This window comes from Leucopleurus acutus (genome assembly GCF_964270905.1).
Source record: "Leucopleurus acutus genome assembly, chromosome: 10".
Classification (NCBI taxonomy): Eukaryota; Metazoa; Chordata; class Mammalia; order Artiodactyla; family Delphinidae; genus Leucopleurus; species Leucopleurus acutus.
Genome location: NC_139153.1, coordinates 43,873,341 through 44,015,173, shown reverse-complemented (window position 1 = coordinate 44,015,173; position 141,833 = coordinate 43,873,341). Strand labels below are relative to the sequence as shown.

The 141,833-nt window shown below is 48.3% G+C and overlaps 6 protein-coding genes across 8 annotated transcripts in view; 4 read left to right on the top strand and 2 right to left on the bottom strand.

Moving 5' to 3' along the window:
- Window positions 1-8,538: 8,538 nt before the first annotated feature.
- XIRP1 (xin actin binding repeat containing 1) lies at window positions 8,539-13,974 on the top strand (the record flags this gene model as incomplete). Its single annotated transcript, XM_082848754.1, has 1 exon — window positions 8,539-13,974. The coding sequence occupies one exon, from the start codon at window positions 8,539-8,541 to the stop codon at window positions 13,972-13,974; it is 5,436 nt and encodes a 1,811-aa protein (XP_082704880.1).
- Window positions 13,975-31,744: 17,770 nt separating this feature from the next.
- Window positions 31,745-43,893, top strand: CSRNP1 (cysteine and serine rich nuclear protein 1). The gene is made up of 5 exons (XM_082847386.1): window positions 31,745-31,828; window positions 38,233-38,484; window positions 40,562-40,821; window positions 41,326-41,640; window positions 41,736-43,893. The coding sequence occupies exons 2-5, from the start codon at window positions 38,271-38,273 to the stop codon at window positions 42,714-42,716; spliced, it is 1,770 nt and encodes a 589-aa protein (XP_082703512.1). The 5' UTR covers window positions 31,745-31,828; window positions 38,233-38,270; the 3' UTR covers window positions 42,717-43,893.
- Window positions 43,894-45,875: 1,982 nt separating this feature from the next.
- On the bottom strand, window positions 45,876-78,414 carry TTC21A (tetratricopeptide repeat domain 21A; the record flags this gene model as incomplete). 2 transcript variants are annotated; one of them, XM_082848628.1, is made up of 30 exons in its annotated part: window positions 45,876-45,981; window positions 46,768-46,850; window positions 46,936-47,003; window positions 47,162-47,282; window positions 47,736-47,960; window positions 48,045-48,225; window positions 48,383-48,544; window positions 48,772-48,922; window positions 49,688-49,769; window positions 50,428-50,538; window positions 51,712-51,900; window positions 53,105-53,208; window positions 53,393-53,531; window positions 53,866-53,976; window positions 54,078-54,150; window positions 54,941-55,179; window positions 55,994-56,209; window positions 56,418-56,575; window positions 58,477-58,606; window positions 59,280-59,480; window positions 59,638-59,735; window positions 63,308-63,500; window positions 64,452-64,550; window positions 66,443-66,527; window positions 69,449-69,606; window positions 71,479-71,601; window positions 75,248-75,414; window positions 76,082-76,192; window positions 76,936-77,065; window positions 78,388-78,414. In XM_082848628.1, 29 exons carry the CDS (start codon window positions 78,412-78,414, stop codon window positions 46,773-46,775), a joined length of 3,930 nt encoding a protein of 1,309 aa, XP_082704754.1. In that variant the 3' UTR covers window positions 45,876-45,981; window positions 46,768-46,772. The 2 variants fall into 2 exon arrangements, with proteins under 2 accessions (XP_082704754.1, XP_082704753.1); XM_082848627.1 differs by lacking the exon at window positions 45,876-45,981 and having other exon boundaries at window positions 46,752-46,850.
- Window positions 78,415-78,652: 238 nt separating this feature from the next.
- On the top strand, window positions 78,653-87,889 carry GORASP1 (golgi reassembly stacking protein 1; the record flags this gene model as incomplete). Of its 2 annotated transcripts, XM_082848768.1 has the most annotated exons (9): window positions 78,653-78,750; window positions 82,782-82,862; window positions 83,371-83,574; window positions 85,039-85,125; window positions 85,269-85,399; window positions 85,637-85,889; window positions 86,629-86,779; window positions 87,236-87,388; window positions 87,642-87,889. In XM_082848768.1, 9 exons carry the CDS (start codon window positions 78,688-78,690, stop codon window positions 87,887-87,889), a joined length of 1,371 nt encoding a protein of 456 aa, XP_082704894.1. The 2 variants fall into 2 exon arrangements, with proteins under 2 accessions (XP_082704894.1, XP_082704893.1); XM_082848767.1 differs by lacking the exon at window positions 78,653-78,750 and having other exon boundaries at window positions 82,629-82,862.
- A 3,732-nt stretch (window positions 87,890-91,621) lies between these two features.
- On the bottom strand, window positions 91,622-134,349 carry WDR48 (WD repeat domain 48). Its single transcript, XM_082848765.1, has 19 exons — window positions 133,412-134,349; window positions 121,013-121,153; window positions 118,984-119,062; window positions 118,186-118,268; window positions 117,937-118,066; window positions 115,907-115,995; window positions 115,424-115,525; window positions 111,740-111,964; window positions 109,987-110,061; window positions 108,951-109,053; window positions 108,036-108,133; window positions 102,846-102,953; window positions 102,438-102,534; window positions 100,265-100,360; window positions 97,631-97,736; window positions 96,647-96,734; window positions 94,216-94,292; window positions 92,579-92,771; window positions 91,622-91,759 (listed from the first exon to the last, which is right to left on the bottom strand). The coding sequence occupies exons 1-19, from the start codon at window positions 133,844-133,846 to the stop codon at window positions 91,664-91,666; spliced, it is 2,421 nt and encodes an 806-aa protein (XP_082704891.1). The 5' UTR covers window positions 133,847-134,349; the 3' UTR covers window positions 91,622-91,663.
- A 3,163-nt stretch (window positions 134,350-137,512) lies between these two features.
- SCN11A (sodium voltage-gated channel alpha subunit 11) overlaps window positions 137,513-141,833 on the top strand; it is a gene marked incomplete at its 3' end in the record, with an annotated part of 126,098 nt that continues 121,777 nt past the window's right edge. Inside the window, exon 1 of the mRNA XM_082848755.1 lies at window positions 137,513-137,589. The remainder of the gene's footprint in view (window positions 137,590-141,833) is intronic.

The following is a 141,833-nucleotide window of genomic DNA, read 5'->3' as shown; positions in this document are numbered from 1 at the left end:
GGGATGCTCTGAAGCTCTCTGGTGGTGACCTGGGGGTACTAAGCACCACTGCCTAGGATCCCCTAGCCAGCCACTCAGTAGAGAATGCTTGGGCCAAGCTCTGAGCTGGCTGGGCTATGTTACAAGTGGACAGACATGGTCTCCTGCCCTCCCTCCCTCAACTGCTCCAGTTTCCATTCTCTATTAGTTTTCTGTAGCTGTGTGGCAAAATACCACAAACTCAGTGGCTTAAACAATACCCATTTGTTAGTCTAGTTTTGTAGGTCAGAAGTCTGGCACAGCAGGGCTGGCTTCTCTGCTCAGGGAATCCTAAGGCTGAAACTAGTCCTCATCTGGAAATCAAACTTCTGTTCCAAGCTCATTCAGGCTGGTGACAGAATTCAAATTAAAAAGTTCTGCTGTATGAAAGACAATGTCAAAAGAATCAGAAGATGAGGCACAGACTGGGAGAATATATTTGCAAAAGGCATATCAGATAAAGGACTGTTATCCAAAATATACAAAGAACTCTTAAAACTCAACAATAAGAAAACAAACAACCCAATTTTAAAAATGAGTCAAAGACCTTGACAGACATCTCATCAAAGAAGATACACAGATGGCAAATAAGCATATGAAAAGATGCTCCACATCATATATCATCAGGAAAATGCAAATTAAAACAACGAGATATCCCTACATGCCTATAGAAATGGCCAAAGTCCAGAACATTGACAACACCAAATGTTGGCAAGGATGTGGAGCAACACGAACTCTCATTCATTGCTGGTGGGAAGGCAAAACTGGTACAGCCACTTTGGAAGACAGTTTGGCTGTATCTTACAAAACTAAACATACTCTTACCATTCCATCCACCAAGCATACTCCTTGGTATTTACCCAAAGGAGTCGAAAACGGATGTCTACACAAAAACCTACACACAGATGTTTACTGCAAATTTATTCATAATTGTCAAAACTTGGAAGCAACCAAGACATCCTTCAGTAGGTAAATCAATAAACTGTGGTACATCCAGCCAATGGAATATTATTAAGCCCTGAAAAGTCATGAAAGAACCTTAAATGCATACTACTAAGTGAAAGAAGGTAATCCAAAAAGGCTATGTACTATACGATTCTAACTATATGACATTTTTTGAAAGACAAAACTATGGAAACAGCAAAAAGATCAGTGGTTGCCAGGGGTTAGAGGGGAGGGAGGGATGAACAGGCAGAGCACAGAGGACTTTTAGGGCAGGGAAACCACGCTGAATGATTCCATAATGATGGATACATGTCATTATACATTTGTCCAAACCCACAGAATGTACAACACCAAAAATGAACTCTAATGTAAACTATGGACTTTGAGTGACAATGATGTGTCAATGTAGGTTCATCGATGGTAACAAATGTACCATCTGGTGGGGATGTTGATAGTGAAGGAGGCTGTGCACTGTGTGGGGGCAGGGGGATCTATGAGAACTCTGTACTTTGTGCTCAATTTTGCTGCAAACCTAAAAACTGCTCAAAAAAAAACAAAGTCTATTTCAAAGAAAAAAATATACACTGGATTTGGAAGGTTCAATTCAAAATAAAGAATGTAAAATATCTCATTAATAATTTTTATTGATACATGTACATATGATAATGTTTTGGAAATTTGAGTCAGATAAAATATAATATTAAAATTAATGTCACTTTTTTCTTTTTGCTTTTTACAATGTGGCTACTAGAAAATTTTAAATGCCTTATGTGGCTTGCATTGTTTTTCTACCGGGCAGCACTGGCCTAAATCTTCAAAGCAACTGCATGACATAGGCACATTATTATCTCACAGGTGGGAGAAGTTAATGTAGCAGACGCTGCTAGTGCCCCCGATCCCTCACATCTCCCAGGGGTCACTTGCAGCTTCAGTGCACAGTCCCTGTACAGGCTCACAGAGTCCTAACCTCAAACATGTGCATCTCTCTGCCTGAGGGGCAGACCAGAAGTCCAGGGTAGCTAGTGCTTCTGGGACCAGCCCTCAACCAGTGGGGTGAGGAAGGGTGGATAAATACCCCAGCTTCCTCACCCTGGGTGAGGCGTGTTCTACACCAGCTCCCAGAGGGTCCCCAGTGGTATCCAGTCTCAGCTGTCCACAGAAGTAATCTGCTTTCCTTCCCCTCCTTGCTTCTTTACTCCCTCACCACCTTCCTCCCCTCCCAGTGAAATCACTTGCACCCAAATGCTCCTATCAGGCTCTGCTATTGGAAGATCCCAAACGAAGACACTAGAATACAGACAGCTGGAAGACTCTCAGAGGTCGTATAAATAGGAAGAGACAGGCTGGTGATTTGATACCAGCAGTCTGACACCAGATCCCACACTCAGAAACCACACCTCGCTGCCCCTCATGCCACAGCCATGACATTCCTATGCGAGGAGGGTAGAGACTGTGCCCTCAAATCTGTCCAGCTTTGAGCTGACCCCCAAGCAGAGCAGGAAGTGCCTTCTCTAGGTTCAGATGATTTTGTCAAGAGGCTGAGCCGACCTGTCTCCTGCAGCCCTGGAAAGGACCCAGCCTGGCCTGTCCAGAGCTGTGCCTTGACACCGTGTCTGCTTCCCAGCTGGAGGGAAGCCAGGACTGCCAGCCAGTGCTTTGAAGGGCACTCATCTTTGGACCAAAAGGACACACTGGGATCTGGGACTTGGGAAAGCTGGGGGTGGCGAGGATCCAGGGGAAGATATATGGAGCTTACTCATTAATTTAGCTTATATATGCTGGGCACTGTTGCAAATGTGTTCTCTGTGTGTGTGTGTGTGTGTGTGTGTGTGTGTGTGAGAGAGAGATAAGTGTGTATTCCTCACAGCAACCTTCTGAGGTATACACTATTATTATGCCCATTTTATAGGTGAGGAAACTGAGGAACAGAGAGGGTAAGTAACTTGCCAAGGTCACACAGCTAGTAAGTATCACAGATAGGATTCAAATTTAGGCAGTCTGGCTCTTAACCATTCCTGCATTCTGACTCTCCTGAAACTTCTGGTGAGTCTACTGCCAGCTGCTCACTCTGAGCTCTGCCTGAGTACCAGTTCTCCTGGGAGACAGGCATGAACTTCTGACGAATCCCCAACTTTAGCAGAGCCCCACTCACTTAGAGGAATGGACTGACAGAGGAATGTGCCCTCAAGACTGGAAAGCAGTAAGCTCCAGAAGGGGGGCTGTAATCACCGGAAAATGACACGCTTCCCTCCTACCCCCTCCCCCAGGGCCCCTCTGCCTTTTGACAGAGATCAATTAATAAGCACAGCCATTCAACCTCAGTGTAATTATTTATTCCCAGCCTCGTTACCCAAATGATTTGAGGGGGCTTAAAAAGATAAATTCACAGCATCTCCACCAAAGATATTCTGATAAATAATGCCTGGTTCATTGCCTTAATGGCCTTGTCACTGACACCCTGATGATGTGATACTGTTAGATCATTACACATAGGGTGACCAGCTCATCCTGGTTTTCATTGAACTTTCCCAGTTTTAAAACTGAAAGTTCCTTGTTCTGGGAAACCCCTCAGACAGGCAACAAGGACAGTTGTTTACCCTCATTACACAGGATACAGCCCACAAAGTCTACTTGCTAGAAGACTAAAAATTTAGCTCTGAGCTTCCTCAGAGTCAAGGCAAAGACGGAAACACTGGGACTTCCCTGGTGGCGCAGTGCTTAAGAATTCGCCTGCCAATGCAGGGGACACGGGTTCGAGCCCTGGTCCAGGAAGATCCCACATGCTGTGGAGCAACCAAGCCCGTGCGCCACAGCTACTGAGCCTGCGCTCTAGAGCCCGCAAGCCACAACTAGTGAGCCCATGTGGCACAACTACTGAAGGCCATGCACCTAGAGCCCGTCCTCCGCAACAAGAGAAGCCACTGCAATGAGAAGCCCGTGCACCACAACAGAGAGTAGCCCCCGCTTGACACAACTAGAGAAAGCCTGCGAGCAGCAACAAAGACCCAATGCAGCCAAAACTAAAACTAAATTTTAAAAAAACAGAAAACAACAAAAAAAATCAGGTGGTTATAAAAAGCCTTTCTTAATATTGAGACCTAAGAAATTTCTACCAGGAGTTATCACACTTGTGGTGAGTACAAAAGCGGGTTCCCTCTAGGCGCTTTTCTTACATATGTAGTAACAGCAGGCCCTTCCATAGCACATGCCATGTGCTAAGCGCTCTCACAAAACCTTCTCATACGTGAACTCATTCAAGTCTCAAAACCACTCTAGAAGGCAGGCACTGAGGCTCCTCTTTCCTTGGCCTGAGAGGACGCACGTCTCCCTGCTCTTTCCAGGGAGAGCCAGGAGTCCACGGAGTAAGAGGAGGGGCAAGGAAAGCAGCAAGAGGGAAGAAGCCAGGGATGGGGGCTTCCAGATGCCCCTCTCCCCTCCCCCAGGCCAACACTGCCTGCCTGACATTGACTCAATGGAAAGAGTGAGCAGTGCCTGGTGTCACTCCCTGGCACCAGAGGGCATGCCGGATGTCAGAAGATCCTGTTCTGCCAGGTAACAGAACGCACCTGCAGGGCCTGCAACACGGAGCCCAGGCAAAATGCCTCCTTCGCGTGTGCTCTGCGTGGTCCCCTGACGCCCCTTACCACACCACCCTTCCATGCCAAAATGCCAAGATCTCTTGAGCCTACTAAGCCCCTTGGACTCTGGGCAGAAAAGGAGGGGGTAGGCGTGACCCCCCCCCCCCCCCAGTCCTTCTGTGACTGGGAAGCTGATGACTCCAGGGTCAGAAATAACCCCAGAGTCAGCTCCCCGTGTGCTGCCCCTCCCCTCCCCTCCTCTCCATTCCCAGAAAGCCTGGGCCCTGAGTCACAGGCAAGAGCCTGAAAATAAACAAGGACCCAGATAATCTGCTGTGAACACCACAGAACCACGCTGTGGAATTCCCTGATAAATCAGGGACCCAGTGAAGGACGGAGGCCTGGAAACACAGACGTCTTTCCCCCAGATCCAGCTGCGTGTGCTCAGGGCCAAATATACCTGTGCTGTGGAGGGATAGAAGAGAGAGGGGAAATCTTTAGTGCAGAGGGAGTCGGGGAGAAGGAGTGCTGGGCCTTACTCTCAGGGGTTTCCAGGCCAGGAACTGAGGAGGAGGGCGCCAGGCCTGCCCTCAGGGGGCCTCCAGTCTCGTGGCAAGGTGGACGCACAGCACATGTCAGGAATACTCAGAGGCTGGTCTGGAGTACGGAGGTGGGAGCTGGGCCACTCAGGTGTCAGATGCCCCTCCTTATTCATGCCCTCAAAACAGTGTGGGATACCCGCACCACACACCATGGCTGAGTCACTGACCCCAATCCTCAGATCAGACCGGGATGAATGAAGCTCTCCCCTCCCCACCAGAAAGGACATGTAACTGATTCCCAGGACAGACCAGTTAACTTCCACAAGCCCTAAAAATAACGGAACCACTTCATACTCTGAACTGAGCCTCCCCCCACCCGCCCCCACCTTGGCCCACCCCCTAACCAGCCAGATAAAGGCAGCTGCTGGGGCTGGCAGGGGACAGAGACCTGGAGCCAGGGCAGCAAGAAGGCATCTGACGGAGCCGGCAGAGCAAGACCAGCCCCAAACAACGAGAGGAACAACAGCCCCTTAGGCCACACCTGCCACAGACCCCAAACCCCCATCAGCCAAGCAGGACCCTCGGGTGAGTAACCCACCCCTTTGTCTCTCCACGGCAGGGCTGGATCTCCAGGCTGGGACCCCCCTGGACCCTCTCAGGGTAGCATGTATGAGGGGCAGCTCTGGGTGGGGGAAGGAGGGTGAGGGGCGTGCATCTGGAGGCAGGTGAGTGGAGGGGTCTGATAGAAAGATTCCAAGAAGAAGTTAAGAGAGAGTTATCGTGAGCTCCACGGGGGGTCCCAGAGTGGCTGCCACAGGCCTGAGGCCTGCAGAGGGGCAGGTTCCAGCCAGCCTGGCATAATCCAGAAAGGCTTGCGGGAGGAAATGGCCTGGGGTTGCAATTTTTAAAATACAGGTATGGAGTTCCTCAGGCTTCAGGGCTTCTTCCCAAGGGAAGCCCCAGCTAGGCCCAGTGTCTGGAAGAAAGGACAGAGGAGTTGGGGGAGGACATGGAGGCTGGAGGGGGGTAAGTGGGCCCAACTCTGCACTGGTAGGACAAGCCCGGTGCCCAGCTGCTGCGGGTGAAAGTCTTGGCATATCTGGACCGGGAATGTCTCCCCAGGGCTGGCCTGAGCCCAGATCCCCACAAATCATGGCCTAGGGCCTGGGGTGGGATGCAGGCCATCGACTTGCCCAGTTGGAAAGCCCTTGGGGAAGATCTGGGGCCGGGGGTGGGGGGGGGGGGGAAGGTGGCGGCGCAAGGTAGGGCAACCAGATCTGAGTCTGTCCAGATGTAGAGATGTGTGGAGGTGCTGGGCCAAGAAAGAGCAGACCTGGAAGCAAAAGTAGGGGTCTCCCTGAGAGGCCGGCCCAGCCCTGGGAGGCCGAGCTCAGGGACACCCACTAAGGCTCAGGCCCTGCCCTAAGTCTTGTCCCAGTTCTGAACTCTGCCCTCAACCCGCCCGTCCCTGCCCTCAAGAACCGAGGTGGGAAGGCCTTGCTACCACCTGGCGGAGCCTCCTGGGTCACCTCCTTCCCCTCTTGGGGCCTGTTTCCCTGTCTGAACAGTGAGGGGGTTGGGCTCAGTGACCTCTGCGGGTCCTCAGGTCTGCCATCTCTGGACTTTGTGATGCTGACAACTTGTGACCATAGTAGGAATTCTGGAGATTCCTGGGGGTGGGGATAGGGTGGAGCTGGTGGCCTGTACATACCATCTGCTCAGGCCACCCGGGTGACAAGACAGTGAGGAGGTGGGGACAGTTGAGGTCTGCCTGTGGCAGAGGGTCCTCATGAGAACTCAGAGACTAAAGGAAGCACCCGGAGCAGGTAATGAGACTCGGGCTGCCGGCTTTAGACGTCACACTCCTTGGGGCTCGGATGCCTTTGGTGGACAAGTCGGGGTGGGGTGGGGCACGCAAGGCTCAGTTTCCCCCCTTCTGAGGCAGCCGTGAGAAGAAAGTCTTTCCCCCAGCCCCAGGTCGCTTCGGCCAGGAGAGGGTTCTAGCACTGGTCATGCTGTAGGCCAGGGGCCTGGCACCAGCTCAGGAGGCAGGATCAGGGAGCCCAGGGCAGAGAAGGAGACGAGGTGGGTCCAGGCTCCCAGGGGTCCCACTGGCTGAGCCTGACCTCTCCCCAGCGCAGGGCTGCTGTGCTGAGGCCAGGACCTCGGCTATATTTAGCACCGAGTGCGGAGCAGAGCAGTGGGTCAGGGGCAGTAAGAGGGGGAACGTGCTTCTCATACTTTCCCTACTGGCCTCTGGGGACTGTTAGTACACCTGTCACAAGACAGATAAGACACCGAGGACAGAGACCAGAGAAGGGCTTGAGCGGTGGGAGGCCATGGGGGGCAGGGATGGGAGGGGCCTTGGTGGAAGCTGATGGGCATGAAGAGGGAGAAAGAAGAGGAGCACAGGAGATTCGGGTTGCACACAACTGGGGATGAGGATCCACGAGTGAGGGGCGGGGCTATCTCTGCAAGAAGGCCCTTGGTCGCAATGCCTCCCCTCCCTGTGGGTGTCACCCTCACACTCTCCTGGGGTGCCTTCCGGGGAACAGAGGGACACCACACCACTAAGAAAGCTTCACACTCCCTACCTATAGGGTCTAGGAACTCCAAGCCAGCACTGCCTGCCCCTCATTCGCCAAGATCTGACTCTAGGCCTCTTCTTTAAGTAACAGTGGTTGGGCCAGAAGATCCTTGAGGTCGCTCTAGCTCAGATCTTCTGAGTCTTGGCACAGAAAACCCCTAACTAGGATTCAGAATCAGGCTCTGCCTAACCATGAGATACCTGGTGAACCCTCACTCAACCTCCCTGCTTCCGCTGTAGCTCGGGCTGCTGGCCCCCGCTTTGCCTCCCTGGCCTGGGAAGGGTGAGTGGAGCTGGGCAGGCCACCCCCCTTGCCCCCCTCCCCCATGAAAGTGACAAGTGCGCCCTCTGGTGTTACGAAAGGAAACATAACTGATGACTATTTCTCTCCATGGAAAATAGTTACCAGTTTAGGTAACTGCCTCCCCCTGACTGGGACCCCTTAAATCAGAATTCCCCCAGGCCACTCACTTGAGAGTCTGCCAGGGAAAAACTGATTTTGGCAAAGGCAGGCAAGGACGGGCACGTCCAATTTTCCCAGTGGACGTTTGGGCATCCCTTGGCTGAAGGACAGAGCTTCAAAGCCCACAGTGCCCTGTTTGCTCCCTAGCAACCCAGGTGATTCTGGGGAAGCACCCTGATGGATGGCTCCATGTGCATTAAACTCAAGACTTGTCATATATCAACCACGCAGGAGGCAGCGTGAGACCCAGGCAAGGTCTGGAAAGGGAGGGGGTCTCTAAGCACATGCCACAGCAGGGCTACTCTGCCCCTGGGCCCTGCTCCCTGTCACTTCTCCCAGCAGCCAGCCCCATCCCACCTAAAGCCCCCCACCCCATCCTCATCTCTGTCCCCTCTCCTCAGAAGGATGGCCGACGCTCAGACGCAGGTGGCCCCCACCCAAAGCATCCCAGTGGCAGCTACAGAGGACCTGCCCCTCCCTCCACCACCTGCTCTGGACGATCTGCCACTGCCGCCACCCAAGGAGTCCTTCTCCAAGTTCCACCAGCAGCGGCAAGCCAGCGAGCTCCGCCGCCTCTACAAGCACATCCACCCGGAGCTCCGCAAGAATCTGGCTGAGGCTGTGGCTGAAGACTTGGCTGAGATCCTGGGTTCCGAAGAGCCCACTGAGGGTGATGTCCAGTGCATGCGCTGGATCTTTGAGAACTGGCGGCTGGACGCCATTGGGGACCATGAGAGGCCACCTGCCAAGGAGCCCGTGCCCGGCGGCAATGTCCAGGCCACCTCCCGCAAGTTTGAGGAAGGCTCCTTTGCCAACAGCACAGACCAGGAGCCAGCCGGACCTCGGCCATCTGGAGGGGACGTCCATGCAGCCCGCTGCCTGTTTGAGACAAAGCCACTGGATGAGCTGACGGGCCATGCTGAGGCACCGGCAGCTACAGTGAGGGAGCCTGCAGCCAGTGGAGATGTCCAGGGTACCAGGATGCTCTTCGAGACGCGGCCACTGGACCGCCTGGGCTCCCGCCCCTCCATCCAGGAGCAGAGCCCCTTGGAGCTGCGCTCAGAGATCCAGGAGCTGAAGGGCGATGTAAAGAAGACGGTGAAGCTGTTCCAAACAGAGCCACTGTGTGCCATCCAGGATGCAGAGGGAGCCATCCACGAGGTCAAGGCCGCCTGCCGGGAGGAGATCCAAAGCAACGCGGTGAGGTCTGCCCGTTGGCTCTTCGAAACACAGCCTCTGGACGCCATCAACCGGGACCCCAGCCAGGTGCGGGTGATCCGGGGGATCTCTCTGGAGGAGGCGGCCAGGCCCGACGTCAGTGCAACTCGCTGGATCTTTGAGACACAGCCCCTGGATGCCATCCGGGAGATCTTGGTGGACGAGAAGGACTTCCAGCCATCCCCAGATCTTATCCCTCCTGGTCCAGACGTTCAGCAGCAGCGGCATTTGTTTGAGACCCGAGCACTAGACACTCTAAAGGGGGAAGAGGAGGCTGGACCTGAGGCGCCACCCAAAGAGGAAGTGATCCCCGGTGATGTCCGCTCCACCCTGTGGCTATTTGAGATGCAGCCCCTGGATACACTTAGAGACAAGGTCCAAGTGGGTCACCTGCAGCGGGTGGGACCCCAGGAGGGTGAGAGGTTCATGTACGAGCGTCTATCCAGTGATGGTTCCTCAGCACTGTGCCTCTCTCAGAGTGCCCCCCAGAGGGATGGGGTGAAGGGAGACGTGAAGACCTTTAAGAACCTTTTTGAGACCCTACCCCTGGACAGCATCAGGCAGGGTGAAGCTTCGGCCCATGGGAGCATAAGCAGAGCAGAAGGAACTGATTCTGCTGGGCAGTCCCAGGACATAGGGTCCCCGGTGTATGCCATGCAGGATGGCAAAGGCCACCTCCATGCCCTGACCTCTGTCAGCAGAGAGCATATAGTCGGAGGTGATGTACAGGGTTACAGGTGGATGTTTGAGACACAGCCCCTAGACCAACTAGGCCAAAACCCCAGTACCGTCGACGTGGTGCGAGGCATCACCCGGCAGGAAGTGGTGGCTGGAGACGTGGGCACTGCTCGGTGGCTCTTTGAGACCCAGCCCCTGGAGGTAATCCACCAACGGGAGCAGCAGGAACGACGGGAAGAAGAAGGAAAGCCTCAGGGAGGCCCTCAGCTTGAAGCATCCCCCAAGGGCGATGTGCAGACCATCCGCTGGTTGTTCGAGACATGTCCAATGAGTGAGTTGGGTGAGAAGCAGGGGTCAGAGGTCACAGATCCCACACCCAAGGCCAAGGCACGGTCCTGCACCTGGATGTTCACGCCCCAACCCCCAGACAGACCAGAAAGCTCCAGGGAGCAGCACCTTGAGGTCAGCCAGGTCCAGGCTGGGGAAAGACAGACAGACAGACACGTCTTTGAGACTGAGCCTCTGCAGGCCTCAGGCCATCCCTGCAGAAGGGGGCCTGTGCGATACTGCAGCAGAGTGGACATCCCCTCAGGGCAGGTGTCTCGTCAGAAGGAGGTTTTCCAGGCCCTGGAGGCAGGCAAGAGGGAAAACCAGGGATCCAGGGTAATCCCTGAGCCCATCCCAGCAGGCTCTGTGCACAAGTTCACCTGGCTCTTTGAGAATTGCCCCATGGGCTCCCTGGCAGCTGACAGCATCCACGGGGGCAACCTCCAGGAAGAGCAGCCCATGGGCCCCTCAGGCAACAGGGTGTGGGAGAGGCAACAGACTGCAACTGAGGGGACCCTGCGGACTCTGCACGCCACGCCTGGCATCCTGCACCATGGAGGCATCATCATGGAGGCCCGAGGGCCAGGGGAGCTCTGCCTTGCCAAGTACGTGCTCCCAGGCCCAGGTCAGGGCAGCCCGCACGTTCGGAAGGAGGAGCTGGTGTCTGGCGAGCTTCCCAGGATCGTCCGCCAAGTGCTGCGCCGGCCAGACGTGGACCAGCAGGGGCTGCTGGTGCAGGAGGACCCAGTGGGCCAGCTTCGCCTCAAGCCATTGAAGCTGCCAGCACCAGGCAGCAGCTGGAAGGTCGAAGACATGGACCCTGAGTTCCAGCAGTTGCTGGCTTGTGGCCTCGGGACCTCGGTGGCGAGGACTGGGCTAGTGATGCAGGAGACAGAGCAGGGCCTAGTGGCACTGACTGCCTACTCTCTGCAGCCCCGGCTAACCAGCAGGGCCCCTGAGAGGAGCAGTGTGCAGCTGCTGGCCAGCTGCATAGACAAAGGGGACCTGAGTGGCCTGCACAGTCTGCGATGGGAGCCACCGGCTGACTCAAGTCCAGTGCCAGCCAGCGAGGGGGCCCAGAGGCTGCCCCTGACTGAGAGCATCATCCATGTTCCCCCACTGGACCCCAGCATGGGGATGGGGCATCTGAGAGGGCCGGGGGCCACCCCCTGCCCCCCACAGGCCATTGGAAAGGCAGTCCCTCTGGCTGGGGAAGAAAAGCAGGAAAGCAGGTGCACTGGGCAGAAAGGGGTGGAAGCTTTGGGAAAGTCAGATGGAGCCACGACTATGCCCCTGGGGCCCAGGTCCCCAAACCTCCAGGCTGCCATGCAGAGTCTGCGAATGGCAACAGCCAAAGCCCAAAGCCTGGACCAGCAAGTTCTGAGCAAGCACAAGCAGGGCCCCACCCCTGGAGCCGCCTCTATGCCCTCCCAGGATAGTCTTCTGCAAGTACCGGCCACAGCCACTGGGACTGCCCAGAGCGACACCAGGCCTCTGGCTGGAGGTGACCCCAGGATCCCAGCAGCCCCCAGAAAGGTCAGTGGGGAACAGAAAGCACTGCCTGGAGGGCTGCCTAGCGGGTGGGTGACTATTCAGGATGGCATTTACACTGCTCACCCCATCAGGACCTTTGACCTACCGGGGGGTGTCTGGCTTTCTGAGAGAGGAGACTTGCCAAGGGGCAGGGAGACTGCGCTCCTGTCTCAGGCTCCCAGCGCACTCCTGGAAGGCCCAGGTCAGAGTCTCGGGCCTGGGCAAGAGGAGCCTGGGAGCCACACACAGAAGGCCTGGGGACCTCCAGAGAAGGTGATGGCAGGACTCGGCCCAGGGGTCCTCCAAGCTGCAGAGACCACCCTGAAGGCTGCCCCTTTAGCCCCCCACACTCTGGCCTCTGGGCCTCAGGCTGCAGGTGCCAGCCTGCACTCCCATAATGCCTCTGTTCCGCCTCCTCCTCCTCTCCCAGCTGCTGTGACGGGACCTGACTTCCCAGCCCAAGCCGGCCATGATGAGAATTCCATCCAGCAGGCCTCTGAGCCCACGCAGGACCCCCTTCTCCAGTCCCACAGCAGCCCTGCTGGCCAGAGAAGCCTTGGGGATTCACAGACAAAAACCCCGAAACTGGAGCCCACCACGCACCCAAGGAAGAAGCCCCAGCTGCCCCCCAAACCTGCACACCTAAGCCAGATCCCCCCGCCTCACTGGCTGCCCAAGCCCTCAGCCCTCTCTCCCAGCTCCTCTAAGGAGGTGGGGCAAGGAAAATACAGACAAGGTGAGACTGGTACAGCTGACCATGACCTTCGGCCAACCAAGGTCCCCACCACTGCAGGCCAGGGCCGAGTATCGCCGGCTGGATGCTCCACTGGACAGAGCCAGCACAGCCCCCAGCATGACTCCAGCACCGTGGCCCCCAGGCCCACCAAAAGTCAGGCTGCGGGCAGCAACGACCAGAGCCCTGAGCCCCTCAAGCTCTCAGCTCTCAGCAGTGACCCCACCTCACCACAGCAGGGCCCCAGCCCCTCAGGAAAGAAGTGCATGGACGGTTCCCAGCAAGGGGTCCCTGAGAGCTCCAAGATTCTGCAGGGAAGCCAGCAAGAGCTCCAGGGCCTCCTGAGCCAGGTGCAAGCACTGGAGAAGGAGGCCAAGAGCACTGTGGACGTGCGGGCATTGAGGAGGCTCTTTGAGGCTGTGCCCCAGCTGAGAGGGGCCCCTCCAGCTCCTGCTGCCCCCAACAAGCCCGAGGCCTCAGTGGAGCAGGCCTTTGGGGAGCTGACAAGGGTCAGCACGGAGGTGGCCCGGCTGAAGGAACAGACCCTGGCCAGGCTGCTGGACATCGAGGAGGCCGTGCACAAGGCCCTCAGCTCCATGTCTAGCCTCCAGCCTGGGACTAACACCAGAGGCCATTCCCAGGGACCTCTAAAGGACCACAGGGCCCACAAGGTCAGTGTCACAGACAGCAGTAGAGTCAGGCCCAACTGCCCAGGCCAGGAGGTCAGGAGTCAAACTGAGGTTACATGCCACACTGAGGTCCAGGGTCAGGCCAAGGTCAGAAATCACACTGAGGCCAGAAATCAAGCAGCCCCAACCACCCCTTCTACTCGGAGGCTGGAGACCATGAGAGAAGAGTCAAGCCTCCCTCGAGTGTTACCTCCCAGCAGAGATTCACCCTCCTCCCCAACCTTTATCTCCATCGAGTCGGCCACGGGCCAGGCTCAGCCCCACCAGAAAGATGTCTGGGACAAGGCCGGGAAGAAAGAAGCCACCCAGTGCTCCGGACAGCCCCAGCATGCCCCTGCCTCAGCCAGCCCCCTGCCCACCAGGCAGCAGAAAAGTGTTCTGGAGCTGCAGACTGGGCCCGGTGGCTCCCAGCACTACGGAGCCACAAGAACAGTGACCGAGCAATATGAGAGGGTGGACCAGTGCAGGACCTCAGTGCTCACCTCCCCCACCACGGTCACTGAGCCCACAGAGCCGCCCAGGGGCCCAGGCCCCCACCTCGGGCTCCACGCCTCCCCCTTGATGAGGCAGTTCCTGCACAGTCCAGCCGGGCTCAGCACAGGCCTGGCAGAAGCTGGGAAGGTGTGTGTGCCCTGCAACCACTCCCAGCCAGCTGCCCAGTGAGCCCCTCCACTTCCCACCACAGCCTCCCACCCATCCCCAGGGCCGTGGGACGGAGGTGGGTGCCTACCTCCTGCACAGATGAGGCAAGGACCAAAAAGAAAGGGCATCTTCTGAGACTTGTGGAAAGTTTCCTTTTCATCAGTTCTTGCCAAAGGGGGGAAAGAAAAGTGGAAAGAAGCCCCTCTGAGTAGCCCAAGCCCAGGAGCTGGATGCGGGCTCACAGCTGCTCGCGGAGGATGTAATCTGTACAGGCACACACGCTCCTCTCACAGGCCTGGCCTGCGTGCCAACATGAGTGAGTATGCACGCCACTGCCTGAGACAGAACCCCGTGAGTGACCTTCAGCCTTCATTTCTTTTAATACAAGTCAAATGTTCTTAGTCTTCTGCTCTTTAATTCCTGGAGAGGACAGGGCCAGCTGCACCGGTCTCTGTTTCAGATTGACTAGGGCCCCAGAAGGGCCCCTTCATTACCATCTCTCTCATTCAGCGAATCATCCTGGCAGCACAAAGGTCATACAGAAAAGGTCGGCGATCACCAATGTCCCTAGAAGCTAAAGGTTCTCTCCACCCCCAATGCCCCTGACTCCGTACCCCAAATGGGAAGGATACAGTCTGAATAAACCCAAGTTTTATTCCCTCCTCTCTGTGTCTAACTGTGCATCTGTCCCAGAGTCTGGGTTCTCACTGTAGGGGAAAAACAGCCACACCTCCGGGTGCCCTGTGTTCCTGGCAACAGCAGTGTTAGAAAGCTCTGAAAAGCCACCCCTTCTTCTACCATCTTGGTTGGGAACCAGAAAGGCCTGCCCATCCCCCATTCTCCTTGCTCCCCATGCCCCAACCCATACATACACTGCTGCCCCCTACCTTGGACACCACCCTGGAGTGGAATCTGAACAGAATCCTGCCCCAGAGTGGAAGAATGGCCCAGTCAGGCCCGGGAAGGAGGGAGGGCCACAGCCAGGAGAACTCCAGTGGCCAAGACTGCTGGGCCACCTTCCTCCTGGTCAGGCCAGGTGCCATGTTTAGAGCAGAGGTTCCTGGGAAGGGGAGGGCACAGATCCTGGCCTGGAAAGTCAGAATGATCTGGTGAAGGGCCCTTTTCCACACTTTCAAAAAACACTGAGCACCTGCTGCATGCCAGGCCTGTTCTAGGCAGCTGGGACACAGAGGTGAGGTCTAATGGGGTCATACACTCAGGGAACTGACCTTCTAGAATGAGGAGGCAGAGAGACTATGAATAAACAGGAAAAATCAGTTCAGGAATAAGGGTTATGCGCCTGACTAAGCCATTCTCCCACTCTGGGGTAGGAATCTTAAAACATGATGATGTGACAGTGGTAGGTGATTGCCTTAGAGAGTGTGGCCAAGGCACACCCCTCCAAGGAGAAAAAATTTTTCAACTGAGATCTGAATAACAAAAAGCCAGTTATGGGACAATCAGGGGGAAGTGCCAGCTAGGCAGGGGGACGAGCACATGCAAACACCCAGAGGTGGGAGTGAGTGTAGTTCGTGGATTGCCTAAACACCCTTCCGTATAGGTGGACAACTACGATTGTCCACCCCTGCCTCCCCCGACCCACACACACATCCTGCCCCCGATAAGGTTAGGTGGAAACTTGTCCATACTTTGCTTTTGTTGAACAGGTAGGCTCCCATCATACCACCAGCCCAGGGATCAGCCCTCCACACCCCTCCCAGCCCCATCATTGCCTGCTCCACTGACAGGGGTTCCCCTGGGGCAGCACAGCTCTGAGCTGGAAGCAGCCTGTCCCCTGGAAGACTGGTGTGTATAAGCAATTAAGATAGCAAATCGGCCTACCTGGGCCGGCTACACATCTCATTATTACCCCCTCGCCACGGGTCACCCTCCCCCATCCTCTGTGGGATCTCACTTGATTACAGGGCCCAGTAACTTATGGCATGACTGTTCTCAGTGTTCCCATCTGTAAAGTGGGCACGATTATAAGTACCTACTATTGTGCAGATTAAGTGAATTAATATATGTAAAGTGCTTGGAACTATGCCCAGCGTCTGGAAACTCAAGGCTGTTCACTTCTCCTACTGTAATTATTAGTTTTAATCTATCTCTTGTTCTCACCTCCAGGTGGACTCCCTGTCTCGTTCATCTCAGTATCCTTACTGCTTATCACAAGTGCCTAGAAGGCACTGCACAAATGTCAAATAAATGAACCCCTGGGTGAATGAAATGATTGAGTGAATTCACTGATTCATCCAACTAACATTTATTGAGCACCTACTTCATGCCAGGTTCCATCCAGGGTGCTGAGAATAGAGATGAACATGGCAGAATTTACCCCTGACCTCATGGAACTTAGAGAAGGAAGACAATATATTATAAGCAGAGAAGGTAATTTTAGAAGGGAGCGATACTGTGAAGGAAAGAAAAACAAGGTCAGCCCACGAGAGGAGAATTGGCAGTTACTTTAGCTTGCGTGGTTGGGGAAGGCATCTCTGAATGACAGAGGAAGCCAGTCCTAATAGCTGGAGGTGGCGGCCTAGGGGGAAGAGTGGGGAGAGGTTGGTGGATGGGTAGTGAGCGCACCAGAGGCAGCACTCAAGGAGAACAGCGGCCGCTCAGTAAGGCCTCGCCCAGTGCCCTCACAAGCTATCACACCTGCCATCACACCTGCTGCCGAACTCCAGGCACCACCTCTCCTCCTGCCGGGGGAGTGGGCGGCATTTCCACGCGGGCCGACTGGGGGCGGAGCATACGGCGCCCAGACCCCGCCCCTAGCCTGGAGGGGGCGTGTTCCCACCCGCCGTCGCCAAGGTGACAATGACATCACCTCGGCCGCTGGGTTCGGAACTTTTCGGGCGGCGGAACTTTTCGGGCGGCGGTGGCCGTTGCTGGGAAACACCCGGCAGGCGCGCAGCCAGGGGCAGGCTCCGCGCGGCAGACGCCGGACGCCAGTACACGCCGTCCTGGCAGGCCCCTGCTCGGAGCCTCCCTCCCGGATTCCAGAAGGATGCCAGTTCCGGTCCTCACCCCTGCCGCGGCCCCATCCAGGACCGTCCTGCCGGCCGGGCGCCTCCTCCCTTCTCATTACTCTGTCACTGCCTCTGTTCCGAGCTTATCCAACAGTCCCCATCTTCACCGCCATCACCCTGTCCCAGGCCACCCATCCATCCCCCCTTTCCTGGACCACTGCCATAGCCTCCCAAGTGGTCTTCCCTTTGCCCTGTCTTTACAGTCTGTCATCCACCTGGCACCCAAAGCTCTTATCAAGAGTTTACCAGACCAAGTCACTCCTTTATAATACCCTCCACAGGCTTTCAGCTCACTCAGCCTGAAATCTAACTCTTCTCAGGGGCCTGTAAGACCAGAATGCCTTGCCTCTCAACCTTCCTCTCCAACTTCATTGTCCCATTGTCCTCCTCACCCACATCCCCCTAGTTACACTGGCCTTCCTGATCTTCACAGAACACACCAAGCTGATTCCTGCCTCAGGGCCTTTGCACCTGCTGTACCCTATGCTAGGAAGTCTCTTATGCAAGATCTTTAGTGGCTGGGCTCTTTCTCACTCACATTCCAGTTCAAATGTCTCTCCAGAAAGAACTTTCCTGATCCATACCTCCTCTGCCTCCCCCACCTATCCCGACACCCACCCACTCCCCATCTATAGCGGCCTTCCTCCAAGTTATCATGCTGTGCTATTTTTGTTTGTTTTCCTGAGAACCTATCACAGTAGAAAAGTATCTTGCTCACATATTTGCTTGTTTATTGTCAGTGTTCTGCATACTATTCCTGCATGGCAAACCACCCCAAATTTAGTGGTTTAAAAAACCATTTTATGGTGCTCATGAATTCTGTGGGTCAGGAATTTGGACAGAACACAGTGGGCATGATGTGTGGGGCCTCAGCTGGAAAGTCTCAAAGGGTGGGGGTAATATGACAGCTAGGGTCTGCAAACATCTGAAAACTCACTCACTCACTCAAATGTCTGGCAGTTGATGCTGGCTACTGGCTGGGACCTCAGCTGGAATGTCAGCCAGAACACATATGTGTGGCCTCCCCGTGTTGCCTGGGCCTCCTCACATTATGGGAGTCTCAGGGTAGTTGGACTTCCTGTGTTGCATCTCATTTCCAAAGGCATGTGTCCCAACGAACAAGGCAGAAGCTACATTGCCTTTTATGATCTAGCCTCAGAAGTCACACACAATCACTTCTGCATTAGGTTGGTTACAAGTAAGTCACAAGTCTGTGTATATTGAATGGAAGGGGTATTAGACACTACCTTTTGATGAGGAAGAGGCAACGTTCTAGAAGAATATGTGGCCAACTTTGGAAAGTGCCATCTCCACAGGCAAATCTCTCTCCACTGGAGTATCATCTCCATGCCAACCACTTCTCATTTGTTTATTGTTGCATCTCCAGTGCCTAGAATGGTACAAAAGCACATAGTAGGTGCTCAATCCATGTTTTAGAGTGAATAAATGAAGGTGTGTTTTTCAAGGAGTCATTTGAGCCCAGTTCTTCTCCCTTAAGTATAGTTCCTATCCCAGCCCTTGATTTTGGCCTGGTCTGCTCTGGAGGAAGCCGTGTTTGCGTTGGAAGGTGGGAATCACGTATAGTTTTTTGTTTGTTTTTTGTTTTCTGGCAGGGACTGCAGGGTTGGGGAGAAAGGGCAGTTATTGGGGATTGAGCAACATGTAGCCAAATGAGATTCTGGAACAGTGTTCTACTGTAAGAGGTGTTGAAAACCCAGTCTGTTTCTTCTCATTCTGAACTCTGGAAATGCCCAGGTGAGGACTGTGGTTTTGTCTTCTGGGCCATCTGGGCAAGAGGTGGCCCTGAAGCCGCCCACACACCTATTAAGGTATGCAAACTCTCCCTGCTTTGTGACTGGTGAAGAACCCTCCATTTGATCTTCCCAAAGTCCTGAAGCCGGTACAGTTTCTCCTCTTGTTTTCTCCTGTCCAGGAGGGATGAGCCAGAGAAGTCAACCCAGGCTTCTCCAGGCCCCACCTCCTCACATCAATCTGTGGCTTACCCTTCCCCCTCCCTTCCATCTCCACTGTGGCTTAGGAAGAGTTTGGATGTCATTACAGCGACAGCGATCCCAATGCCCTTCCCACCTCCAGTGCCACCCCCAAACTATCAATCCTCCAGTCCAGCCCTGCAATGGCTCCTCACCACCTCCACCATAAAATCCACACTCCTCCCGTCATTCAAGGCCCTTCTTGTTCAGCTGCCGCCTGTGTTTATAGCCTCTCTCGCTCCATTCCCCCAAGAGAATCAGACCTTCCAGGTCCTTTAATGTTCTATCCAGGCTTTGTCACACCACCCTGGCTTTGTCCAGGGTCAGCTTACCCACTGGGCACAGCAGGCATGGATGGAGCCTCAGGCCCACAATACTTGATGGGCCCATGAAAATATTCTTCTTTTAAAATCAACAGGAAAAAAAGAACTTTTGGGTAGAAGAAAATGGTTTAGTATATAACATCAGTAACCACCACAGTTGTTAAATATATTCTTAAATATTTTTTTACGGAGGAAGGAGCCCATGAAAGCCCAAGTGCCTAAGGCTTACGAAAGTCATAATGCAGCCCCCCTCATTTCCCCCTCCGGTTCATTTCTGTAAGCTTGGTGTTGAAGACACAGCTCTGAGGCAACCTTTTCAAGGAAGCAGAAGCCATGGAGGGTGTCCTTCTCTGACCTCTCAACTTTATGCAGTTTTGTAGCTTGGAAAACGCCGTTGTAAACTTTCGGTTTTGTACGTGTCCCCCCTCCCCCACTACTGTTGGTACCTGCGAGTCAGCCACACACACACACACTTTTTCTCCCTCATGAAGGTACCCGCTCCCCACCTGTGGCAGAGCCGCCAAGTCAGACAACTATCTAACTTCGGAAGAAAATTCTGGCAGAGGCTCAGCCTAGGGGCCCCCGGCAATTGGCCCCTGGTCCCAAACCTGTAGCGACGGGCGCCAAACCGCTTGTCCCGGGTTGGCGCGCGCACCCGGCCGCGGTGGGTGTGGGGGCGTGGGGGGCGTGGGGGACGTGGGGGAGCGTGGGGGCGTGGGGGGCGGGGCCTCGGGTCTAGCAGGCGGCCGCTTGGCCTCACGCCGCTGCCAGCTCCACCCACCCCCGACCGGAAGGAGGAAGCTGCCTCTGAGCGGGGAGCTCCGGCCCTCCCCTGACGCACCCCCTTCCTCCTCCCCTCCCGCCTCTCCCGTTAGTTTTCTTACGAAAAAGTGCTGCTGAGAATTCCCAGAAGGTCCCGGATGTGAAGTCACCGGCGTGAGGTCACCGAGCCTTGTTCCAGGAATCTGAAGCTTGTGGGGGAGGAAGGAAAGCGCCGAAAACAGGGGAGCAGGGGGGAGCAAGTGGAGCCGTGGCTATTGTTGGCGGGGGCCCCCTGGCTCCCCTGAGTCCCACGCTTGTCTCCAGCTGGGTCTTCTGACCCCAAGAGAGGTTCCAAGGGAAAAGATGCTTCACTTCTCCCATAGTATAGAAATGCCAGTTGAAACCAGTATACTGATCCAAAAGGAGTGTTTATCCACTTTTGGGAGGCGGAGGGGTGGGAGAGAAGTGGAGAACAACCTGGCATTAGGATCAGAATTTTAAATGAACATACCCTTTGACCTAACAGTTGCGCGTACAGTAGCTCTATCACCTACTAACTAACCTTGGAAATCATACAGTATCACTTCTTGCACATTTTGTTCATGATAGGTCACTAAGGCTGGCCCATATTCAAGGGGAGAGGAATTAGATTCCCTCTTTTGATAAGTGTGAAAGAATTTGCAGCCATGTTTTTTAAACCATCACAGCTGTTATTATTGTGGCCCTTAGTATACTCTAGCTTTTAGTAAGTGAATTATCTCACTTCTCACCTATCAGCTCCACGTGGGAGAGCAAGGATTCATTTGATTCGTTAAGATCTCAGCCCCTCATCGCTTCCCAGTGAACCTAGGGCCCTGTTCACTGCAGAGCTCGATAGATGGTATAGAAATGAATTTCCTCTTGCAGGAGCTGGCCTTGGATATCGTGCTCCACTTCCACTGGATGACATCCCTGTTGGCCCCATAGAAACCATCATCAACACATGTGAGAATTGTGAGTGTAAGGGGATATGAGTGGGGCATGGCAGGGTCTGCTACACAGACAAGCAATTTTGTTCACATTTCATAAATGTGAGATCAGTGATCATTTCCACAGAAATCCCATTACCTTTGTAATCATCATCATGGTCTTGTAGGCACACCTGTACCACGAGAAGTGAGTTGGCCAGTTCAGCTCAGTTCATACTAAAGAGAATGCCATGGAGTCTAGTTTAGCTTGCTAAGAGATTTTTCACACCATTTACATGTGATTGTTTACATGTGTTATATTTCCATTTTATTGTTACTATTATATGGTAGTATGGCCCCAAATCATAAAGATGGATCAGTAGTTCAAAAGAGGTTCATTGGGCTTTCCTGGTGGCACAGTGGTTGGGAGTCCACCTGCTGATGCAGCGGACGTGGGTTCGTGCCCCGGTCTGGGGGGATCCCACATGCTGCAGAGCGGCTGGGCCCGTGAGCCATGGCCACTGAGCCTGCGCTTCTGGAGCCCATGCTCCGCAATGGGAGAGGCCACGGCAGTGAGAGGCCCGTGTACCGCAAAAAAAAAAAGAGGTTCATTAAAGTATAAAAATAATATTGAAAATAGCAAAAAAAAATACTGCAATATAAAATATGATCATATATACCAGAGTAAATGAGTGTGTAGAATGAGATAATTTTACACAAGGAGAAAAAGAAGTGTGACTCAGAAAGACAGATATGGGAATGAATATCTGAAACTGGGATTCTGTTAGCTGGTAATCATTTTGCCCTGGAGGCATCTTCTCTTATGAAACTCTGTCAAACAGTGGCAGGAAGCCCACTGAGACTTTTGCATCCTCTTCACATCAGATCCCGTAAGCTAGTTAGAAAACCAATCAAGTCTTTCCATAATATGGGTAAAATAATACTGTCCAGTGTGTTCAAGATACATTTTGTCACTAAAGACAGAGAAAAGATCAAAACCAGAGAGGCATCATTAAAGGTGTCCAACTTACAGTGAAAAACCTACACACTTCAAACTATGACATATAAATTGAGTCAAACTATTGAGGAAAAGCAGAGCAAGCTCCTGGCAAGATTACTTGATCAAACAACACTCTTTTTTTTTTAATTAAATGAGTCTTTTTATTTACTTGACTTTTTAATATTTTCATTCTTTTTTTTTTAAAATGGTGACTCCTTTTCTTTTTTATAAATTTATTTATTTATTTTTGGCTGTGTTGGGTCTTCATTGCTGCGCACGAGCTTTCTCTAGTTGTGGCCAGTGGGGGCTACTCTTCGTTGCGGTGTGTGGGCTTCTCATTGTGGTGGCTTCTCTTGTTGTGGAGCACAGGCTATAGGCGTGCGGGCTTCAGTGGTTGTGGCACGTGGGATCAGTAGTTGTGGCCTGCGGGCTCTAGAGCTCAGGATCCGTAGTTGTGGCACATGGGCTTAGCTGCTCCGCAGCATGTGGGATCTTCCTGGACCAGGGATCGAACCCGTATCCCCTGCATTGGCAGGCGGATTCTTAACCACTGCACCACCAGGGAAGTCCCCAAACAATACTTTTGGATGTCACATGAAATAAATGGCACATAGTGTGAAAGAGCAATGGCTGTCCTAAGTGAGTACTAGCAGACAGTTGGCTTTGTTGTTGAATACAAACCACTTGTGGCAAACCTTGTTCATTGTTGATCCAGAAATTTATTCCGTCCCTTCTTTCCTGATTTTGATCCATACACCAAGGTCTCCAATCTCAGGCAATTAATTACAAGTGGTCTAAATCAATCATGACCAGCCCATTTCCCACTTTCCCAGTCTCCTTTGCTGCTACATGAGACCCAGTTCTGGCCTATTAAATACGATGAAAAGTCTGCTGAGGGTACTTCTATCTATGAAAATTTTTGGTTTTGTTTTGTTTTCAGAAAATGGGTATACGTGCTGGTACCCCCCCCCTTCCCCCTTATTCCTGACTTAACTGTGGTCATGATGCCTGGACCTGGGCAGCCATCTTGCACCTATGAAGCAACCAGCACAAGGTAAAGGCTGAGAGAATTCTAGAGACACCAGCACTGACACTATTGAATGTCAGTGGCTGCCACCTTCCAGCCTTCCCATTACAGTACACAAGTAAACTGTAGTGCATTCTCTATTATTGGTAATTGAAAGCATTCCTAATGGGTGTACCACTGATGTGTCAGTTTGCCACATATTTTCCAAAAACACAGGAAGGAAATGTACCTGCTGACTTTTTGTTCTATGTATCACTGAATTCCTTTGCAAGATTAGATGAATGAGCTTCTGGTTTCCAGTTGGGTTCAGCCATGGGGAGATCCAGCAGGGACAGGAGAGGGAAGCAAATGAGATCAGGTATTTAGTTCTTTGGTTTCCTGCCTGTGAGTCTCCATGGGTTGGATGTATCCTCCAGTAGGGGGCCACTGGTCCTCCCAAGGCAGCCAACCCACTCAGTTCTCTCCCTTCTAGTGACCTCTCCCTTCCCCCCACATTTTCCCTTCAGGTCTATTGGTGGTAACAGCTCTGCTGCTGCTCGTCCAGGTTATTGCACCATCCCTTGGGGTGCTCCTACACCTACATGTTTGTAAGTAGTACCATTGTAAATAAGCTTTCCTAAAGTGATCCTGTTTTGAGAGTGCCATTATCTGATGGTACACTGACTGTCAGATTTAAAAGAAAACACACACACACACACACACACACACACAACTTGCATCTGAACACCAACCACACACCACTGTATTCACAAAGACCAGCTGTCAGGCAACAATCTGGCTCCTGATCTCGATATGTGTAGAAGCAAATAGCAAGAAGAGTCAATGCCCTCTATTCATGCCTCTCCGACTATGCCTTTTCAGAATACTGTGTGGAGAAATGGACAGCAAGTAAAAGACACTGTTGAACAAAGTATGCTGGCTGTTGAGGGAAAGATATTCACATGAGGTTTTGAAATAAGAGATGAGATACAGCGTCCCTTTGTGGTACCGATAGCTCTTTGCCACAGGTGGCTCACTGACTCAAGAAGCATCTCAGTGGCACATTCAGTATCTTGGTTACCCTGAACCTTTGGCTTCAGGGCGAGACTATCACTATTTTTCATGTTGAGGATATCAAGAATTTTGTTTTCTTTTTTGGTTTTTGTTAGTGTGATTCTAAGGATATCAAGAATTTGAAGACAGAACTGTGGTGCCAAGGCTCAGCCTTTGAGAATATGACTCTTTCCCTACATTTGAAGGTTTTCTTCTCTTGGCAGAGAAATAAATCAATATAAAGGCAACCACTAGAAAAATTAAAAACAGACTATAAAACTTCAAATCATCAGACAAAAATACAAACACATGTGAGCACACACACATACATATCAAAGAAAACAAAAGAAATGCATGTAAAACATAGAAAACAGAGGAAGCATTAAAATAGCAGCAGAAGATAAGATGACAGAAGTAAGCATAATACACGTTATATCAAGAAATGTAAATAGAATAAACCCATATTATAACAGAAAAAAAGATTATGAGATCATAAAATAATGTTCTATTGTATGTTGTATAGAAGAGATGCATCTTTACCAGAATCACTCAGAAAAGTTAAAATATAAACCAAGGTATACAAGAAAATACTGAGCTGAGGCTGCAATGTTACTATCAGTCAAGGTCAAATTCAAAATAAAAATGCTAAATGAGAGAAAAGGAAGTTAAACAGGAAAGACAGCAGTATCCACGTTAAGAATCTAGTTTTTTGAAATCTCTAGCATAGCTTCAAAACCAAGAATAAGATATGAGAGTTGAGAATAACAGTATACATACAGAAAATGCAAAGAGAAATTGGATGAGACATGAGTACATTTTAACTGACCTCATCGGCTCATGACCTAGTAAGAAACAAAAGATAAGGAGGAATGTGGGGAATCCAAATAGTAATTAGTAATTAAATATGATAGAACGTGAGGTGCAAAAATCTCAAATAAAATACTAGCAAATATAAATCAATACCTTCAAAGAATCATTCATCATATCCAAGTAAGTTCATTCTAGTAATGCAGGTGGCCCAACATTAGGGAATTTGTAATAAAACTGACCATATTAATAGATCAGAGAAGAACTATATAACATCTCAATACATGCCAAAAAGACATTTGAAAAATATCCCACATCAATTGCTGCTTAAAACAAACAAAACCATAACAGAATAGCTAAATTATGCATAGATGATATGACTGAAAAATGCACAACCGACAATGCACAACAGACAATAAGAGAATTCAAAATGATGGCAGTTTACAAAGCTTAATATACAAAACTCAGTAGCCTTCCTCTACATAAAAAATATCATTTACCAGAATATATAATAGCAATTACACTCATAATAGCAATCAAAAAGATAAAATATTCAGAACAATACTTAAAAGACATATAAGGGCCTTTATGAATATTAAAATTATACAGGGAACATTCTATACTGACCTTTTGAATAGAAAGACCCAATATTATAAAAACATCAATGCTCAATTAATGTATCAATTCAATGTGATTCTAACTAAAATACAGGATTTTAAGGTGGGGAGCTTGTCAAAAAATGATAAGAAACTCAAATGGGGAATTAAATAAGGGGCCGGGAAAGCCCTGTAAAAGAAAAGTAACACGATGGGGCTACACCTATCAGATGACAAAACACATTATGAAATTGTAATTTGTAAAGCAATTTGGTACCCAAAGATGAAATAGACAACTCAGTGGACCAGAGTAGAGAACTAGAAACAGACTCCAGAACACATGAGAATTCAATTTCTGTTTAAGGTGACATTTGAATTAAAAGAAAAAGGTGGTAGGAAAATAAATCATTTGGGGGAAAAAATAAAATGGAAACCCTATACCATACCTTAAGTCAAAATAAATTCCAAATGGGTAAAGGATTTATATATTTAAAAATAAGACCGTAAAGGGCTTCCCTGGTGGCGCAGTGGTTGGGAGTCCCCCTGCCAATACAGAGGACACAGCTGCGAGCCCTGGTCCAGGAAGATCCCACATGCCGCGGAGCAACCAAGCCTATGCGCCACAACTACTGAAGCCCATGGGCCTAGAGCTCGTGCTCCGCAGCAAGAGAAGGCACCGCAATGAGAAGCCTGCACACTGCAACGAAGAGTAGCCCCTGCTCACTGAAACTAGAGAAAGCCCGTACGCAGCAACGAAGACCCAACGCATCCTGATAGGGAATGCAACACACAAACACCAGGATCCCTAAGGCCAATATTTAAGAAATTTGGCTACATAAAAATTTAAAACTTCTGTATGATAGAACATACTATCAACCTGGGTAAAAAGCAAACCAGGATTAAGTGCCACATGTGTGACAGACAGAAGGGCTCATCCCCCTAATCCTCAAAGACCTAAAACAACACAAGATAAGTAAAGAATATAAACCCGTGGTCTAGAGGGAAACACAAATGGTTTATAAGAGCCATAATTTCACTCATAATTAGAGTGATGCAATTAAAACAGTAAGATCTCTTCTTGGTTTCTCCTATCAGATTGGCAGAGATCAATAAGTTTGATAACACTCAGTGCCAGGGAGGGTGTTGGGAAACAGGCATGCTCAAATACTACTGGTTGAGAGTAAAATTGGTGCAACTCTGGGGAGGGCGATTTGGCAGTATCAGTCAAAATCCTTTGACCCAGAACTCAACTGCTCAGATTTTCAATCCACAGATCTACACTAAAAAGTCTTCCAGTTCAGATGAACAAGAATGTTCAGGAAATGTGCTTGAAGACGTTCCCCTCTCCTGGTTTTCGCTTTCCACAGCCTTAGCTCAGTGGGTCCCAATCTTTGATGTGCATCAGAATCAATGGAGGGCTGGTTAGAATGCAGGTTGCTGGGGCCACGCTGCCAGAGTTTCTGATTAGTGGGTCTGGAGAGGACCCAATAATCTTCATTTCTAACAAGTTCTCGGGTGATGTTGACGCTGCTGGCCTGGGAGCCACACCTTTAGCCTGTTTGAGGGACTAGGGTACGTGGAGGAATGGGGGCTTGGAGAGATGGGTTCCTTTGAGGGAAAGGAGGAGGAGGCAAGGTGGAGAGGAACAGGATGCTCCCCAGGACTGGGCAGAGGAGGAGATAGTAGGCTGAGGTTATCCCCAGAGGGATGTTTGAGCCTCCTAAGGAGACAGGACTTAGTCCCCATTCCCAGTCTCACTAAAGACTCCTTCCTTCCCTTCCCACAACCAAGGTTGGCTCAGAAACAGCAGAGCCCACCTACTCTCTGTGAATCCATAGGCGTGGATAGGGGCATGCTACCCATGAGCAGAAAACATGGACTGAAGATCAGAGAGCCAGGCCATCTAGGACAGAGAAGGCATCCCCACTCCTCAGACAAACTTTGGAGGCAGCATGTGGGAGAGGGTCCCTGCTGACTGAGGTTGAAGTTCTCCTTGGGACTTAGCTGCTTTGATTTGATTTTGAAAAATAATATTTTTTCAGCCAGGGTGCTGGGAAAACTGGCTATTCACATGCAAAAGAATGAAGCTTGACTCTGACCTTATACCATATACAAAAGTTAACTCAAAATCGATCAAAGACATAAATGTAAGAGCTAAAACTATAAAACCCTTAGATGCAAAAACCATGAATCTCCTTGCACCTAAGAATCATGGTGGAATGAAACTCTTACAGTAATTTAGATGGAGAGAAACCTAAAGAGCTGAACCTGACCTGTGAGCCCCAGGTATCCCTCACTGGTCAGGAGGTAGACTTACTGGTGGACAGCTGAGAACAACCGCATCCCTTTCACAGTTATGGCACTATGATTGTCATCCCCTCCTCCCCTCCTTTTATCAAGGTTAGACTTACATACAGTGACATAAACAAATCTTAAGAGTAGACCTTGAATTTTTACATATGTATATGCTTGTCCAAGCATTGTCCAGAATAAGATATAGAACACCTCCAGTACCCCAGAAGGCTCGTCACCCTTCCTAGTCAATACTCACAAAGGTAATATTATCTGTCACTGTGCTTTAGTTCTGCCTATTTTTAAACTTCATATAAATAAATGGAATCATAGTTATTCCTCTTTCGTGCTTGGTTTCTTTTACTCAACATAATGTTTTAAAGATTCATCCTTGTCATTATATGAGGCAATTGTTCTTTTTCATTGCTGTGTAATATTTCATTGTATGATAAATCGTAGTTGTTTTCAGTCACCTATTGGACATTTGCGTTGTTTCTAGTTTCAGGCTGTTATGAATAAAGCTGCCATAACATTCTTGTAAGTGTCTTTCGTGGACATAAGCACCTTTTTTTCTCTTGGGAATATACAGAGCAGTAGAATTATAAGATCATAGAGTCTGGCCTTAGTAGGTACTGCCAAATTATTTTCCAAACTGTATCAGTTTACCCTCCCAACAACAATGTATGATAAATCTGATGAATTCTCAATCCTGCTGCATTTAGTACTTAAAAAAAAGTCCTTTTAATTTTAATCTTTCGGATGGAAGTGCATCATTAATTTTTAATTTAAAAAATCTATTTAAAACTAGTAGTAATTTTTTATTTACCTAAAATTGGGTGGTCCATGGATGCTGAATGTTTGAGAAACTTGTGGGACTCTCCAAAGTATTCAAAAATTCCCTGAGGGTGTGTGGGTGTGTTTTTGCCTCTGTATGTGCCATAGTCACAGATGGATGCTGCTCCAGACCCACCCTCCTTGCCTTGGAACAGACCCTTCATTTCCCTACCAACAGGAAGAGCTTACTTGTGATCCCAGAGGGAGATGTTTCTCATCACCAGCAACATCTGGGGAACATCTGGTGAGCCCATCCCAGGACAGGGAGATGCTTTTCTAGAGAAAACACATCACTTATTTGATTCTTTTTATTCTCCTATGTTTTCCCTTATTTTCTCCTTTTCCTGCCTCCCAAACCCTGTCAACCATTGGCCTCCCTGCTCTAAGCCCCCTCTCCAGCCCTTGCCAACTCCCTGCTCTGGTCTCTGTCCTGTCTGGTTTCCCTCATACACAGCCCAGCAGGATGCAAACTGAGACAGCCTGAGAGACCCTCATTAACTAGTGCTCAACTCTACCCAGTTCCCTGATCAGCAGGCAGCATCTTCTAGAAACTAGCTCAAGGAATGTTGAAGGTAGTGGAGTTCTCTGGTCTAATGCCCCCATCTCACAAATTGGAAGACTTGAGAGAGAGAGACAGAGAGAGACTCACACACACACACACACACACACACACACACACACACACAGAGAGAGAGAGAGAGAGAGAGAGAGAGAGAGAGAGAGAACTAGAACTCCACTGTAGGTCACAGAGACCTCCCTGTCTCCTGAGGACCTACCTAGAGGATTAGAGGCAGGAAGGAGGAGGCAGTGGAAGAAGTGATTCCTTGGGACCAGCAAGGTCTATCACCCAGCAGCCACAGGAGACAGTGCAGCTGAGTATTTGAGGGGGGTGGGAGTGGGTGGGTAGCCACCCGCCTCATAGCCCTAAGGGCTGAGTCACCTCTAGCAAAGGACACAGCTTTGTAGCCTTTCAACTCCCTCCAGAGATGTCTCAGCCACACCCAGGGCTTCAAGGTACCGGCTGTCTGCTGATGACCCTTCCATCCCCACTTCCAGCCCTGCCCTCTCCTTGAGCCCCAGCTCCCTGTACATGTTTACTGCATAGACAATTTATTCAATATGTTCTTAACAAGCACGAAGGATAGTCAGACATGGTCCCTGCCCTCCCAGGGCTCACAGACAACTCACATGGAAATGCACAAGGAAACCATACAACTAAGTGGGTGCAAGGCAGGTGCAGGCTGGGGAGTAGCATCTTTGGAAGTTTAAATCAGGATGAGCAGCACACACCCCAAGAACTGACTGCTGGCAATCAGAGCTGGAGTGCAGTTATCAAGGGCGTGGGGTGGAAGTGCAGAGGTTAGGGTGGAAGAAACTTATGGAGGTACAGAACAGAATACCTCGTGTGTAAATTAAAACTAGGTTGTAGCAGTGTTACAAGCACAATGTGCAAGTAAAAAGACTTGCACACATTAAAGACAAAATGGAGGAGCAGTGAAGTGATTGGGGTGTGGGAGTTTGAAGAGGTGAGGGTGCAAAGGTGGGCGAGGACCTGATTATTCTGGCTTTGTAGGCCCCCACAGAGTTGAGACTTCATCCTGAGGGCACTGGTAAGTCATTGAAAGGTTACCTCCCCCCTGCAGGCCCCCCAGGTACACACATTCAAAGCATCCAGCAAGAACAGGGGCTGTAGCTTCCCCCAACCTGCATTCCTCCTAGGGTTCTTCCTTAGAAAGGTAAAGGGCAGGCAGACCCCTCCTGGCCCCCTCCACCTACACACCTGTGGCTAGAGAGGCCCTTACCATCATCTCTACCGCAGATGCCATCCAGGCAGGACAGGTCACCCCCACCCGCCACCTGGAGTGAGGTAGAAGGGAATCCTGAGGGCTGGGCTAGTCACACACAGCATTCTTCTAGGACAGTCAAAGAACCCAGAATGCAGCGGGAGCCAGAAGGGGGGAGGGTCAGGCTCCCACGAAGGCTCCCTGGAGGAGGCAGTGCAAGCTGAGACCTTAAAGGCGGTGGGATTCTGGTAAGCAGCGAGAGGGCAAGAAGGCGTTCCAGGCGAGAGGGACACCTGCAGGAAAGGTGTGAGGGTAGAAACGCTCAGGGCACGCGTGGTGGGTAGGATCTGACCAGCGCTTGGGAAGAGGGGAGGAGGGTGGGTTCCTGGGCCAGAACTCGCTGCCGGGGCATGCACACACTTTCCCCGGCGCAGTAATACTGGGAGAGTTGGCCACTACCCAGGAAAGGCCTTGGCGGGAGCAGAGCGGGCAGTGGGCCATTTTAAGTGGCCAGGGTTTGGCTGAGAAGAAACCAGCCTTTTTTTTTTTCTTCTTTTTTAAGAGAGGGATCGGGTGGCGGTGGGGATGGGGATAAGCTGGTTATAGGAACCCCTAGCTCAGGGCTTCTGCAGAGTCTCTGGCCCATGGGCAGAGGTGAAGGTCGGGACCAAGGATGACCTTGTCTCCCAACCCCCTATCTCTACTCCCATCCCCCACCCGTTTCATCCCCAGAGTATACTTTACAGGCGATCTGGGGGTGAGGGGTAGGAAGGGGGCAGAGGAGGGAACGTTTGATGGGATTATAGTAAACTGCCTCGGGCTCGGTGGCGGTTAGGGCGTGTAGGAGGCCTGGGCTCTGCCACCGCCGGGTGGCCTGACGGACGCTCCGCGCTGCTCCGGGCCTCAGTGTACCGATCTGTAAACGGGGGCCGCGAGCAGAGGTGGGGATCTTCCCGACCTGCTCGGCCTGCCGGGAGTGTCAGAGACTCCCGGAACGCATGCGGGAGAGGGCCCGGGGTAGGGCGGCGAAGGGGCGCGGGAGAGGCTGGGGGCCGAGAGCGCCCGCGGCGCTGGCGCGGGGTCAGAGTCCACAGGGAGGCCCGCGGCCGCTAAGTTGGCTCGGGCCGGGAGGTGCGGTGCCTCCGGGGCAGGGGGGGGCGGTGCCACGGGGCGGGGCTGGGCGGGGCGGCGGGCGGGAGGCCCGGCGTGCGTCAGCGCCGTGAGCCCCGGAGTTTTCCACTGACGAGGAGGGCGGAGCTGCGGGCGGGGCCGGGCGCAGCCAGTCTCCCGCCGCCGCCGCCGCTGCCGGACGCGCAGAGCGAGGGGCTGCTGGGCCGACGGCTGCCCACCGAGCTAGCGAGCGAGCGAGCGCGGGGTCGCAGCGCAGGGGGCGTTCCCGGCCAGGACGAGGGTCGCGGCGTTGTCCTTGGCGAGCGTCCGGATCGCAGGTCAGCACCGTGGGCTCCGGGCCGGGCGACGGGACCTTGAGGAGGGGGTGTCCCGCACGGGACGCGCTGCTTCCCGGACCCTGCCGTTTGCCCCCCGCCACTTTGAGCGGGTGCCAGGGCGGGGACAGCCCGGCCCCGGACGGCGCGCCACGGCCGGAGTCCGGGTCGGGAGACTGGGAGGCGACAGTCTCAGGTTGTCCGCTCCCCCTCCCCGCCCCGCCGCCGGGACCCCAAGAGGTCCCGGCGCCCCGAGCGCGGGGCGGGTGGCTGCCCCGTGGTTGCGCGCTGGCGGCGGGCTGGCCACGGGCGCGCGTCCGCGGGTGAGTTCCCTTTTGACCCAGTTGCCTGAGAACTTTTCAGAAGTTCCTCGCGTGGCCGGAGCAGGTGACATTTGTCGCCTTCCTCCTCGGGCTCCCCCCGGGGGCGGGTGCCGGGGCTGCGGCGAGTGCCCGGCGTCAGTCAGGGAGGGAGTGGAGGGGTGAGAGTGGAGTGAGACTCCGTGAGTCACGGACCCCGGGAGGGAGGGAGGAGGAGGGATTGTGTCGTACGCTCACCTGTTTGTCAGTCACCGTCACACGCAGAGGCCACCGCTGTGAGTCATGGGTGCAGCTACACCGGCCACCCGCGGGCACATGTAGGCTTCCCCCACGCACAGCTCCCTCCCCAGCACGTACTTCCTACAGGTCCTCAGTTTCCCCTCCCGGGGGCCCTTACACCGGCACGGCACTGTTGAGATGCCCACACTACAGCAGCCGTCACACACTTAGTCACTCCTGCTCCCTGGCACAGTCACACACAGCCCACACTCCTGACACAAGGGGGTCCCTCCCGGGTTCCACTGCCCACTCGACACCTCCACTCAGATGTCTCACAGTCCTCTAGAGCGGAACTCATAGCTTGCCCCCAAATCCTCATCATCACTGCCTTCTTTGGTCCCCACCTCCAGAGGTCACCGGGTTCCCTTCCCCTTTCTCCTAAGCCTTTGGCCTGTCATCTCTCACCTAGCTCTGGCAGCTCGGTCCAACCGGTCACACCCCCTTCTGTCCCTTGCTGAGCCATCTTTTTAAAATGCAAATCTGGTATTGTCACTCCCTACTTCAACCCTTCTGTGGCTTCCTGTGCCCTCAGGCTAAAGCCTGCCCTGTCAGCCCTGGCTCCCTGGCTCCTGAAGCCCCCTCCCAGGCCGTCCCTTCCCCCTCATCTCTCTGCCTCTTCCTCTTCAAGTCCCTCCCGCTTCCTGTGCTCCCCTCTCTCTCTGGAGCTTTTCCTACATCCCATCCTTTACTCCAAGAGATCTGTCTTCACCCCCAGCTGTACCCCTCCCACCCTCCATCCTACCACCCAGCACGGTTTGTAACTCATTATACTCCTCCCCACTAAACTCAAAACTTCAAGGGGGCAACACTGGTCTGTGTCTTGCTCCCTGTATGCCCAGGTGTGTGACACAGTGCTTGGCATGTCTTAGGTGCTCCATAAATATTTGTTGAAGGAATGAATGAATGAGAGTGAAGGGGGCCTTGCTTAGGTGGAAGAAGCAGTCTCTGTCAGGTGCAGTTTCCTTTCTGCAGGAGCAATTGCCTCATGTAGCCAGCAAACGTTTGGCACCTCCCCAGTGCCAGGCCCTGGAGGCCAAGGCTGAGGAACTGTCCCCTCCCCCGGGGATCACTTTTGGAGGGATGGGTGGGGGAGGGGTGTGCCAAGGCTCCCTGCCTGCCCTCTCTGGGCTGCCTTGGCTGCCTTTCTAGCCAGTCCCCATGGGGGCCTGAGGTGCTCAGAGGTGCTCTCTCCTTCTGCCAGTAAGTAGTTCCTGAGGATCCGAGGTCATCTGACCCCAGGTACTGGGGGGAGCTGGCCTGGCCTGGCCAAGGCCTGGGGCTCTGAGGTTAAAGGACATTCTTCAAATTCCTGAAGGAGGGTGGAGGCAGCTGAAGGTTCCCCCTTCTCAATACCAGCTCTCACTGGGGGCCAGGGCATTGGGACAGCTGTGGTCGAAGAGGAGTTGGTGTGACTTTTCAGAGGCCTGGGGATTCCTGCCCCCAAACAGCCTTTGTTTGCCTGGTATCCAGGGTGAGGTGGCCTTCCCTTGGCTCACATGGTGTGGCCTGAGTGTGTAGGTAGTTGTGGCTAGTAGGGTGGGGAGGCGCCCCTCCTCCTCCTGGGCTGTCAGCTTCTGTGGGTGGTGACGGCAGGACGGCCTGATTCTCAGGGCCCAGGCAGATCCCGGAAGAAGCCTGGTTCTCTTCAATTCAGGGCCTGTCTCCGGGGCTCCTTGGGGGTGTGGTATTTCTGTCTGAGCAGGCTCCTGGGAATTGCTTTTCCTTCCTCCAGGACCCTCGGAGGGGGCTGTGCTCACCCTGGGAACCGTGCCACGGTCAGGATCTTGATTCCTGGGTAGCTGCTGAGGGCCCCTCCCCCACCCTCTGACTCACTGTCTGACACTTTTCTTGGACTCTTTCACTATCTTTCATTCCTTTTCTGACTTGGCCTCTCCTGTCTCTGGCTGAGTCTTTTTGTCTCATCTGCCTCTGCCTCTCTCAGCCTCTGGATCCCTAGGTCGGGCGGCGGAGCACAAGAGCCAGGGGCTCTTCCTCCTCCCCAGTGTCAGGGAGGAGATGATTTCCCATTTCCAGGTCTGCAGATTTTGCTGGGTGCTCATCATTAGAACCTGCACCACGGGCTGTAGCTTTCCTGTGTCCCCGTTCCCTGTCTGCAGCCTTGGAGTTTATAACCCCCTCACCTTAAGCTCGCAGTCTGTAGACATCCCTGAGGCAGAGCCAGGGTGTCTGGCTTGAACCTGCTTCCTTAACACTCCTTCTGTTTGTTTACTCTTGGGGAACCTCCTGAGATGCCTGTGTTGGCACCTGCCTGCAGCCTGAGCTTCCTTTTCCTGCTCTCAGAGCTACCCCCTTCTGGGTGCTATTCTTGCTCAAACCCTCAGGCATAGGTTGGGGGATGGGCACGTCCTCCCCTCCAACTAACTGTGACAGGAGCAGGAGGAGGGCACACTGACCAGCGGGCCCCGTGACCTCATGTGCCTAAATTGTTTCTCTGTGTATACCTGATCTGCAGCGTCAGCTGCCTACCTCTGATGGTCCTCAGGAGGCTTCTCTGTGCCAGACTCTATTCCAGGCACAGGCACAGTGCCGATCAGGCCGAGAGGCCTTCAGCCTGGCATGAGGGAGATGAGTAGTGAGGCCATTGCAGGAAGGGGCCGTAAGGGCTGCGATGGGGGAATCCCAGAGCCCGCGGGAGCCCAGAGAGTCATGTAGTGGGGAGGAGTGAGGGTTTCAGGGAGGCCTTCTTGGAGATGACTTCTAAAGGGGAGTGAGGCTGGGTTCCAGCTTGTGCAAAGGCCAGGAGGTGAGCAGGTCATGGCCATTTGGGCAACTGCAAGTTCAGCTGGAGTATAAAGTGGGGGGGCTGGGGAGAGTCTTGCATGATGGATCTGGAGGGGAGGCAGCAGCCAGGCCTTTATTAGCCTCTTTGTGGACTTGTGGAATTGTGGACTTGATCCTAAGGGCTCCCCTTAGGGAATGATTTTCTGCATGGGGGTGGCAGTAGATAAACACGCGGTTTAATAAGATCACTCTAGCTGTAGGGTAAAGAGTGGCTGCGGGCAGAGGGCAGAAACAGAGGCAGGGGACATGGGTAGTAGCAGTGGAACAGAGACATAGGGGTAACAGACTTACAGAATTGAAGGTGACATACGTAAAATGCACAAAGTATATGAATCTTATGTGTACAGTGAGATGTTTTAGACACTCATGGAACCACCACCCAGATCAACATAGAATATTTCTAGACACCCCTCACCCCGACCCCCCCCCCCCGACCCCGCCCCGGGAAAATTCCCTCATGACTGTCCCCAGTGCATGCCCTTCCCACTTGCTGGATAACCACGATTCTGAACTGTATCATCACTGATTGGGTTTATCATCACTGATTGGGTTTGCCTTTTCTTGAACTTCATTCACATGTAATCTTGTGTCTGGCTTCCGTCACTCAACATGGTATCAGTGAGATCCATCTGTATTGTGTGTATCCAGGAGCTCTTTCTTTTTTTCTCAGTGTAGAATGACACATTCACCAAGCATTTACCACTGTTCTAAGAACCTGACATGTAATGATTCACATAAACTTCCCATCCCTGTGAGGTTGTAAGACAAAGAATTGAAGACACAGAGAAGTTAAGGAACTTGCCCAGGGTCACCCAGCCAACTGATAGCCAAGACAGGGTTCGAATGTAAGCAGTCTGGTTCTGGAGCCAAGGTTTTCTTAACACTATGCTGGGTGGCCTCCGTGATACCTACCAAGTCTGTGCCTGGCCTTGTGTGGCTTAAATGAGCTAATGTGTACTTCCAGGACTGGGTGACTGGATGTGGATGGAGGGAGACAGGAAGGAGTTGAGGATGACTGCAGGTTTCTGGCTTGAGTAAGTGGGTGGGTGGCAGTGCTGTTACTAAGATAGGGAACACAGGAAGAGGAACAGATGGCATGGGGGGTGGGGAACAGAGACAAGGGGTTCGATTTGGGGCCTGCAGAATTTTGTTTCTAAGGGATGGCCAGGCAGAGAGACCAAGTGAGCCTTTGGTTCGGGGGAATCTCAGGCTTAGGTGTGTGATTAGGACAGCATTCAGCACCCTGTAGACAGCATCTGGAGTTTGGGAAAGGATGGGGTCTCCCAACGGGATTGTGGTGGGGACAAGATGCGTGGGTTGTGGTTTGTCCTTGTGTGTTTCTGTGTCTGGGTGCCTCTGTGCTCTGTCTGCTTGTGTATATGTGTGTGTATGCCTGCCTCTGGGCCATGAGTTCCCGCATCTCCTGTGAGAGCCTTCAGGTCAGCTGAGAGCTGGGTTGTGTTTGTTTGTGGTTTGACCCTGGGGGGTGGGGGCTGGTGCCAAGCCTGAGAAACTGTTTGCTGAGAAGCCCCCGGAAACACCTGTGCGTCCTCCTTCCCTGGGACCGTTGTTGTTGGAGGGTTGGCAAGTCGGGGAGCTTCTCTTGCTGCTCATGTGCCTGTGGGGAGAGGCTGTCCCTGGGATGAATTTCATCTAGCAAGTTGGTTGGCGGCATACTGCCTGGGTCTGGGATCCACAGACTTTGTGGAAGGCTAGGCAAACGGGGATAGGGGTGTTTAGAAAGGACACCTGAGTAGGGGAGATCGCCAGCCTTCTGGTTGGTTTTTCCTGTTCACTCTCATTTCCTGTGATGGCAGTGGGGGAGGGGCTCCCCAGCACTGGGGCCTCTGCATCGTTTCCCCTTCCTCCTGGTGAGAGGCACAGAGAGACAAGGTAGCTGGGCTCAGCCCTAAGGGCCGAGTCCTTTGGGGATTCCCAAGCAGTGGAAGGGGTTGTTATTTGCTGCAGCATTTAAGGGAAGGAGCCCCAAGTGCCCTCCACTCGGTTGAGGCCAGCCAAGCTGTGGGAATCTCTGGTTGCACTCCTGTGGAGGGCTGAGACCCTTAAAGGGGAGACACAGCGAGCAGTGTATCCTGGGGTGCTCCAAGTCACCCAGCTACGGACGGGAGAGCGTCGTCTTGGCCGGTCAGTTTTACTAGAAGAGGGTTTTTTTTTTTTTTAAGGGGAGAAAAGAATTTCCCTAGGAAGTTATTTCAAACAAACAGGGTTAGATATTGGAGTGGAAGGCAAGATGAAGGTGAATTTTGAAGATCAAACAGGAGATGCTAAAGAGACACAAAGCCCAGGTGGCTCTGGCCCCAGTCAGGCCTGGAGGCCGGGGACTTCTCTTGTGGGCGGGGGTTTCTAAGGGAGAGTCCGAGCAGCTCCATCACAGGGAAGTTGGACGCTGGAAATCGGGGCTGGTGTCAAAGCCACGCTGTTCCCTGAGTCCTGGTCAGCCTGGCCCCTAACGAGGGCCCGTTGCTGGGGTGTGCGGGTGGCGTGTCTGTGGGTGTGCTAGGGGCAGGAGGAGGAGGAGGAAGAGCCACTGTACGAGGTCCGTGCAGGTTGTCAGCATGCGCCCAGCCTCACACACACAAAGGCACACAGATGCAGCTGTGTGAATCACCCAGCCAGTGAGTCAGCCCCAGGATTCCTGCCGGGGAATGAGCGTGGCCAGGCTGAGGTCTGTCGGTCCATCTGTCGGTCTGGCGTGTGCGTGCGTGTAGGTGGATTACAGGAGGTAGAGGGGAAGGTGCCCGGTGCTGTCCCAGGAGGGCTTTGGGGCAGAGGTGGCGGGAGTCTGTAAGGGCCAGGACGAGGGTTTGGATCTCAGTGCTCCGTCTGGTGCAAAGAAGCCAACTAGAGATGTGGCCCTGGCACGTAGGGCTCCTCGGGGAGGGCCTGGGTTGCCTTGGAGGGTGGGTGGGAGAGGTGATGACCAGGGCTGGGTGCCCACCTCCGCCCTCGGGCCTGCCATCTAGAGCTTTCCCCTTCCTGTTCCAGGCTGTCTGTGCCCAGACCCCAGAGTACCCCTCACCACCATGACTGGGCTGCTGAAGAGGAAGTTCGACCAGCTGGATGAGGACTCCTCCTCACTCTGCTCGTCCTCCTCCTCTTTGTCCTCCTCGGGCCGCCACTCTCCCTCCTGCTCCCCGAGCTCTTCGGCCTCCCCGTCTTGGGACTCGGATGAGGAAGGCCCCTGGGATCAGATGCCCTTGCCTGACCGCAACTTCTGTGGCCCCCGAAGTTTCACCCGTGAGTCCCTTCACCCTGGGAACGCATTACACCCCTCTTTCCTTCCTGAAGATGAAATTGGGGGGCCCTGATGAAGTCGTTCTGGCCTCTGGAGGTCATGTCCCCGTGGCTTTAGCTTCCCTACTTGACTCCCCACCTCATCCACTTCCTGTCCTACAGGGGTCACTCGGGAATGCCCCCTGTCCAGAGGCACTTGGGTCCAGCTACATTCACCTTTATTTAACCTTGGGACTCTCCAGCTTATAAGTCATCATGTTCAGGGCAGGGCTCCTCAGTGGCCCTGGGGCCTTCCCGCCCAGCTCCGTCCCTCAGTTCCTGTTTTGTTTCTCCAGCTGGCTCCCTATCCTCTACCAGCTGAACTGCCCGAGTCCCACACCCCACGCTTCTGTGCTGAGGGGCCTGTCAGGCTGGTCCCTCGCCTAGCAAAACGCTGTTTGGCTTTGCCTGAACGCAGTGAAAAGGTTTTTTCCCAGTTAATTTTTCAAGCTTGCGTAAGTCTGATTCCAAACTGACAAAGATGGCCCTAGAGCAGTGTTTCTCAACCTTATTTTTCATTATTGCACCCCAAATCCCAAGGAGCCCATTGAGACATTTTCTCCCTGATCCTCCCCACCATGATGTCTTAATACCACAGATATGTCTATTTATGTACTATATGCATATCTGTACATTATACATGAGAAAGTATAATTTTTACCAGATAGAATCTAACAGTACATTAACTGACTAAACTACTATGGGTTTACTTTGGAAATACAAGGGTGGTTTAATACTATAAAATCTAATCAATATAGTTTACCAAATGACTATGTCAGAGGAGGAAAAATATAAGAGCCGCTGTAGATACTGAAAGAATATTTGATAACATGTAATATTCCTTCCAGATAAGACCCTCTGTATGATAAGAATAAGTAAATTCTACCTTAAATGATAAAAAAATACATGTCTCATCAACCTAAAACCTGGCATTACAATTAATGAGGAAATACTGGAAGCAGTCCCACTTAGTCAGGAACAAGATGAGGACACTGTCTGTCACCACTGTTAGTTGACATTGTTCAGGAAGTGCTAGACAATTCAGTTAGCAAAGAGAATGAGAAATATACTGGATTGGGACAGGCAAAATTGCCATGATTTGCAGGTGTTCGACTACATGATAAATTCAAGAATATGTATACAGAAAACCTATTAGAAGGGAATTCCCTCAGGTAGCTGGGTACAAAATTAATATATTAAGTTTAAATATATGGAATTGCTAAGATTTGATTATTTCATGGTAACTTCTTATGGTTCAACCTAATAAAAATCAATAGTATACCAATATATATATTGAATATGCCAATACATAGCTTACTAATCAACATACTTAATAACTTATAAAGGGTAGACCTTTCTAAGCTTGTTGCAAAATACAGAAGCTATAAAGGAAGAGCTCAATATACTTTTGATTATATAAACCTTAGAAATTATTTCGTAAAAGCCCACAAGCAAAAATAAAGGACTAGCAGAAACTAACACAACATTGTAAAGCAACTATACTCCAATAAAGATGTTAAAAAAAAGGACTAAAATATTTGCACAGATAGGTTAGATGATTAATGTCTAATATGGAGTATATATAAAAAGCTCCTACAAATAAATTTTTTAAGAACTATAGAGGGACTTCCCTGGTGGCCCAGTGGTTAAGACTCCGTGCTTCCACTGCAGGGGGCACGGGTTCTATCCCTGGTCAGGAAACTAAGATCCCGCATGCCGCATGGCACTCACCGCCCCCCCACTGAAAAAAAAAAAAAAGAACTATAGAAAACTGTGCAGGGGAACTGTAAATGGCTACTAAAGATGGGAAAGATATTTACTGCTCTCATCTGGACTGGTAAATAACAATGAGCCAGTGTTGACATAGGGTGATGTTGCATTTTACCAGCTCCAGTCTCGGCCAGGCCGGCTCCTAGGCTCAGATCCATGTCTTTTTTGGGGTATGAGGGGTGTGAGGAGAGAGGGTTCAGCATCACCTCCTGGGGGTTAGGCCCTGCCTCACAGAGAACTAATGCCCGCCCCTCCCCTGCCTGCCTTCCAGCCCTGTCCATCCTGAAGCGGACCCCCCGGAAGCGCCCAGGCCGGGTAGCCTTCGATGGCATCACTGTCTTCTACTTCCCTCGGTGCCAGGGCTTCACCAGTGTGCCCAGCCGCGGCGGCTGCACCCTGGGTATGGCCTCCCGCCACAGTGCCTACCGCCGCTTCTCCCTGGCCGAGTTTACGCAGGAGCAAGCCCGGGCACGGCAAGAGAAGCTGCGCCTACGCTTGAAGGAGGAGAAGCTGGAGGCGCTGAGATGGAAGGTGGGGAGACCCTCTGCATGGCCCTCGCCCTAGGAGTTGCTCTGAAGTCCTAGCCTTGGGGGGACAGGTGTCAGGGTGGATGCCGATTTGCTTGTTGTGTTTGTGGGAGGCCTGTGGGGCTGTGATTGGCCTGATCAGGGTTTGCTGCCAAATTATCTGCAGGCAGATGGGTATAGAAGGTCTCCTGTTTGCTGCAGGGCTGGGGACGTGGTGCCTGAATATGCCTGACCTCACTGGGAAGGGGGAGTGGATGGGACACCGGGGGTCGGTGTATCTGTCTGGGGGAGGGGGTTTGTCCACGGACTGGGGAATAACATGAATACGAAACCTGTTTGCAAACACCCTAAGGGTATTTTCTTGGCTGTTCCATTCACTATGGCATCCACAGTGCCCAGCCCAGAGAGAGTAAGCACGTGGCAGGGGGGTATTTATCAAGTGACCGATGCTGCCAGAAACTGCATCCGTGTCTGCCTCTCACGTCTCTCCTCTCTTCTCTGGACACAGCTTTCGGAGGCCGGGATACCCAAGACGGAGGCCAGCCTGCCGCTTACAGTGGACACCATAGATGATGCCTCTGTGGAGGAGGATTTGGCAGTGGCTGTGGCAGGTGGCCAGTTGGAGGAAATGACCTTCCTCCAGCCCTACCCAGCCCGGAAGCGGCGGGCTCTGCTGCGGGCCTCGGGCGTGCGGAGGATCGATCGTGAGGAGAAGCGAGAGCTGCAGGCCCTGCGCCAGTCCCGGGAGGACTGTGGCTGTCGCTGTGACAGGGTCTGTGACCCTGAGACCTGCAGCTGTAGCCTGGCGGGCATCAAGTGCCAGGTACGGGAGCCAGGCGGGGCTGGGAAGGCGAGCCTGAGTCAGGGCCTTCTCCGGGCTCCGCCGGATCCTCACCTGCACCTCTGCTTTCTTTGCAGATGGACCACACAGCGTTCCCCTGTGGTTGCTGCAGAGAGGGCTGTGAGAACCCTAAGGGCCGTGTGGAATTTAATCAGGCGCGAGTTCAGACCCATTTCATTCACACGCTCACCCGCCTGCAGCTGGAGCAGGGGGCCGAGAGCCTTGGGGAGCTGGAGGCCCCGGCCCAGGGTGCCGCATTCAGCCCCAGCGAGCAGGTCCTGGCCCCCACGTTCCCACTGGCCAAGCCCCCCGTGAGCAGCGAGCTGGGAGACAACAGCTGCAGCAGCGACATGACCGATTCGTCCACAGCATCGAGCAGCAGCGAGGCACCCAGTGGCTCTGCCCACCCGGCCCTGCCCGGCCCCGCCTTCCAGCCCGGAGTGGACGATGACAGCCTGGCTCGGATCCTGAGCTTCAGTGACTCTGACCTGGGTGGAGAGGGGGAGGAGGAGGAGGAAGGGGGTGTGGGCAGCCTGGACAACCTCAGCTGCTTCCACCCAGCTGACATCTTTGGTACCGGTGACCCCACTGGCCTGGCCAGCTGGACCCACAGCTATTCCAGCTCCAGCCTCGCGTCAGGCATTCTGGATGAAAATGCCAACCTGGATGCCAGCTGCCTCCTCAATAGTGGCCTTGAAAGCTTGGGGGAAGGCAGCCTCCCCGGCCCCCCGGTGCCAGCCATCACGGATGCCGGCCAGAGCAGCTCAGTGGACCTGAGCTTGTCCTCCTGTGACTCCTTCAAGCTGCTCCAGGCCCTGCCAGACTACAGTCTGGGGCCCCACTACACCTCCCAAAAGGTGTCTGATAGCCTGGACAACCTCGAGGCGGCCCACTTCGCCCTGCCTGCCTTTTCTCCCCCTGGGGACGCCAGCACGTGCTTCCTGGAGTCCATCATGGGCTTGTCTGAGCCAGCCGCCGAGGCCCTGGCTCCCTTCATGGACGGCCAGTTGTTTGAGGACACTGCCCCAGCGTCGCTGGTGGAGCCTGTGTCTGTGTGAGGGTTAGGGTGCCTTTTCCCGGCCCCAAGAGCCCTGTTGCTGCTTCATTGTAATTGGGGGCTCCCTGAGGTCTGCCTGTATGTAACGGTCTCCCATTGGCTGGCTCCCATGTGGGCACTCCTAATTTTCATGCAACACTCTGGATTTATTTATTTATTTTTGTAACCTTCTGTGCTGAAGCGGGACGGGGGGGCGCTTCCCCTTTCAGCCGCCTGGTCCCCCATATGCCCACACCCTCTCTTCCACTTCCATGGCCGTGCCAGGAGCAGGAAGAAATGTGGCTCCCCTGGAGCTTTGCAGACTCCTTTTCGGTCTTGTATGGTGTTCCTAAGCCCAAAGACAGCCACACAGGGCTGAAATCAGCCACTTCTTAAGGCTTCTTCTGCCACCCTGAGCCCTAGACTCATGGGTGGCTGAATCCTCTGGACTGTGAAGACTATAATTTATTTCCATAATTTATTTGGAGACTAGGTGGCTGGCAGGCAATGCTAGGGTTGGGGTGGGGCACAGGCCCCTGCGAGTCCCTTTGCCTTTTAGTCCTGCAGCCCTGCCCTTGCCGGGGCTTTGCTGTAGACCAGGCATGGATTTGAGCCCTCTGTCTAATGTGGCAGCTGCCCTGCTCCGGCTGGCTGAGCAAGCCGGAGCTGGCCTGGGACAGCATCTGGGCAGGGGGAGGGGCTGGGCTGACCAACCGTGACCAAAACCCTCTTCTGCCCCACGCAGCCCCCTCTCCTTCCTGTCCTCTGCCCCATCTTCCCCCTCCCCAAAGGCTGCAGCTTTTATTCCAAGCCCATCAATGTAGGAGGGGGAAGCAGGAGGCCCAGAGAGGGCAAGGGGCTGCCCCAGGGCCTGTAGCACGCCCCTGACCACTCGGGGCTTTCCAGGCACGCACTCCAGCCTGGTCCACCTGCCTGTACCCTAAGGCCAGTTGGCCAGGGGCGAGGGGTGGCTCCTTATGGCTTTCATGCCCTTTGTTTGCAGATGTTGAATTTCGCATCATAGTTTCTATATTGTCCCTGAGTATTAGAACTGTAATTTATTCATTTTTCTGTGTCTGTGCCAAGAAGCCCAGGCTCTGGGCCTGCCCTCTTGCCTAGGAGGCCTTGCCAGCCTGCGAGCTTGTGGGAACACCTTGTACCTGAGCTTACAGGTACCAATAAAGAGGCTCTATTTTTCAGTGTGGTCTGTGTTTGTGGATCTGGGAGCACATTTGTGGGACCAGGAGCACAGGTACACCCTCAGGTGGCAGGGAGGAGGGAGGGGGAGGGGGAGGCAGGCCCTGCTGGGCAGTATGGACATTGAGGCTGTGTTGGGGATAGAAGTGGGGGACACTGGGCCTCTTTCCATGCCAGCCAGTCAACTCAGAGACAGGAAGCCAGTGAGAAGAGGCTGGCCGGGCCGATGGAGCAGTTTTCCCCTTGGATGAAGCCATCTCCAGTGGTCACCTGGATGGTGGTGGGGAGCAGCAGGGCAGTCTTCTGGGACAGGGCTGTCTGTGTGGGATGGGTGTGGGCTTACTTCTTCCCACTCACCCGTACTGAGCTGGGGCCTGGCCTCGAGGGTGAAGCGGGCAGTGGGATATGGCTGGTGCAGGCCTTATGTGGGACTGAGTGGCTGAGGTCCTTGGGGACCTGAGCACCAGAAGCTGCAGAGCCTCATCCATCTGCACCAGCCAGACCTGTCTGACCTGTCCCTGGCAGCTTGGGCCAAAGGCCAGAAGAGCAGGCTGCACCCTGCCCCAGGAGGCCCCAGTCTGGGGGCCTGAGGAGCAAGGTTGACCTCCCCTCTAGGAATAATAATGATTTATACAAATGCTAGGAGGGGTCACCAAAAAGACCTGACTTGGGTCTCCCTTTTCTTGCTCTAATTCTCTGCCTATGCTGGGAACGCCTTATTTCCTCTCTATGGCTTACTGGTTGAGAGCACAGACCCAGAGTCCCAGGGTTTGAATCCCAGCTCTTATACTAACTAGTGAGGTGACTTATGCAAATTACTTCCCCTCTCTGCCTGGGTGTCCCCCGTATTGTCCAAATAATAACACTGCTTACCTCACAAGCTTGCTCAGTTATACGCACCCAGTGCTCAGAGGAGTGCCTGGAACATGTAAGCCTCGGGTGCGTGTCTGACTTCCCATTCTGTTTTCATGTGTCTGCTCTATTTCTGTATGTTTTATCCTCTTTTTTTGCCAGTTCTGTCACCCTTTAGGTATCTATCGCTTGCCTCAGGATATGTGTAGACATAGTCACGTGGTCATGTCGTCAGTGGAGTGGCCGTTAGAGGACTCATGGCTTGGAGTCCGGGCTATGGTGGGGCCACCTGTCCCTGGTACCAGCTTAGGCAGGGACAGCCAGGTCTTAGGCATCTCAGGGTGGAGTATTCTGGTGCATCAAGTTGTCTCGTGGCCCCTCTCACTGATCCCTGGGAGCCCTATTGTAGAGATTGCTCCAGCACGCATGATCCAAAACCTGGGTCTCTCCAAGGGTCCTGAGGCTCTGCTCTGGCCAGCCTGGGGGTCTGGGTGGCAGCCCCCGACAGCTCCAATACTCTGGCTGGAAGCCCCTGCAGGCTCCTATCCCGTGGCCACAGCCCATGGCTGGACTGAGCCTACCCACTCCCCATCTAGGGCCCCAGGGTCACTTGGGTTTTTTTCTCAACATAATCCACCCCAAGAAACTAGGTTGTAAAGCAGGTCATAATAAAGGCAGCTGGCTTCCCATAGGAAGGATGGTGGTAACCTGGGGAAAACATTCCAGATCACTGACTCATACCAAAAGGCCATGCACAAGATCAGCAATATGTTATAAAGACAAGGCTCGCAGCCATCAGGGATGACTTAGGCTGTTCTAGAAGGGACCTTTACCCGTTCACTGTTCCCAAACCTTAGTCACTGGACAACTTATCTTGAAAACTCTGCCATATCTGCATTCTACTCATACTAAGTATTTTACTTTATATCAATTATATCAATATGCTTAAAAGTTAGAACCATTCTACGTAACAGCACCCGCAAATTCATGAGTTTGTTGTACTATTTTTTCTATAAGGATGATACTTAAACACATAGTTATTAAACTTTCAAATGTTTGCTGTGTATCATTAGCAGGCATTTGTACCATGATTTGGGAACACAGAGATCTAGTCTAATTTCCTGCCACAGATGGGGACACATACCCAGAGGGGAAGGTCACACAGGGAGATTCTAGGCCTCCTGACTCCCAGTTCAGAGTTCCTTCCCCTGAGGTCAGACTGGCCCATTACTGCCATCCTGCAAAACAGGAAGAGAGGTATTGGGAGCACACCAAAGGTGACCTCTGTCACCCTCTTGCCAGTTACAATTAACACTATTCATCTACACAGGGACCCCTGCTTTTGTCCCCTGAGGTGTTAAAAGGGTTCCTCGAGGATGAATTAGTTGGTCACTGTCTTTTACTAAAGATGAAGTAGGAGCTAGTTTTACTTGGGATGTATTTTCCTGCCAGAGGCAAGAGTAATCAGGGTTTGTCCCAAACTGGTAAGGACCAGCAGACGCTGGCTGAAGACTTGGGGAGGGGGAGGCAGAATGCATGGACAGAGTGGGCCTGTTTGGGCCCCTGCCAGGGAGGACGCAGCGGGCAGCTTGGCAGAGAGGAGCAGTTGCTTCTTTAATCCAGGATTCTGGGGACCAGACAGGAGAAGAGAGGCTTGTACGGGCAAACATAAAAATATTAAAATAGCTGTAGGGTGTTTTTTAAGCCACCTCTTTGCTCCCCTTTGGCCTCTGAGAGTCTGGGATAAAAGCGGAGCGCATTAGAAGTTGCCCAGTGAGCTCAGTGGAAGCTAAGCTGGTTGATAACTTTCTTCCCCAGAGCAAAATTGCTTCTTGTGCCTTAAAAACATAAAGCTTTGGGACGTCCCTTAGACCAGATTAGGCATGATTCAAATAAACCACACACAATATAGAAATGGGAAGAATATGTCATTTTCTGACTCTCTTCTCCACTGACCCACTTCCCACCCCCTCCATGAAACTTCTGTAGGTTGATAGTTTCCACCCACCCTGCCTCCCACTGACCACAGCTAGGGCCTCAGAGACCCTTGGGCCTTTTCCAAAATTTCTTCTCTGATTCTGGGGTAGTTGGGGTGCTCCTTGAGGACCTGGGACCGAGAGAGAAAGGGTGTGAAGCACCAGGCAGGGCTCCCCGCCACTGCAGCAAGCCCCCCACCACTGTCGGGGGCTTACATTGTGGCAGACTTCGATGGCCTCCACGAATCTCTTGTCCTTCAAGTAGTTGAAAGCGAGTTTGAAGCCTATCCAGGAGCAGGGAGAATGCAGACAATGGGTGGCAGTCCGACGACCTGAGAACCCCTCCGGTTCCCACAACAGCCAGAACATAGGCCTTGTGTTGCGGGGTGAGTTTGTTGGTCCTCCGGCCCAGCACCCACGCACGCCTGCCTGGCTGCCTTACCGCTGGCAGGGTTGGCATGATGGCTGTACTTCCAGGCCAGCTCATAGTTGGTGGCTGCGTCCTTGTACGACTGTTCTCTCTCCATGATGAAGCCCATGTACTCGTAGGCCCTGCAGCAGGACTGAAGGGAAAGCCACATCCCATCCCGGTTGGGGCAAGGGATGGGCGGTGGGTGCATTCACCCAAACCACTCAGGGACTCCAGCAGCACCGCCCACCTTGGCGAGGGGTGAACTGTGTACCCTCTTCTCAGCTGTGCCCACTCTGACAGGACGCCTTCCTCCACAGCCCTCCTGCCCTGACCTGCAAATGCCCCTCCCGGCCCCACCAAACCCTCCCTGCACGCTGCCCCTCGACCTCATGAACCCTTCCCATCTCTCCTCCCCATTCCACGTTCCCCCCTCCCAGACACTGTGCGCCTCCTCTTGCCTTGCTCCGTGTTCCCATCCTGCTCTGTGGTCCACAGGAACCCTCTTGTCCCGCCTCTTCTCATCTCCTTCCTACCCCCGCATCTCTGCCCCCAAAGCCCATGTGCCCCTCCCCCGACCCCGCCCCGACAGCCGTGCGCGCCTTGCCTTGTTGTACTGCATGCAGCGCCGCAGCAGCTCCGAGGCCAGGTCGAACTTGCCGCCCTGGCAGTAGATGTCGGCCAGCAGGAGCCAGCTCTTCTCCAGGTCCTCGGCCTCGGCCAGCGTCCATGGGGCCTTGGCCAGACGCTTCAGCTGCGTGCGTGCTTTGGGGACCTGCTTCAGCAGCGAGTAGGCCTGTGCCATGGCCAGCAGGGCGGGAATGCTGTCCTTCTGTGAGGGTGGGAAGCAGGTGTTGCCTCGCCCCGCCCTCGGCATCCCCCCACCGCCTGTCCACCCAGTGGGCAGCTGGTGCACCTCGGCCTGGGCCATCTCAGTGAAGGTGCCCAGCGCCGCCTCCACGTTAGCCTTCTCCCTGGTGGCCAGCAGGCACAGGCTCTGCAGCAGCCGCAGCTGGGTCTGGCCCCAGGCCGAGTGTGGGTAGAACTCCCGCAGCAGCTTCTCAGCAGTGCGCACGCCGTGCTGCTCCAACTCCTTCCTGTCAGTGGAGCCGTGGGCATCGGATGCCAAGCCAGAGGGCAGAGGGCACTGGCCTGACAGCCTGGCCCTCACCTGGCCTTGACCCAGAGGCCGCGGGCTCTCTCTGCCTTCCCCCAGGTCCCACCCCTGCCCTTGCCGGCCAGCCGGGCCCTCACTTGCTCTCAGTCACCAGGTTCTCGAAAGCCTCTCCACCCACGATCTCATTGTCTGGGTTCAGACAGATTTGCACCATGTAGTAGATGGCGCTCTGGCCCCAAGTGCTGTCCTTGCGCGCTTTGTTTAGGAACTTCAGGGCTTCGTTGGGTTGCCCTATGTGCCTATAGTGGAGGAGAGAAACACCAAGAATCAGACAGGGAAACTGAGGCCCGAGGAGTACAGGGACACACAGGGGTCACTCTGTGAATCTGCACAATGCAGGGGCAGGATCGCTGGTCTCCCTGCTTCCTGATCTGGAAGCTGAATTTCTGCTTCCCTAGCAAACGCCAGCATGTCCGTTAGGGACAACCTCCTGCACATAACTGCCAACACACCCACCCCAACCCACCAGCAGTAGATGCCTCTGCAGTAGTTGAACCCTGGTTCTAAAGGCACCCGGCTGGACACCTTCTTGGCCAATTCAAAGAAGGCAGGGGCGTCCTCAAGTTTGCCACTTCTTCGTAGCAGATCGATTAGTTTGTTCAACACAGGAAAATTGTCTAAAACAAGAGAGCAGAAACCTTCAGGCTGTGATAACCAATAGCTGAATCAGGCAGGGAGAGGCAGGGAGGACCAGGAAACACTACCCGTCTGGGCTGAGCAGGGGCAACCCAGTGGCTCCAGTGTCTCCACTGAGACGCAATAAAGTAGGTACTCTTATTGTTCCCATTTACAGATGAGGAGACTGAGACACAAAGAAGTTAAGTAATCTGCCAAAGGTTACAAAGCTGGTAAACAGAGGACCAGGATTCAGACCTAGACAGTCTGGCTCCAGGACCCGAACTCCTAATAGCTGTGATTGCTGGGTGACTCTGGTGTGGGCCTGGCTGGGGCTCCACCCTGAGCCTCGTGTCTGGCCCCTTCCCCAGCAAGAAGCAGTGGTTTTATGTTGCAGTGAGTGGGAATGGAGCTACACGTCAGGGGAGAATTTCTAGCTACCTCTAGGTGGCTGTGACCTCAAAAGGGGACTTATGTTGAGCCCCAGTGTCTGTGATTTGGGGATAGACAGGCTGTCTTGGGTCCAGTGCCAAGCACTGCCCTGCCTGAGACCAGGAACTGGCCCCTTGGACTCGGGAAGGGCCAGCACGTTCCACTGGGCCTTTATCAGTTTCCTGCCTCTCTGGGAACAATCAGAGAGGAGGGGGCTTCCTCTGCCCAGTCAGGAAGGAGGGGAGAGGGCCCACCCTTCTGGGGGGAGAGCAGCCCTCGCTTGGTGGGAACCGACACAGGCAGTCTCAGTGGGTAGGCTCGATGCAGGCAGTTACCTGGCGCTTTCTCCAGGACTTGGTGGTAGAGGTTGATGGCAGCTTCGTATTTCTGTTTTCTAAACATCAGGTCAGCCATCATCTATCAGAAAACACGCGATGCTGGGACAGCAGCTTGCATGGGCATGGCGGGGAGGCTGTCGTGGGAACGGGGTGGGTAAGGAGGGAAGGTAGGAGAGGATTTCCGAGGTAGCCTCTCTGGGCTCTGGGAGAAGCTGCCACGGGAGAAGCCGAGAAGGCGGGGCAGCCTGGGGTGGGGGAGCGGGGGGCAAGGATGGAAGTAGGAAGGAAAGGCTGGAGGTAGACATGCGAGGAGCTAGGCCCTCCACCCCCATCTGAGAACTACCAGCTCCAGGCAGCGAGGTGGAATGGGGGCTCCCCACCTCTGCTGGGGCGGTCCTGAAGGTGGTCTGGGTGACAGGGTGGAGAGCGGCTGGACTGGGGATGGCTCTTCCCACACACTTCCCGAAGCCCCAGGAACCTGTCCCACCCCTGCCTTCAACAGTTGGGTGTGGTTTCCCCCGGAGTGAATCAGCCTCACCACCTCCCCTCAGATTGGCCCGGGAGGTCGCTGCTGCCCCCTGCTGCCAGCCCGCCCCTCCCATCCAAAGGGCAGCGGGTCCAGTGCTGAGTCCTGCTGCCCGACAGCCCCTCAGGGCCGGGTCAGCCGGGCACCTGGGGTTACGGGGTTAGGAAGCAGCCCGCATGCGTCGCAGGGAAGAGGGCCCGGAGTCTCTTACGACGGAGGCTGTCTCATGGTTCTTCTCAGTCTGCAGGAGGATGGCGCAGTGCTGCTCGCACAAGTCCAGGTGGCCCTGCAGCAGGTAGAGCCGTGCCAGTTCTGGCACCACCTGGACAAGACCAGATACAATAACTAACCAATGCACATCATGGGAAAGCTCAGGGACCGATGCCTCGTTCTCTCACACCCAAGTTCTATCAGCTCTTCCTTCAAAATATGTCTCTGATCCCCTGGGATGGTGTCTCTGGCTTTCCCCTTCTCCCACCCAATACTCTAGTCACACTGTGCCTTTTACTAACTAACCGCTGAGAGTTGGGGCCTGGTTTACTCATACTCATCCTTCAGCTTCAGCTCCAACCTCATCTCCTCTGGGAAGCCCTCTGTGCCCCAGACACCTGGACAGGTACCCCTCTTCTGAGCTCCCGCGGAGTACTGAGCCCCACGCGGGTATCACATGGTATGAGAACTGCATGTGTACTTGTCTGTACCCCATGCCTGAGGGCAGTCTATGGGCAGAGACCGTGTCTTGCCCCACTGCATCTCCAGGGCCTAGCTCAGTACCTGGCTTGCACATATTGGGAATCTGTTAAATGAGAGCATATTAAATAAATGAATGGGTCTGTCACTAGGCTCTTCATCTACCCTCCGCCTGTGAACTCCAGCCACCATTCCCTATCTGAAGCCACACCTCTCACAAGACTTTAAACCTCCTTGGAAGCTTAGCCTGGGCTTCATGCCCAAAGAGCCCCCAGCAGTCACACTCTCATTGTCTCTCCATCTGCAAGGGGGACCTGAAAAGGGCAGACTTGCAGCACCTTTCAGCAACACCTTCCCTGCTCTACCCTCCACAAGTGGCTGTCCAAAGCGAGGCTTCCAGGGGACTTCCCTGGTGGTCCAGTGGTTAAGGCTCCGTGCTCCCAAAGCAGGGAGCCCGGGTTCGATCCCTGGTCAGGGAACTAGATCCCGCATGCATGCCGCAACTAAGAACCCGCATGTGGCAACTAAGACCTGGTGCAGCCAAATAAAATAAATAAATATTAACAAACAAACAAACAAAAAAAACAAAGTGAGGCTTCCAGTCTTGCTCCGAGGGCTGTGGTGGGTGAGGACCCTGGGGTCAGCTGGAGCAGGCCCCCCCGGCACCAGGGGTCTGTGCCCCTTGCAGGGAGGCACAGAGAAGGAACTGGCCTCCGTCCCTAGTCAGGGAGCTCTGCGAGGCTTCGCGGCCCAAGAGAAGGAAGAGGGTCTCGCTCTTGAGGACCCACCTTATTTCAATCCCCACCTTATCGTCAATGGGTGAGTAGGAGAGGGCATCTTTGTAAGACTGCACTGCCTTGGCATACTCCTTCTCTGCCAGGTAGTACTCCCCAAAGTGGATGCAGATGGAGGCTGCCAGTTGCTTCTGGGAGGGGATCATTTCTGGTTGCTCCAGGGGAACACGCTTCAGGATCCGAGACTGGAGGTCCATGGCCTTGGGAAAGCAGTAAACTCTGCATCAGAAACCCAGAGCCTGATGTGCCAGATCTCAGGCCAATTCACAGCAAATCCCCAAGCTCTCAACTCAGGGCCAGCTGTCTTAGCAAGGGCATCTCAAGTGCCCTTGAGCAAATCTGGGTCACTCTGGACAGGCAGGGCCACTGGCTGAGTACCCAGGAGGTGAACTGGCACTGCCTCTGGGGCAGGAGCAGAAGCAAAGGCACTCAAACAAAACACTATTGTACTTGACTTGTTTACCTGTTTGCATCACACCTTGGTACTCACTGTGTCTAATTTGCTTCAGCTGTCCTACAGGCTAGGACAAGCACACCATAGGTATTCAACGCAGGCTGTGTTTTGATGGGTGCATTTGTTCTGAATACTACCCTGCTGGGAACTTGAGGCGGCCCCCACAAATGTCCATGACATACAGTGATCAAGTGAGTTAACCAGAGAGCATTGGGGCAAGAAGAAATGAGGATGCCAGGGTTAAGTTTCGGGAAGTGGGCACAGATCAGCCCCGGGTTCCCTAAGGGCCAGACTGAGGAATGGAAATCCAGAGGGGAACAAGGGGATAAGTCACCTCAAGCAGTCCGAGATGTTCTACAACCACAGAATACACCCCAGGGGCAAGTGCCAGGCCATACCCTCGGGTAGAAAGAGTGAAGGAGTGGGAAGAATGGCCAGGAGTCTCCCAGCAGGAGACTTTGGGCTGGGACAAGCCAAACCTGGTTCAAATCTCAGCTCTACCACTTACTAGCAGTATGACTTTGGGTACATTTCTTAACCTCTTTGAGTCTTATCTGTTAAATAGGAATGTCACAGTGCTTAGCTCAAAGGGCTACTGTGAGAATTAAATAAGAAAGCAAAAAGCCTAGTACAGAACTCAGCACAGAGCATTCAATGCATGGGAGCCTGCTGGCATTATCTATTATTATCACCACAAGCATCCTTGAGGACAAAGGCACTGTCTTATGCCCTGCATTCTCCAGCCCAGCCCAGGCGGGCTTAGAGCACTTCCGTGCACAATCAATAAGAGAGCAAGGCTGGGGGGATAAATGCAAGGTGGAGGTCGGAGGTGTAACCTAGATCCTCTTTTGAGGACCAGGCCTGGAGCCTTCCAGACCTGCAGTCCTATCCTATCTTCAGCTCCCATCAGGAAATGGCAGATAAAGAGCTTGAGTCTACTTGTCAATTACCTTGTTCAAGGTGTCCATCACATCTTCTTTCTTATGGCTCTTGTAAACCTTTGCCAGCAAAAGCAAGCACTTGACATCATTCATCAAGGATGGGATGTCTTTGACTGCAAAATGGAAACTCAAAGTAGTGTTTTCTGGCCCCTGGGAAGCGGGGCATGGGGGAGGATGGAGGCTGGGTTCAGAGCCCCAACCAGTGCCCGTCCCCTGCCCCATTCTGCAGGAGAAGAGGGTGCGGGCCGGGGGCAGTCTGTCTGCTCGAAGGTTAGGGGAGTGAGGATGCTGACTCACCAAAGTCATGATCCAGTGCCTGCTTCAAAACTTTTTCTGCTTTGTTGAACTTCTTTAACTTCAGGAGCAGTTCAGCCAGATCGTGGCACAGAAAGTCCTGTCCGCTAATCTTCTGGGCAGCCTCATAATAATTAATCGCCTTAGTGCACACAGGAAATATTGGCATCAAGTCTGGTTTTACTCGCGAGCACCTCACACCGTGTGCACACCGCCCCACTCCCCGCCGCAGCCACCACGCCTGTGTGCCCCTCCAGATCACAGAAGCCTCAGGTGCAAAGGCCTCCCTCCTGGCTCAGGGCCCGAGCCTTAGCCTCGGCAGGTGGTGGGGGGTGGTGGGGAGTTGCTGAGTCCTCCCCTTGGCACCCCATTCAGCGGGCTCTCCCCTCCCACCCAGCCTCCCACCCATGCACCCTCCTCCATCTTCCCTGCTGGGCCGGCCCTCCCCACCCCTTCCCACCCCAGCCCAGCCTGACCTTGGTGTACTGGTGGGTCTTCACGTAAGCTTGCCCAATCCTGCTGATCAGGGATGCGTCGTGTGGGTTCTTTCTGTAGGCCTCGTCGTAGACCTCGAGGGCCTTCTCGGGCTGGTGGGGAAAGGGTCCGCAGTCTCTCTCTTCCCTCTCACTGGAGAAGTAAGTTTTTTTGGGGGGGGGGCACTTGGTGAGGTCATGAGACCTTCACTCACCTCCTGAATGTTCATGAAAGCATCACCCAGTAGCAGGCTGGTGTGAGGGCCAGGCAGATGTTCACAGAGCTCCCTGCAAAAGTAACCAAAACCTTAGCTCAGCCTTGTGCATCCTTCCTATTCCTGAATCCATCTCCTCTTCTTTCCCACTCATTCTGGCTGACATTCTTTCATTTACTCATTCATTCATCACTCAATACTTATTGGCTCAGATGAGGCATGGTGCTAGCTCCCTTAGTTCAGCCTCTCCTCAACTGTCATCTGGACCACAGCCGGCACTTCCACCCACTCCTCTGGCCTCCACTCCCAAACCCCCAGACCCCTCTTCATGAGGCAGCCTGCTCTTTCTAAACCTCCAGTGTGACTATGTCACCCTACTGCTTATTGGTTTCCCACTGCTCTTGGCATCACCTCCCCTTCCTCCTGAATTGCCTAGATAGAGTTTTGCCTGAGGAAGGGGACCAGGGCAGTACCCTTGAAGTCCCAATGTCAAATCGAAGAGACAGTAACTTGGGGCTTCCAATCCCTGCTCTCCATCCTCCTTCACTCACGTTGGTACATCTAAGTCACTGAACATTTCCTCAAGGACAGGCAGAGCCAGGGGCTGGGGCAGAAAAATGATTCCCACCAGGATGTGACCCATAACGGGGGGCAAGCAGGGCTCAGGGCAGATTCACCCCTGTATCCTCACAAGTCAGCCACAAGCTGGTCTGACTGACCTAACCCATGGGAAATTCCCTACTTTCATCAAACACACTCTGAGGACACATTCTGAAGACCCAGGGTGAAGAAGACAATCTGGAGAAAACACTCCCTGAGATGCCACTGGGGCTGGGGCTGTCAGTGCACTGCCCAGGGCTCACCGGTAGCACCCGATGTAGAGGCGGACGTCCTTGCAGGTCTGCAGGTAGATGCTGGCCATCTTCTCCTTGGCCTCCATGTAGCAGGGCTGCTTGGGTGTGATGTTCCTCAGAATGCTCAGTGCCAGGTCTACGTTCCCCTTGCTCAGGGCCAAATCCACGTTGGCAATGGTGATGCGGATCTCCTCTGGCGTGCCACTGAACTCGTTGATGGTGTCCTGCATGACCTTCGTGGCCTCATGCTAAGACATGGGAACCCAACAGACCCTCCATTTGCTGTCACCCACCACTCCTGGAAGCCAAGGAGAGGATGGCCCACCTCTACCTCAGAGCAGCAGGAAGGAGAGAGAGCCCCTCGGCATCCAGGGCCACTGTTCCTGGAGGGCAGGGCCAGCTGAGGGGCACGAAACCCCTGACTGTAAGAACTTGTTCCCGAGCACCTCAAAGTCTGTTGGTGATTCCTTCCTATGGGAGACCTATGGACGCCTCTCCTTGTACCTTCCTGCTTTCAGTCAAATATATTTTAACGTTATGGTATTGGGCACATAAAGGTCTATTCGAATTATATCTTCATTGTATATGTACCCTTGATTATTCTAACAAAGTTACTCTCTTTGCCCATTTTGGTGCTTCCTGCCTTTGCCCAGCCAGACCTTCCAAGGTCCCAGGGCTGCCTCATACTGTTGAGCAGGTTGTACACTGCAAAACTTCAAGGGGATGTAACTGGCATCTACTGGAGCTGTGCATTGCCCAACCTGCACGACTACCTGTGGTGGCCCTGGTGGGCCTGTGTGCTCCACCTCCCAGATCCTTATAGGGACAGTGACGTAGGCAGGGGACAGATCATGCAGGACTCAGTAGGGTTTGGAGTTTATCTTGAGGGCAATGGGAGCCACTGAAGCCTTTTAGGTAAGGGAGAGGGATGCTCCCAAATGAATAAAGCCTCAAATAAAGCACCAGGAGACATCAGCCAGAATCAAAAAGCCTTGTTCCCAGGCCTACCCTGGACCTCCAGCACGCCCCAGAACCAAGGGGAGAGAGCAGCACATTTCTTACCAGCTCCCCATTCATCCGGAGGGCATCTGCCAATTCCAGTAAGATGGATACCCGCTCGCTGGGCTGCACAGAGGGCCCATGGAACTTCTTGCTTTCTTCCATCTTCAGAATTGGTAATTTTATGATCATCTTCAGTGCCTTTATGGCTTCTGGGTAGTCTCCAGACTTGTTGAGGGCCCTGGCCTTGATGAAGTGGTAGAGGGGGTGGTCTCGGACCTAGAGGAGCATAAGCAAAGTGTGGGGCTCCAGCTTCCAGAGGGGAGAAGGCCACAGGAGCCCACTGAGCCTGCTCCTGCCTTTGGGCCAGCAGAAGGGGCTGAGGGATGCAGGCAGCTCCTGAGGCTACTCTCCTGAACCAAGTGGGGGCTGATGCAAGCTGGGCTGTGGGATGCCGAGCAGGTGACAGGGCATAAGGGACCCCCACCTGGAAGTTGTAGCTGACGCCCAGCTCCAGGCAGTGGGAGCACATGGCAAAGTTGCCCTGAGCCAGGTAGATCTGAGACATGAGGAGGTAGGCGTCCACGGAGGTGGGGTCCAGCTCCAGGCAACGCTGCAGGGTGCTCTGGGCATTCTCTAACTCTCCTAGAAATAATAAACAAATCTCTACATCCAGGGATCCTTGGGACTCTCAGGACCCACTATGTAAAGGCAGAAGGAATTTTACACGTCCTGTTACCCAGAAACACCCAATAGGGCATTTTACCCAGTTCTGTTCTGCTTGACTCAGAGGTTTCTTCCTAAAATTAGAACTACAGTTTTTGCCTTGACCCAGACAAAAGCCAGGAAATTCAAACCTTGGTGTGACACCTCCCTTCTCTCTGTACCCTCAGGGAGATGGCTAAGTTACTTCACTGCTCCCTCTGGAAGCTCAGGGGAACACTGAACTCTCGATTCCCACACCTAAGAGCAGAACAAAATCTAATAATAACAGCAACCATAATAGCCACAACTTAAGAAGCACCTGCTCTGCACCAACATAGGCAGAGCACTTTAGAAAGGCTGGTTTAATGTCTGCCCAGCCCCGCAAGGTTGGTATTATGATGCAGGACTGAAACTTCAGTGATATAAGTCACTCAGCTTGGAAGGGACAAAGTCAGTATTTAAATCCAGGCCTATCGGCTCCTGAGGCTGAGCTCTGAATGCCTTGGCACGTTGAGGCTAAGAGGCCTCCCTGCAGCCAGGCTGGCCCTAAGCAGGTGGCAGTGGCAGCCCAGGAATGGGGTACAGCGAGCTGGTGGGAGAGCCCTCCTCCCTCTGCAGCCAGGTCCCTCAACAGCTCCTGCTTGGGGCCCATCACCAGCTGGTGGGGAACACCTGCTTCTGGGTCCCAAACTCCCTGCTCCTTCCCTTGTGCTGCAGAAATGTGAAGATGTCACCATGACAACCTAAGCAGCTGGAGACCTTGCTTTGTCCCTAAAGGTGCTGGCAGCTGTCAGCACCACTGTGTGTGTGTCGGGGTGGGGGTGGTTTCTGCCCTCCCCTTGTACCCAGGAGACCTTCAAGAAGTGGGCAAACCTGGCAGCCAGATGAACACTAGGAGGGCCGAGGATGAAGACCGGGGAGCTCTGGACAGAGTGTAACCCACACAATGCAGAGCCAGAGGACACAGGCACGCCACGGCATTCTGGAGCCTTTGGCAGACGGGGGTGAAAGGCTGAAGGGAGCAAGGACTTCGGAGAGGACAACAGGCCCCCACGGAGGGTTCTCCCCCTTTCCCTCTCCCTCCAGAATCTCGGCCTTGAGATGGGACAGGATGGACGGGGACTGTTCTGGCTGCTGGAGGCTCTGAAAGTCTAATGGTACAGGGTCTCCCCTCCTCACAAGGCCTTCCTGACCACCTTTTAAAAACTGCAACCCTGGCACCCCCGCACGCCCTCCCCGGCTTTCATTTTCTCCATTGCACAATCGTGCCCTAACAACAATACTGCATTTACTGTCCAAGTCCCCTCACTAGAACACAAACTCCATGGTGGAATTTTTGCCTGTTTTGAGTACTGCTGTCCCCCAGGATCAGAGCAGTACCAGCACGTAATCAAGTTCAGTGACTATTACCTGGCACAGATCAAGTAAACCAGGGGTCCCCAACCCCTGGGCCACGGACGCGGCCTGTTAGGAGCCAGGCTGCACAGCAGGAGGTGAGCGGCGGGCCATTGAGCAAAGCATCCTCTGCCGCTCCCCATCGCTCGCGTTACCGCCTGAACCATCACCCCCCCACACACCCCGCTTCTTCGTGGAAGAAAAATTGTCTTCCACGAAACTGGTCCCTGGTGCCAAAAGGGTTGGGGACTGCTGAAGTAAGCTATCAGCAAAAGGGCGGGTTGGAGAGACCCCTGCTGGTGAGGAGTCAGGAAGGTGTCTGGGGGTTAGAGGCTGGAAGGAGTGGGCCCGCCTCCTGAGGGTATGTGTGTGTGGACTACCCCAGGCAGGGAGCCTGCGGACACTCACCCAGGGGCCCCGCCGGCCATGAGGACCCACAGGCTCACCTGAGAGATACTTGACTTGGGCCATCAAATACAGCGGGTCGATCAGGGCTGGTGCTGCCTTGACTACAGGATTCAAGATCACAGAGACTTGTTTAAGAAGAGGAGACATAATCTGGCCTGGCGACCGGGGCTGTAGGAACACGGGGGTCTGGCTGTGCGGTTTGCCCTATTCCAACGGAGACTCCGGGAGTGCTCAGAAAACACTCACGCAGTGTTTTACTTTTTTCCACACGTATATACCATCCACTCCGTACCACCTAGTGCAAGAGCATCAGCTCCCGAGAATGGGGACTTTCTTTTGTTCACTGTTTCATCCCCCCTACCTAGCACGGCATCTGGCACATGGTAGTGCCTTCAATAAATATTTGTGGAATGACATTACAAGGCACTGGGGGGATATTAAGGCGTATGAGATATGATCCTTGCCCACAAGGAATCTTGACTGTCTGGGAAAGCCAGACAAACAAGAAAAGACCAACATACTTCTTAGAAGACGTCTGGCAAAAAGGGAGCCCAGTTCTTCCCTAGGATAAATGCAGACACAGGGGCCAGTGCCCTGCTCCTCCAAGTACGGTACCTGGACCAGCAAGCATCGGCATCCCCTGGGAGATGCAGGGCTTGTGCCCCACTCCCTGGCTGACTGGTGCGCTGCACGTGCAAGTGTGAAAAGCGCTGGGCTCCCCAACTGCCAGAGGCTCAAGCACCCTGGTGACTTGCCAGGTAGGTCCTGCCTCCGTCCAGACCTGTCCTCAGGACCAACCCCGCTCCCACCCCGCCGCCATGAAGATGCACTCTCCTCTAACCTGCTTGGGGCAGAAGACCAAGTACTCCTTGGCGATGCAGGCCAGGAAGAGGGGGTCAAGCCTTTCAAAGTACTCGGTGCTCAGGGGGAGGGCCTGCGTGCTGGAGAAGTGCAGCTCAGCCGCTTCCTTCAGCAGTGCCGCGGCCTCCTGCTCTCCCTTGTGCTTCTTGGAAGCCAGGAGGGCTTGGAGGAAAACCAGCACCTGTGGGAGGCAGGCCCAGGTCTTGGAAGGAACACCCGCTGCGCAGAGTTGCCAGAAGCCTGGGCTGTCTTGGGTGCTTTACTGGAAACTGGGGGTGGGAGGAAGGCGGGGCGGAGGCACGATCCTGGAGCAACCCCAGCGCCCAGAGAGCTCTGACCTCGGACTTCCCAAAGGACTGCTGCACCTCCTTCAGGAATTCCAGCTGATGCTCAGCCTCTTCCAGGTGGCCGTCTAAGATCTGGCACCAGATGACCCCTGGGATGGGGCAAAACTAGGATGAGCAGCCAGCTCTGCAGCAGAGCCAGCAGTCCAGCAGTCCAGAGGCAGGGACGGGAGAGTGGATGGCAGGGGCCCTTTCCGACATCTTCACAAACTTAGAGTGGCACATACTCATGGTAAAGAATTCATATCATAAGGCAAGGAAAACATCCCTAGCTCATGTTCTGGCTGTGTCTCTCTCTAGAAAGAACCAACATGAACAGTTTGGGGTATACGCCTCCAAACATCTTTTGAAGCATTTATACGTTATTAGCGTATACCATGTTTTCCCATCAGTTCATACAAATCTACCCCATTCCCTTTAATCATGACATAATATTCCACTGTGGATGTAACCGTTTAGTTAACTACTGCCCTACTGAAGGACTCCTCATTTCACATTTAGTTTGTTTTCAGTGTTTAAATATTACAGTGCCATGGTCTACATTTGTGTGTGTTCTAATTCCTGAAGTAGAGCTGATGGGTCAAAGGGCACGCATATCTAAAACATTGATAGATAAGGCCAACTTGTCCTCCAAGGATATCTGAATTAACATTCCTGCCAAGAATTTGAAAGTGTTCTTTCTTTCCTCACAACCTCACAAACATGCTTCACTCTTTACCAGGTTAAAGAGTGAATAGTAACTCATTTTAATTCACATATAAAAAATTTTTTTAGGGAGAATGAACATCTTTTTATATATTTAATGGTCTTTTCTACTGTGAATTTCCTCCTGATAGCTTTTGCCTGTTTTTCTTTGGATGGACTTCTCTCTCTATATATATATATATATTTTTTCTCTTTATATATTTATATTCTCTTTATATATAGTCTTTGTTACATTTTCCATTAGTTTGCCTTTTACCTTTTAACTATTTTATTGTGCCTTTTGCCATCCATTAGTTTTAAGTTTTTACGTAGTCATATTGGTCATTTTCCTTTACAGTTTCTGAGTTTGTGGTTAGGCTTAGCATCCCCCAGGAAACCCAAGTCCAATTTAATTTTTATCTTTAAATACCTAACTCATCTGGAATTTATTTTTGAGGATAGTGTGAGATGGGTATTTACCTTTATTTTTTTCATAATGGAGAGTCAGGTGTCCAATCACAAGTTATTGAAACTCTATGGGTTTGAAATGTCATTTGTATCATAAGACCTGTTTCTATCCCATTTATCTATTTGTTTATTCCAGTGTTGGCCTCAAACTGACTTAACTACTTTTTTTAAAAAAAGCATTTAATATTTATTTATTGCTACGTTGGGTCTTCCACTACTTATTTTTTTTAAAGCATTTAATATTTATTTATTGTTACGTTGGGTCTTCGTTGCTGTGCGTGGGCTTTCTCTAATTGCGGTGAGCAGGGGCTACTCTTTGTTGCAGTGCACGGGCTTCTCATTGTGGTGGCTTCTCTTGTTGTGGAGCATGGGCTCTAGGTGCACAGGCTTCAGTAGTTACAGCATGCAGGCTCAGCAGTTGCGGCACTTGGGCCCTAGAGCGCATGGGTTTCAGTAGCTGTGGCGCATGGGCTTAGTAGTTATGGCTCGCAGACTCTAGAGTGTAGGCTCAGTAGTTGTGGCGCTTGGGCTTTGTTGCTCTGCGGCATGAGGGATCTTCCTGGACCAGGGCTCAAACCCGTGTCCCCTGCATTGGCAGGCGGATTCTTAACCACTGCACCACCAAGGAAGTCCAGACTTAACTACTCTTGTTTTGAGACATGTTTTGATATTGGGGGGACAAATCTCTTCTCTTCCTACTATTCTTCTTTTACAAGATAGTCCTTGGCCATTTTGGTGCAATTATTTCTGTCTTCCTAATCACCAACTTGGTTTTCAATTATATCCATCCCACTATTTGGCTCATCTATGGAATTTTTTACTTTGCAATAATCGTATTTTAAATTTTCAGCAACTCTTTTTTGTTCTCTGTATTTTTTCCTAGTAGCATGTTCTTTACTTACTGACATAATAACCTCTAGAGCCAGCCAATATGGGAAGTGTTTGGGGGAAAAAGTCTTTTCTGTATCTGGCCTTAACTTTGCTCCTCAGATGGGCACTGCTTTGCACGTTCCACTTGGTTCCTTTTTCAAACTGCTAGTAGATTTATAAATGGACAAGAGTGATGAGTATTAGCATCTGGGGCAGATTTCCCAAATTGTTAAGGTCACTGATTTTCCCAGACGGGCCAGATAAGATGGATGAATCCAGGACACACAAGAGTGGGCTCGGCCTGGGCTGGAGTGTATGGACTTTCCTTTTGGCTGATTGGCTGGGGATCTCCCTTGAATGAGGAAGTGGGGAAGGACTCAGCCTGGTGGAGGAACATTTTGGGGGATTTGCCTATGTGCCGGGCATCCAAGTCTTTTGGTCCTTCATGTCCCTGATGGTGGTGGGACGTCATGGTGGGGGGGGCTCTGTTTTGCTCCCTCCTACCTCACCACCTGGTAGACCCTCCCTGATTCCATTCTCTGGCTCTCAATAACCCTCCTGTTATCTCAATGACTACCCTATGGCATGTTTTGCTCCCAGCCTCTGGGGACCCTGAGCTTATGTTTTTAAAATTTTCTTTTTCCTGGAGCCCTTTGGGGAAAGCTGATCTACTCATTTCTTTAGCTGCCCCAACCCATGTTGGCTTATGGGTTTCTAGACCTGCTTGGAGTTTCCATTTGTTGGATGCAATCTGCTTTATATCTTCTAAAAATGAGAAGTCCTTCAAAGTTCCTGGTCCATCTAAGGCACCTTTCCCTGTTTCTGGGGCTGCTACAGGGACTCATTATCTTTTTAAAAGGTCGCCCATGACTTTTGTGGGATTTGGGGAGGGAGGAAGAGGCGATGACGGATGAGTCAGCCTGACGTATTGAACCAGAAGACCAGTCACTTGGATTGCTGTTTTGATTGTGCCGCACAGATGAGGAGCCTGGAGTGTAGACAGAAGTGACTTGCCCACAACTCCTCAGAGCCAGGGCAAGAAGCCAGCCTGCCTGGAACACTGGTCATGAGGCTGCCCCCACTAAGATCAAACACTGCTGCTTCAGGATTCACCAGAGACACCGATTTGAGGGCTTTGTGTAAAAATGAAAGTCGGGCTCCGGAAAATTCATTTGACATTTAGATAAAGCCGGAGGGAAGCACTGGGACAGACAGGGAAGTAAAACTCTCAAAACTGCTCACTCTGGTGGCCTTTCAGCTCAGGGGCCTGAAGAGGGAGGGTCTACAGAGGTGAGGCTAGAGGCTTTGGGGAGGGGTGCTCTGGCAGTAGAACCTTCTCCCACACTGGCCTGGTAAGGCCTGAGAGGAGGCAGGGCTGACAGAGCGTAATGGGCTGGGTATGGCTATTGGAGGTCGGCTGTAGATCAGAATGGCTTTGACCACTTTTGAGAATTCCTGTTCCTCTTACATCTGTACTTGTAGATTCGTGGACAGGCACCCCATCATACAACGCAGCCCCAAACTCACACACACCCTGGGGAGAATGCTTCCCAGCCCACTCTCTTCTGGACCCACGGCGGCCACCCTACTTGGCTCCCAGCCCCCGCCCTACCACCCCTTGCCCTGCCCTGCCTGCACAGACCAGTCAAGGCAGCCATGCTGCTCTCGTCCAATTTCATGGCCTCCGAGTACCACAGAGATGCCTCCTTCACTTGGTCCTGCAGGATAAAGAGGTAGCCCAGCTCTGTGGCCACGTGGGCGTAGGAGGATGTGGCCATGAAGGTTCGCTCGAGGAAGCTACACACCAGCTGCAGAATCGCCTGGTGCCTCCCAGACTGCAAGGCACAGACACGGGAATGGGGAAATCAGTCAGGCCAGCCTGTCTGAGCACGGCCGTGTCACTCTGGTGGGACTAGGGGGTGCTCAGGAGAGCCCAAGAGGTACCCTGTGTCCAGGCAGCTGGGTCCGGGTAGCTGTCCACCTCCCAAAGAACCCCCCGCTGGCCACATCTGTGGAACCCGCCTCCAGCCGCAGGCCCTCTGAGGGACCCAGCCCCTGTCTGGCCACAGTCATTGGTCCAACGAGTCACCAGGAGGTTTTTCACAAATTGAAGTTGCATGAGAGAAACTCCTTGTGTCCCACTGATGGAAAGTGGCTGTGAGCAGCCACTTTCCCTGCCACACGTGGAGAATGAGGCAGAGAGAATCAGACATAGTTGTGGAGGACAAGAGGGTATCCCAGTGGCATTCGACTCCCCAGAGCTGCCCCTGTTCTTATGGCAATTCCTTCTAGTAAATCTGGCTCTGGGGCTCAAGGGTCTGACACAGACAGATTGTTTGGCAGCCTGGTCTGTTTGCACCTTGCCTGGCATCAGAGAGGCCTAGGCAGGCCAGCCTCACCAGGTCTCTTCCACAGAAAGGATATGGGAGTCCGGTGCTCCAGCACCCTGAGGTTAGAGCTGGGCGTTGCTCTGCTGTACCACAGCTGTGCCACTGCCCTCTTTCCCCAAACAGGGCGCCTCCCTCTCTGAAAGCACTTCTAGACCTCACCTCCGTGATCTTCATAGCATCTTTGAAGGACATGTAGGTGCAGGCTACAGAGCCCACAATTCAGTGATTGGCTGAAGGCAGGCAGTGGCCCCGGGGTCTGGGCCACCAGCCTGAGAGGCCAAGTTTAAGCCAGAGAGGGGAGGTGCAGGGTCCTCAGGGAGCTTCCAGGGAGCACAGGTCTCCCCCGGGGAACATAACAAGAAGCACTCGTTCAGAAACCAGGGAACACCTTCTTACCAGTCTGCCAACCACAAGAATTTTTTTAAGATGGAGGCTTGGATTTTGGGGCTCTCTTGTTTCCAGCGCCTTAATCAGATTTCTAACACGCTCAGCAGCCTACAAGAACAAAACACAATGTCAAAGGCAGTATATAAAAGGGGAGTGGGGCAGAGGTTCTCAACTGTGGCTGCCCATGAACACCAGCTGGGAGATCTTAAAAACACCCAGGCCCCCAAGCCAGCCCCAGAGATTCAGAGTTAATTGGCCTTGGGCGGGCCCAGGCTTCAGTATTACTTCGGAGCCTCATTGGCGGAGCTTTCAGGAGCATTATTCATCCCAGAGCTGGCACTGCCGCTTTGTTCATGAATCTGTGAAGAGCAGCTGCCCTTTGGGACACCCCCAGGCAGGGCCAGGAGCCACCTGTCATGGTGCCCACATCACAGCCCACCAGGCTGGCAGCAAACCACCTGGGCTGGCCCAGGAGCAAATGGTCAGGGCAGGTCCCTGGCCCCAAACCCCTGCTCCATTTTGATGTGAGTCACCACATTGGTGCTTCCCTGTCATTCCAGTGAATGCTCCCAACGACCCTGTAAGTCAGTGTAACTATAGATACCCGAATTTTTCAGTCCAGCAGATGAAGGGTCAGAAAGGTTAGGTCATTTTCTCAAGGTTACCCAGCCAACGAGGTGGCTGACTGACTCCAAAGCCTGCGTTCTTTCCAATGGACTCTTCTGCCCACTCTCTATGTGGGAGTAGGGAGTTTTTAGTCCCCAGCTGCAAAGAAGTGCCAAAACAGAAGCCCGGGGTAGGGTGGATCTTTTCTGCAAGACAAGAACTGGGCAGCCTGAGCTGGGGCGAGGGGCAGATCCCAGAGTTTGAGGTGGGAACGAAGGAGAAGAATTAAATGCTAATTGCCCTTGGGCCTAACCTTCAGGCCAGGCCTTAGGAAGGCCTGCCCAGGGCTCTGGGGTCTCAGGGAGCGGAGGACATGCCTGTTCTCTTGTTCTGACCCAGAGACAGTGGTAGAGCCCTTTTCGAGGGTTCCTCCCAAATATGAACGGTGCCCTCCACCTCACCTCACCCCACAAAATCCGTAATTTCAGAGCTGGCCAGATGGAACCAGAAACTTCCTCTTCCCACCATGACCCCTTACAGCCTCTTGATTTGTCACACTACCTGCAGAGGCAATGTCTTTATTCAGAAGGCAGGGTTTTAGCTGAATACACAAACTCTTTTTGAAAATAAGAAGCTGTCTGGGCATGGAGGTTTTCATTAAGAATTCTAGGTGCTTCTGATTGGATGTGAGGGCTCTTTGGGGTTTCTTTGGAAAACTACAAGGCTTAGGAGCAAGTCTGGGGCCAGGTACTGCCTGGTACTGTCAATACCTGAGCAATTCCAACCATTCCCTAAAAAAAGGCATTTCCTGAAATATGAAACACAACTGTGGGGAATTCCCTGGTGGTTCAGTGGTTAGTACTCAGCACTTTCACTGCCGTGGGCCTGGGTTCAATCCCTGGTCATGGAACTAAGATCCTGCAAGTCGTGTGGTGTGGCAAAAAAACAAACAAGAAAACCCCAAACAAACAAACAAAACCCCCACAACCATTACTTCTATCAGGTAACATGGAGCAAATTATTGTAGTACACTGGGCACTGTTCCCAGTTGTCCCACCTGTCATCTTAGTCCTTATAACAAGCTCACGGAGTGGGTGGAATTATCTCCATTTTACAGATGAGCATCCTGGGGCTTATTCAGGCTCATTCCCTGCCCAGGGTCACACAGGGAACATGTGGCAGAACCAGAGTTAGCCTCACTGCTGGTCTTTGGAACTGTGTGGCTCAAAGACCAAACCAGAGCAGACCACCCTGGCAGGGAGTATGGAGGAGGGGGCAGGGAGCTGAGACCCAGGGAGCCCCCTCCAATGCCTTGGGGGTGGAGGTGCTGTGAGGGGTCCCTCCTTGGCTGTGTTGGTTTCAAGGCGTAACTTCTGAGTCTTGAAAGAACTTACTGTGGTTATGTTTCCTTCTCTTGCAAGCTCATTTACAGCTAGAATTTGGCAGGCATCAATATTGCTTTCATCTTTTTCTAGGATTCTGAAATAGGAGGAGGAGCCACGTGAATTGAGAATGTTCAGAGGCAAGGCTAGGAAGGTGTGGCGGCAACTTCTGATTGTCTCCTAACATCCATTCTCCCCTTCTCCTTTTAATAATAGAACCCCCAAACTGTTGGGGCACAGGGCTACCGGAAAAGACTACATTTCCCAGCCCCACTTTGCAGCTCAGGAGTGACCATGTGATTAATTTCTGCCCAATAGGATGCAAGCGGAAGTGCCCAGGATATATCCAGTGGTGCCCCTACAGCATGCCTTCCATTTCTTCTCTTTCCTCCTTCCTGCTGGTTGGAATGTGGACCACATAAGCAACATCTTAGGAACAGGACAGCAGTGAGAGAGAAGGGAGGGGCCTGGGGCCCTACAGAGTTAAGCTGTCATCCTAGCCCTGGCCCACCACCCAAACTTTTCCCTGAGAGAGGAATAACATCTTATGTTATTTAAGTCACATATTTGGGGGTGTCTTTGTGACAGAAGCCCATTATGTCCCAAATAGCACAGGTATGACCGTGGTGCCAAGGTCCGGGGGGGCCAGAGAGGTGCTTGGGGGGCAGTCTGTAGCTGTAAGATGGAAAGGAACCTTGGTTTCCATCATATGTCCTTGGGAAGATGCAGCTCCTGATTATATTGTGGAGTTTTCTATATTCTGTTTCTTTTCTTTTCTTTTTTGGCCACACCGAGTGGCATGCAGGATCTTAGTTCCCCAGTCAGGGATTGAACCCATGACCCCTGCACTGGGAGCATGGAGTCTTAAACACTGGACCGCCAGGGAAGTCCCAATATTCTATTTCTTTACAGGAAATTTCATATTTTTCAGCCTGATCAGGGAATGGCCCTTCTGCTTAATTGATGGTTACTCTAAAGGACATATAAAATTCCAACACGATTAGGCACAGTCAACAGTCAAAGACTTCTAAGCATTTATGATGAATTTGAAGGCACTGGGAACCTCATAATTTGGAAATTAAAAGAAACTTTTAAAAGATGTATGGACTAAAAAAGAATCAGAACGAATGTTAGAAAATTCTTAGAACCAAAAGACACTGAAAATACTACTGAAGTATCCAAATGTGTAGATACTGTTAAATGTTACCTCTAGGGACATTCATAGACTTAAATGCTTATCTTCTAAAAGAAGATTGAGAATGGCCAGGCATCCAACCCAAGAGTCAGACAATAGCAACAGAGTAACTCCAGAGGAGGTAGTTGGCAGAAAATAATAAAGAGCAGAAATTAATAAATTAGGAAACAAAGATAATAGCATCAACAAAACTCAAAGCTGGTTCTTTAAATGAAAGAGACAAATTATTTTAGTATCAGTGGAGAAAAATAAGAGAGAAGGAAAAAATGAACAATTTTTAGGGCTGAAAAGAGATACACACCTACAGAGAGCAGAGATTTAAAGAGCAATGGGGATATGTATAACTGACTCACTTTGTTATAAAGCAGAAACTAACACACCATTGTAAGGCAATTATGCTCCAATAAAGATGTAAAAAAAAAAAAAAGCAATGCGGGAGGGGCTTCCCTGGCAGTCCAGTGGTTAGGACGCCACGCTTCCATTGCAGGGGGCATGGTTTTGATCCCTGGTTAGGGAACTAAGATCCTGCATGCCATGTGGTGTGGCCAGGAAAAAAAAAAAAATTAAAGAGCAATGGGGGAACTCTATGAGCTGGGAAACCCTCCATGAGGGAAGGTGTCGGGTGTTGGACTCAACCCACTGGCACCAAACACCATCTCCCTGCAGGTGGATGCGGCAGGGCCTGGGCAGGGAGGCCGCACACACTCAAGGTTGAGGCCTTCAGCCAGGTGTTTCCAGGTATCCTGTGGGCCCAAGGCAGAGCCTCCAAAGCAAGCTCTTGACCCAGCTCCTGCCAAGGACACCGGCCAGGTGTCAACTGTGAGAGAGGGCTGCTGAGGACCTGCCCAGGCCTGGCACAGGCTGGAATCACTTTCAGTTTCCTACCAGCGCCTCTTTCTGAGACTCAAATTCCAGCTATCATCAGAGGAGTTATCATCCCTCCACAGGGAAGGAAGAGGTATGTTTGTGTTTTGTTTTATTTTTCCCACACACAACTTAGTAAAAACTTGTAGTGGTGACTCATGGTCACTCAGAAAAAAACGTAGTCCACTAACTCTTTTTAGGAAGAAAATTGGTACTGTACGTTTTAGGATTACTGTGATAAAAATAGTTAAAGCGTTAGAGGTTAAAGAGATAAGCTTCAGTTATCTAGAAAATTCCATTCTACAAAACCCTCCATCAAACATCCCTCCCCTGAAGCCATCTTTATCTCTATTCACAGTGAAAGTGCTTCAGGATCACCCTATACTTGGCGTCTGGCTTCCACAGACCGCATAACTCCGGAACCCTAGGCTGTCTTCCGGATGCACTCAGCTTGCTACTAAAGTCTTCTCTCAGGCAACAATGACCTTTGTCCCCTGAAGTTTTTATTAACACATATCGCACCCACAGTTTTTAAAAGTAACTAATACAATAGTCCCTTTCTCCCTTTACTCTCCCCTCCCCACCACTCCTCAGAGACAACTGCTCTTTACCCTGTAACTCTTGTTGCTTTGGGTTCCTTTGGTAGTTCCCTCCATCTCTCTCCTAAACACTATGCTTAGACCTCTTGACAGGCCTATTTCTTGATTTCTCCACTGCAGGTCTCTGCTGTCGGCTTCCTGCTATGACAGGTAAGTGTCTAGTTCACGTCCATCCTCCCTCTCCTCCCCCACCCCCAATGTCATAATGTCACTATTCATAACTCCTGTTGACAATACTGACTTTTGTGTCTTACTCCATCAAGTACACAGCAGCTCCCATCTCGCCTCTGTGTAAGATGGGAACGATTAGCCCCCTTGGCTAGCAAAGGAAGGAAATAGCAGGTTGGCCGCGCTCCTCACCTGTGTCCCGTTTCTACCGTCTGCTCCCAGTCCTGCCGAGCCAAGAACAGCCGCATCTTTAGGACCAAGGCCGGCAGGAAACTGCCCCAGGCGACAGTGATCTGGTTCACCACCTCCAGGGCCCCCGAGTAGTTCTGCAGCATCATGAAATACGTTGCCTGTCGAAAGCCAAAGAAAAGAGTCCCACTGGTGCCCACGAAGGATGGAGGGGTGTCAGGGTCCCCACCAGGACAGGAGCAGAGCCTGACATGTGGGCAGGATCCATCACTCAGAGTGACAAATCAGGGTCCACAGCTGTCTTGGGTTCCTTGAGAGACAAGGCAGGGGCTCCAGGAGATGGCTGAGCCCTGAGCAGGCCTGGGACAGAGCAAGGTCATGGGAGGGCCCCCCCGCCTCCCCACCCCCCACCCCCAGCGGAGAAGCTGGAGTTGCTGGGCACTTTCCAATTCCACATATGGCCCATCATTTCCCATTCACTTTCCTAAAATTCACCACTGAAAACTGCTCACTGGGCCAGTGCAGCAACTCAGAGTCGGTTAGGGTTTGCAGGTAACCCTCCCCTCCCCACGGCAAGCCTGCGGTGCTTTTTCCGCTCTCAAGGCACACCTGGCTGGGGTCATGGCCTCTGCAGGCAGCCAGCCACCAGGCTCTCCTGGGTGAGTCATGACACAGATGCCTGAGGGGCAGAGGGCAATGCTCCCAAAAGGCTTGAAATTGGACTCCGAAAGGATGGCTTCAGTTTACAGTAACCCTCCATTAAGAGACTTATTAAAAACAAGAGGAGGATTATTCTAAATAAAGATATATGCATAAACGTGTTCACTGTAGAAGTCTTTCTAAGTGTATAACTAGAAACAATCTCAATATCCAAACAATAGGAGGCGGGGTCAGCAAATTACATTAGGCCCACACAACAGGGGCCTGGCTTTACGCAGACATTCAGAATGACACGTGCTTATGATATAACCTTACATGAAGAGAAAGAGACCAAACGGTAAGATGCCCTATGATTACAACTATATGAACTACCCACACTATCTCCCACCCCATGGTGGGTGCTGTGTGTGACCTCCTTCAGGAAAAGGGGAGTTGGACGCTGACAGCTCTTGGGGGAGTCTCCCTCCTGGGATCACCCGTGGCTGCAGGGAGCTGCCTGGTACCAGGTCACACACCTCCGCGAGGGGTAGGTCATACACCTCCGCGAGGGGCAGGTCACACAGTCAGCATCTTGTCAGTGAGGGAGTCAGTGAAGGGCCATCCCAGCTCCATAATTCCAAGCAGAGCCGGCTGAGGCCTTCACTGGAGCTGCTTCACAGCCCAAGTTCTCCCTCCTGCTTCTTTCACTTTCTCCACAAGTGTTGGTCCCAAGGGCATAACCTGCTAAACCTCCTGTGAGATAACCTCATGGCCTCTGCTCCCCAGAAAACCACCGAAGGCACACCCCGAACGATTGCGTAGAAGAAAGACTCGGACATGGCCCTAAAATGTTAACATGGGTTGTTCGGGGGTGGTAGGGCTAAGGATGCCATTTTAAATCACCTTTTGACCTTCTTAGACTTCTGGTTTTTTAATGAGTAACTATTCATTTTGTAAGAAAGGATATACAAACAGAAGAGGATAAGAGGATGGTTTTTCCATCATAGATTGATTCAACGAGGGCCACATCAGAAAAAGGAAACAATTTAAATTAAGGTCAGAAAATACAAAACACATACCTCCCTTCTCTTATGGCCACTAAGTGAATTTAACAGGTTAGATGAGAAAGTGTGAAAGAAAGATGCATAGAAAAGGGGCAGTGGGTGAAAACAAAAGGCAAAGAGACAAAGCCTGCCAGAGCTGAGGAAGCCTAGCCTCCAAGAAGACCCCACACAGGCAACGGAAACTCAAGATTGGGCAGGTAGCAGGGAGGACTGGAGCAGGCCCGGGGCTGTTCTGAGTCCCTGATGCTCTCCAGACCTTTGTTCCTCATCCACCAGCTGGGGGGTCTAGAGACTGAGGTCTCTGGGTGGGGACATTCTTGCCCCTCCTACCTTTCCCATCAGCCCCAGAACATCTTTGGTGTCCTGAATGCCATACTCGAGGTACTTGATGGATTTCTTCACAGTGTGGGGTTTGTCTGAGCTGAGGTCCACCCAGCCTCTGAGCACGTAGCCCTGGCATAAGAACAAGGGGAAAGATGAAGTGCTTGGTCCTGTATCGCCTCCATCCAGACTGCCTCTCCTGCCCACATCCCGCCCTTTGTCATTCCACTCCCTGAGGCCCTGCTGGGCACCACTGCTCCCAGATCCCAGGCGAGTCCTGCTTTCTCCCTACAGACCTTCACACCTCTTGTTCCTTCGTCTGGAATGCCCTTCCCAGTACGCGTCGCCCAAACCAAGTCCCTTCATCTGATTAACCACCACCAGTCTTTAAAACTCAGCCGAGGCAAACATCATCCTCAATAGTGAAAAACTGAAAGCATTTCCACTGAGATCAGGAACAAGACAAGGTTGCCCACTCTCACCACTCTTATTCAACATAGTTTTGGAAGTTTTAGCCACAGCAATCAGAGAAGAAAAGGAAATAAAAGGAATCCAAATCGGAAAAGAAGAAGTAAAGCTGTCACTGTTTGCAGATGACATGATCCTATACATAGAGAACCCTAAAGATGCTACCAGAAAACTACTAGAGCTAATCAATGAATTTGGTAAAGTGGCAGGATACAAAATTAATGCACAGAAATCTCTGGCATTCCTATATACTAATGATGAAAAATCTGAAAGTGAAATCAAGAAAACACTCCCATTTACCATTGCAACAAAAAGAATAAAATATCTAGGAATAAACCTACCTAAGGAGACAAAAGATCTGTATGCAGAAAATTATAAGACACTGATGAAAGAAATTAAAGATGATACAAATAGATGGAGAGATATACCATGTTCTTGGATTGGAAGAATCAACATTGTGAAATTGACTCTACTACCCAAAGCAATCTATAGATTCAATGCAATCCCTATCAAACTACCACTGGCATTTTTCACAGAACTAGAACAAAAAATTTTGCAATTTGTATGGAAACACAAAAGACCCCGAATAGCCAAAGCAATCTTGAGAACGAAAGAAGGAACTGGAGGAATCAGGCTCCCAGACTTCAGACTATACTACAAAGCTACAGTTATCAAGACGGTATGGTACTGGCACAAAAACAGAAAGATAGATCAATGGAACAGGATAGAAAGCCCAGAGATAAACCCACGCACATATGGTCACCTTATCTTTGACAAAGGTGGCAGAAATGTACAGTGGAGAAAGGACAGCCTCTTCAATAAGTGGTGCTGGGAAAACTGGACAGCTACATGTAAAAGTATGAAATTAGATCACTCCCTAACACCATACACAAAAATAAGCTCAAAATGGATTAAAGACCTAAATGTAAGGCCAGAAACTATCAAACTCTTAGAGGAAAACATAGGTAGAACACTCTAGGACATAAATCACAGCAAGGTCCTTTTTGACCCACCTCCTAGAGAAATGGAAATAAAAACAAGAGTAAACAAATGGGACCTAATGAAGCTTAAAAGCTTTTGCGCAGCAAAGGAAACCATAAAGAAGACCAAAAGACAACCCTCAGAATGGGAGAAAATATTTGCAAATGAAGCAACTGACAAAGGATTGATCTCCAAAATTTATAAGCAGCTCATGCAGCTTAATAACAAAAAACAAACAACCCAATCCAAAAATGGGCAGAAGACCTAAATAGACATTTCTCCAAAGAAGATATACAGAGTGCCAACAAACACATGAAAGAATGCTCAACATCACTAATCATGAGAGAAATGCAAATCAAAACTACAATGAGATATCATCTCACACCAGTCAGAATGGCCATCATCAAAAAATCTAGAAACAATAAATGCTGGAGACGGTGTGGAGAAAAGGGAACCCTCTTACACTGTTGGTGGGAATGTAAATTGATACAGCCACTGCGGAGAACAGTATGGAGGTTCCTTAAAAAGCTACAAATAGAACTACCATATGACCCAGCAATCCCACTACTGGGCATATACCCTGAGAAAACCATAATTCAAAAAGAGTCATGTACCAAAATGTTCATTGCAGCTCTATTTACAATAGCCCAGAGATGGAAACAACCTAAGTGTCCATCATCGGATGAATGGATAAAGAAGATGTGGCACATATATACAATGGAATATTACTCAGCCATAAAAAGAGACGAAATTGAGCTATTTGTAATGAGGTGGATAGACCTAGAGTCTGTCATACAGAGTGAAGTAAGTCAGAAAGAGAGAGACAAATACCGTATGCTAACACATATATATGGAATTAAAAAAAAAAATGTCATGAAAAACCTAGGGGTGAAACAGGAATAAAGACACAGACTTACTAGAGAATGGACTTGAGGCTATGGGGAGGGGGAAGGGTAAACGGTGACAAAGCGATAAAGAGGCATGGACATATATACACTACCAAACGTAAGGTAGATAACTAGTGGGAAGCAGCCGCATAGCACAGGGAGATCAGCTCGGTGCTTTGTGACCGCCTGGAGGGGTGGGATAGGGAGGGTGGGAGGGAGGGAGACGCAAGCAGGAAGAGATATGGGAATATATGTATATATATAACTGATTCATTTTGTTGTGAAGCTGAAACTAACATACCATTGTAAAGCAATTATACTCCAATAAAGATGTTAAAAAAAAAAAAAAAAAAAAACTCAGCCGAGGAGGCCCCTCCTGTTGGAGGCTTTCCTTGACCTTCCAGGCTGGGTTGGGGCCCTCCCTATGACCCCCATGGTTCTCTTGCCCCTTATGGAGGCACTACCACCTGTCTTGTCATTGCGTGTTTATTTTACACTGGGGTCAGGGCGCCAGGGTAGGGCCACTCCAGCTCTCTCCACTTCTTAGACCAGCACAGGGCCCAGCCTGCATGGGAAGCCGGGAATGCCCTCTGAGCAGGCAAGTGGCCATACTGAGCTCATGGGCCTTGGTGGCTCCCCTTCAGCCTTCACCCTGCCTCGCCTGGCAGGTGCCACAGGCCAGGTCCAGGAGGCAAGGTTAGAGGGGTGCTTGGAAGACCCTGCCCTGAAGCATCTCTCACGGCCTAGAGCAGGTTTCTCAATTCTTTTCCATTACTGCCCTCCTAAGGAGACTTTTTAGTCATTTCTCCCCTAATCATTCCCTCCCCCTCCAAGAAATTTTAATATCACAGATATACCATTTATGTACTGTGTTTATATCTGTGTTTTATATACAAACAGTGAGGTTTTTTTCACCCCCTCCTCCAATAACCAATTTTCACCCCCTTGGGGGGCTGGGGGTGATATATACCCTGCTGAGATGCATGGCTTAGCCTGAGGCTTTTAATTCTACCATGAGTACAATTCTACAGCACATGACATCCACTGCATATGAGATCTTCTGTGTGAGCCACCACTGACACCTAGCAGATCACTGCAAGGAAGGAATACAGGCCCAGTGTAGTCAGCTCACCTAGTTTTTCAAAAGAACCAAGAAATCTGGACTTTTAGGTAAAAAATCTTCTGATTTCTAAATGTCAGCAAACTAATTCAAGATTTTAAAAATATATAGTGCAGGCCATAAAACCTATCTGCAATCGGACTCTATGGACAAAGGCCAGTGTGTAGTTGTCTAAACCCTGAGCCAGCATGGGTCTTGTTGGTGTCTGGGTGTGGCCCTCCCCCAGCCCCAGGGCCCTCCATGGGAGTAAGGGCCACCCTTTAGGATGTGTTTGGACACTGCTTTCTTTGGCTGTTGCCCCCATAATGCCCAGGGCTGGTACCTCTCTGGAGCTGCTGGAGACCTTCAACGTGCGGTCAATGTATTCCTTGGCCTTGTCATGGCGGCCCATGAGCCACAGGAAGAGGCCGGCATAGTACAGGGCAGTCCCGCTGGCTGTCTTGCGGATTTCCTTCAGGCTGCTCTCAAGTTCCTGAATCGCTTCTCGGTCTGGGAATCCGAGAGAGAGGAGGAAGGGGACAAGTTAGGATGGGGAGGTCTGTCTGGCCCTGCCTCTCCACGCTCTGGGCCTCCCTCAACACACGGAGCCAACTACACGACAGCCCAGGGCCTGGGAACCAGGAACACTGGCCCGTGTGATGCCACAGGAGCTGCCCAGCCCTGGAACTGGGTTTGCTGGCTGAGATTTATCTTTTCTCCTCTGTGGCCAGCAGTTTGCTGGGCAGACAGATCAAACCTGAACCCCCCACCTCAGGCCCAAAATCCATTCCGGGTGAGGAAATTGTAGTTTGTACATAGTTTCTTAGAATCTCTTCCTGACTCTAGAGAGGTGCAGATGAGGGGCAGAATTTTTTATTTTGGCTTGGTTGTTCTCGACAAGATCTTGGCAAGGGAAACCAGAGTGTCTCCCCAGCTCTCGGGATGTGGAAGGAGGACCCCTCCCACTGTCATGCTTTCTGCCTGCGGCTCCCACTCAATTGGGCCTGGGCATGGGGTCTTCTTTGAGGTCTCCATGGGGAGGGGAGGGGAACCACTCCTCACAGCATCTGCAGTCTCGAGTGCACACACCTCCTGCAGCCCAAGAGGGGCTATATCTCTGGAGTGGGGCTCTCTTTTCCCCACTGGGCCAGGCCTGGCTGAGCATGGCTGCACTCACCGATGGTTTCACAGCACTTATGAGCATAAATGAGAGCCATGACGGAGCACAGGGACACATCTGGGTGATTCTGGATGCTCTCTAGGCTGCTGATGGCATCCTGGATGCGCTCTGTGAAGACAGCCCAAGTGGTTATTCTCTGGGGCTCCATGCTCAGAGGGCAGGAGGCTCCATGGCAGACACAGGGCTGACCCAAGGCTTGGTACCACCTGACCCAAGACTTGGACTAACTAGTCCAAAAGGTCACTAGTGACCCAAGTTCCCTGAAGACTGAAGCTTCCTGAAAGGGCTGCTGGCGCCACGGTCCAGGAGTATGCACAAGGATTCCTGTAGGTCGGTTCTGAAGAAGGACCTCTGTGCATTCCCAGCTAGCTGCTCAGCTATATTTATCCTTCCACGTCCACTGACATTGGCCATGGGCAGCTCAGCTGGCCCCCCGCCCAGGACGACCTTCTAAATGTCAGTGAGTCGCACCTCCATGGGCCCCACTTCTCTCCCTGCTCCTGTCCCACACCTGCCTGTGGCCACACCTACCACTTCCTCCTTTTTCTGCACTACTGGCTCTCAGTTTCCAAGCCTGGGATTGGTTCAATAATCTTGCAGTCATCTTTCCCCCCACTCATTTTACAGATAGGGAGACTGAGGTGCAGAGCAGGGGTAGCGAGGTCTCTAGGGTCTCAAAAGTGAACTAGATATGGATTACATTCTGTGGATTAACCTGGGAATCTAGCTACTGAGTGTAAGACTTTTTCCATGGGAACACGATTGGGGTAGAAGTAGGCATCCAGGTGGAGCCAGCACATTAGTGCTGGGCTAGTGCCTGAGGTCAGAAGGCAACACTGACGAGTCCCTACCTTCTCTGAGGACTCCATAGGCTTTAAAGAACTGCAGCACTGGGTCATTGCTGAATTTTTCCAGGCCCACGGCCGCGGCCTGCTGCACATGGCGGAAGTACTTTTCTTGGCTGTAATAAATGATCCCAGCCTGCGAGGAGGAAGACACAGTTGCAATAGTCCCAGCCCCTTTTCTGTCTGTTCTGACCTGCTCCCTCCCCTAGTCCCTTCTCCTCTTCCAATTCTGTAAAGAGAAGAGAAAGAATATTCAGACCTCATCCCATTCCTCCCCAGCCCCAGGAACAGCTCCATACAGTTTTCTTGGGAAGGAGTTTGGAGATGTTTGTTTTGGAATTAACCACAGATTCTGGTTCAAATGTGATGGGGAGTTCAACTCAGGTTTTGCCTTAGGAAGGGAATAAGGGGGAAGAAAGTGAACCGATAATAAGAATCATGACGCCAGTACTTAGAGGTACAAGTTATTGTGGGCTAACCACCTGTGGGGAAGTGTACCAAGGGCTTTACGCCCATCATCTATGCATTATCCTCTCCATATCCTTCACGGTTAAGGAAGCCGAAGCCCATGAAGGCTGTGGCTTGACAAAGGTCACATAGTAAGAGGCGCTGCGATTTCAAAGTGAAGTCTCACTTCCCCTAAGGTTTGTGGGTGCCGGGGTTGGGGACAGATGTGGTTGGATTGTGAACAGGCTTGTGGGCCATATGAAAGAGCCCAGACACCATCCTGAGGGTAACAGGAAGCAGCTGGAATGGTTTTAAGCGTTGAGCACCGTGGGGGGGGGGGGCGGGGGGCGGGGGATGTACTCAGGTGTGTGTTTTTGCAAACACTCTGGCTTGTGTGTGTGTGTGTGTGTGTGTGTTGGGGTGGTCGTGGATGTTGGTGGCGGTGGTGGTGGGGGACTGCTGGTGAAGAGAGCTGAAGCAGAGAAACCAGTTGGGAAGGGGACTGTTGCGGGTGCCCAGAGGGGAGATGGTGGTGATCCTGGACTAGGAGATAAAAAGTGGGTGATCTCAGGAGACATTTAGGAGCTGATACTTCCTGCCGATAGACAGGATCTAGAGATTAATATGGGAAAGAGTAAAGGCTGGGGGAGCAAATGGTGGTGCGATCCACTGAGGTGAAGGACCCAGAAGAGGCACAGACAGGGGAAGGGGAGATAATGGCTAGGTGATGGAGCTGGGTTTTTATGCTTTGGTTTGGGGCAGCTCGGGGATAGGACTGGGTGGGGATGATGACTGTGGGCTCAGAGAACACTAGAGAGGATTCGCTTGCCACGGAGAGTGAGGCGAGAAGGGACGAAGGCAGCCTGAAGAGGCCGGGGACAGCGAAAGGCGGGTAGCGGAGGCAGCACGAGCGGTCAGAGAGGTAACAGGAGAGCTGCAAGGCGCGGGGGTCACCAGGCCAGGGGCGGAGAGTCCCGGAGGGAGCGGCTGGGCAGTGCCCGGGCCACGCACCATAAGGGAGGAATCATTGATGCTCATCTCCGGGCACCTGCGGCTCCGAGTCCGGGTCTGGTGGTGCCTCGCGGAGCGGGATTTCCGAGTCAGAGTCCCGGTCGCGCCTGTCGCGGCCTGCTGTTGGAGGCGCGCGCGTCCTTGGAAACGGAGCAGCCGGCCGCTCTCTAAGGGCGTCAGAGTTAAGGGTGGGCGTGGCCAGGCACCCACGTGACAAGGCGCGGGTAGTCGAGCGCCGAGAGGGTGAGTACGCTGGTGGCGCCGCGGTCCCGGGCACCGGCGCCCGAGCCGACAGTGGCCATGGGCCTGGGCGCCAGCGCCGAGCAGCCCGCGGGAGGCGCCGAGGGCTTCCACCTGCACGGGGTGAGTGGCCCCTGCGGCACCGGTGGCCTTGGCATGGCGTCCCCACCAATGTGCGGGGGACGTCCGATCACCGGCCTGGGGGCGGTAGAGGCGGGGTCTCGGCCTTAGTGCGGCCGCCCGGGGGAGAGTGATGCCCCTTCCCGGTAGGAGACGCCGGCGAGAGATGGCGCCACGGCACTCCTGGGCCCCGGCCCGTCTGCGGCCGCGGGTCTGCCCGGCGCCAGCCCCAAGTGCCAGCTCTGCAGGAAGCTGGAGCGTTTCCTGGTCGTGTCGGGCCGCCCCGGAATGGCACTTCTCCCGGTTGAAGAGTGAAAGCACCAGGTCCAGTCGGGACGCATTTGTGCACTTGTATGATCACATTTATGATCGCCTGTTGTGCACTGCGCTTGTTACTGGGCCTGGGGAGAGAGCCAGCTAAGCCCAGGGCCCGGCTGTCCCCGCCCTTGGATCCAGGGGGTCGGGGTAACCGAGTGGACGCCAGCTGCGGGGGAGCCTGCCAGCGCGCATGTTGCCTGTGGTGGGGTCGAAGACCGATGAGAACCAGCCCGGGAAAGTGGGAGCGGGAGAGCCAAGAGAATGCGGCAGAGGGCTCGGGGAGAGAGTTTGCGGGGGATGGTGGGGGGAGGGCTCCCCGGTGGAACATTGCGGAGAAGCGCGGGAAGGCCGCGGCTGATAATGTGCCTTCGGTGTCGCCACAGAGGTCCCGGGGAAAGTGGAGATAGAGTGGGTTCCTAGAGCCTGAAGGTGAGGAGAGGGGCCCGCAGCAAGATGGAGATTTGGGGTGATTTGTACTGCGGAGAAGGAGGGGCTGTAACAGAGCTGAGAGGGGCAGGAGAGTGTCCGTCCCCGGCGCGCCGCGGGGCAGGACTCCCTTCTCCCTTGTGCACGGTGGATGGCAGCAGAGATGGGGGTAGGCAGACAGGCTTGTCAGTTTGGTGCCTGGCTGTTGAGCGGCGTCTGCATTGTGATGGGAGGCTCTGTTAACAACTATGAGGGAGGGGGGCAGCTAAAGAAGAGGTTTCCTAAAAGGAAAGCCAGGATGGCTTCAGGACCCAGAGGTAACAGAATCTGTGCTTGGTGGTGGGCTTTCCCTAGTGGACGTCATGGTGAGGCACCGGACAGAAAAGGTGGACAGTGAAATGCATGCAGCCAGGAAGAGTCTTCCAACATGTTTGATGGAAGGCAAATTGAGGATATCGACAATGGGGGGTGGGGTGGTGGTGGTGATGGTAAGAGTGAAGATGGGAAGGGCCTGTTGGAGAGGGACAGAATGGAGAGACTGGGGAATTGGAGGTCTTCATTCACAAAACAGTTTTTTTTCCCCCCGTTTCATACGTGTAGTTTTATTTAGTTGATGTACAATATTATATATGTGTACAATATAGTGATTCACAATTTTTAAAGGTTATACTCCATTTATAGTTATTATAAAATATTGGCTGTATTCCCTGCGTTGTACAGTATATCCTTATAGCCAAAACAGTGATTTTGAGCACATATGCTGTGGCAGGTAGAGTTCCAGGCACTGAACATAAAGCAGTGAGCAGAAAAGATATTGTCCCTTTTCTCATGGAGTTTACATTTGGATGCCAGCAGAGAGGGAAGGGAGACAGACAGGAAATATATGGTAGGTGGTGATCATTGCTAGCAAGAAAAATAAAGCAGAGTGAGGGGATCCAGAGTGATGAGTGGGTGCTCTTGTATACAGGGGTCAGGAAAGGCCTCTGATCAAGTCACGTTTGAACAGACACCTTGGAAGGAAGTAAGGACAATACAGATATTTGGGGGAAGAGCGTTCTGGGCAGAGGGAGGCCCTGAGGTGGGACTGTGCTTGCTGGGCTTGAGGAGAAGCAAGGAGGTGGGGTTGGTGTGCTTGGGTGGCGTGGCCCATGTGAGGAGAGTGCTAAAGGTTGAGGCCAGGTTGCTTGGGGCCTTGCGTTTTGTCCTGAGGATTTAGGATTTTATGCTGAGCTGTGGAGCCATTGGGAGGTTTTAAGTGGAGGTGTGACACTGCCTCCTAAACATTTAAAAAAAAAACGAAGAGCAAGTGTGCTGCCTTCCCTAAATATTGGCGTTCCCACGGTGTGCTGGGCATGGTGGAGGAGTCACTGTCCTCGGCAGTGGACAGGAGCAGACTCTGGGTCGGATTTCCTGGGGTCAGGCTGTTGCTGAATAACTGAGTGCTTTTCCTCCCCTGTCAGTTGGGGTTAGTGAGACGGTTAAATGACAGGGGAAGCAGGTGGTACAGTCTTCTGGCACCCAGCCAAGCCTCAGAAGGCGTAAACTGCCACTGTTGTTTATCACTCTAGGTGCCCTGATGGGAGATACAGGGGGCAGGGGGAGTGTTATGAAAGCAGCACTCGTTGTGGGGCTGCGGGATCTGGGGTGATGGGAACGCCCAAGGGAGAGCCAGACAGAGGGGACGCTTGTTGCGGGGCCGGGGGTGCGGTGGGCAGCACCGCAGGTGATTTCCGCTGTGGAGCCATAGTGGGTGATGACAAGGCCCAGAGCAAGGGACCTTGACAAGGCCAGACTGAGGACAAGGCCACAGGAGAGGGGAGGTGGAGGCGCTGGGTGGGCTGGGAGAGGGCCGGGCCTGCGCACTGGGGGCCCCAGCCTCTGAGCCTCATTAATGATGGAGGTTGGCAGACACAGTGTTGAGGAGGGTAGAGGGCAACCGGCCTCTGGAGTGGGGGCCTTACCCGAGGGAGGTGGAGTGGCCCAGAGCAGGGAGGAGCAGCTCCCCGCCAGCTCTCCCTGGCGAACTGTCCTCTGATTCTCCAAAGACCCCTCGTCCCAGCTTCCCCCTGAAGGGACGGAGGGGCAGGCTCCAAGCAGCTGCTCTCTGGGCCAGGCCAACTAGGGCTGGAGTTGGTTTCTGGGCTCATTCTCACTGGAAGCCATGGCAGCTTCTGGAGGTGGCAAGGTGGGGCTCCGTCGGTTCCACTGCCTGGAGGGAGCCCTCATTCCAGGGGTGAACTGGCCTTGATCCATAGCCTCAACGGTGAGCTCTCCTTCAGTGTGGGGACTCCAAGACTGGAGGGGCTAGTGGGTGGCAGAAGCCATGGGGGCCTTCCCCTCAAGGAAGCATCCGGAACCTGAGGCCACATGAGCCCTGTGCCCTGTGGGCTGCTGGCCTGGCTGGTGCCTGACCAACAGGGCATCAAGTGCTCACAGCCAAAGGCCCGAGGGTGTGGGGCCCATATTCGGTCCAGACCTGGGGATAAAGGCTGCATTGTTTGAGCAAAGCTCTGTGAATGGGGCCTTTGAGATGGATTTCCACCATAGCTGCAAGCCTGGTTGTGGTGTTTTTGGAGACAGCAGGGAGTTCGGGAGTTGAGGGCAGGGCAGGAGCCCCTTGGGCTGGGAATGGCCGCTGGAGGAGCTGTCCTGTGTGGGGAGGTTGGATGGTGAGGGGACTCTGCGCTGCTCACCAGGCTCCCTGGCTCAGGCTCATTCCAGACCCTGGGGTCTGCTCTCCTCAGCCACCCCTCCTCAACAGCTCCTATCGCCCCACCTGTGGAACTGGGCCAGGATCTGTCACCACAGGGTCAGGGGCTCTCTGGGATCTGGCCACAGGCTGCCTTCTGCACTCTGTCTTTCTGGGCATGGCCCTGGCTACATCCATCCTGGGGCACTCCCTTCCTGTCCACATCTAAACATTTCTGGTAAACCCTTCTGGCTTTCCAGCAGCCCCAGCCCAGGCTTCTGGGGCAGCCATCTGTGTCACCCTGTCTCCGTGTGGCCTACTGCTCTGGGTTCTCCTATGAGGCATCTCTGGAAGCATCTGTGGATCATACTCAGGAAAGAGTCATTTTCCAAAAGAGGAAAACCTGTGCCCAGGAAGGTAGTGAGAGAAGATGGAGTGAACCTTGACCATGCCCATGTGTGGCCTGCCTGGAACGGTTCATGCTGGTGTCTCTGTCCTCGCCGGGACACGGGGAGTGGTGATGGTTTCTAGAATTGACGGCTGGGGGCTTCTGGGAGAGTCCCAGGGTCAGCGCAGTGACCGTGGCCTCTGTGCAGCACAGGTGCAGGAGAACTCCCCCGCCCAGCAGGCAGGCCTGGAGCCCTACTTCGACTTCATCATCACCATCGGGCACTCAAGGCTGGTGAGGCCCCCCTTCTGCCTCTGCTTTGCTTGTGTGTGTCTCCTGCTGTCCCACAGGGGCCCCAGCCCTGCTCCTGCCTCCCTTTTCTGCTGAAGGGAGGCTGAGCCCCATCTCCCCTTCTTCCTGAGCCTGATGGGGGCCCTGCCTGGAGCTCAGCTCCCGGGCTCTCAGGGGTGGGCTGGAGCAGGTGGACTCCTGGCACTGGCTGCAAGGTCTACGGGGTCTGCCCAGAGGGGCCTGAGAAGTGTGAGAGCTCTGGAAGGGGCAGCTCAGAGTGGGCAGTGCTGCAACGCTCTGGACCCCGGGGGCTCTTTGCTTACTTTGTTGTGTTCTCCGGGGGGACTGAAGGAGGAAGGTTTAGCAGGGCTTGGGGGTGCTGGGGGTCACAGTGGCTGCAGGCCCAGCCCGGCCACCAAGGCCCTTGCCCCATCTCAGACCCAGACTTGTCTGGGGGGCCTGGCCGGGTGTGTGTGGGGGGGTCCGGGAGTCAGCCCCGCTGCCCCTGCAGAACAAGGAGAATGACACGCTCAAGGCCCTACTGAAGGCCAATGTGGAGAAGCCGGTGAAGCTGGAGGTGTTCAGCATGAAGACCAATAAGGTTCGCGAGGTGGAGGTGGTGCCCAGCAACATGTGGGGCGGCCAGGGCCTGCTGGGCGCCAGCGTGCGCTTCTGCAGCTTCCGAAGGGCCAGCGAGCATGTGTGGCACGTGCTGGTGAGTGGGCGAGGCGTATGGGATGGGTGTGTGGTGGGGGCCTCCCGGGAGAGGCCAGCAGACAGTGGGTCTATTAGAGGGTCCCAAGGGCAGGGTGTGGTCTCCCCTTTCCAGTGTCCCAGAGAGCGCAACTCCTCTCAGCCCAACAGTGCCCTGTGACTTAGGGCATTTTCTTACCCTCTAGACGTTGGCTTCTTCTTTGGAAAGGTGGGGACGCCATCTGCTGGAAGCTTGGTTGTACTGCCAGAAGGCTGCTGCTGCGGCTGCTTTAGTCTTTATCTAAAAGAGTGTTTTTTTCTGGTGTACTCTAGGGGAGGGGTCCCCAACCCCAGGGCCGCGGACTGGTACTGTTCCCCAGCCTGTTAGGAACCAGGCCTCACAGCAGGAGGTGAGCAGCAGGCGAGCGAGCAAAGCTTCATCTGCTGCTCCCCATCGCTCGCGTTACCGCCTGAACCGTTAACACCCCCGCCGTCCGTGGAAAAATTGTCTTCCACAAAACTGGTCCTTGGTGCCAGAAGGGTCAGAGACCCGCTGCTCTAGGATATTATGATTTTTCTTGGCAGGTCCCCTGAGAGCACCCTTGGGCACTGGGCTGGTGCCTGGGGTCTGAACCTTAATGAATCTCTGTGACTGAGTTGTCACAGATGTTGCTGTTAGTGTTCGTTCACAGACACACATGCACACGTGACATGCAGTCACTGATGGGGCCCAAGTTCTTGAATGCTCGGTCCTACGGCTTGATGGACAGAGGGTGCCCTGAGCTGGACACTGGCTGATTTGGTTTCTAGCCCCCTCTATTGCTCACTGACTCCTCGTGGGAGCCTTCTCAACCTTTTCAGCCAGGCTCAGTTTGTCCATGAGTGCAATGGGGGTGGTGATACAAATCCCTCTATATTTCCCGGGAGATTGGGGGTTGGGTAGTGGAGCTTTCCAAGGGAGAAGGCAATCCTCGTACCCACTTCTCACCACCCTCTCCTTCAACCTCCCCCCACCCACCACCCCATGGGTCTTCAGTTCTGTGCCTGCAGCCGTAACAGCAATGCAGTTGGGCACTTACTGTGGGCCAAGGTGTGGTTTTCATTCTGTGCATATATTATTTTTTTTAATCTTCTCAGCAACTCTTGAGTGAGCACTACATATCCCACTTTTAATTGTGGGGAAACTGAGGCCGAGGGGTTAAGTGTTTGTCCATAGCGCCCTAGCTAGCCACTGGTGGAGCCAGGAGTTGGACCTAGGTGGTCAGATGCGGGAGCTCCTGCCTGTGGCACGGTGCTGCCCTCTGCTGGACAGGCTGTGGACCGGGGGAGGCAGGGGAACCAGGGGCTGGGCTGGGAGAGTCTGGACTTGAGGTCCTGGCCTGGGGACAGAGGACAGGTGGAGAGGCAGCTCCTGGAGAGGCAGCTTCCCACCCGCCGCCCCCAGAAGCAAGGCCGATAGTTGGATAGTTCGTGATTCTTTCCTCAGGATGTGGAACCCTGTTCCCCTGCCTCCCTCGCTGGCTTGCGCCCCTACACCGACTACGTGGTTGGCTCAGACCAGATCCTCCAGGAGGTAAGGAACCACACATAGCCTTCCCCCCGGCCCCCTGGATGGGGTGTGGAGAAGTGGGTACTGTCCATGAGAAGCGTCTTGTCTTGTGAGGCTTCCCATCCCAGGGTGGGAGCAGGGCTCAGGTACCATGTTGTCTGTCGTAGTCCGAGGACTTCTTCTCACTCATTGAATCCCATGAGGGGAAGCCCTTGAAGCTGATGATTTATAACTCCGAGTCCGACTCCTGCCGGGAGGTGACTGTCACTCCCAATGCAGCCTGGGGAGGAGAGGGCAGGTATTTCCTGGGGTTGCAGGGCTGCAGGGTGGGGCCCTGGTGGGGCCGTGGGGGACCCTGGCCATTGGGCATGGACCTGGAGTCCCATGGTGGGGATGGAGGGATGGGCCCTGGGCCCAGGGGTCCTGAGGCTGACAGTTGGTCCATGAGGCCCCCTCATTGCTGGTGTATGGGGGTGGCAGTGATAGGAAGGGCTGTGGGACAAGCCCCGGAGTGAATGTTTCTGGTCTTCGGCAGCCTGGGCTGTGGTATCGGCTATGGGTATCTGCACCGGATCCCAACCCAGCCTCCCAGCCACCACAAGAAGCCATCTGGTGTCCCACCACCTGGTGTCCCGCCACCTGGTATCCCGCCACTTGGTGTCCTGCCGCCTGGTGTCCCGCCGCCTGGTGTCCCGCCACCTGGTGCCCCACCACCTGGACCCACCCCGCAGGACTCTCCTGCTCCTTCTGGCCTGGAGACAGGCTCCAGGCAGGGTGACTACGTGGAGGTACGTGGGGAGCACCTGCCAGCTGTGGTGAGAGGGGAGCTTCATGTGGGCAGAAGGGCGTGCAGCTGGGAAGAGGAGACTGGGGCTGTCCTCACTGGGGGCCTGCCTGCAGAAGCCTTGCGAGGCCCATCTGCTTGTGGGACCCAGTGGGAGAAGATGGGCCCGTCCTGGGACAGCGGAACCTACTTCGGTTCTCCTGCCACTTGGGTCTGGAGGTGAGGGTTGTTTGAGGCACTGGTTGTCATTTTCATTTCATGACTGGGAAACTAAGGCCCAGAGGTGGGCAGAGCCTTGTTCTGTGCCTCCGTGAGTCTGTGGTAAAGTTAGGCCAGGGGCTGGGTGTCTGTCTGGGTCTGCAGCCAGATCGTGGCTGTTGAGAGGTCCCCCAAGTGCCTCTGGGCATTGGGCTGGTGCCTGGGGTCTGCACGGGGGCCCTTGGGGACTGCTCTCCAGGCATGGACTCTTCCTGTGGGTCATGGATGGGGCTCCGTCTGGTGGGCCCTTGGGGCTGCTCAGCAGAGTGGGAAGGGTGCCCCGAGTCCATGTCCGCACTGCACGGGAGGCCAGCCAGGCCCCTCTTGCCTGACTTCACATCTGCTGTAGAGGAAGCGTTAGATGCCCAGGGCTGTTTGCTCCCTTGGGCTGAGTGGTGCTCCCGGTGGGTGTGAGCTGGCGGTTAGGTTTGACTACCCTGTCCAATAGGCCCCTCCTGTTCCTTTTTTTCCCTGGCTCCCTGTAGGCCCTGCTGCAGGCACCTGGCTCCTCCAAGGAGGAACAGCTCCCTGGGCCCAAGAGTCCTGGCCATGGCACTCCAGACCTTGGCGACCTTCCCCGTTCCATGGAGATTCCTCTTCAGCCTCCGCCTCCACTGCAGCGAGTCATGGACCCAGGTACCGAGCAGGCTGAGAGGAAGCTGAGGGCCTGCAAGCCCTGTGCTGGAGCAGGTCCCGGGCTCTGGGCTGGACTTCGGCAGACCCACTGAGCCCTCCTATCTGATATCCGCCAAGATAACTGCAGGTGATCCAATCAGTATACGGATGGTAAGACTGCCGTCCAGAGGAGAGAGGGGGCCTGCTCAAAGTCACACAGCACACTAGGCACAGAGCAGGGTCTGGGCCCTCTGCCACTGGGCTATTCCCATGATACCCAACCCCAGGCCCCTTTCTTTCCTCAGAAACCAGCAGTGGGGAACCTCTGGGGTTGGCTGGGGGCATTGCCACGGGCTGAGGAGGTTACAGTCTCTGGCCGGGCCAGATGCCCCAGGAACAGGGCGCCGTGAGCCCAGGGCGCTGGCCTTCCAGTGGTCAGGGTTTTGTTCTGGCAGAGAACTGTGCACCTTCCCCTAGGCTTCCTGGACGTGTCCGGCATCTCTCTCATGGACAGCAGCAACGCCAGCGCCTGGTCTGGGCTGCCCTCCTCCACAGAGCTGACCTCCACTGCGGTCTCAGCCTCAGGGCCGGAGGACGTCTGCTCCAGCAGGGGTTCTCGTGAGCGTGGTGGTGAGTGGCCGGCCGGCACCTTCGGAGGCCTTCTGGGAAGGACCCCGGGTTGTGGGGAAGGCGGCCCTGAGTCTCTCAGCTGGGTTAGAGGCTGGCCTGCAGGTGGAATGCAGCCGCATCAAGGCATTTGTACGCTAAAGCGCCCATCCCCCATCAACGCTGGGGGTGGGAGTTGAGGGTCAGCGGGGTTACTGGCCCAGGCCACACTGGCCCTGGTCTGTGGGCCTCCTCAGCTCCACCCCATGTGTTTCAGGTGAGGCCACCTGGTCTGGGTCAGAGTTTGAGGTCTCCTTCCCAGACAGCCCAGGCGCCCAGGCGGACCACCTGCCTCAGCTGACACTTCCCGACAGCCTCACCTCTGCAGCCTCACCAGAAGATGGGCTGTCCGCTGAGCTGCTCGAAGCCCAGGCTGAGGAGGAGTCAGCAAGCACAGAGAGCCCAGATTTCGGGGCACAGGCTGAGGGGGCAGCCAGCCAGGCACAGCTCTCCCCCCCAGAATAACACCCCAGGCACTAAGAAGGGCCTCTGATGGCATTTCATGAGGCCCAGAAGTGGGAGGCAGCTCAGGCCACACTGCGTGGCCAAGCCCCCTGCATTACGCTTCCTAGGCTGCTGCTGACAGAGGGTGGGGGGTGGCGTGGCTTGTGTCCATTCAGACGCTACTCGTCTCCAAGAGGTGACCTCCCAGCATTCATTCTGCCTGATGGTCCTGCCTTTGGGGAATTGGCCACTTGTTTGAGAATCTCAAGTACTTTTGGGGTAGTAGGGGCTGGGAGTAGCACCCAGGTTAAATAAGTTTTCCAGGAGATAGGGTCGGAGAGCAAAGGATTCTTTGCCGCTCGGGTAGGGTGTGGAACTTCAGTGGCCGCGGGCCTTGGGGAAGGGCATCTTTTGGCCACGTACCCACTGCTTGCTCCTGCTCTGTGGGTGCACAGAAGGTAGCAGAGTCCAGGCACCATGAGGTGTGAAGATGGGGTGAGGGACGAAGGGGTTGGTGTGGAGTGTTTGCCTAATCGCTCTGTAGGGCTTGCAGTGATTCTTTCCACAGAGCTCAGCCAGCTCTATCTGTAATGGAAGGCACCCCCAAGCCCTGGGGACCCCTGCCGCTCCAATTACTGTCTCACTCTGTGCTACACAGCACAGTTGGCTCATGCTAACCACATATTCCAGCCATGGTTGGAGGAGAGGCAGTGAACTTGCCCACCTCTTCTGAGGGAGGATGGTTGGAAATTCTAGGCCCTTCAGCACACTCACCTGTGCTTGGACCACGATGCTTCTTCTTTGCCACCGTCTACACCCCACAGACCTGGGGACACACAAGTGTCTCCAGTTGTGACTCCTGTCAGCTCCCAAACTTTTACAACCATCTCTTCTAAATATAGAAGTCATCCAGCCAGCCCCAGTGGTGAGTAAAAGTTACAAATTTAATTTCACCATCCTAAGCAGACTCTTAGAGCCAGTCCTCCCGACTGGAGTTCTTCACACACAGCTCCCACTCCAAGGGGAGATGAGGGACCTGGACAAGATTGGGTAGGGGCCCTTCTGTTCTTTCCTGTAGTATAGGAGAGGGCTGTTCCCCTCACCTCCAGTGCCTTGGGAGGCTAAGACTAGGTCGAGTCTTTTGCTCTGCCTGGTTCCTGCAGGAAGAGGAGGGCTCCATCCAGGGATGGCCCCTCATCACTTGAAGTCCTCTCCTCTTTGGCTAGAGTCCCTCACCTTCCCTCAGCCCTCGCGGAGTACCATGAAAGCTGCCTCTAGCCTGGCCTTCTACTCTCGGCCCAGTCGAAAGTCCCCCCTTTACCAGTTGATTTGGAATGTGTGCACTTACAGGGAATTCAGAGCTCTCTTAGGCTCATAGGACGAGGACTGTATGCTCTGGGGGGCACAGACCAAGTATATGGAGGGAGGGCCCCAAACCAGCAAACACTTCGCTTCTAGCACTGTGACTACATCTAAAAAGCAAGTCTTTGTCAAGTCTACCAGAGCAGCTGATAAGCCCACAGAACAGGGAGGCATTGTGTCCGAAGCCAGTGCTGGAGCCTGGTTCCTGGACTGTCTGGGAGCCCAGTGCAGCAATCCAGGAAGTAAAAAAGAATCACCATGGGCCTGTTCTGAGGCCAGCTTCCCTTCACTGTAGCCTGGCAGTCCGACCCAGAGTCACCCTCACCCAAGGGACCTGGTTCTTCCCTCCCTCACTTTCACACACTCCCCTCCTTAAATTGGGGGATAAAATGGATAGCAATGCTAATTATTTACACGGTAAACACAAAACCAGAAGTTTCTTCCTTTCTCTGTAATCTGCTATGAAGGAAAATGACAAGTGAAAATAAATGTGTACTTACACTTTGAAATATTGTAACTAAAGCCTTTATTCTATACAACTGTGAAATACATATTTTTACCCTTTTGGCATTGCAGACTGTCAAGATTTTCTGGAAACTATTACTGGTTTGACTGGAACAACAAAAAAAACCACAACCATGCTGGGGGTGAGATCTATGACAGGAAGGGAGCACAGCCGCCCCTCGAGGCTCGGCACTCAGGGCAGCATGGCCCAGCGAGGCCCATTCCTTCAGCCCAAGGGCCCCTCGTGCAAACACAACTGAGGGCTGGTAAATGAGTTTTTTTGTTTTGTTTTTGCCATTAATTCACAACTATTGCTAAAAAATGTGCACCAAAAGTGCACTGTTGTATTCAACAGATAGAAAGGATTTTTAAAAACAGCCGGTTGCTCTCTGCATAAGGGAGACAGGCTCACTGGAGATGTGGCGTGTCTTTGCGCACTCTTCAAAGTGTGGCGGCAGTGACCAGCCCACTTTCCAAAGGAGGCTGACGAGCAGTGAGGAAACCCTGCCTCTACGGTTGTGCCGGTTGGAATATCTCAGATAGTGAGGTCTGGACTCAGGCCACCAGCTGCCTCCAGCTGAACCTGTGAAGGCGTAGAAAAGAAAAAACCTTCCCCACCCCCTCCGCAGTCCCTGCTGTTGTGGGGACGGGCCATGCTGGGGAGGCAACTGGACTGGAATAAACTGCCCTCTGAAGGCACTTGTGCTTCTGGCTTCATCCAGGAGGCTTGTCTTACCTAGTTTTATGGGGGTGGACCATTGTTCTATTCCAAATACAAATGACCTTGGGGAGAATCCAAAGTATTTTTTTCTGCCAAAAGTTGAAGTATTTATCCCCAATAAGTTATATTCTGTACAAGATCCAAATGATTCTATGAAAGCTTTAGATTGTTAAGAAAGAACAGTGAAAAGGAATCTGGATCCAGGTACAACAACAACAAAAACCTGCATATAAAACTGGAAAAAACAAACATGTATACTTCCAGGATGTGAATATCAAATTAACTCACTATGATACCCTTTTACTCTGACACCATAAATATTAGGTAGCATTTAAATGAAGTTAAAATCTCATCACAGTCTTAAGTTTTGATGGTGTCATGCTGCTCACCCAGAGCAAGAACCTGTGGTGTCACCTGGCTTTGCCCATAAATAAAACGACACAGTGGAGGAAGGAGTAAGAGAGCTGCACCTCCCTGTGGCCGCCAAACAGTCCGGGCACCGTGGGGGTATCACCGCTGGGCACAGGCTGGGCGTACTCTAGGCTGGCAGTCCCAGTGCTGTGATCCAGCACCTGGAATTTCAACAGATCTTCCTGCAAGAACACATCTGAGATGCAATATTAAAAACAAGCCCAACAATAATCATTTATTATGAAATGGGCTGGCTCTCGAATTGTGCAGCAGCAAATTCCTATTAAAAGTAACTGTCTTAAATGGTGAAAACAACTTTTTTTTTTTTTAAATGACAAACTTGGAAAAAGCCTTCATAGGTACTGCATGAGTGGAATGTACTCTTAGCAAAGCTCAAGAGTGTGGGTTTGGAGTTGAAACACAGTGATAGATGTGGCCCTACCAATGTGTTTCTAACAAGTGCTAACAGATCAAGATAGGGTCCTCTGAAACAAAAGGAGGAAGCAAAGTCTGCGCTGGCCTGTCGTTAGTTCTCTGTACACCTCGCAAGACACAGTCTGATCGGGGCTCTTCTGCTCTGGCACTCTGCCTTCCTGGGGACAGCTTAATCTACACATGGAGACTGGTTTCTATATTACATCTCGATTAGTCACTTCAATTGAAAGAGAATCTCAGTCCATACCAAATCGGCCGTTAGAAGTCTTGTTCCCGTTGGGGCTCAGTGGGCTTCCTAGCACTACTCTTGGGGCCATAGAGGAAGGTCAGTAAATGAATACCCAGGAGCGTTCGCCCACCCTTCACGTGGACTTCTGACGGTAATGGAGGGTGAGGTCACCACCACTCTTCCATATGAAGTGTTTCACTGTTCGAAGGTCCATATTTGGATCCAAAACCTGAATGGCAAAAAATGAATAATAAAAAAGGTATATCTAAGGCTTTTATCGTTAACTCTGGGACTCTCCTTGCCCATGCCTGGTGGCCTGTTCTTGCTGACACAGCTGCTTTGCAAGCAGGCACGGATCTGGGCATAGTAAGATGTGCAGCTTGTGTGGCTAGGCCAGACAGGCCATGTTCAGTCATTCCTCTGAAGAAATACCTTGAGTGTATCTTCATTTACAACATCTCCACCAATGCTCCACCCACCTCCACTTCAAATCTTAAACTAACGTGGCAGATGCTGCCCTGCAAATAAAGACGAGCATGGGGCATCCCTGGTGGCGCAGTGGTTGAGAGTCCGCCTGCCGATGCAGGGGACACGGGTTCGTGCTCCGGTCCGGGAAGATCCCACATGCCGCGGAGCGGCTGGGCCCGTGAGCCATGGCCGCTGGGCCTGCGCGTCTGGAGCCTGTGCTCCGCAACGGGAGAGGCCACAACACTGAGAGGCTCGCGTACAGGAAAAAAAAAAAAAAAAAGACGAGCATGTATCTTTCTTGTCAGAAAAAAAAAGCCACCAGCACATCCACATTTGTCTGTGTGTGCATTTAAGTCTCCATGTCCCTTTCCTGAAAACTGCCCCAGGGATAAATGGAAGCTTTAAGGTGGGCTATAGAGCCCTTCAGAAGGGGCCTCACAAATAGGTGGGAGAGACCCAGTGCTCCTAAAAGCAAAAGCCCCCCAAAGGCAACAGACTTGGAAACTACAATCCCAGCACATGATGAAATTCTGAGCACCAGCACTGGAAAAAATGGGGCTGTGTCCTCAAGTCCACTTACCTGGTCCTGGCACAAAAGTTCAATTTTCTCCTCTGCCAACACAGCAATATCCTCTTCTTTTTCCTGTTCTCCTGGTTTTTCATTATTAGAAGAGCTAGTGGTTTGAGACTCATTATCCAAGTTGATGATTTTCTCATAGACGTGTTCCATTACTTTCCGGACTTGAAGCATGTCACTAGCAGAGAGCCTATCTCTGTAAAAAGCAACGGCAGATTGTGACATCTGGAAATCACTGGATATTATCTCTTCCATATTTCTTGGTGTTAACATTTGACAAAGATAAAACATACCACAGAAACATAAACCAATAAATGTTCTTAGTCATTGCCGTAATCCATTTTTAGAATCGCCAATAGATTTTCTATAGTGTCCTCCCCTAAGACAGATTATGTGCAAATAAATGAGATTAAATACATATTCTTAAACCTTCTATATACATAAGGAATAGCCTTCTGGGTTTTATTCCCTTAAAGACTTTCCCAGAGCATGGGCAAACTAAATGCTCATGGAAGGGAAGGCAGCCCCTGGTGCTTACCAGGCTCCGATGATATATGTGCTCATTTCTCCCAAGGCTTCCTCCTCCTATAGCCAAGCCCTTGAGTTTCAACTGCCTGTCTGATCTCCAGACCTACCAACACAACAGCTAGCTAGGCAGCTCCAGCTGGATGTCCCAAAGGCACCTCAAACTCTACATGTCCAAAACTAGATTCAGCAATTTCCTTACCCCCAAGCCTACTTCTGTATCTCTGACATCAGTTAATAATGGTCAAACCAAGTAGCTAAGGCTCATACTCTGAAAGTCATCCTGAACTTCAGTCATTAAACCTAGTTGAAGTGATATCCAGAACTTGCTTTAAAATAATCGTGTGTGTGTGTGTGTGTGTGTATGTGTGTGTAGGCAGGTGGGTTCAGTGGGAGGGAGGGCAGGTAGAGGTATAGATGAAACAAAATGTTTAGCCATATGTTGAGAATTATTTAAGCTGTGTGATGGGATAACGGGGGTTCATTCTCCTATTGTCTTTTTTTGCATATGTTTGGAAATCTCTCTAACAAAAGGTTTTAAAGTCCTACTGATTCTACTTGCTGGGATACACATCAGTGAAACCTTGAATGTTCTTTCTGACTCCCCTCCTAGCATCTCCTGGCCACCCCTCCATCCTATGCTGCAGCTACACAGGTCCTTGACAATTTCAATATCTTATGCAGGCTCCTACTTCCACATCCCTGATCGAACCATTTTCTGGACCTGGAATATCTCTCTTTTGAAGTTCTATCCATCCTTACATGTCCAGCTCAAATTCCATGTCCTTCAAGAAAGCTTTCTGGAAAGCTACAGCCAAAAATTCATTTCTTTCCTCTACACTCATCATTCCGTAAGTATCCATAAAAGCAGTTACTATACGCAGACTGTGTCCTAAACTATGAGAGACAAAATCCATGTTTTACTTATTTTGAACATCTGCAGCCGGCCACAGTAGGTACTTGGTATATGGTTAAATTATATAAACTTTCAATATTATGAAATTAGCCTTAGATCTAGTACTTGCCTCCTGTGCTATAAAAGCAATTATAAGGAATTTTTAAAAATCTCTGGCAATAAATTAGATCAAAGTATCACATGCACTCCATTTACTTACTTTTTTAAGGTTTTTGCTCCTGAAGATGCATGAGGTTGGAGGTAGAAAGGAATTTTGTTGAATTTGGGCATATTTTTCTGAAACATGAAAAGTGAAAAAAGGTAAGATAGTTTCTGTTAGCTGATAAACTAAAATGATGTCAACAGGAAAACCATCCACAAGTTATTTCACAATTAAAAGTGACTGTCTATGAAATTTATAATAAGCTATCAAATTATCTACGTCAGCCTTAGTGAAAAGGTATCAGAAAAGTATAATGTTTCATTTTGTAATAAAAGATACATAAAGACAAATTATATGCAATGTCAGTGGCAATATGAAATTGCAGCATGGATCTTCTCTATTAACAATTCAAGGAATAAAAAGGAAACAAATTTTAATTCTTTAAGCTATACAAACCAAAATCTGAGTTCTACATTAAAATGCCCAAACAAAAAATTAAGTGTCTTGCGAGAAACCCACAACATTCACCTTTGAGCAAAACCATACGCTCTACGCTGGTGAGGCCCATTATCCAACTGAAAAGGCCAATCAAAGTCCTCCCACTTTCTTTTCCTCTGACATCAGAGTAAGGTCTGAGGTTTTAAATGAGTGGAAACTTCAGCCAACCACCTAGATGTCCACCATGAGGTAAACCACATACTTAGATGAAGGATAAAATTAATTGGTCATCTTTTCTCTGGGGATTAATCCTCTCCGAGCCTCCATATCATATCCTGTCTGGATGTCTCCTCTGAGGAATGAGCCACAGGCCTAAAGTCAGCAATGCATCCAGGTGAGTTTAACACTCAAAGGAAGTTGTGGTTTATGGGGAGCTCGGATTTAGAGAGGACCACAGAATATCTATCAGGTGTCAGACCAGTTTTAAGTTCTTGGAGGTATATCTGGGACAGAAAATGAATTTTCTGCAGGTTCTAGAGATTAAATCTCTTTTCATATATCTTTAGAAATATAGGTCAACAGCACATAAAAGAGTCTAGAAACAGACCCATGTGTGTATAGAAATTTAGTATATGATAAAGATAGCATTTCAAATTAGTAGCAAAAGTTTATTCAATATATTGTGTTGGCACACTGGCTATCCATTTGGAGAAAGTTAGCATTCTACTTCACACCAAACAGAATAAATTCTAATAGACTGAAGATCTAGACACAAACCATTATCATAAACATACTAGAAGAGAATACAAGAAGAGAACATTTTTGCTACTTTGAAGTGGGAAATACCTAAGCAAGACATGAAACTCAGAGCCAAAAAGGATCTGGTCATATAAAAATTAAAACTCTTTGCCTGCCAAAAGACATCATGAACAAAGTAAAATTCAATTGAGAGGCAAGATAATAGTCAAAGGGTTAATATTGAATATGAACAACGCCTACAAGTCAGTAAGAAAGACAAATAACCCAATAGAAAACTGAGTAAAGAATGCAAATAGGCAATCCACAAAAGAAGAAATAAAAATGGCCAACGTGAAAAGATGCTTAACCTCACCACAAATGAAACCAAAACCAAAAAACACATTAAAACAATGAGATAATATCTGCCTATAAAACAAAAAGCTGCCTATCTTTCAGCAAAGATTATAAGTATCCAGCATTGGTGAGGGTGTGCAGTACTGGGCACTCATACACTGTTGGTAAGAGTGTAAACTGGTACAGCCTTTGTGGAGGGCAATTTGGCAACATTTATCGAAATGTAAAATGTGCATACCCTTTGATCCAGCAATTCCACTTCTAGGAATTTATCCTAAAAAGTACACAAAGATATATGTACAAGGATGTTCACTGAAGCATTGTTTGTAATAGAAAACACTGGGTACAACCTAAATGTCCATTTATAGGGACTGGCTAAATAGATCTTGGTACATTTATACAATGGAATACCTTGCAGTCATTAAAAAGGAATGATCCATATACAGACATGAAAAAATGTCCAAGATATATTTTTAAGAGAGAAGAGAAAAAAAAAAAAAATCAAGTTGCATAACAGTATATATAGTAGGAGATTTTGTGCAAAATAAAATGATCTATACACACACACATATATACAGAAATAATATATGCTTGTGTATGCACAGAAAAAACTACTGAAGGCTATGCATTAAACTATTAATATTTACTACCTCTGGGAAGAAGAATAGGGAGAGTGAATAAAAGAGAAACAGTGATTGGGAAAGGGATGGGAATTTCACCTTATTCATTTATTATTTTCTTTGATAAGCATATATTATTTATATAATTTAAAGACATAAAGAGATATATAAATAATTATTAATACTTATTCTGAAACTTTGGAACTGCAGGGAAGCAGAAGAGGATTCCACTTGGTAGTGTAGTTTTAATTAAAGATTACACAGTCTAAAGTAGTTCTTAATTGTCTTCATGATTTGGAAAAAAATAAAAGGGCAAAGTGGGAATGGAGGATACTTACATCCACAGTGATGTCAATTACCCATTGTGGCACTGTCTCATTCAGAAGCATGGACTCAGTCTCACCCCCAGAGTCTCGGCAGAGCAGCCTAAACATAATCCAACAGGTAGTAAGTGACAAAACAAGCACAGATCCCAAAATCATTGTCAATAAACGTTAGAGGGAGGGACTGTTACAGAGTTCATTTAGGATAACCCTCACTTGACAGCTGAGGAAATAAAGTGAAGGCAGGCAGAATGACTCACTCTGCTAAGAGGGAGAGCAAGCCCTAAAACTCAGGCCCCCAGATTTTGAGGCCAGACATATACTACAGCTGCCTGATTCCCTGGGTGAGGATAGGAACCTGGGTATAGGCAAAGCACTTGAGAAAGGTCGTCTGCCAGTGCTACAGAGTGTGGCACTCCACACACAATGGGGGTCAGGTTTATTTTTGGTAACCACACTCTCAGGAAACCATCATAAAGGAAGAAAATTCTGCCCTCAAGGGCAAGACAAACATTTTTCTTACTTCTGGCCCTACAGAAGACTCTAGTAGGCTTTCCCCCATGACTCTCCCTGGGCCTTGGCTGGCAACTTGGAGATGAAGCCAGTCTAGCTCTTGCGTGCAGGGCCTCATGAAGGACTGCCTCACTCCTCAGGTCGGGCCACTGTTGGGCACAACAGTTCCCAAGAGCAGCCCAGTCCATCTCCCCTGGCCAAGCCCGAGGGAAGTTATCTACTCTGATGCTGTCCTGTGGGCAGACACTTCCGGTGATGGTTTCCTGCAGAAACCACTAAGAAGCTGCCTCAAGGCAAGCTATCAACCTCATTTGAACACTAGAGGCTCAGCTCACAATTAGAATGGGGTCTAATAGCACCAGACACTTAACTATGTCATGGAGATGAAGAAGCTTCCAAACCCCTGACACCTCTAGAAGTTAAACATGTGCTTCAATGAATACTTCTTGGCAAACAGGATGCCTTCTTAGCCCTACTTACCCATACCTGAACAAGGTGCGACCTCCAGCTTCACCAAAGATCACAGGAGTGTGTGGGGGCACCTGGAAATAGCCATTTCCCTTCTGTACTCGGTTCTCCTGCTCCCCATTTACTAGGAAAAGGTACAGATGGTGTCAGGATCCAGAGATAATGCTAAAAACACAGACTCTAAACATTTCATTTCCAGAGAGCCCAACCATTGCAAGATTTTTTAAGTCAAAATCCTGTACGTCAGTCAGAGACAAAAATAAAGGTAAAAAAACAAAGTTAAATTCTTGAAAATAAGAAATATGGCAACTTGGGATGTACCTCATGAGAAATGACTACATTTTAGAGGATTTTAACAGAAGAGATTAATGTCTGAGATTTGAGACAAAAACATAACCGTCTATTTCAGCCACAGGTAAGTACAGGACAGCCTCTTTATAAACGATGATCTGCTCTTTTTTTGCTGCAGGGACGGGATGGGGCCGGTAAAATGCCGAGCTCAGAAAAATTTCTGTCAGAAAAAACTTTATGGTTAACGGTAGTCACAACTAATGGCAGAGGTATCAGTGAAAAACAAAACCTCAAAGAGGTAATAATAAGAGGTAATACTGCTCTCTGCAGACTTCATTTCACTCTGCTTTCTTTGTAATCTTTTGAACGGAGTGCCGTCGACCCCCACTCAAGTGCCAGCTTGTGCATAAACACTTCCCTGACGAATCTGGAAGCAGTCTTGCCCTCTGCAACCTTACAGCACTCTCAGAACCTCTCTCACAGAACCTACTCTCTGATCTCATAATGCTGATGTAAGCGGCCCTTTGCCCAACCAGAATGCCAGTCCCTGAAGGGTAGGGTCCATGCCCATTTATCTTTATTACCCCCACCTGCAACACAATACAGGCCTCAGAATACTTGAACTGCTCCCCAAGTATAATCTAAGCAGCTCTTGAGTATCCACTGAGCATGGTGCAGGTGTAGCAGAAGATTACCAGACACATAGAGTGTGCAGTGTCCTGAGCTCTGGCTGGGTCCTGCCCTGCCTTTACTATGCCAGTTTGATTTTAAGGATGATTTGGGGTTTCCTGTGACTTTTTCTTTATACCCCCAACCAAAGCCTGGATCCAAGAGGTGCTGATTGTGCCACTGTTTTGTTTTTTTGATATTTTTCTTTGAATTTTATTTTATTTTTATACAGCAGGTTCTTATTAGTCATCTATTTTATACATATTAGCGAATATACGTCAATCCCAATCCCCCAATTCATCACACCACCCTACTCTGTGCCACTGTTTTTTGTTTTGTTTTTAAAGATTTTTTTTGATTTTTTTAAAGTCTTCATTGAATTTGTTACAGTATTGCTTCTGCTTTATGTTTTGGTTTTTTGGCTGCGAGGCATGTGGGATATTAGGTCCCCGACCAGGGATTGAACCCGCAACCCCTGCATTGGAAGGCAAAGTCTTAACCACTGGACCACCAGGAAAGTCCCTGTACCACTGTTTTTTCATTACTTAATATGTATTATTGCTACTTGGGCCTCTGAGGGCACCCTGTCATGTTACAGATGGAGAAAAACAAGCCAAGAACAGGAAATGACATGCCCATAACTACATGGCTGATAAATGGCAGAGCCCATACCAGAACCTAGCTTGCTCAACCCTCTGTGAAGAGAAATTTCCACTGAATTTCTCTGGCTCACAGCCCACTGTACAATTCTAAAGGGGAATAAAGTGGGCCAGGTGACAAAAGAAATGACATCACGGGTGGGGTCAGTGCCCTCTCTATGACAGGGACATCAGGAGACTGGCTTTCAGAGAAAGAGGTATGTCATCCTTGCAAACAGATTTAAACTCCAAAAATCATTCTGGATGAATCAGTCAGCCAGAACAAAGTCTGGCAGGAGGTCCTCATCACTGGTGACCACCGTAAGTGGGCAATCTTCAGAGAATCTTCAGCAGATAAGTCCTCAGTGGGTGTGACTTAAGGTTACATACGAGTTGTGAAATTTTAAGATTTCTTTTCCCCTTTCTTTAATGAAACTGAGCCAAATTCTCCTCTGCTTCCCAGAGAAAGTTACTGCCACTGCCTGTAGCACACAAAGCTTTTCAATGCCCTCAATGACATTAATTCTTTACACATACTCATTCACTTAACCTGACACTTCTGAGTTGGGATTTGAATTTTTGAGCCAAGATCAGGTAGATCATCAGACTAGGTAATATCTACATTTCAAGCCAATGTGAAGTTTGACTACACAAGGACAAACCTGGCTTTTTGATGTTAATTCGCGAGCACTGGAGGTAAATCTAGCCGGTCCATGGATACCCTAAGAAATATCTTTGGAATAACCCTGCTAAGCTGCCTACGTTTAAGGACAAAGGTCATTTGAATACACAGGGTTTATTCTATATATCTTGTGTATAGAATCTCACTGATTAAAAGCTCTCTTGGAATCTCAGTTAAAACTGGATGGATGTTCTCTAGGATGTGGAAGGGAGGGCAGTAAATTGGGCACATCACATATATTTATTATGTCACACTTTAGCAAATGCTTAAAATAATTTTTTTAAGAAAACATTCTCAGGATAACAAACAATCTAAGTATCCTTAACTTCTGAGTAAATTTTAAATCAATTATCCTGATATAAAAACACGAACCATGGTTTACTTCATTTTCTTCTTCATCTATTGGATTCACATGCGTCCTAGGCCAATATTCTAGGAGGGCCTGGAGTAAAAGTCCTCCTAAGTTCACTGCAAAAGAGTTAACATAAAAAAGAAATGGAAAAGAGAATCATTAGCTTTAACCTAAAAATAGAGGGAAAGAAGTAAAAATTAAAAATTTCCACAAACTGTGATGTTACATTCTTAACCCAATGCCAAGGATGTTTAAAAGCAAGATTTAGAGATATCACGAAGTCTATTAAAATTTTATCTTAGAATGTTTAAAGCTGTGATAATATGGAGCAAACACATATTCTATTTGGTTGTTCAGATATAGCCATTCTTTAAAAATGAACAAACAAAAACAGCAACTGTAGTCTTTAAAGGGCTATTTCCATACAAAGCCAATACACTATATTTATATATATCAGGTATTTCTACATGCTACATTCATAATCAACAAAATGTAATAGACTCTTATGAAGATGAGTCTCTTCTCAACATACACAAGAATTAACTCAATATGGATTAAAGACTTGATGTAAGACCTGAAACCATAAAACTCCTAGAAGAAAACACAGGCAGTACGCTCGCTGACAATGGTCTTGGCAATGATTTTTTTGGATCTGACACCAAAAGCAAGGGCAATGAAGGCAAAAATAAACAAGTGGGACTACATCAAACTAAAAAGCTTCTGCAGAGCAAAGGAAATCATCAACAAAATGAAAAGGCAACCTAGTGAATGGAAGAAAATATTTGCAAATCATGTATCTGAAAGGGGTTAATATCCAAAATATATAAAAAATTCGTACAACTCAATAGCAAAAAAACTGAACAATCTGATTAAAAAATGGGTAGAAGATCTGAATAGACATTTTTCCAAAGAAGACACAGACAGTCAACAGGTACATGAAAAGATGCTCAACATCATTAATCACCAGGGAAATGCAAATCAAAACCACAATGACATATCACCTCACACCTGTCAGAGTGGCTATTATCAAAAAGACCACAAATAACAAATGTTTGAGAGTACGTGGAGAAACAGGAATCCTTGTGCACTACTGATGGGAATGTAAATTGGTGAAGCCACTGTGGACAACAGTACGGCAGTTCCTCAAAAATAAAACTATTATATCTAGTAATTCCACTTCTGACTATTTATCCAAAGAAAAGGAAATCACTAATTCAAAAAGATATATGCACCCCCATGTTCACTGCAGCACTATTTGCAATAGCCAAGATATTAGAAACAACCTCATTGTCCACTGATGGATGAATGGGTAAAAATGTGATACATACACACACACACACCACACACACACACACACACAGAAATATTATTCAGTCATAAAAAAGAATGAAGTCTTGCCATTTGCGACAAGGATGAACCGTGAAGGCATTATGGTTAAGTGAAATATGTCAGACACAGAAAGACAAATACCACTTATATGTGGAATCTAAAAACAAAAAAGCCAAAAAACAAATCTCACAGATACAGAGAACAGATTGATGGTTGCCAGATGTGGGGAGTAATGGAATGGGTAAAATGGGTGAAGGGGGTCAAAAGGTACAATCTTCCAGTTATAAAATAAATAAGTCATGGGGACGTAATATACAGCATGGCAACTGTAGTTACTAATACTGTATTGTATATTTGAAAGGTGCTAAGAGAGTAGATCCTAAAAATTCTCATTTAGAAAAAAAAATTTTCTGTGTACGGTGATGGATGTTAACTAGACTTATTGTAGTGATTATTTTACAATATATACAACTATTGAATCATTATATTGTACATCTGAAACTAATACATTATATGTCAATTATACTTCAATAATTTTTTTTTAAATCGGGGGGGAAAAACTGTTTCCTACTTTCACTTTCCTAACCTAACAGACTTCCCACATGGTTTAAGGGTAGAGAGTGTGCTGCATGTTTAATTGTTAAAGCTAAGCCATAGATTGTGAGAAAAATCAATATCCCCAAAACATTTAAAATGAATAGTATTTTCCATTTCCATATGAGAGAATATACAAGTTTCTTGAAAAATGATTTTTGAAAAACCCAAATATTGTTTAAAAAAAAAAAAGATGAGCACATAAAAAAACAGCACAGATCCACCTTCTCTTTTGGAAGGAGAAAGGGAAAGAAGGACACTTAAACTCACGTTTTGGATCTGACCCGTCGGGGCTGCTAAAGCCAGCATCTTTTGCAGAAACCCAAGCAGCAAAACAGTCACTCTCATCCAAAGTAATTGTCAACATCTGTCAAAAGAAAAAAATTGTTAGTGACATTCCATGTGAATACATTCTCCAAATAAGTCTCTAAACCATTACTTATTTGTACTATTTAACTAAAGTGCTAAGCCACAGATTCAAAACCAAAATGTGTTTCTGCGTGATTCAATGCAACTACAATTTAATATACTGGCATATGAAAAGGCATTTAAACTGCATAAAATTTTTTCCTTTCATACATAAAAACACAGGACTCTATAACTAATCATACTTAATTTTGAGCTATATTAGAAATTTTCAACTATCCCAAATCGCACAAATATCAATTGCTAACTTACCCCTGTTTTTAAGTCTACTGAGAACCAATTTGGTACATACACCATCTTAAATCTTTTCTTAATTTCATCTTCAAAATCCACTTTGCCCAGATCTTCAACTTTACATGCCTATACATCAAAAATAAAGTATGATAATTATCAATGTTAAGTGGTCAACTGATTTGATTCTGACTTAGCTACTCAAAATTTTACACATTTGCCTAAATATAATGGAGTCTTAAATACATTCCAAAAAGAACATGGTCAAATATTTTTATCTTAAAGCATTTACCTTTAAGTAACTACATCCTATTAAAATTTTAAATTAAAAAACCACAAACTGTTCTTTTTTGGGAAACTGTAACCTAATTTTGCTCATACTGATATAGTATACCACCACACTTATCAGGAAGCAATGTCAAATGAAGCAAAAAAAATCTTCAAGGAACAAATAACAGTTTATAAGCACTTTAGGAGAATTGTGAAGCTATCAATACCTTCAGACAACAGCTATAATATAGGCAGCAATTTTAAGTTTCTCTTTCTTGACCATTACAATCCTTTTTATTCATTCCCTAAATATCTATGCTCCCCAAAAGGATGTCCTGAACTTCCCCTCGTGCCATGGAGCATTTCCAATCACAGTTCATCTCAATCCTGAACAATATCACAGAATGTTCCCTCTACCTATTCTTCCTAACAGCAAACTGGCTCTTTCCTGAGGGTCCCATCTCATCAGCTGTCTTCTCAAAGGGTGACTCTGCATCTTCTCCTACATCCCATAACTCTCTAATGGCATACAGAGACCATCATTCCACCATCACTGTGTAAAAACTCCTATTTCTTTGAGCCCGTATCATTTAGCTGCAGTAAACCGTACCCCTTTTCCTCACAGCCATCTAGCAACCTCTGTGCTCACTCTCCCTCATCTCCCTCATTCAATGGCAACTTGAGCCTGGCATAATGTCTTAAAACCCATCTTGAGATCTTGCTTGCATCCTGGACAATATGAACATCCACATGGACAACACACAGGACAAGATGGCCTCTCAAATCCTTGATAGTATTCCCACTATAAATATACAGTCATTAATGCTACCTGGAACTTGTTTCCAAAGTCAGTCCTCCACAACATCTTTGTCAAATCTCTACTCTCCTCATACCCCTGACCTTGCTGCCACCACCTCCCTCACTAACCCCAGCACATGACTCTGACCTCTACTTCTCAAAAAAAGAGAAGCCTTGACAGAATCCTCTTAACTTTCTGCTACTGTTCTTCCTGGTGCAAGGAAAAAGGTGTCCCTCCTTTCTGTGCTCTGGATCCCCTCACGTCTTGCTTCTTGGGGACCTTGTACCATCATTTACTTTCTCATGTGTCTACGGGCTTCTCCTCACGAACAGTGAACCATGATCAAATTTCTCCCATCTTAAAAATGCCTAAACACCAAAACAAAACCTTCCCTTGACCTTCTCATGCCTAAATCTTCTCCAGCTACTGCCTTTCCTGCCCATCTCACCAAAGCCAAATTTCATCTAAGACTGTCTCCCCTCAAATTCTGTTTCTTCACCTCCCAAACACTATTCAACCCACTCTATCTGGCTTTTGCCCTTAGATCTCCCTAGAAACTGCTCTCCCCAGACACCATCCTCTTTATTGGCTAGATGCATGTGCACGTTCCATTCCAGTGTCTCACACAAACTCTCAGCAGGCCAATGCAGCTAACCACAAGCTCCTTTCTGAAACGCTTAATTAGTCCTTGAGCTCTTCGTTTTCTTACCCCTTTTTATTACACACCTTTGTGGCTTCCTCTTTTTCTAAAAATTCGTGAAAGGGAGATGACTTGGTTTCTTCTATTTTCAGTATAGATGTATCCCTTAGGAACTCTGACCTTTCTCATGGCTCCAATTATAATCCACAGCTGAAGACGGCTGAACCGATTTCTCCAGCCCAGTTCTTTCATTAGTGCATTAGGTTGTATAGCTCTCTGCCCAGCAAACACCTCTACCCAGATATCTCACATAAATCCAAATCCGTTGTCTTTCTCACCATGTCCCTTTCGCCCAACAATGCTTTCTCCTCTTATGTTCTCTGTATCACTTCCACTCACCAAACTAATCCCGAAACCTCGGCTAATCTCTGCTCCTTCCTTTTCTTGATACTCCCTTTTATTCAAGTATCACTCTTATCTATAGGCCTAAATCTCTTTCTAATCATTCTGTTTTTTTCCCCTTGTTCCCACCCCACTCTAGAGGAATATCTGATATTTCGCCTGTATTAGTACAACAGCCTCCTAACTATTATGTGTCAGTCACTACAGTAAATACTTCTCAAACACCCCCTTAACATTACCAAGAAATATGGACCATCCAGATTTTAGGAATAAAGACAAAGGTAAGCATATTCTGGAGATCACTTGGCTAGTAGCTGGCAGAGCCAAGGTCAGAATGCAGCTCTAACTCTGAGCATATGGTCCTAAATACTCCTGACTTCCATATTTCTGTATAATGCCATGTCTATTTTGCCTGATCACTTGATCTTAAAACCTCAAGGTCTAGTGTCTGGATATGGGAAGCTGCCAGGGACACAAAAATGCCAATGATGGTGCATGCCAGCTGAGCGCCCCATCTAAGTAGAACTACCTCCCATTCAGACAGCAGGACTCTACTCAGTCTTCAGCTAATTAGACCAAGAGAGGACATCAGCCTCATAGGCAGAAAATCAAAGAGGAACTGGCTCGATTTGACTTTGTTAGATATTCTGGAGAACATCAGATGCTGCGCAGCATGAGGTAAAGCCTAGCCACAGGGCAGAGCTAGGGCCACATTAGTGGTGAAGCAGCCAAATTCCTACTGATGAGGTCCTTTAGGGCTACTCTGAATCCTCTCCATCTTCACAGAACCCCTCTCTGAAACAAACGTGAGTTTCTGGTCCCCTGACAAGCACATCTCTACTGTAGGGAAAAAACCAATCGGAATTTTTGGAGCCTACTGCAATTAAATTTTCCACTCAACTAAGGTCTCTTGTTCTGAAGCCATGCTCACCAAGCAACTGTTCTGTAATGTGATTTCCCACACAGCTGCGCCACAGTGGGGGAATGTGTTAGTCAGGCCAAGGTTTCCATTCAGAGACAGTCCCCTTTTCCGAGAAAGAAATGTGTTTATTCTTTGGATCCAGCAGTTAACTTAAGTGAACCTCTGTTCCTTATAACCAGGAACCTAACCAAAATACCAGATCTTTTCAATTCTTCCTTTAAAATATACCCAACATCTGTCTCTTCTTTTATTTTTGGATCAAATCGTCTTATTGAGGGACTCCAGGGGAGGGTGGAAGGCCTGGAGGACAATGAGATCTGATGTCTTCGGTCTGGCCAGGATCTCTCCAAGGCTTCACAGTGGCCAAAACTCATCCATCTCTTTCTTTAGATCCTGAAGTCACTATGCTTAAGACAACTGACTTCCTGACTTCCAGCTTCTTTCCCATGATACATACTGCTACTGCTCTGAACATAGGGTTTTCCTGCTCTAAAATCATCTATGATTAAGAATCTTTAGGAAGTACCAAAGAAAGGCCAAGCCTGGAGCCTGAAATTCATGACTTTTTGGTAAATGACGTGAATCTCATCTTTCATCCTTACACACCCCTACTACTCTTATACTTACTCTGGTCTCCAGCTATACAAAACTGTTCACCTGGCCCTGAATAAGTATGTTTTGATTACCTTCCTCTTGTGCCTTTGCCATTCACTCCCTCTTCCTAAAATGCCCTCCCATAATCCATCTGCTGGAATCCTTTAAGGCCCTGTTCAAACGATTTCTCCACTGTGAGGTTCTCCTGATTTCTCCAGTTGTAAGTAATCACCTTTGTCCATAAGCTATCTTGTGCTCTGTTGTCCCTCCTACAAAAAGGGATCATGAAATACACTTTTTCATCATTTGTGACCCTCAGCACAGTTCTGTGCACACAGTATTCATTCATTCCAGAATTTTTTTTTTTTTTTTTTTTGTGGTATGCGTACCTCTTACTGTTGTGGCCTCTCCTGTTGCGGAGCACAGGCTCCAGACGCGCTCGCAGGCTCAGCGGCCATGGCTTACAGGCCTAGCCACTCCGCGGCATGTGGGATCTTCCCAGACCAGAGCACGAACCCGTGTCCCCTGCATCGGCAGGCGGACTCTCAACCACTGTGCCACCAGAGAAGCCCCAGAAATATTTTTTGAACAAATATAACAACAACACTAAGAAGGAACATTTGTCAGGATTCTAAAAGCAAACTTTTCAATCTGTCTATAACTTCTTCAGTGCTATTTATAATGTGGTTGAACAGCTTAATACATCTCAATTATCCAAGGAGTCACTGTAACATGACCCAAAATAGTAACTGCTGCTCACAGTGATGGCTATAAATCCTAAGAAATGGCCAAACCTATTTTGTGTACTCCAGTGGTTCTCAACCCAGGGTGATTTTGCATCCTTCTTCTTCCTTCCTCCTCCTAAACATTTGGCAATATCTAGAGACATTTTTGGTTGTTATAACTGAAGTGGGGGATAGGGATGAAGGTGGTTACTGGCATCTACTGGGTAGAGGCTAAGGGGTGCTCCTAAACATCCTACAATGCACAGGACAGATCCTACCCCGCCCCCTCCGCCCCCCCTGACAAAACGTCAACAGTTTCAAGGACGAGGAACTCTGTTGTTTTCATTTTAAGGGAAGGCAGCACAACACAGTTTGTAATACACTAAACAGAGAAAACGGTTCCATTCAAATTCTAGGTACTTAAAAAGATAAACTATGGGGCTTCCCTGGTGGTGCAGTGGTTGAGAGTCCGCCTGCCAATGCAGGGGACACGGGTTCGTGTCCCGGTCCGGGAAGATCCCACATGCCACGGAGCGGCTGGGCCCACGAGCCATGGCCACTGAGCCTGCGCGTCCGGAGCCTGTGCTCCGCAACGGGAGAGGCCACAACAGTGAGAGGCCCGCGTACCGCAAAAAAAAAAAAAAAAAAAAAAAATGAACTATGGCCTTATCTAATATTCACATAAGAATATAAATATCCACCCCAAAATAAGGCTGCAATTAAATCTTTATTTATATGATAATTATCTTGGTTATTTTATATACACACACATATAACACATATACACACACAGACTACAATAAAAAATAAAGGGATACATAATCCAATAACCTATATTTAATTACAGAAAGATACTTACCTTTAATACATCCCAATATGCCACATTATTATTGGTATCTTTGGTTAATATATGTCTCTTATCATTAAGAATGTGACACTGAATAATACTAGCACCCCCTAAAGGAAACAAATTCACACAATTAGGAAAACAATCCTACATTTAAATTCACAGTACAGTAATAATGTTAACTGGCATGTATTGTAACAGAATGTAAATCATACTAGCCCCCAGAAAGGAGAAGGTAAATCAGAATACCATATAATTATACCTAAGGCAATTTAGGGCTAACCAAAGAAAAACTGTCTGATTTTAATAACAGATTAAAAGACTCTCCATTCACTTCAAGGGTCTACTAGTGGAAAATTATTAAGAACAAACCCCTTAATAATTTTTTTACCCACTAGGAAAAGTCCACATGATGACAGGAAATTTCTGAATCAGTTCTATCTCTCATTAACTTTTGTTTCCTATCTTCCTTTTCGTGAATGGACATTCCATCCTAAATGTCCACAGCGTGGACATTTAACTATAGATAAACACACCATTCAATACTTTTAATCCCCTTAAAGTCAGAGCTGTCACTCGCAGTTGTAGCATGCAGAATTCAGGGGCTAGATCTGACCATTCTGGCTTGTGCCAAAAGACAACATTAAATCTTATATCTTTTACAAAGCAGTTGCTGGCTTTACCAACACCATAATTATTCTAATGCTGGGCAAAAAGATTAACTCAAGAAAGCTCAATTTTTAAAGTCACTAAAAAGCATTTAAAAAATATTTTTCTTCTATTAAAAACAAACCAATATACTATTAGTCTTTTGTTGACATCAGGATTACATTTAAAGGAAGGTCATCTCCTTTATTTTTGTCAATTTCTTCGTAAGTATAATTAACTTCAGTAAAACGGACAATACCTTCCAATATCCTTACTTACCTTTAATAACCTGGTCGGGTTGTGTACAAAGGGGTGTTATAGGATTTGTACAGTCATTGTCATAATCTCCAGAGGCTCTAAAATTATGAATTCCTTTCAATGTCTAAAGGAACAAAATTCATTATTTAATCATTTTATGCCAATTAGTTTAAAGTGGCAAGAAAAACAAAGAACAAAAAAGAAACCAACAACAAAGAACAAATGAGAACAACCAACAATAACAACATCAACCGAAAAATAGTCACAAAATACAATTACCTACCAATGATTAAAAAAATACAAAACAAAAATTAAGAAGGGAATGTTGTCTTTTTGGAGAGAAGACTAGGCACTCTTCCAGGTAAAGCTATGTTGATCTCAAATTGGCACAATGAAATTTAAACAAGTTATATAACATTTTTTTTTACAAGTACAGAGAAAGACCACTTGATCTACATATAAACAGGAATAAACGCAAACACTTTCTCTTTTGTTATCCACAAACAGTTTGGTAAGCAAGAAAACTTAAATCTTCTCTAATTAAGACTTAAGAATTAATAGTACTTTTTTGATTTCTCTCTGCTTATCCTTTATTTCTATACCTGTTCTTCATGCTATAAAGAAAAAGGAAATGAATTTGAAAAAACAACTTCCTGCTTTCTCTACGTTTAGAAAAACAGAATCCTAGAGTTTCCCTGCTGTGTTGGTACTTGGGCTGCCTCTTTTCAAATACAGCTTCATGAGATCAGAAGCTGTACTACTTTAAAGCTGTACTTTACTGGTTTTTATCAGGGAACAGTGCTTATTCTAAGCACATCAAATGTGTATCTTGGCTCCTGACAAAGAAGTCAGAAGCTGCATTTTGACTATCACCTTAATTTTTGTACAATCCTTAGGATCACACCTGCATTCATAGGGGCTTTCAGATTTTTGTCACTGTCCAAAAGCATGCTGAGAGTCAGGCTCATACTGAGCATTTGCTACTGGTACCTGGGAGGTCCGTGGTAACAAACCACATGTTTATAAACCTTTGCCAGATATACAGTGGCTCACTTACCCATTTATTTACTGTAGACTTCGTTGTTGCAACCCAGATTGCAGGAGGGGGATCAGCTGATCTGTCAAGCTCCATCTGAAATAAAGCACAAAAATATTGCTTTGTGGAATGTTGACTCTTCTGAACTGCCAGGACCAGCTATACACTATTAAATATCAACTCCTTCATTCAACATCTGTGTGCTGATGATACCACAGCGTGTGTTAAAAGCTAGGGATGCACAGAAGAATGAGTCTCTTTGCTATAGGAATTCGTAGCCCTATAAAAGTGTAATAGGGGTGACTACTTACCAAAAACAGTGGCTTAAAGTTTTAAGTGTGGATAATTTAAGGGTTCTAGATGGGTACAGTCAAAAGGATGACTTACTATAACTTTTTAGTTTTGTCACTCCTGTGTTTTGTCTTCATGTTCTTAGTAACAAGGAAATATGTTTTTTTCTTGGAAAATGTTTGTAGCAAAAACCAAAACAACCATTCTAACAACACAGCAAAAGGAAAAGTACCCACATAATGTACCCCCCCACACATTTGCTTAAGGAATACAACTGTACTTTGTGAACAGTTTACTGTGTCCTCCTATATTTTTAAAATACCATACATATAAAAATACACATATACCCATGTATACATTATGCAAATGGAATGACTCTACATTTGCCCACTATTCTTCCTGCACCAGGAAATTGCAGGTTTTTAGACATGGGGACAGGGCTGAACCACTAGCAAGTAGGAATCCTCTTCATTTCAAAGTGATGCTCCTTACAACATGGTTATGCCTGTGCTAAACACTTCTAGTCTTTTTCTCCACAGCCAAGAGATCCTGGCAGCTGCGGGACTCACAGTGCAGTTTCTCCTCCATACGTGACTCTCCCCATCAGTGTGCTTCCTGCACACATGCTGTGCCTGTATTTTAGCCTCTACTCTCTTGCTTCTCTAAAGGATTATTGCTTTTGTCCATTAGGCTGTGCCATCTGTTTTAAAGAACTGTAACTGGCCAGTATTATGTGAGCTCTTAGACCACAGGCATCCTCTCAAGTATCTCATTTGACCTCTATTCCCTTTTTCAGTCCTTCCTCCTATACTGTGGTTTCAGATGTCACTTAGTTTCGTAGATGATGAGTATTTACAATTGTTTCCTGCTTTCCTTGTTGTTTCCCGATGATTTCTGAGAAGGGGTGGGGGGGAGTGCTGCCTTTATGCCTCCATTTTAAACCTGGAAATCTCCTCACCGTTGTCTTAATGTGCAATTCTGTGAACATCGGTGAGACTGAACATCTTGTCAATGATGACTGGCCATTTTCTAGGCTTCACTTTTAGCAGGTGTCAATATGGATGGCTTCTCAAGTACCCTTTTACCCACCACCCAGGACTATTTTGAGTCAGTGATGGTTTGGAATATGAACCAGCTTCCCCTCTTCTTCAGGAGAACTCTTCTACATCCTCCTCTTGAGGCAGTGGACAAATTTCTGCTTTGCTGTCCACTCTCAGATACCTGAACCCCTCATATTCCTCCTCTAAGGACAGGTTAGGAAAGCCAGGAGAGCTCAGGAGCACTTTGGGGCCAGCTCACTAGGATTCGCCAGTGCGAGAGCCATCCATCCCTGATGTACCCATGAAATCGCCATTTCTTCTATGGGTGACTAACAAGTATCTTTTTACAACCTCACAGTTGATTTGTGTTTTAATATTGATTTTGCTGTATTTGGCTAGCACATGTAACAATCTTAATCATAAAACTAAAACATATGACATACCTTGAGAACTGGTGCTTTTTCTTCACAGATTAGCACCCGAATGTCAGGGTTTCTTAGGTCTGTACAATAAATCTTCCGGTCCCTTCCTCCAGAGTACACATGTGTGAAGGTGTCATTGACCTGTAGAGCCCAAACACCTTCATCATGCACTCGGTACGTTGCTATACATCTCTGCTGGCCAAGGGACCAAAGGCGAATTGTCCCATCAGAACTGCCAGAAAGGCACTGAGAACAAAGAAAGCTAAGGTTAGAAACCTGCCAAAAGGTTCCTGCTTTCTTGTGCTTTGCACTTGTCTTCGCTCCTGACTCCACAATGTCAAACACACACCTCTAACAACCTGTATTCCTGACTCTGATAAAGACTTCTGACAAGCATACACCATAGCCTGAAACGACCAAAGGCAACAGTATGGGCTCAAGCAGGGGAACCCTCTGAGCAAAACTTCCTCTGTCCTGTGTACCTGGCCACTTGTTGCATCACCATCCCTTGGGAACATGTTAAAAATGTAAATTCCCCGTTCCCATTCCAGACCTAATGAGGCAGAAACTCTGGTGGGGCTCAGCAATCTGTTTCGACAGGCTCTCCAGGTCATTCTGGTATGCCAAGTTTTATTTTTGTTTTTTTTTTTGCGGTATGCAGGCCTCTCACCGTTGTGGCCTCTCCCGTTGTGGAGCACAGGCTCCGGACGCGCAGGCTCAGCGGTCATGGCTCATGGGCCCAGCCGCTCCACAGAATGTGGGATCCTCCCGGAGCGGGGCACGAACCCGTGTCCCCTGCATCGGCAGGCCGACTCTCAACCACTGCGCCACCAGGCGGACTCTCAACCACTGCGCCACCAGGGAAGCCCTGGTATGCCAAGTTTGACAAGCATTGCACTAGGCAAGGAAGCCTTCTGCAGCCCTGGGTCACACCTCTGTTTTGTCCCCCACCTCACAGCTCTGGATTCCTGATGGCCTGCCAGGTCTCCTGGATTCTACTGACAGGAGCCAAAAGCAAAATCCAGGCTTGCCACTCACTCTGTGAGCTTGGATACTTCCTATATGAGCTTCAAGTTCAATATCCATTAATACAAAATGTAGACCCTCAGCATTCAGAGTTAACATTGGCAATTCTGACAATTTCTAAAGGCTCAGGAGTGTCAACTACATAGAAGTTGCAGGTACACAAATCAGGGCTGAGCACACAGAGAGTGTGACAGAAACAGGCAGAATCAGCCACCCCACATTCACATTCAGCACGCCTAGCGTTCTCTACTAGTTACTGTGGTGACCTGAGGAAAGGGATAAAAACTTATTTCTTTGGGGAAAAATATCACCCTGAGGGGAAAGGAACTGCTGGTGCTGGTGTATGAAATTAAGCAGGCAAAGACCTTCAAAGAAGAGAAGATAGTTGTGGGCTTGGAGACCTGGACAGTGTTTGAACAGATGAGGCCTTCAGGAATATTAAGGATTTACTGGCCTGCTCTGACTTGAAGGGGCCTTCAGACATGTTTAATTACACAAACACCATACTAACAGACTCCCCATAAGCTGTCAGGAGCATCAGTGCTTTAGTCACCAATTCCAACTAGTTCACAAGAGAACCAAGAGACTAACCAATAAAGAAACTGTCAGGAGTAAGGTGGCAAGCAGACCTTCATCACGTGTGTAGGAGCACTGTGGCAGTCTGATGGGGAGAAGGCAGGGAGGAGCTCTCCACTCCAGGAAGAGATGCTACTCTGTGGTGGCAAAGCTGTTAGTAAAGCTTTGATTACTCAGATTCTAGACCATATATCTTCAGGAAATAAGGTCTGACAACTTTAGGAAAAGGAAGGCAAAGATGATGGGTTGAAAGTCCTCACAGGCTGGGTGACTTACAGAAGTAAAGAGATAAGTTCCAAACCCAGAATGCACAGGTGAAAGTGCATGAGGAAACACAGGGTATATTAGAGTTCTATATCAACCCTGATACAGAATACAAAATAATATTTGATTATTTGTATAATAATCTATAATAATAATCTTTGATTATTTGTATAATAATCAAAGAATATTTGTATTCAGGTGGACTCTCAACCACTGCGCCACCAGGGAAGCCCATGACAGGCGGCTTTTAAAGTAGTACTACATCACCTTCTCTGCTTTCAGTAAGTGGAACTGACTACAGGTGAAGTGCATGTGTAAGTAAATGTGCTACCTAAATCGTCTTAAGTAAAAGCACATTCATAATTGTCTATATAGGAAACAAGGCATGGAGTGTAATAGACAGGAGGAGATTTAAGAAAGTCTGACAGGCCCACAGCCCATTTCTGGAAACCATCTTGTCTATAGCCTCTAGTTAAGCACAGTCCCATGGAGACCATATGATCTAGTTCAATCCTGGACAAAGCTAACAGAACTAGGCATGCACAACCATCAAGTGTAGCCTAGCAGCTACTGCAACAGTGAGGAGCTAACTGTACTGGGCTTTTCTGGGCTACGCCTCATGGCTTGTGGGATCTTAGTTCCCTGGGCCCCGGCAGTAAAAGCATGGAGTCCTAGCCACTGGGATGCCAGAGAATTCCCCTGTACTGGGCTTTTTAGACTCACATGAAAATGCTGCTATGAAGAAACTCAAGAGCTCTAGAAAATGCCATGGCTTACAGACAAGAATATACTTATTATTTCTACTCTTCTCACCAATTACAGTAACTAAATATTATGACTCCCACTTTGCAGATAAGCAAACTAGGGACCAGTAGATTCCTCTCCTCAAGGCCACACAATACTTTAATATCAAGATCCTTCATCTCCAAAGACCTCCAAGGGAATATTCAAGCTTCTCTGCCTGGTTCTGAAAAAATAATTTCTTTCCTTTGGCTAGTTTTCCAAACCTTCCTTTCACCTCTGGAGACAAAGGCTTCTCTAATTCATGTATGAGGCAACTTCCATGACATAATTTCCACAGGAGTAACAGACCAATGGTGTTTCTCATCTCATCACATTCATACTCTCCTTCTTCTAAACCAATCACAATCAATTCCAATGACCCCTGCCCTATGCAAAAAATGGCAGCAGTACATGGTAGAGGTATGTCATAACATAAAATGGTGCTCAGTTTTTGTTTTTTATTATCTACACTGATGAAAGATCATTTTTCTACTGCTACAGGACAGAATTGTGATATATAATTCACAAATTATGTGGCCAACAGAGTATTAATACATGTTCAAACATTACCAAAATGTTTCTCTTTGAAATGTTCACTCTAAGTACTATGTTAGATAACTAAATCTACAGACCGTATCTATATAGTCAACTGACAAGATCTGCTTGGAAAACAGACCCACTGTGAGGAAATTTTGCATTTACTACACTGCCAGAAAGCATTCAATACCAAAGCTTCCTTCTGCTTTACACAAGGGAACATTTTAAATTATTTCAGCTATACATATCATAACTGCATATACTCACCTGCATTAAAATTATTCTTAGGAAATCCTTCGTTTGGTCTTTATTTAAAAGTTAGGCGAACAGAGAGATTTTGAAATGTGGATTATTATATGTGCAACTGAGGATTTTAAGGATTTAAAAATTAGACCACAGTTTCTAATATGTGTGGCTTTTGGTTCAAGCCAACTATGCAACAATATACAAAGTGGGGGAGCTTCTGCTGTATGAAATTTTGACAAGGTCAGTAGGTAAATGTTCATGTGAACTGCATACCTGTGTGCCATCTCTGTTCAACAGCAATGCTTTAACATTATCCGTGTGCCCTTTAAGCTTCATTAGTTTTGCACATGTTCTTGGATCCCATACTCTTAAAACCTGCGAATTTTAACAAAGTATCATACAAATGATCAAAGTTAAATAACGGATGACTTTTATAAATCAAATGACAACTATTAAATTCTGAGAGGGAAGTACTACTTCTGCCAATAGACAGTGTCCAAGGCTCCCAACTTTTTTAAGTAGGAGGAAGTCTTTTTAATGTCAAAAAAAGCACAGGCTTCCCCCACTCCACCCTCTGCCTCTGTTACCACACACGACAGTAATTATACAGTTATACTCTTATTTGTTCAAATAAAACCTTATTTTAGTAGCCACCAGGCAAAACCGCTGTCTATATATTCTGTAATTACCCAGATCAAATTATTTTGGTTTCTTTACTTTCTAGTGTTAAAATATACCCTTTAAGTTTCCCCTTACCTTCTCAGTGGACCCTGATACAATGATTGTTCCCAGTTGATTCATTGCCAGGCTATAAATGGAATCTTTGTTCCCACTTAAAGAAGAAGCTAGTAAGGATAAATGGAGCTATATGTTAAAATCATCAGCTGTTTAATAACTAGTTAGCACAAATTGCAAGTTTAATTATTCGATTTAGAAAATCTTATCTTTATGAGTACTCTAAGGAAAAGAAATCTCTATAATGGAAATAATTCTAAATCATAATATTGTTAACAAAATTTACATCTCTTCTGGATTTGAGCATACACAAGTGCTCAATAAATATTTGCTAAATTGAATTGCACTGTCATTTAAGAAACTATATGCATAAGTAATGTATTTTCAAAGATGCACATGAAAATGAAATGAAAACTATGGCTACACTCATTATTTACAAGAAAACACAAATCAAAACAAAAATACAATGTTCACCTACCAAATAGATAAAAAACAAGGCAATACTTAATTCTCAAAAAATACAGTTAAAATGGCACCCTCATACATTACTTGTGGAATGATAATTTGGTACAACTCTTCTAGAAGGAAATTAGACAATGTGTAGCAAGAATCATATTCATGCCCTTTGATTCAGAACTCAATACCACTGAAGTATGTATATAAAATTGTCTATACAGTATGATTCCAACTGTACAACAAAGAATAAATTTAAACAAACACACTGAGATGCTGTGAGTAAAGGAGTAAATACATGTAAAGTATTTAGAAAGGTAACTGCTTGTATTAAATGCTCAATAAATGTTAGCTATTATTATTACCTCCATAATTATAAAAAACTTATTTGATATCCTCTCTAAACAATTCTAAGCAAGACATATCTGTTGCAGAATCTATAACCACCTAGCCTCGTCTCTGACCTTGGGACAATCCTGCTTTTTTTGCTTCATTCCTTCTTGTTAGTGTCTCTTTCAGGCAGGCCTTACATCTAGAGAGAGCTAAATGATGTATTATGACAGCCCCCAGCGGGGACCAGCTGCTGAATCCCTGAGATTGTGTACAGGTGAAAAATCACGGAAAACAAGGGAAGAACAGTGTTTAGACTTTCACATATTTCCTGAGAAAAAGGGCAAAATAATATTTAAGAAATTATAAACACCGGTCTCCCAACCTACTCTTCTTGGCACACGCTAGATTATATTAGAACTGTTAGTTATATCAACATGAGTATTCCACAGTCATGACAAATTGGACCTGTTATGTAGGAATCTAGATAGTTCAGGCCCATATCCTGAACACAGACCTTCTAGGCCAGGCTTAGCCGTAAATGTGCTCTCAAGAATCCCTACTGACACCTGGCCTAGAGAACTATTATTGGTTGGGCCACGTGTGAGCTGAGTTTCAAGTCTAGACCTGTCTGGATCTGACTGGGTAATTGAGATCTCTTAGTTGATGAGGCATCCATGCTACTAACCTGCTGTGAATCTCTCTGAATTGCCTCTAGATGTTAGGTTAGCCTTCCTGAACTCTTCTGTTCAGGAAGAGTTGGCTGGATTCTTTAGGGCTGCTCTGAAAGGGTCCCACAATATTGGCACTAAAACCCTTTCTTTCCTTTGGGTATTTTCCAAGTTGGCCATTAACTCAAAGCCTCTTAGTATACAGTAACACTTTTAAAAGTCAAAAACTGCCTACTTTTTGCCAGGTAATCACCACCTCCATCAATAATATCTGCCTAGAGTGTGGCTTTGGGCCAGGCACAGCTGGGCTATACAAAGTAATAAGACAGGCACTTCTGCCCTGTGGAAGCTTACACTTCAGCTAGGGAGCTAACACATGCACATGTACAAAAATAACCAGGTTACACCTGGAGAAGTTACCATTTTTAGATTGCAGTGAGAAACTAGTTCCTTGTTGTTTAATCATACTCTTGGGGGCTAGAATGCTGTAGGTAGAACCACTCTCTTAATGCAAACTTATCAAACTTGTTTTATAAACCATTCTTTATTTATGTCAATTTGGATCACTTTCAAAGAAATTTTTTTCAAACACCTTACTTGTTACAGTGTTATTTGAGGCAGTCAATGCTGTTAGAGTATTCACATCCCAAAGGAATATTTGTCGGTCCAACCCAGCCGATGCTACCAGTTCTTTATCCTTGGCATATGCTAAGGCTTTTACATAATCCTGCAACAAAATACACATACTCTGATCTACTCTGTAGATCAATAAGCAAATGACCCACATGAAGTACTGAGATCTCAGTATTACACTAAAGACATTGAAAATTGTGTTAGTTGTTTTACCTTATGAGTCCTTAATGTTGACATGCAAAATCCCTTATGTGCATTCCATACTTTTACTGTTGTATCAGAGGAAGCAGATATTACTAGAAGAGGCAAAGAATTAAACCCCTTAGTAATGCGACTTAACATCATTTTAAAGAATTAACGTAAAACAATGTAACATTGTCTCAAACTTTCACACATACATACAAAATGTTCATACATAAATATTTGAATATTTATGTGTATTGAATATTTATAATATTCCTAACATTAATTCAAACATCTTAATATTCATAAACACATACACATCTGAAAGTTCTTTCTAGAACCTATTGTATTTTGTCTCAAATATTTTTTTAGATAGGCAAGACAGACTTTTTTTAATGTTTCAGTTGAAGGCACAACTAATTTGATTATGCAAAGTTTCTCTAACACAGATTGCAAAACCAAGAAATGGATCTTACCATAATGAAAACAAAAAGAGGTATTAATAAGGTTAAAAGAAGAATACATGTTGTATGAGTCTATTTATATACAATGACAATGCAGGCAAACTAATCAATAGTGCTTGTAAGACATGAGAGCAGTTACCTTGGGACAAGGGGTAGTGACTGAAAGGGTGGCATAAGGGGGCTTCTGGTAATCTGTTTCTTGATATGGATGTTCACCTTGTAAAATTTTAATGAGCTGTACTCTCAAGGTGTGTGTGCTTTTCTGTATGTATGTTATACTTCAATAAAAAGGCTTACATAAAAAAAAAGTTATCAAATTGAATTAAAATCTTCCAGCAGCCCCAAAATTCAAAGAAATACTTACATGTTTTCCCATTACAACAGAGTACAATGTCATTTACCCAATCGGTATGGTGTTCCATAGATGCTATATATGGATCTTGCTGAAATTAAAAGAAAAATCATAAAAATGTCTTTAGTCTACATTAGAGGATAAAATATATCACAAATTATAGATATGTTTATATTCTTCAGTTAATGTGACACACTGCTCTAAGGTCTTAAAATTGACAACTGAATTCAGAGTAGAATTTCATCAAACAATTGATGCTTCCATATGACAGATATAAACAGAAGTTTTGTTTCAGGACAGTTTTATTACTGATGAAAGTCTAGGTTTCCAGGAAAAATGCTTAATTTTTATGCCCTGAGTTAGTGAAGGCAACAAGATCTGGGCTAGGCACTGTGTGTGACACGAGTGCAATAGGAAGGGGTTCACTAGAAAGGACAGGACATGAACAAATCTGCAAGCTGGGGGGATCTGACTCAGTAGTGGTGAAGGCTCAAAGCTGACAGCAGGGACAGAAAGGAAGCTGATGAGAGTGGTGAGAAGCGTAGCCAGACTGCAGAGGGGGATGCACGCTTCTGCTCTTAGCTGCCTACTGCTGTTTTTACCTGTGAACTAAACATTTTGTCACAGTATCTACAGTCCTTCAGAGAAGAAATGGAAGCCAAGGGCTAAAGGATCATCATTTCAATTCAGTAACTCAAGATTTTTCTATTCCTCTCACTTGGTTTAATCACCAGAAGAGGACTTTTAAAGAAGAGTATTTGGTTATATCCTACACCTAAGACAGGCAAGTTCAAGATGATTCATGGGCAAAAAGAACAGCTCTCTACAAGTCTAGTTGAGAAATGATGCTATTCAATCTTGTCATAAAAATGAGGACCAGAAAGAGATGTCTGAGGGCAGGATAGGCAGCTTTCTAATTCTTCCAGGCTAGTTCTTGTGTTTTCCTTAATTTGTTTGAAATACTGTAAATTTCCAGGAAAGTGACATTCCAATTCAAATATAAGTTCCAAAAAGCATTTCAGAGCCATAGTTTTCTTACTTTCCATGTTTTTAACATTGGGCCACCACTGTTTCCACTGGTTAAAGAATTCAAAGCCTGCTGGACCAAAGTCCATTTAAAGAAACTATCCAGGAACTGTGCAAAGTAGTGGTTCCCTTTCAGATGGAGCATCAGACTTGTAGAGCTTGCTAAAAGACACAGACTTTTAAAATGACAAGGTCTAACATCAGGGTTTCAGGGTTAGATTGGGTTCTAACTCTCTGTCATGAACTAGCTACTTAACCATGGGTTAGAGTCTCTGAGTCCGTTTTCCCACCTATGAAAATGGATCTTAATATCTGCCTTGAAGGATTATTAAAACCATATTGGATACGAAAGTGCTAAGTGTCTGGTACATAGCTAGGAGTTCAAGAAATGCTCCTTCTTCTTCCCTGAATCTTTCTTTCTATGTCATTCATAATACAGGCATTCAAACAAAATACAAAAAGAGCTCCTTTCCATTTGACTGGGGATTTATCTTCACATATCATTAAGTCCTGCTCCTGTTTTCATAGTATTACACCAACTTTATACTATATAATAAGGCCCTATGGGTTTTGTGGGCACCCTAATCACTTTTAAATGAAGATATCAAATACTTGTTCAAGGTTAATTATAAATGTAAAAGCATATTCAATCTTTTTTTAGTAACACTGAAAAGGGATGCAAGAAAGCTTTTTGGGAACATATTTAAAACAGAAAAATAAATTGTTGCAAAGAAGCTCCCTACCAGACAAATCTCTTTGTTCCTTTGCAGCAAAGGGCTCTTATCACAAACCTAGTTTATAGAGTCCCTGCCTTAGCTAAAACACTTCTGAAACTCCCCTGGGGTGTTTTTCTCAGCAGCTTACTGAATTCTGGTTGCAGCGTCTTTATTTATAGAGTGTACCAAATAACTCAGTGCTCAAAGAGATTAAATCTGAAACTGTGAAAGGCACCATATTAGACAGACCAAAACTTACTGAATATAGATTTAAAATATAAACTCAATCCCTGACTTACCTTGTGCTGATTGACACTCCATATTCTTATGATGGAGTCTCGACCTGCCGTGAAAAGTCTGTTTAGTGCTGGGTCCAGCTGCAGGGCATTGACCCCATTTCGGTTGTACTTCTCCACTTCATCTCGAATAACATAGGAAACCTGACAAATATGTCAAGATTGGCTGTTTATGAAGCTACAAACATGTGATAATAAAATGTAGCCTTCTAGTGGCCAATCTGAAATTCAAAATCCCATGTTTTCTAATATAAAACTTATTTCCGAATCCAATAAAAACTTTATTTTACTCTATAGAGACTGAAGGGCTGAGGAGAGAAGAGTGACATTAATAATAGCCTAGACCAAGATAAGCAAGTTTGAGGCTAAACCACTGCAAATATCTCCTAACTGGACTTTCTCCCCTACCCTTGTTTGTCTTTAATCCATTTTCCACAAAGCAGCTGGATGAATCTTTAACACATGAATAGAAATATCTTTAAAAAATGTAAATAGGAATATCGCTCCCTGTTCAAAAACCCCTCTGGCTGCTTACTCCACTAGACTCAGGATTGGATCTGGACTCCTCAAGTGCCTCTCCTGCCCCTCATCCTTGCTCACTGCTCCCACTCCTTGCACACACTGTGCCTCCAGACGGGCACATGTGCTGGTCCCCTCTGTCTAGAAGCTCTTCGTCCCACTCTGTCTGGCTAAGCTCTTCCTCCCACTCTGTCTGGCTAACTCCTACTGCAGTCTTTAGATTTCTGTTGAAATGATGCTTCCTCAAAGACCTTCTCTGACCTGCTAAGCAAAATGAGGTTTTGCTCTCCAATAACACACTAAACTTTTCTTTCAGAGAACTTTTCCCTACTCTATTATGGTTGATAACCTCTGTCTGCTCCATGAGAAAACTCAAGAGAATCAACGAAAAGCAATTACAATTAAGAAAAACTCAACAAGCTGGCTGGCAGCCAAAAGCAAAACTTTTCTATTCTAATGAAATAACCAGTTAAGATATAATGGGGGAAAGGGGACCCTATTTACAATAGCAACAAAAATAAATATCTAGAAATTCATTTTGCAAAGAAGATACATAATCAACAGGACAAGGTACATAAAAGAAAACTTGAATAAAGGAGACATACCATATTAGTACAGGAGGTACTACAGGAAGTAGTAAAGGAAGGTAGTACAGGAAGATCCAAAATAAACAATTTTTTCCTAACTTTGTGATTTTAACCCAACTGTGGTCAGAGTCTCACTGGATTTCTTTCTAGAAGTTGACAAAATATATACCAATAGTACAATGCTTTGAGGGGACTACCCAGTCACTTTTTTAAATGAAAGGATATTCTTTAAATATCTTAAAAGGTATTATAAAGCTACCAGAATTACAAAGGAGGACCACAATATGAATATATAAAAGGATCAATGAAATAAAACAAAATTCAGAAACATATTTTCCTATTATACATTTTTTATTTTGATATGAACAGATTTTGAAACAATGAGGGCATGATAAATTATTTAATAAATTATCTAGGAACATCTAGTGGTTCTATTGCAAAAAATAATATCCTCTCTCCAAATCTTAAACCAAAATGAATTTTCATATGGACTAAAGATTGAAATTTAATAACCTAATCATGAAAATACTTGCAAGTATTTACATAGTCTCTACATAGAGAAGGCTCTGCTAACGTGACAAGAAAGACCACAATCTTTGAAAAAGAAAAGGGCAACGCTGATCTGACCAAACACAAGCCAAAACTTTCTATACATACACAAATGTTCACAGCAGCATTATTCACAATAGCCAAAAAATGGAAACAACTCAAATGTCCATCAACTGAAAAATCCAGACAGTAGATTAATGGTTTCCAGGGGCTTGGGCAAGAGGAGAATGGGGAATGACTATTATGGTGTACAGGATTTCTTTTTGGGGGTGATGTTCTGGAATTAGGTGGTCAATGCACTTTGCAAATATATTAAGAATCACTGAGTTGTATACTTTAAAAAGGTAAATTTATGTGAATTTTATCTCATTAAAGCTGTTATTTAAAACAAAGCAAACTTCTGAATGTCAAAAAAATAACATGAGCAAGGGTACAAGGCAAACACCTAACTGGGGAAAAAATGAATACAAAAGACAAGAGTTTACTCTTGACAACATACAAAGATTCCTTAGATAACAACAGAAAAAGTCAACCTCTCCAACAGAAGGAGAAACAGAGATCACGAAGAGGAAATTTTTTTTAAAGAAAGAAAATGGCCAACAAACACATAAATAATAAAAGATGTGAAAAGGGCCAGGGTTGTATACACAAAGACAAGGATGTTGTTTTAACCCGGCCTTTCGGTGCAAGTAACTGTAACTGAAATCTACTCAAACAAGCTTAAATATTTTTAAAAATGGAGAATTTAAGATGAGAATTTAACAAGGATATCTAACAGAGCTCAAGGGCAGGAAATTCAATCATGACTCATAAGAGACATTTTAAAAATAAAATCATGGCACTTCTCTACTTAAGCTTTTCACTGCATTTAAAGTCAAGTCCAAGTTCCTCATATGCTTTGGTTCTACCCCGCAAACTCACACTCACCTCAAACTAACTTCCCCTATGCTCTTTGACGACAGTCACACTAAACTCCTTCCTGTTCCTCAAACACATCAAGTTCTTTCCCATCCTAGGGCCTTCAGATTTACTTTTCCCTGTGCCAAGAAGATTCCTCACCTCTCCAATCCCCACAAGAATACTATTCTCCCAGCTTTCATCTTGGCTGACTCACCCTCACCCTCACACTCCAGGTCTTAGCAGAAAAGTAATCTCCTCTAAAAGGCCTTCCCTGATCTCCTTCCCCTATCACCTCCCCTACTCCATTTCTTCTACAGTTCTTACCACGCTGCATATTTATCTTTTTTGCTATATCTTCTCCATTAGAATAAAAGCTGCAAGAGGGCAAGGAACTTGTCTGCCTTGTTCCTCCTACCACAGTATCCTTAATATAGTATCTGGCATACAAAAGACATCTCATAAACATTTTTTGCATGAATCAGATACTGAAAAACCATCAGGAAACAAGCTGGCTTCAATGTTAGTTTCAGTCTCTCTTAATGCCTCTTCCTCTGGGGCTTCAAGGCTCCTTATCAGCTTTTCTCAGTACATTTCCTATTTAACGAAGATGAGGTAGCATATATGAATCTTGATTTTCAAATTTCTGGGAGATGATCTGATTGGCCCAGTGGGAAAGGGTCAGAGAATAACAACATGATTGTCAGTCCTCATTCCAGGTGGCAAGGAATTCTCAGCAAAAAAAGTTTGGACCAACCTCTTTAAGGGCATCTATTACAGATGTGAGATTAAAAACAGCAAATAGGGCTTCCCTGGTGGCGCAGTGGTTCAGAGTCCGCCTGCCGATGCAGGGGACACGGGTTCGTGCCCCGGTCCGGGAAGATCCCACATGTCGCAGAGCGGTTGGGCCCGTGAGCCATGGCTGCTGAGCCTGCATGTCTGGAGCCTGTGCTCCGCAACAGGAGAGGCCACAACAGTGAGAGGCCCGCGTACCGCAAAAAAAAAAAAAACAAACAAACCAACCAACACCCCCCCCCCCAAAAAAAACAGCAAAAAACTAGAAGTATCCAACCTAGTTGGGTAAATTTTGGCACACACATCTATAAAAGAGAATACTATTTAATCATTAAAAATGTTGGTGTAACTCTAGACTGATTAATATGGGAAGAAACCCAGGGTATATTTAAGTGAAGTATGCATGGTCTAACACAGTAGTGTATAATAATCATTACTGTAAAAATGTTGCATAATATTAAATATACATATATTTAAAAATAAACACACAAGTTTAGAAGGATATACATGTATAAAACTACCAGTAGTTATTCCTGAGTGATGGAATTATGGTGACTGTCACTCACTCATGCCTTTTTAATACAGTATGAATGTTTTATAATAGGCATATATTACTTAGTTTTTTGAATTTATAATTTAATTCTTATCCAACTAATTCTTGCCTGTATTCAGAAAATCAAATAGTACTGAAAGACAATAATGAAAAACCATCTCCCTACTGTCTGGTTAAGACTCCCCATACCCAGTCTTAATCTTTAGAGGTAATTAATTTCAACTCTTGGTTGTTTCTATTAGATAGCTACTGCATTTCTCGAAATATTGTGCTTATCCTTATCCATTTTAGACATCGCCTATTTACTCAAGCTATGGTAGGTTAGGATGTAGCTCTGAAACTTGCCTCAGTAATTCTTCCCTCTACTCTTCTGATATCGATAGATCTATCACTGTTTTTGGTTGATTAAATAATCTGTGCTACACTGTTGGACTGTAATTGCTATCTACCGACTAGCCAAGTACTATATTATGAATACATTTCCTTCCTCAGAGAGCTCTTCATTTTCCCTAGAGTTCCTTCTTTCCTTCAATGGCTCCCGCTACTTTAACTTCGATTTTCTTGAATTACTGCAGCATATTAGATAGTCCAGCAAGAACCCACCTCCAACCCCCACTTTCCCACAAGCCTTCCCCCTCAGAATCTCCCACATTCTCACTCTAATCTGGGCTGGCTGCCCTCTCGGTCTGCTGGCACAGTTGTCACCTTCGGTGCTTCCCTTTACTGCTTTTTTGGGTTAGAGCCATTGTTTCCTGAATTCCAATGTCTCTTTTCCTTGCTCACTTCCCAGGACGGCAGAAGTACATCCCCAGGACCTTAAGAAACTAACATAGAAGAAGGTACATGGGAGGTGACTTAGCCCTTGCATGTCTGAAAAGGTCATTACCTTGACACTTGATTTGGCAGGATAAAGAAGTCCATGTAGAAAAAAACTCAGCTTTTGAAAGCACTACTCTAATTTCCTCTAGCATCCAGCGCTGCCACTGAATTCAATGCCAATTCTGTTTCACTCAACTTTAAGGTGATCCCATTTTCATTCTCTCCCGCACCACCACCTATACAGCCCAAGATTTTAGGATCTTCTCTTTTTACTTGGTGGGGTATTTTTTTGGGGGGGTTCTTTATCATGATAATTTTTGGTCATTTTATCATTAATTTTGCTGTGTACTTTGAAAGCCCTTTCAATCTAGAAACTTTCAGCTCTGGGAAATCTTACATCAATTCATTAATAACCATCTCTGTTTTCTTTGCTCCTTCTTAAACTCTCATCAGTCAGATGTTGGAACTTTCAAACTGATCCTTCATCTTTTATGCATTCTATACTATCTATCTCTGTCTTTTTGCTTACTTTTGTAAGACTTCCTTTACTATTTCATAACTCTGCTATTAATTTTTTTTGTAAATTTTAGCATGATGGACAAAATAGGAACAATAACTTCAATAAGAAAATGGCTAGGTCAATTATGGTCCATCCATTCTACGTAGTCATTAAAGAATAAATTACATACAATGATATATTCCAAGACATATCACATTAAAAACTTGTTAAAGAAAAAAAATTGGCTGTAGACAGAAGAAAAATAGGATTCAGGTCTTTCAACAAATACTGATTAAGCATCCACCAGTTGCCAGGCTCTATTCTAAATGCTGAGGATACAGTAGTGAGCACAGAAGCCCTCCTGGAGCTTTCATTCTAGTGGGGGATAGACAGTAAGTGAAGTTTTTTTCTCAAGATATAGGCAAGCTTTGCAGGCAGAAGAGATGGAAGTAAAAGAAAAAGAAGAGTAGAAGGTGCTGGACACAGAAGCAATAAATGAGTGAACAAAGTCCTGGAAAAACTTCATTTAGGCAAAGTCAAGAGTACAGGCAAAGGCAGAGAAGATGAGGACTCATTTCTGCCTTGATTTGCTTAAAAAAAAAGGAGGGGGGGGGAAGGAAGAGAAGGTACTATAAGGACTCTGCAAGGGATGGGAAGCCAGAAGCCAGACCTTCAGTACGAAGTATGCATTTGGAAGAGACGGTTAAAGGGACTCTGACAGGGAGAAAAATGACAGGGTATTTCCCCCAGCAGCAATATCCAGTTAGGTTACGCTAGGAAAGCCTGCTCCCAAGCTCATTCAGGTTGGTGGCTGAATTCAGCTCCCTGAAGTTGTAGGCCCGAGGGCCCTGTTTCCTTGCTGGCTTTCAGCCAGGGATTCATCCTTGCTCCTGGAGGCTGCCTGCAATCTTCATGCTTTCTATGTGCCTTCTCCTGCAACAGAAGGGCCGCCCTCATGTCTCACATTTTTCTGACTTGGTCCTCCAGCGGAGAAAGTTCTCTACTTTTTAAGGGCTCACATGATTAGATTGGGCCCACTGGGATAATCCAGGATAATCCTCCTATTTCAAGGTCTGTAACATTAATTACAGCTGCAAAATCCTTTTTATCATGTAACTATAACATATGCATAAATTCCAGGGATTAGGGCATGGACATTTGGCAGTGGTGGGGAGCGGGCATTCTGCCTACCACAGTAACAATTTTTTGTATGAAAACAAATATGGATATATTACAGAATCACAATATTTTTAAGAAAAGAAAGGAGACTTAAAAGCATTTCAGGCTCACAAAGAGGACACTCTGGGCTATTCCCCCAGGCTTCCCCGAGGTGTGCATTAACTCATTTCCACTTGGATGTCTAATAGACATCTTAATCACGGCATGTCCCGAACCGAGCTCCTGACAGTCCTCTCCAAATGAGCTTTTCCTGTCTTCCTCATTGATGACGTTAATGGCAACTCCATTCTTCCAGTTGCTCAGGCCCAAAACCTTAGGGCCAGGCTTACTTCAACTTCTCTCATCTCACATCCTGTCAGCCAGTTTTGTCATCCAGAATTCAACTCATTTTCACCACCTTGGGTGGAGCCACTATCATATAGCACCTGGATTTCTTAAATAGCTACTGGTCTCTCTGCTCTGCCCTTGCTCACCTGCAGTCAGGTGATCCTGAGAAAACACATTTCTTCTGCGCAAAATCCACCAAATGCTTCCTACCTCACTCAGGAGTAAAAGCCAAAGCCCTACTATGGCCTGTAGTGCTCTACATGATTTGGTCTGCAGTTACCTCTCTGATTTCAGCTCCTACTCCCTTCCCCTCACTCACTCCATGGCAACCACAATGGCAACTTTATTATTCCACAAATAGGCCAGGTACATTCCCACCTCAGGACCTTTGCATTTGATATTCTCACTGGAATGCTCTTCCCCCAAGTAACAATCTCATTTCTGTTAGATTCTTACTCAAAAGTCAGCTTCTGAGCAAGGCTTTCTCTGACCACCACAAAAAAATTTCACTTTCCCTCCTCTGCTGCTTATCATTAATCATTTTTTGACATTTAAAGGTTATTTTTCCCCCAACATCGTATTATGAAAAATTTAGAGAACATATAAACGTTGGAAGAATTACACAGCAAACATCCATATATCCATATGGATATATTCTACAATGAACATTTTCTATCCATTTGAACATACCCATCCATTTGATCCATATCATTTTTCAATGGCTTTCAAATTAAGGTTGTGCATCATTAATAGTATTTCCTCCTAAGTACTTCAGCATGTATATCATTGACCAGAGTTCATTATTTATTTATGGCTCCTTTTTCAAAGGTAAGATTTACATTTAGTGAAATGTACACATCTTAAGCATACATAGATACGTCTGACAAATTAATACACCTGTGTAATACAAAATTCTACCAAGATATATACATCACCACCCTAGAAAGTTCCCTCATCCTCTTCCCAACCTCTACACCCCACCCCCAGACAATCTAGAACTGACCCTTTTCACCATAGATTACTTTTGCCTGTTCTGTAACACCTTATAAAGAGAACCACACAGCTCTTTTGTGTAAGGCTACTTCTAGCTCTCAGGCTACATCAGGCTAAATTTGGCCAAGAAAAATTGGCCAAATATGAATAATTCTTACATGTGTTTTTCCTGTTCAACCTCGTGGACCATGACTTTCTGCTTGTCCCTATGTTTCGAGAGTGCTGATTTTAAAAAGTATTCTAAAAAGTAGTCTTGCAAATAAAAATAGGACAATTTCTAGCCTGACTTCTCTTAGTCAGGGGTTAGTAAAAAACTTCTACAGAGGTTAGTAAAAACCCACCCAAGGGCCAAATCCAGAACAAAGTCTGTTTTGTAAACAAAGTTTTAATGGAACACAGCCACACCTATTCATTTGGATATTGTCCTATTGCTGGTTCCATGTTATAATGGCAGAGCTGAGTGGTTACCAAACAGGAGAATGGCCTGCAAAGCCTAAAATATTAACACCTGGCCCTTTAGAGAAAAAGTTTACTGACCCCTGTTCCACTGGATATCATATTGGCACTGAATTTTTTATTACCCATCCTATATAAAAAGTAACTTACCTTGGACATATGGCTAATTTATAAGGGTCTTTCCTTGAGAAACCAGGATTTGGCATCATCCTACTGCTACCTTAAGAAAGTCTTGAAGATTAAACAACCCAGAATTGGGCTCAGAATGAGGAGTAAAGACCACGCTGAGCTCTGACTAGGTCTAGAATAACTAAATATTGGCAGGGAAAGGGGATTAGTACTGGTAGACCAGACATTTGTTGGTTGCCTCTATATTCCCCACTGCTCCCCAATATCTTCCTCAAAGCAAGCAAATGCCAGAAGAAATTGTGTAGGGACTATTTAAGAGACTGTTACCATGGATAGTATGGGGAAAGGATTTGAGGTCTAGAACAGGTGCAGCCACCATGCCACCAAGAGGGAAGACCTAGATCTAGGAGTTTGGGAATAGGAGAGGACAACTTGGAGGCAGCCCAATGGTAAAGGTGACTTTACATCACTCCTCAGGGTAGAGAGTCACAGTGAATCTGCTGGTTCAAGATTTGCGTGAAGCTAGCACCACCTCTTGAGTTATCATTTATATGAGCCAATACATATGTTTATTGTGTGAACCCGGTTATGTTGGATTTGGGGTCATTTCCAACCAAAAGAATCATCTTGTTATGAAAGACCAAGTATTTACATTCTTGGACCAACACTGAGTACTAGGGCATGGTTATTGCTCCTAAACCACCAACACTAGTAACTTTTGTCCAGCCTCATTCCAAGAGTTCTGAAGCAAGTAAGGAAAAGAGGCCACAGCTGAAGGAAAGATGGAGACAGACAGCCAACCAACAAACCCAGGTTGTTGGAAAATCATAACATTAAAGGGATTGCCAGGGACTGAAAAGCCTTGCTGTGATATCCTGATTACCAGGAGAGAGCTGCATCATATATTTAAATTCACACATTTGTCTGATCATGTTTCGGACAATCACAAATCCACCCCTCCTCCACATACTCACCTCCAGTCTCCTTAGAAGTTTAAGATGGTAGGACATGTGCTCATTCTTCATTGTGTCTATAATTAATAAGTAGTATGCTTGGACCCTTCTCCACTGGTTATTTATCAATATTATAAGTCTCAACGGTTCTTTCTGGCCTACTATTTGATAACGGAGCTCAGGGCTACTGCCTCTTAGTACAAGAAACAGACAGCCAAGAGGCAAAATAAATTACTGTAGTCATATATATTTTTTCCAAAATGGAAAGATTTTTTTTTTAATTTATAAGAGCAAAGAATGTTGTAAAAAGTTAAAAAATATAAAGGTTCATTATTTTAAAGTAAAAGATATTCTGTTTCCCACCTTACCAATAATCACATAATGTAATACTCCAGAGATAATCACTGTTGATATCCTTCCAGACTTTGAAAATGCCTTATTTCCTTTGTGGAAATGGGACCATGCTATGTTGATTTCCTATTTTGACTTCTGGACACCTTTCCTTTTTAATAATATACATCTAGCTTATCTTTTAATTACAAACTAATCTACTATATGAATGTACCTAACTTATCTGCCAATTTACTACTGATAAACATTTAGATTTTTGCTTTTCACAATGACAGCATTCCTATAATAAACACCCTTGCATAATGAGAGAAAGATATATGCATACATACTTTTTTTTTTTTTTTTTTTTTTGTGGTCTGTGGGCCTCTTACTGTTGTGGCCTCTCCCATTGCAGAGCACAGGCTCCGGACGCGCAGGATCAGCGCGGCCATGGCTCTCGGGCCCAGCCGCTGCGCGGCATGTGGGATCTTCCCGGACCTAGGCACGAACCCATCTCCCCTGCACCGGCAGGCAGACTCTCAACCACTGCGCCACCAGGGAAGCCCTGCATATGTACTTTTGTAAAACAATTTTTTAGACAAGGAATTGCTGGGTCAAAGGAAATGTGTATTTACAAATCTGACAAACAGGAAGACACGAAACAGTGAATACCATGACTCCACTTAGAGTAAAAAAATCACCTAAGTCGGGTACACACACGAAGAAGTACAGAACATTAGTTTTCAACCAGCAACAACTCTGCCCTCCAGGGGACATCTGAAAATGTCTAGAGTCAATTTTCGTTGTCACAACTGGGAAGGTGCCAGTGTCTAGTGGGAAGGCAGGATGATGGAAAACAACAGTCCTCCCACAATTAAGAATTATCCAGCCCAAGATGTCAATAGGGCTCTCAGTGAAAAACCCTTAGCTAGGATTATATCTCACAGTCTTCAAAGCAGTTTTCTTTGAAGAGTGGAAGACAATTATCATTTACACTTTTGTTTGTGGGGTTTTTTCTTTTTGCAATGAACATGCACTAGTTTAAAAAACACTTCCATAAACAAAAGTTCTCCCTTGTGTTGAGATAAAATCAATCTCTGTGGCTTCTCATACTGGTTCTACACCTTAAAGACAAATTCTGAAAGCAGCTAACAAGACTCATTGAATCTTCTCTTCAGCAGACTGATCTTAGATGGTTCTTCTGAATGCTCTTCCTAGGAAATAGCTTCAAGTCACTTCACCAATCTGATTGCTATACCTATTAAGAACAAGGTGCTAAGTGCTGATCCCCAAACTCTAGTTTTGTACTCTGATCAGTGAAGAGTGAAATGATCATCTTCCTCATCCTGCATACAATGGCTCATATTCAGCTTATTAAAACACTCAGTTTTTCCACACATGCTGCAGCTAATTTACATTTCCCCCATCCAGTACTTTTATATTGACTTTTAAGTCTAAATGCAAGAAACTAAGACACTTGATTAACTCTCCTTACTACCTTAAGGAAGGTATCTACCACTCTAGTGTCTAGAATATAATCAAGTTACAATTTTGAGTTACATTTTAGTCAGGAACAGACATTCTCACCTGACTTGGATGCTGGGGTTACTTAAATCCCATCACTGATGCACTTAAAAATCACCAACAAGGTATGCTATTTTAGATTCTTATTAATGTCACTCAATTCAACAAACATCTAAGTGAGTGCCTAGGACACTGTACTGATCAATGAGATCAATAAAACAAAGAAGTGAACTGGCCAGAAGACTTTATGACCTACAGCCATTTCCTCAATGAAGGAACCCCTTGTCCGGACTACCTATTAAACACTGGCTGATTTCAACCTGTAGAACTATATATAATGCTGTGTTTTATAAAGAAAGCTTGGGTGTTACTTATTCCTGTACTCTCTCAATTCTTTGCACATTTTGGGGCCTAAACTAAGTGCTCAGTAAATGTTTAATAAGTGCACCGTACTGTCACCACTACATACAACATACCTGCAGGTAAACACCTGTAATAGGGCTTTTACTCCTCAGATCGTTGAAAATAATAGAAAGCAATAACGCTTAAACGTACCCAAAACAAAACTGGATTCACGAAGGCATAAAGCACACACGGGCGGGTTAGGTAACTCTTTACCCTTGAATAATACATTAGAGAAACAGAAAGAGATTCAAGGATGCACTCTGAAGAAGAAATGGTGAAGACGAAATTAAATTCCAAAACAATGAAAATTATAATTCCCCCACTAACACAAGCATACTCCCACGTCATTTCCACCTTGGGGGTGGGCGGAAGCTCCCGCATAAAAGGAGGCAGGGGGCTCCCACATGCAGACCCCTGCTCAAAAACCCTGCAGGGCTCCGCAGCCCAGCCGCAGCCCCGCCACGCCCCCGCACGGGCCCACTCACTCCGCTGCCCGCCCCGCGGGGAAGCTCCCGCAGGCCTCCGCTCCGACGCCGCTGGGCACAGCGCTTGGGAGACAGGCAAGGGAAGGGAGGCAGATGGGCGGGGAACGAGCCCAGCCCGACCACGCAAGCCCAAGCCTACGAAACAGTGGACGACCGGCAACCCCAGGCTCCCAACCGCGCGCCCAAGGGTCCCGGGACGGGGCCCCGGCGGGTCCAGTCAGCCGCCCCCCGTCCCTTCCTCAAGCCGTTAGAGCCGCAGCCCCACCCCTAGCCGCCGGCCGCGCCCCGTCCCGCTCGCCCCAAGTCGCTACCCCGGCCGACCGCGGCCCGAGGTATCTGCTCGCTGGAGGTGGGCCCGGGGATGCCTGCCACGCCCGGGAGGTCGAGGAGCCGGGGTCCCTACCTGTACTTTCCTCCGCCCTGCCGTGTTCTGCCGGTGATGGGCCGCCATCTTGCATGTTGACAGTCCTACGTCATTTCCGGAAGTGGCTTGAACCGGGCGGATGTCCCGCCTCTTCCCCTTTGGCCGAGGCATTGTGGAGCTTTTCTCAGGGACTCTTTGTCGCTGCGGCCGGTGACCCTGTGGTGCGACAAAAGCACTTAAAAATCGTTGCGTGCATATAGTGCTGGCGGAGAGAGACCCACTTTGTGACCCAAGGGAGCAATCTGTATCCAGCTCTGTGTGGGCCTGGACCCTGGCTTGCGCTGTTCTCCTCCGAGGCCCAAGTAGGCATAAGAAAAGCGCTGAAAGAATTAATGTTGGAGATGGGCGCCATGGACTCCACCTCCACTCCCTCAAACATTCGTGGGCAGCCAAGGGAACCGGCATATTTGCCATGAAGTACCTAAAAAAGGCGGAGGATTATAAACTGGCCTGGAAGGAGGAGAAATAGAAAGGTTTGCAAAGGAGGTGGCCCCATCTTATGGAGGCGCACAGTGTTCGTTTAAATAAGAGGTAGGGAATTCCCTGGCGGTCCTGATTAGGACTCAGCGGCCAAAAAAAATTGATGTTATAAGAAGGCAAAAAATACTAGTTAAAATTGTTTACAGCCAGACTTACCTCGTGATCCAGTGGTTAAGACTTTGAGCTTCCACTGCAGGGGGCATGGTTTTGATTCCCTGTCGGGGGCGGGAAATAAGATCCCGCATGACCCACGGCAAAAAAAAAAAAAAAATGTTGACAGAGACGACTAAATTCCAAATCCTGAAGGAATTGGGGCTCACTCTAGTATCTGGTTTAAATCATCTCTTATACTGGGACAGTTAGACCTTTCTGGATGAAGGTCTGACCTGAGGAAATTTTCCTGACACTAATTATAAGTCTTGATGGTCCCAGGCTAATTATTTGGCCAGTTGGTCGAGGACATGGAAAGAGCACGATTGGAGAACTGGTGACAAGGAAGCCTTGGGAAGGGATATGGTGATGGACTTTGCAGAATGAATCTTAAGAATCATATGGATGAAATGAACAGCTTTGTGGATTAAACTCAGCCTCCTTTTCCAGGCTCAGTGATTGCTCAGTGGACTCATGAATGAAATGGTGATGATAACAAGTTTGGAGCTGTGCATGGGATCACCAAGCCACTGCTGAGCGTTCAGGTTGCTAGCAGCAGTGAGCAGTCCTGAGTTGGTGATATGCCTCATGCTCCAGGAGGACCAGCCAACCACTTGGAGGCAAGCGGATTCCATTGGCCCTCCCAGTCATCGAGGAAGTGGTAGTTATTTGTCCTCTCTGAAATACACTAAGTTTAAATTTGCTTTCCTTGATTGCTGTGCTCTGTCAGCACCACCATCTGGGAACTTCCTGAATGCTTTATGCACTGTCATTGTGTCTGACACCATATTGCTTCTGATCAAGAAATTCACTCGGTAATGAAAGAAGCAATGCAATGGGCTGTTGCCCATAGAATTCATTGGTCTAATTGTATAGTCTATCACCAAGAAGCACCTGGTCTTATTGAAGTCTTAGTTATGGTGCTTTCTGGAAAATAACCCTTTTTGATGCTGTTTTATAGGATGCAGTATATGCTTTGAACTAGTGTGCAATATTTGGCACTCTTTCTTCCTGCTCCTGTTATCTACTGCTGTATAACCACCCCAAAACTTAGTCGTTTAAAGCAACTTCAACATTTACTTTGCCTACAAATCTGTAATTTATGCAGGGCTCAGTGGGGACAGCTTATCTCTGTTCTACTTTCCACTTGATGCCAGTTGGGGCAGCTAAAAAGTTGGCAGCTGGAATCATCTAAAGGCCCACTCCTTTACATGTCTGGTGACTGATGCTGAATCTGTGGGCAGAACACCTACTCATGGCCTTTCCACAGTGCTGTTTGGCTCCTCACAACATAGTAGCTGGGTTCCAAGGGCAAGCATGCCAGGAGAGAGAAATCCAGGTGGGAACTGTAATGCCTTTTCTAAACTAACAGTAGAAGTCCTGCAGTGTCACTTCAACCACCTTCAATTCATAGAACTTAATCACTAAGGCTGCTTATATCTAAGGAGACTCCTTTTTTTAAAATGGGAGAAATGTCAAAGAATTTGTGGATATGTTTTAAAACCACTACATTTCCAAAGGTAAAATTAGTGGATTTAGGAACAAAGGGGTATTATACCTAATGTCCCCCAATTACAATTTTTTAAACTGCCATTCTCTGAGATTCTGGACTTTGCTGGTTTAGAGGTTTGTTACCAAAGAAAGGAATTCCTCCAACAAGGCTGAACGACGGTTCTACTGATTTGGAGCTGGGACTGCCACCTCACCATTTTGCATGTTTTGTGTCACTGAATAGGAAGGAGAAGAAGAGCAAGGTTATGGTTTTGGTGGAAGTAATTAACCCTGATCATGAAGCAGAAATAGGTTTGCTGATATAGCTTTAAACAGATAGGTACATCAAACACTCAGATCCCTTAGAAATGAAGGTATTGGTTGAAGGTAAAGGGACAACAGAATAGCTGGTGGAAAAAGGAAGTCATAAAGGGAAGTGAAATTCTCATGATCAGGGGAAGAAATGAGAACAGTCATGTTTCCTTTCCTTTCTTGATGTATCATGTATACTTTTAAGTGTTTTAACTTTTCTTTCTTTACCCTTTACTTCACTATTATATGTGGGGTGTCCTATTGTTGGTAAATTCATTATTTAGTAAGTTGCAGAGGAAAAGATAGCAACTAGAAGTTGTAGACTTAGAAATGGAGGATGGATGTGGTAATTGACGAAGCATTGTGTTGACTCTTTGGAGGGTGACAGAGTGAGTGCATCTTTGACTGTGTAAAGGATAGTTGCAGTATTTTAAGTGACAACTTTTTTTTGAAGTATAAGCATTGAAAGCAGTGGTTATATTGGTGTTGGGCAGCCAAAGGGATGACTTTACATTTGATATTTTTGTGGCTTTATTTTCTGCTGTCCATCATTTGAGTTCTTTTTCTGTGTTTGGGGAATTCCCCACTATGTGTCTTGGTGGTGAGCACTGCTTACAGAAAGTGATAAAGACAGTTACTCAGTTTTTCTAGCCTTCTTATAGCAAGAGTCTATGCATGTGACCTCAGCTTAATTAATCAGATGACATCTTGACTGCAACTTGGTGAGAAACTCTGAGGCAGCACTGTTCAGCTAAACTGCTCCCAAATTCCTGCCACTGCAGAAACTGTGTGAGATAATAAATGTTTGTTGTTGTAGGATAATTTGTTATGCAGCAATAGATAACTAATGCACCCTCCCTTCTCCATGAGGAGGGGAAATGTCACAGCACTTTCACAACTTTACAAAGATAGTCTCATCATCATCTTCTTCAATCTCCATTTAATTCTTTGTCTTTTCTTGTGTAACTGTCAGGAGGCTTATCCTGGGAGAATTCCTTCATCAGTCTCTTAGAATTTCCTCCATAGGAAGATTGGTACCTTTATGCAAAATGTAAGAAGCCTTGACACCTACTATATTTTTCTCAGTTTTTGAGACCTCTGTTTAAAGTCCTAGGCAACATGAAAACTTTAACATCCTGAAAAAAAAATCCACATATGTATTAAATAAAAATACAATCGATTTAAAAAGTAAATAAGAGTTCTAGAAGGCTTCTACTTACAAATAAACCAGAGTGGTTCTTGTTAAATCTTACTCTGGAGGGACCCTTCCCTCTGTCAGTTACCTGTCAATTAACTTCTTACATCTTCAGTTTTTTAAATCTGTAAAATGGAATCATAACAGTACCTATTTCATATGGTTCTTATGAAATAACCTTACCACAGTACCTGGTAGGTAGGAAATATTCAATATACTTTAGGTATTATTTTTAATCATCACCTTGCTCAGGAAACATTGCCAAAATGTTATAATAACATTACCAAAATGTTGTAATTTCCCAGGATAGATTTTCTCCTGTTTTATATAATGTAGGCTCTATCACTTTGTAAAGTTTTCATACCAGCTTGAAATTTATCTTTTGTTCTTGCCTGCTTTCTTGTTTTCAACAGCCTGGAAAAAGATTCATGAAATGATAAGGCCTTTTAACAGATTTGTCCACATGTTTAAATACATGTTTTCTGGCTCCATGACCAAGCCATTTACTGAAGGAAGTGAAGGTGACCAGGTATGTCTTTGAACCAAACCCCAGACTTACCATCATCGGGGGGGAGACATGAATGTTTTCTGTTTTAATTCTTTAAGAGGAATTAATATGTTTTGAACATTTGTTTAAAAGCACACAATCATGCAACGCCTTGGTTTGCAGCTGCTACAGTCTGCTAGTGCTTAATGCATTAATTTGGATATTTTAAAGATGAATTTTAAAAAGAATAAAATTTTAAGCCTCATGCAAGTAATGTGGAAGTGCTAAATAAACTTTGTAAAGCAAGCCTGTCATGATATCAACCAACTTCATGAAGAAATTGAGAAGCTGCATTATTTCCTTATAATTCTTTAATGATTCTCTAAAACAATGCTTCCTTAAAGAAATAGGGTGTTATGATATATAATAGACTAGAAGATCATAATTAAATAAACATGCATAAGTGAAGCAATATTATATAAGTAAACATAGAGACTCCGAATGCTTAAGATGTTTATGTCAAAAGTTGTATGCTAGTTTATGTCTTATCAGCAAATCCTCAGGTTTAAATACAGTCTTAGAAGGCTTTACTGAGTGACTTCTTATTCAACGTTAACTTATTTCTGAACACACTGGGAAAAAAGTATCCTTTAGTTCTTTTTACTTCTTTTTTTTTTACATCTTTATTGGAGTATAATTGCTTTACAATGGTGTGTTAGTTTCTGCTTTATAACAAAGTGAATCAGTTATACATATACATATGTTCCCATATGTCTTCCCTCTTGCGTCTCCCTCCCTCCCACCCTCCCTATCCCACCCCTCCAGGCAGTCACAAAGCACTGAGCTGCTCTCCCTGTGCTATGCGGCTGCTTCCCACTAGCTATCTACCTTACGTTTGGTAGTGTATATATGTCCATGCCTCTCTCTAGCTTTGTTACAGCTTACCCTTCCCCCTCCCCATATCCTCAAGTCCATTCTCTACTAGGTCTGTGTCTTTATTCCTGTCTTACCCCTAGGTTCTTACACGCCAATATTAGGAAGAGAAGCCAGTTTCTTCCATTCCAAAAATGTTTTGACCTTGTCTAGCTTTCCCACTGGAGGGCAGTAGAGAACCATCCAAGCCATCCCTGATTTTGAACCTCACTGGCTCTAATGTGTGACAAGTCAGACCTTAAAATCCTTGGTACTTATTTCCTACTGATAAAATGTCATAATCAAAGTACATTTTTAGAAAGCCTATTCACTCCCATAAAAAACCATAATTGATTGTGGGAATAAAAGAAAATAAAGCAAAATGAATGCATTTATAAGTATTTACTAAGTGGACAAAAAAAATTAAACCTACATCACAAATGTACTTTAAAAATTTATTTATTTATTTATTTATTATTCTTGGCTGCGTCTGGTCTTCGTTGCGTCATGCGGGATCTTTTGTTGCGCTGCGGGGGCTCTTCGTTGCAGTGTGCGGGCTTAGTTCCCCTGCGGCATGTGGAATCTTAGTTCCGAGACCAGGGATCGAACTGGCGTCCCCTGCATGGGAAGGCAGATTCTTTGCCACTGGACCACCAGGGAAGTCCCACAAATGTACTTTTTTGTGGTGGAATTTTTGTACAGGAGCTGAACTGCCTGAGGCTTCCTAAAATACTAGTCCAAAAAAGTACAGTGTATGTGAATCTTACTCTAAAACTTTGACATATAAGTATATCATATTAGCTTATTGAAATTATTTATAATTCTGAGTTCCCAGACAGCCAAAATGATGGAAAAGTCATCCTCAGTTATTATTAAGACTCCTCTGACTACCTTGATCCACCGTTAGGTCACTGACGAATGACCAGGAGTCATACGGGGAGGCACCAACAATCCTCAGGCCACAGTGGTTAGGGCTGAGGTGCCCAGTGTCCTTTAAAAGTGGCCAGGCCTCTGTTCTTTTCCTCCACTGGGACTGGGGGTTTTTGTTATAGCTGGAAATCCTAGTGCCTAGGGCCCCACCCTTCTAAGATATGCAGCCATCATTGACCAGGGTCTGTCACCAACCGGGATGCTTTCAACAGTGGTCACAGGTCTTTACTCTTTGTAGAACCTCTCTTCCTGCTTTCACTGACCTCTCTGCCCTACAAAGAGTATGGATTTTTTTCCCCTGCACACCCTTTCCCACCTAGATTTGCAGCTTAAGCTCTTCAGTGAGCTTGGGCTTTCTTTAAAGGCAAGACAAGAGGGAGTCTTTAAGCTTCAGGACCGCTATTACAAACCACTCCTGAGATCAGCAAGTACTGTGGACTGGCAACCATCAGCAGAAGGTGGGGGAAGGAGGGAAAACTGCTGCAAAAACAAAGTACCCTCGAATATCTCAACAAATTATCTTGCACAGAAGCTAGAACCCAAGACAATTATTTTCCTGGTAATCTCCCTATAGAAACCACAGGTATTCTTTATGCCTCCAAACACCTTTAAACTGCATTCAAAATTAGGGTTGTGAGTCTGGAAATCTTTCTTTGCTAATTTGTTGTACATGAATGCCTGCAGAAGCTTTTGAATGCTAAATGCTGTGGGAGGGCTAGTTTCCATGGTAACTCTTCAGTGAGTCTTTTTCTTGCACTTCAATTAGATCCCATTGCTGAGCGGTTGTGAATGAGAAGGTAACAGCTCAGTCACTTCTGGAGGGCTGGAGAGTTGCAGCCTTTCTAGATGCAGCTATATTCTCAGTCCACTGAGTTGTACTACGCTTGTCTTGCCCCGTCTCTTCATGGTACCCCAGCACCACAATGGGAAAATATATTTGCAACACACATGACAAGGGGCCAATTTCCTTAATATACCAAGAGAGCATACAAGTTAATATGAAAAGTACCAAAACACAATGGAAAAAAAATGAACAAAGGACATAAATAGGCAGCTTACAGAAAAAGAAAATTAATGGTTTACATTGTATGAAAATGTGTTTAATCTCATTCATAATGAAGGAAATACATATTTAAATAAGATTCCATTTTTCACCTACCAGATTGGAAAAGATCTAAAAATTTGATAATATACTGTGTTCAGAGAATGTGGAAAACCCATCATTTTAGAGACTCTTCGTGGGAGGGTAAATTGGTATAATCTCCTTGGAGGGTGATTTAGCAGTTGCTCTTCTAGAAATTCATCCTACAAGTGCAATTACATTTAACTTAAAAATACAGTAAAAGAATATTTTTTGATGCATTTTTTATGTGGTTTTTCTTTTTTTTTTATCATCTTTATTGGGGTATAATCGCTTTACAATGGTGTGTTAGTTTCTGCTTTATAACAAAGTGAATCAGTTATACATATACATATGTTCCCATATGTCCTCCCTCTTGCGTCTCCCTCCCTCCCACCCTCCCTATCCCACCCCTCCAGGCAGTCACAAAGCACTGAGCTGCTCTCCCTGTGCTATGCGGCTGCTTCCCACTAGCTATCTACCTTACGTTTGGTAGTGTATATATGTCCATGCCTCTCTCTAGCTTTGTTACAGCTTACCCTTCCCCCTCCCCATATCCTCAAGTCCATTCTCTACTAGGTCTGTATCTTTATTCCTGTCTTACCCCTAGGTTCTTCATGACATTTTTTTTTTCTTAAATTCCATATATATGTGTTAGCATACGGTATTTGTCTTTCTCTTTCTGACTTACTTCACGCTGTGTGACAGACTCTAGGTCCATCCACCTCATTACAAATAGCTCAACTTCGTTTCTTTTTATGGCTGAGTAATATTCCATTGTATATATGTGCCACATCTTCTTTATCCATTCATCCGATGATGGGCACTTAGGTTGTTTCCATCTCCGGGCTATTGTAAATAGAGCTGAAATGAACATTTTGGTACATGACTCCTTTTGAATTATGGTTTTCTCAGGGTATATGCCCAGTAGTGGGATTGCTGGGTCATATGGTAGTTCTATTTGTAGTTTTTTAAGGAACCTCCATACTGTTCTCCATAGTGGCTGAACCAATTCACATTCCCACCAGCAGTGCAAGAGGGTTCCCTTTTCTCCACACCCTCTCCAGCATTTATTGTTTCTAGATTTTTTGATGATGGCCATTCTGACTGGTGAGAGATGATATCTCATTGTAGTTTTGATTTACATTTCTCTAATGATTAATGATGTTGAGCATTCTTTCATGTGTTTGTTGGCAGTCTGTATATCTTCTTTGGAGAAATGTCTATTTAGGTCTTCTGCCCATTTTTGGATTGGGTTGTTTGTTTTTTTGTTATTGAGCTGCATGAGCTGCTTGTAAATTTTGGAGATTAATCCTTTGTCAGT

Excerpts from the sequence above, each read along its gene's own strand:
- CSRNP1 (XM_082847386.1), top strand. The coding sequence starts at position 38,271 with ATGACTGGGCTGCTGAAGAGGAAGTTCGACCAGCTGGATGAGGACTCC. Across the intron at positions 38,485-40,561 it reads TGGCCCCCGAAGTTTCACCC|CCCTGTCCATCCTGAAGCGG; the intron begins GTGAGTCCCTTC and ends CCTGCCTTCCAG. Across the intron at positions 40,822-41,325 it reads TGGAGGCGCTGAGATGGAAG|CTTTCGGAGGCCGGGATACC; the intron begins GTGGGGAGACCC and ends CTCTGGACACAG.
- WDR48 (XM_082848765.1), bottom strand. The coding sequence starts at position 133,846 with ATGGCAAATATGCCGGTTCCCTTGGCTGCCCACGAATGTTTGAGGGAG. Across the intron at positions 118,067-118,185 it reads CAACATTAAGGACTCATAAG|GATTATGTAAAAGCCTTAGC; the intron begins GTAAAACAACTA and ends ATTTTGTTGCAG. Across the intron at positions 96,735-97,630 it reads GGAGGTCGCACCTTGTTCAG|GCTGCTCTGCCGAGACTCTG; the intron begins GTATGGGTAAGT and ends GATTATGTTTAG.